We start from the raw sequence: 119,609 nt of genomic DNA on the forward strand, positions 1-119,609 counted from the left end.
CTGTTCTACATATATTATCCTTTGTTATCATGCTGCTATGTTCTGTGTATATATATATATATATATATATATATATGAAATTACCGTTGTATTTATTTTATTGTCTGTGACCACTATGAGAAACTCACACGCTGTCCATGACCTCATTTAAAGTCCAGATTTTCCTGTTCTTTATATTATAATCTATTCAAGGTCTCAGTTCCCCACTCTTCTTCTTCACAAAGAAGAAACCAGCACCAGCAGGAGACGAGGATTTGTGGATAAAATCTCCAGAAAATGCGTCTGCAACATACTCCTCCAAGACCGACAAAGGGTAAATCCGGCCACGAGGAGGTATGGCACAAGGTTGAAGGTCAATTGCACAATCATAAGACCGGTGTGGAGGCAAACTACCACCTTAACCCTTGTCAAAGACATCGCTAAAATTGCGGTACTCCTCCGGCAGGGAGGAGAGTGAAGAGGTGCACATGACCTTGGATACCTTCAGGAAGCATGTCTCACTGCATTGTGGTGACCAGGAGAGAGTGCTACACAACTCCTAGCAGGGATCCGGTGCGTCCCTGTTCACTGTTTCAGGTCAGATTTCAGCCCGAATTGTGGGTTGAATTCGGAACTGAAACAGACCAAAAGACGCACAGGACTCCAGTGCAACTTTGCACTGGAGATATGTGAACCGGCTTCATAGAGTGCAGATGAAATGTTCTTGCTATTGCAATGCGGGGAACCCGCATCCAATTTGCAATAGTGTGAACCCAGCCCTACTTATGCACCCCTTTTACACCAGGACGTTTTACAGGCGCTATAGCGTTAGAAATAGCGCCTGCAATCCGCCCTAAAGAAGCTGCATCAGCGGTGCGCTGGCAGGATGTCAGAAAAAAGTCCTGCCAGCAGCTTCTTTTGAGCAGTGAAGGAGCGGTGTGTTTACCGCTCCTCCACCGCTGCTCCCCATTGAAATCAATGGGGCAGCACTGTAATACCGCTGGCAAAACGAAGCTATTGAGGTGTGTTGCCAGCGGTTTTAACCCTTTCGTGGCCGCTAGTGTGGGTAAAAGCGTCCCGCTAGCGGCTGAAATGCGCCGCAAATCCGGCGGTAAAACGCCGCTAAAAATAGCGGCGTTTTACCGCCGACGAAATGGGCGGTGTGGTGTGAAAGGGGTCTAAAAGAGAAGTATGTTGTTTTTTTTTGTTGGCCCGTTTATACTTACCTGGGACTGATGCTGCATATGTCCCCCACCACCTCTACACTGAGAGCCAAGCGATAGAACATCGCCGATGGCTCGGTTCTCACAGCTCCCTGAGCAGATAGCTGCTGACTGTCAATCAGCTTCTCTCCGCCCTGCCCCCCCCCATTAGAGCACTAAAATGTGGAGGGGCTGCCAGTGGCAGGGCCAGATTAACAGCATCATGGGCCTGGTGCTGAGGATTTTGGTGGGCCTTTTTTACGGAAACAAAATGAAAATGCAAAAATGTTTTACTAAAACAAATTAAATATACTTTCACCAGTAATATCGGCCGTGCAGCCTTTGAGCAGCAGGAACACCCCCAATACCACCTGCTATGCGGTCTCTCAACAGCAGCAACATAGGAGACCACATTTCCAAACTGCCATTCAGGGAGATCCCCCCCTTCCCAAAAAAAAAAAAGAGGGGGGATGTAGTCTCGGGTTGATGGGGAAATAGGTGGCGGGGGGTGATTTTTCAGGCAAATGGCACTTAGCACTTAAAATCATCCTGACGCTATGCTTGATATGGCATCGGGATGATCAAATTCCATTATTTCTATTACTACATTGTAATATATAGTGAAATAGTTCAACTCACCATGATGCATTATCAGTGGGAACCTGAGCTTGTCACTTCCCACCAGATGCAGTGTGTCGCTTGCCACCATTGCCTGCTGCCAGATGCCACCCGCAGCCTGCCACCAGATACAGTGTGCCACTTGCCACCAGATACAATGTGCCACTTGCCATCAGCATGCCACCAGATACAGTGTGCCACTTGCCACCAGCAGCCTGTCACCAGATACAGTGTGCCACTGGCAGCCTGCCACCAGATACAGTGTGCCACTTGCCACCAGATACAGTGTGCCACCAGATACAGTGCCACTAGCAGCCTGCCACCAGATACAGTGTGCCACTTGCCACCAGATACAGTGTGCCACTTGCCACCAGCAACCTGACACCAGATACGGTGTGCCACTTGTCACAAGCAGCATGCCAGATAGTGTGCCACTTGCTACCAGCAGCATGCCACCAGATTAAAGCGGGATTCCACCCTAAAGTGGAACCTCCGCTGATCGGAACCCTCCCCCCATCCGGTGTCACAATTGACACCTTTCAGGGGGGAGGGGGGTATTTTCACCCACTTCCGGGCATAGACTCCCACGGGAGTCTACGCCATTTCCTGCCCTGCCGCGCTGTCTGCTGGGACACACACGGGTCCCAGTGACAGCGCGGAGATTTCCTATTGCGCGGCGCAGCTCGCGCAGTAGGGAACCGGGAAGTGAAGCCGATTCGCTTTACTTCCTGATTCCCTCACCTAGAATGGTGGCGGCAGCAGCCGAGGCACGAGCGGTCGATCGGCCTCGGCATCGCTGGAACCCGGGACAGGTGAGTGTCCATTTATTAAAAGTCAGCAGCTGTAGTATTTATAGCTGCTGGCTTTTAATATTTTTTTTTGGGCGGAATCCCTCTTTAAGTGTGCCACTTGCCACCAGCAGTCTGCCACCAGATACAGTGTACCACTTGTCACAAGCAGCCTGCCACCAGATAGTGTGCCACTTGCCACCAGCAGCATGCCACTTGCCACCAGCAACCTGCCACCAGATACGGTGTGCCACTTGTCACAAGCAGCATGCCAGATAGTGTGCCACTTGCTACCAGCAGCATGCCACCAGATACAGTGTGCCACTTGCCAACAGCAGCCTGCCACCAGTTACAGTGTGCCACTTGCCACAAGCAGCCTGCCACCAGTTACAGTGTGCCACTTGTCACAAGCAGCATGCCAGATAGTGTGCCACTTGCTACCAGCAGCATGCCACCAGATACAGTGTGCCACTTGCCAACAGCAGCCTGCCACCAGTTACAGTGTGCCACTTGCCACAAGCAGCCTGCCACCAGTTACAGTGTGCCACTTGCCACAAGCAGCCTGCCAGATATAGTGTGACACTTGCCACCAGCAGCATGCCAGATACAGTGTGACACTTGCCACCAGCAGCATGTCACCAGATACAGTGTGCCACTTGCCACCAGCAGCATGTCACCAGATACAGTGTGCCACTTGCCACAAGCAGCCTTCCACCAGATACAGTGTGCCACTTGCCACAAGCCGCCTTCCACCAGATACAGTGTGCCACTTGCCACAAGCCGCCTGCCACCAGATACAGTGTGCCACTTGCCACAAGCCGCCTGCCACCAGATACAGTGTGCCACTTGCCACAAGCAGCCTGCCACCAGATACAGTGTGCTACTTGCCATCAGCAGCCTGCCACCAGCAGCAGTGTACCACCAGATACAGTGTGCCACTTGCCACAAGCAGCATGCCAGATACAGTGTACCACTTGACACAAGCAACATGCCACCAGATACAGTGTGCCATTTGCCACAAGCAGCCTGCCATCAGATACAGTGTGCCACTTGCCACCAGCAGCATGCCAGATACAATGTGCCACTTGCCACCAGCAGAATGTCACCAGATACAGTGTGCCACTTACCACCAGCAGTGTGCCACCAGATACAGTGTGCCACTTGCCACCAGCAGTGTGCCATCAGCAGCCTTCCACCAGATAGTGTGCTACTTGCCACCAGCAGCAGTGTGCAACCAGCAGCCTTCCACAAGATAGTGTGCTACTTGCCATCAGCAGCCTGCCACCAGATACAGTGTGCCACTTGCCACCAGCATGCAACCAGATACAGTGTGCCACTCGCCACCCACAGCCTGTCACCAGATACAGTGTGCCACTTACCACCAGCAGCCTGCCACTGCCTCCAAGACTCTCCCCAATTGGTTAGAAGAGACAGGGCCTGCATAGTCAATCAAATCCCTGGAGCCCCCACCCCTCCTGAGCTGGGATGGTATGGCTGTATGCCAGGAGTTTTGTTTAGACCAAGTTGTACAGGGTTGTGTGTGCAAGCTTTTGGGCTCACACTGGTGTGCTGCAGTTGGCTGCACTGCTCATGTATCTGCAGTTTTAGCTGCAGTCCTATTGATTTATATCAGGTTGCAGGTTTTTGCTGCATTTTCTGACAGTGTGCCAAAGATGCAGCATGCAGGAATTTTGGTGCGCTTTCAGAAAATGCAGAAAAAACAAACAACCTAATAGAAATCTATAGGACTGGGGGTAAAACGCAGGAAAACTGTGGATACACCAGCAATGGGCCAAAACACAGCAAATCAGTGTGAACCACCTAAAAGCACAAGGGACCACCAAGCACTGCCACAGGCTGATGACACAGTTCTAAACACTTTGGCTGCAGTTATAACAGCTACTGCTGGAGAAAAAAGTTAAAAACGAGGGAAAGGGATATAAGAAACCAGTCACTGAGCTCACATGTGGACGGTCCCTGGAGGCTGATCACTCAGAGATATCCTGTTCACCTTCTATCTGCCGGTGTTTCCCACCCACACGGCTCCTTCACTGCACAGACTTCACAGAGGGGGAGGGGAAAGGCAGAGCCAACTCAGCCTCTCCCATTTGTGTAGGGGGGGAACTGTGCACTGTGACATTGTAATAACCACAGTGAGCAAACACAGATGCAGCCAGACACCCCTACATTTACACACACTTCTCCTGTCCCATAGAAGTTTATGGACAGGAAAAAAAAAAATCGGGCTTATGCTGCTGGCTGGGTGGGCCTATTTTAAGGCAGGGGCTTGGTGCTGCAGCTCCATCAGCCCCTATGTTAATCCGGCCCTGGCCAGTGGTCGTCTCAGTCTCTCAGTGGTGGATCCAGACTTTATTGTCGGGATGACGTAGTGCCTGGACTAATATCCGTGACATCAGCAGAGAGCGGACTTCAGACAAACGGGTAACAGGAGTGCAAAGCGGATCGCACTCCTGTGAACCATAGGACAAAACACAGCCAAACGAGTTCAGGCTGAACTTCCCCTTTAAGAGAAAGGAGATAACTTTCACTTTCCAGCCTCCAGAACACAAAATAAGAAACCCACACAGGAAGTGACCTCGTACAGGTTAGCGGTTCTCACTTCTGGGCGTGTCTTCCTCTCTGGCCGCCCAATCACTCCTATGCAGTAGGCGAGTGCCCTCCTCACTGGTCGTTTCCTCCCTTATCACTTGTGTACAGGAGAATGATGAACGCACTCATTCTTGGGCGTGTTCTACCCTCAGATTGCCTTATCGCTCTTCTATAGGAGTCTTAGACGTGTTCTACCTTCAGTTCTGGGCGTGTCTTCCCCTCAGGCTGACCCTATCGCTTCTCTACAGGCGTGTTCTTCCCTCAGTTATGGGCGTGTCCGCTCTATCCCTTGTGTACCTCAGGTCGCCTTGTCATTCTTGCACAGGTGAGCGGCCCTCACTTCTGGGCGTGCCTTCCCCTCAGACAGCCCAAACCCCTCCTGTACAGTAAGCGAGTGACCTCAACCTCTGGGCGTGTCTTCCCTGCAGGCAGCCCTATCACTTGTGTACAGGAGAGGGGTGAGCGCCCACTGGCAGGTGTCACGTAATGATGATGTCATGCCACTCAAGGATTGCTCAGACTGTGTTGTCATGCCCGCATGCCGTAGAGGAGAGCCCAGCTGACCGTAAGGATGAGCAGAGGTGCTGGTCTGTGTGTAGAAGGGAGCTCGTTCTAGCAGAACGGATAGTGAGATCTGAGAGGTCTGGAGTGTCGCGTGTCACATGCTTTGTGGCCGGAGAGTTGTGTGGTGAGCAGACAGCTGCCCGTTGTACAGACATTCAAGGATGATCCGGATCCTGCTGCTCTTCCTACTCTGCTCCAGCTCTTTAGGATCCAGCCAGCAGCAGCCGGAGACCCCGGACTGGAGGATGACCCTGAAGAGGATCCGGAACGGAGTCCATAAGATTGATATGTACCTGAACGCGGCTCTGGACCTGCTGGGGGGCGAGGACGGACTGTGCCGCTTTAAATGCAGAGATGGTAATGACAGCTGGATAGTGCAAGTCACCAGTCAGCTCCTTCCCGTAGTGTGTGTGTGTGTGAGTGTGTGATTGGGGGGCTCTGCTCACCTGATTCCCATATAGTACCTGGGTTGTGTGTGTGTGATTGGGGGGCCTCCGCTCAAATGATTCCCATATAGTACCTGGGGGGGTGTGTGTGTGTTCGGGGGCTCCACTCACCTGATTTCCATATAGTACCTGAGCTGTGTGTGTGATTGGGGGGCTCCACTCACCTGGTTCTCATATAGTACCTGAGGTGTGTGTGTGTGTGTGTGTGTGTGTGTGTGTGTGTGTGTGTGTGTGTGTGTGTGTGTGATTGGGGGGGGCTCCACTCACCTGATTCCCATATAGTACCTGGGCTGTGTGTGTGATTGGGGGGGCTCTACTCGCACTGAGGCACAGTTCCCTCTTAGGGACCATTCACATACATTTTTCCTGCGTTTTTTACCTTGCAACAAAAATGTTTCCCTTCAGCCCCGGAAGGATTTAGCCTCTTCTTGACCAGAGCACTTTTTGCGATACAGCACTGCGTCGCTTTAACTGAAAATTGCGCGGTCGTGCAATATTGCACCCAAACAAAATATACGTCCTTTTTTTTCCCCCACAAATAGAACTTTCTTTTGGTAGTATTTGATCACCTCCTGCAATTTTTATTTTTTGCGCTATAAACAAAGACAATTTAAAAATTGATATGCATTCTTCTACATATTTTTATTTAAAAAATCGCAATAAGTGTGTATTGATTGGTTTGCGCAAATGTTATCGCGCCTACAAAAGAGGAGATAGATTTATGGCATTATTATTATTTTTTTTGTAGTAGTAATGGCGGCGATTTGCGTTTTTTATCGTGACTGCGACATAATGGCGGATGCATCAGACACTTTTGACACTATTTTGGGACCATTGTCATTTATACAGCGATCAGTGCTATAAAAATCCACGGATTACTGTGTAAATGACACCGGCAGGGAAGGGGTTAAACACTAGGGGGCGATCAAGGGGTTAAGTGTGTCCTAGGGAGTGATTCTAACTGTGGGGGGGGGATTGACTAACACTGACATGACAGGGAACAGTGGATCCCTGTCATGTCATTAGGTAGAACAGGGAAATGCCTTGTTTAGAAGGGCATCTCCCCATTCTGCCGCTTCGTGACATGATCACCGCCCCCTGGCAGATATCGAGTCCATGGGACCCGTGGGCACAGTCACGAAGTATGCGACGAGCGCGTGCCCCCAATGCCGTGATTTAAAGGGGTTGTAAACTTTCGGGTTTTTTTTCTTCACCTTAATGCATCCTATGGCACCTAAACAATTGTTTTGTGATTGTAGTGCATTTTTAAGATCGCAAGCAAAGTCGCAGCGATTCTGCCACGTTCCCAAAAACGCCCAGGTGTGAACAGGGCCTTCTATGTTCATGACTGGTGTTTTAATTGCATAAAAAAAAAAAAAAAAAACCCACATTTTTAAAGCTTAAGAAAGAAAATGAATGCAGTCACCACATCTAAGAACTTGTATATATTTACATTTTTGTTTGAGCAATTAATCATAGTGGGGATTTGGTTGACCTTGTATGTGTGGGTGGTGGGAGAACTCCCTTGACTAATCAAGCTCAGGGAGATAGTATTCTATGTGTTGGAATGACAGATCTGTTTCCTCCAAGATAAGCTGACGCCAGAGGTGTCTGGCAGTGATTCTGCGTCTTGCCACCATAGCAGAAATATGAACTCTCAGGCTGTTTGTTTGTGTCCTACCTGTTTGACATCTATTGGCTACAACTAGCATTAGGATTAATTCAGTTTTTACGTTTTACTGAGTTTTTTACAAAAAAAAAAAAACAATACAGAGAGGGGGAAAAAGTTAAATGATTAGACTGACACACACGGAGCATAACAGATGAATTAAAGAAAAGACAAAAGGTAGAATAATTAATAAATTATACAGTACTAAATTTATTGTACATTTTGGTGAATAAGAACACAATTTGTTCATAACAAAAAATAAAAATGTAAAAAGGATCGGAGAAGTATATACAGTGCCTACAAGTAGTATTCAACCCCCTGCAGATTTAGCAGGTTTACACATTCGGAATTAACTTGGCATTGTGACATTTGGACTGTAGATCAGCCTGGAAGTGTGAAATGCACTGCAGCAAAAAAGAATGTTATTTCTTTGTTTAATTTTTTTTTTAAATAGTGAAAAGTTTATTCAGAGGGTCAATTATTATTCAACCCCTCAATTCAACAGAATTCTGTTTTGTTCCCCTAAAGTATTAAGAAGTAGTTCAGGCACAAAGAACAATGAGCTTCACATGTTTGGATTAATTATCTGTTTTTCCAGCCTTTTCTGACTATTTAAGACCCTCCCCAAACTTGTGAACAGCACTCATACATGGTCAACATGGGAAAGACAAATGAGCATTCCAAGGCCATCAGAGACAAGATCGTGGAGGGTCACAAGGCTGGCAAGGGGTACAAAACCCTTTCCAAGGAGTTGGGCCTACCTGTCTCCACTGTTGGGAGCATCATCCGGAAGTGGAAGGCTTATGGAACTACTGTTAGCCTTCCACGGGCTGGACAGCCTTTGAAAGTTTCCTCCCGTGCCGAGGCCAGACTTGTCCGAAGAGTCAAGGCTAACCCAAGGACAACAAGGAAGGAGCTCCTTTCAGTCAATACCATAAGTAACGTACTCCACCGCAATGGTCTCTATTCCAGACGAGCCCGTAAGGTACCTTTACTTTCAAAGCGTCATGTCAAGGCTCGTCTACAGTTTGCTCATGATCACTTGGAGGACTCTGAGACAGACTGGTTCAAGGTTCTCTGGTCTGATGAGACCAAGATCGAGATCTTTGGTGCCAACCACACACGTGACGTTTGGAGACTGGATGGCACTGCATACGACCCAAAGAATACCATCCCTACAGTCAAGCATTGTGGTGGCAGCATCATGCTGTGGGGCTGCTTCTCAGCCAAGGGGCCTGGCCATCTGGTCCGCATCCATGGGAAGATGGATAGCACGGCCTACCTGGAGATTTTGGCCAAGAACCTCCGCTCCTCCATCAAGGACCTTAAGATGGGTCGTCATTTCATCTTCCAACAAGACAACGACCCAAAGCACACAGCCAAGAAAACCAAGGCCTGGTTCAAGAGGGAAAAAATCAAGGTGTTGCAGTGGCCTAGTCAGTCTCCTGACCTTAACCCAATTGAAAACTTGTGGAAGGAGCTCAAGATTAAAGTCCACATGAGACACCCAAAGAACCTAGATAACTTGGAGAAGATCTGCATGGAGGAGTGGGCCAAGATAACTCCAGAGACCTGTGCCGGCCTGATCAGGTCTTATAAAAGACGATTATTAGCTGTAATTGCAAACAAGGGTTATTCCACAAAATATTAAACCTAGGGGTTGAATAATAATTGACCCACACTTTTATGTTTTAAAATGTATTAAAATTTAACTGAGCAACATAACTTTTTGGTTTGTAAGATTTATGCATCTGTTAATAAATCCTGCTCTTGTTTAAAGTTTGAAGGCTCTAACTTATTTGCATCTTATCAAACCTGCTAAATCTGCAGGGGGTTGAATACTACTTGTAGTCACTGTAAATAAATGAAGAAAGTAGCTGGGGGGGGAGAGCAGAAAGTTTGGAATAAGGAGGTAATGCCATAAAGATTAAGTCTGAACCACGTATATGTGGTAGTAGGGTCCAAATATTTTATAATTGTGTGATCCTTTTTTCTATTTCTATTCGCCCTTTTGAAAAAGCAATGAGCTGTTTGCTCAGAGGATTTGCTGATGTTTGCCATTGACAAAGTAAAACATTTCTCAACAGGATTTACATAGTGTTTTAGATAAAGAAAATGTTATATTGCAGATAAGCTGTAAAGAACGGCATGTGCCTGTTTACATTCAGGTTGGAGTTGGCTAAATTGTAAAGATATTTTCATGTGATGTATACCAAATTGGATACCATTGTGCAGACTGATACCCATGATATTTGATGGAGCAACCTTATTCATGAATTGAACTGTGTATGGGATTCTAACAAATCCCAGTGTCTGTATCCATTCAGCTACATGTGTGTGTGATTACTGTGATTAGCTGTAACAGAGATCACATGGATCAGGAGCACACCCCACTGGAACGGTGACAGTGCTGTCACTGTCCTGGTAGTGTTGAGTGAGCTCACTCTCAGAACAAACAAGGTACACCGGCTGTATGCATATGTACAGTATCTCACAAAAGTCAGTACACCCCTCACATTTTTGTAAATATTTTATTATATCTTTTCATGTGACAACACTGAAGAAATTACACTTTGCTACAATGTAAAGTAGTGAGTGTACAGCTTGTATAACAGTGTACATTTGCTGTCCACTCAAAATAACTCAACACACAGGCATTAATGTCTAAACCGCTGGCAACAAAAGTGAGTACACCCCTGTGAAAATGTCCAAATTAGGCCCAATTAGCTATTTTCTCTCCCTGATGTCATGTGACTCCTTTAGTGTTACAAGGTCTCAGGTGAAAATGGGTAGCAGATGTGTTAAATTTGGTGTTATCGCTCTCACTCTCTTACTGGTCACTGGAAGTTCAACATGGCACCTCATGACATGAACTCTGAGGCTCTGAAAAAAAGAATTGTTGCTCTACATAAAGATGGCCTAGGTTATAAGAAGATTGCCAAGACGCTGAAACTGAGTTGCAGCATGGTGGCCAAGACCATACAGTGGTTTAACAGGAGAGGTTCTACCATGGTCGACCAAAGACGTTGAGTGAACGTGCTCAGCGTCATATGCAGAGCTTGTCTTTGGGAAATAGATGTATGAGTGCTGCCACCATTGCTGCAGAGGTTGAAGGGGTGGGGGGGTCAGTCTGTCAGTGCTCAGACCATACGCCCCACACTGCATCAAATTGGTCTGCAGGGCTGTCGTCCCGGAAGGAAGCCTCCTGTAAAGATGATGCACAAGAAAGCCCGCAAACAGTTTGCAGAAGACAAGCAGACTAAGGGCATGGATTACGAGAATAATGTCCTGGGGTCTGATGAGACCAAGATAAATTTATTTGGTTCAGATGGTGTCAAGCGTGTGTGGCGGCAACCAGATGAGGATAGCGTGGCCCCACTGGTCTTTTCCAAATACGCAGCAGCTGAAAAAATCATGGCTGTGAATGTGTCCCATAGGAAACCATGTGAATGAACTGTAGTGTGTTTCTGCAAAAAACACAGAGGTGTGACCCAGGCCTGAGATGTTTAGTAACATAATGGGGTTAAAAAAACTAAAATTATATATAATTCATTTTTTTTGTATGGGACAGTGAAAGTAATATTTACAGTAGCGATTTGCTCTTTTTGTACTATAAAGGGCTAATTTTAGTTTTTTGTTAACCCCATTATGTTACTGGCCGATTACTCTATTATGACAATAGTAATTTATTAATTTCATAATCGATTAGTTGTCGATTAATTGTTTCAGCCCTAGTCTATATGATGGTGTTGCACTGTGTGTGCGGTATACAAATGTGTATCAACTCAACATACAAAATTATATAAAATACCATGTGATGGGGGGGAAATAAAGGTATAGAACTAAATATATGGAATCTATATAACAAAATGTGACATCAAATGAATAAGTGAACAAATAGATAAACAGTTTGATAAAGTCCAACATGCACCACTGAGTGTGCAATAAAGCTGGATAAAACCAATATAGTCCGGTAGTGAGAGTGATAAAACAAGAAACCTTCCACTGTAACAGTTTGAAATAATGTTCCACACAAATGGTGAATCCCACCATCGTGAGCAATAAATCGATCGGTGCCCAGCTAATCTTCTAATGGTGCCCATCTCTGTGTGCACAAGCCTCTCTCCTTACTGTCGTAAGGTATGTGGCATAGAAGGAATTATAGGTGATCTTCAAATGTCCTTTTGACCAGCTCCAGTGAACTTAAACAATCGTGGTCTTAGTATGCGAGGTTTAGAGAAAAAAAGGCAGCCCATAGCGTAATCCCATATGAGGTCGTTTTTTGGTGACACGCATAATAAATGAACTCACTTATTTATATAGAATAGCTGGCATCAAGCCACGAGCACCGAGCTCGTGTCCTTCTGCCCAGATTTTGTAGTTAGTTGTTCAGGTCCCTCTGTTACTATCCTCAGTATGCAGGGGGAGTTTTAGGCACAAAGAAAGGAAATGCCCATAGTGTAATCCCGTATAACAAGGTTTATTAAACACAAGCAGAGTAAAAGCAAACACTGACGTTTAAAAGCAGTAAAATACCAGCAATCCATGAGCACCGAGCTCGTATGTACAGCCAGTTCCTGGTAAACCTATTGCTCCAATCCTGACGCGTATCGTCACATCACATGACTTCATCAGAGGATTTCCTTTCTTTGTGCCTAAAACTCCCCCTGCGTACTGAGGATAGTAACAGAAGGACCTGAACATCTAACGACAAAATCTGGGCAGAAAGATACAAGCTCGGTGCTTGTAGATTGATGCCAGCTATTCTATATAATAATTGAGTTCATTTATTATGCGTGTCGCCAAAAAGCTACTTCATATGGGATATGGGCTCATATGGGCTGCTTTTTTTTTTTTTTTTTTTTTTTTTTTTTTTCTTTATCTAAACCTCGCATACTGAGACGACAATCGTTTAAGTTCACTGGAGCTGGTCAAAAGGATGTTTGAAGATCACCTATAATTCCTTCTATGCCATATACCTTAAGGCAGTAAGGTAAGAGGCTTGTGCACACAGAGGTGCCAATATTAGAAGATTAGCTGGGCACCGATCGATTGATTGCTCAGGATTCACTATTTGTGTAGAACATTATTTCAGGTTGTTACAGTGGAATTTGTTTCTTGTTTTATCACTCTCACTACCGGACTATATTGGTTTTATCCAGCTTTATTGCACACTCAGTGGTGCATGTTGGACTTTATCACTGTTTATCTATTTGTTCACTTATTCATTCGATGTCACAATTTGTTATATAGATTCCATATATTTGTTTCTAGACCCTTTTTTTTTTTTTTTTTTTTTTTCTTTTCTCTCCATTACATGGTATTTTATATATTTTGAATATTCAGTTGATACACATTTGTATACCACACACACAGTGCAACGCCATCATGTATACATTTATATATATATATTGTTTTCTGCTTGGGATAAGTTAATCAGGTGTTTGCTGAAATGTATTTAGCCCCCTATCTTCACCGTCATCTTGACAGCGCAGGAGTTACTTACCTTTATATTTTACAAAGACAAAAATGTGGTGGGAGTGTCGTGGTCTGGGGCTTCATTAATGCTGCTGGCACTGGGGAGCTACAGTTCATGAATGCCAACATATACTGTGACATACTGAAGCAGAGCATGATTCCCTCCCTTCAGAGACTGGGCCACAAGGCAGTATTCCAACATAACGATTCCAAACACACCTCCAAGACAACAACTGCCTTGCTAAACAAGCTGAGGATAAAGGTGATGGACTGGCCAAGCATGTCTCCAGACCTAAACCCTATTGTTCATCTTTGGGACATGCCCAAATGGAAGGTGGAGGAGCGTAAGGTTTCTAACATCCACCAGCTCTGTGATGTCATCATGGAGGAGTGGAAGAGGACTCCAGTGGCAACCTGTGAAGCTCTGGTGAACTCCATGCCCAAGAGGGTTAAGGCAGTGCAGGAAAATAATGGTGGCCACATAAAATATTGACCCTTTGGGCCTAATTTGGAGTTTTTCACTTAGCAGTGTACTCATTATAAAATATTTACAAAAATGTGAGGGGTGTAGTCACTTTTGTGAGATACTGTATATGTGGTAGCTTGGCTATAAGGCCCACTGCCACACTGTCACATATATGCAAATGACTGGTGATAAGGTGTTCGAGTGAAACTTTACCTAGTCAACTAACCTTTTCTCTTGTTGTTCCTCCACCCCTAACGCCACTTACAGGATTGGAAAATGTTGTTGTAAACATCCTGTCATTTTTTTTCACTATTAACAAGTGAGAATTAATTTGGGACCCCTGCTACCTATTATGTTCATGTTGCCAAACCCACAAGGAGTGTTTGGCTGATGGGTGCATATGGGCTGTGAGATTCTGTTCATGCGCAAATATAACAATGGTCTCGGCCAGGCATTCTGGAATATGTTTTTTATTTATTTTTGAAATTTTTGTTAGGGCTTCCATGTTATAGTCAGAAATTGACTTTACCTCCTCTTAGTAAAAAATAAAAAGTGTGTGTGTGTATGGGTGTGGTGTGTTTGTGTTTTTTTTTTTTTTTTTTTCCCCCAACTAATAATCTTGTTTTTTGCCACTAGTGAGCGAAGATACGACTTTTCATGTCACTGAGCAGCAGTGGATTTTATCTATTTTATTTTTTAAATAGTCAGAAGGCCTGGCTTTTGAGTCAGTGTTAGATGGCCCTGATTTATATTGAGGCTCAGATCTCTCTAATGCCACGTACACACGACCGGACTTTTCAACCGCAAAGGTTGGACAATTCGATCGTGTGTGGGCTGTGGGTGTGTTTCAATTTTTTCTTGCCTGGACCCAGTTCCTATTGAGAAATCCGTTCGTATGTGTGCTAGTCCGACGGACAAAAAAACGAATCTTAATAAAAATGGCGTGAAACTATCCCCTATATTGTAGATATATATAACTATAACTTTTGCCCAAACCAATCGAACGCTTATTGTGAAAAATATATTATATATATATATATATTTATTTTATAATTTTTTATAATTTTTTATTTTGTTTATAGCGCAAAAAATAAAAACGCAGAGGTGATTAAATACCGCCAAAAGAAAGCACTATTTGTGGGGAAAAGAACGTCAATTTTGTTTGAGAGCCACGTCGCATGACCGCACAATTGTCAGTTAAAGCGACGCAGTGCCGAATTGCAAAAAGTGGTCTTGTCTTTTGGCCAGCCAAGTGGTCCGGGGCTTAAGTGGTTAATTCCCCTTTCCCGGAAGCATATACCACCATATCCTTTGTTCCCTCCCTACACTTCAAGCAGTGTTAATCCCAAAACCAAAAATGTTATATATTGCAGCTTACCAAACATTAGATGTAGTTGCTGCACTAGTTTTTTTAAGGATCCCCCCCTCTGGTTTCTGGCCATTATTAGAGTGCCTCCCCACTGGATGAAGGAGCACAGGGGGCACCTTTTGGACAGCAGCATAGTCAGTATTAGGGGAGGTGAGTGTTAGATGTACTAGCAAGTAAATACACTAACAAACTGAATCTGAATGGCAGCTCAGACTTTATAATCTTTTAGAGCAGGGGTGCCCAACCTTTTTAAGAGCGAGGGCCACTTAAGCAACTTGGTAACCACTTGCGGGCTACAATGAGCGGAGCAGGTGGATGACAGGTCACGGCTACTCTATAGGTTCTCCGATCCGATCCACCCAGATGGAAGGGGGCGAACTCCTTTCTATTTTCTTTTTTTTTTAATCAGATTTTTAGGACCGGATTGGAGGCACGCGGGAGTAAACGGGCAAAAGTCTGTTTTACATCTGCCACTCTGTAGATGTGAATTGAGGATCTGATTTGGGTAGGGCCGATCGTATGAAAAGGGCCTAAACTGCTTTCACACTGATGATTACCCACACCGCGGGTGCAGGGTAGTGCTTTGGGTTATCTGCTCTGCAGGTGTTTTCTTCCACCAGCTTCATTCACAACACCAATGCTGTGGTATGATGGGTCGGCAACCTGCGATCTGGGCTTGCTAACCCACCATTTCAGAGCAGGAGGTCGCGGGCCACATGTGGTCCCCGGGCCACTGGATGGCCACCCCTGTTTTAGAGCAAACTGATTTTTCTCCTTTTTTAGGATAAAGGTTTTACATGAATAAATAAAAGACGATCATTTTAAGTACCCCTGTCAGACAGATTTACTGGCCAGATCACCAGATATAAAAAAAAAACAGGAGAGGAAGTCTAAAAAAGGAAATCTAATGCAGCCACCACACCTAAGATTTGGTAAGCTGCAATATAATAAATATTTGTTCTTGGGTTTAATACTGCTTTAAATGGGAGCTTCCTGAAGATGGGAGATGGCTCTCTGTAAGCTGTGACTTTTCTGTAAAAATAACATCAGTCAAAGCTTTACACAGGGATATAGAATCACTCTGACAGACATGATCTTGTTCTTGGCCCACCATCACCTGTTCTTCCATTCCAATACCAAGTATTTTCTTTTCTATTAGTGAATGAAATGAATGTCAGGGAAAAACACAAGCTACTGTCTTTTCTTAGTTTCACTTTAAATTGAAATGTATTCAAGTAATAAAGTAATTGTAAGTTGGACTTTGAGACATTGTTTTTATTGCTCCTAATACGCAATATGCTCATCCCTTATTCAGCTTTGTGCATAACAAAATCTGTTGTTTGCATTGTAGTGCATACACTTTTAAATGAACCCATGTTCATCAAATAGAGGAACTTGACCTATTTGTGTGTGTGTGTGTGTGTGTGGGGGGGGTTCTTCTTTTTTTTTTTTCTTGTTTTATTAGCAATAAGTATGGCTACATGAAGCTAGTGCTGTAATGAGGACTTTAAAGTGTTACTCAACCCACAACAGTAAAATCAGTGTGTACAGTTGTGCTCAAAAGTCTGCATACTCTGGAAGAAATTGGCATTATTATTGAAAATATGACTAATCATGCCAAAAAAACTTTTTTTTTTTTTTTTTTAAGGATAGCAATGACTTGAAACCATTTATTATCCCTTTTTTTTTATTTTGGATCCTTTTGAAATCATAATGATAACCGAAATCGCCCAAATGGCCCTGATAAAAAGGAAAATCGGGGGCTCTTTTGATACCAAGCCAAGGTCAGGTAGACCAAGAAATGGCTAGATATTGTGTATCTGATTTTAGAAACAAGTTACACATTATCCTTTGTCTTCAGAAAAAAGACCTGGCTTTCTAATATGTAACATGCCAATTGTGTAATTATATACATCTTTATTATATTGTAAGTATGTTCTCATTATTGAGGATGTTTAAGGTCATAAACAACTCTTATGGGTCAGTTCACTAAGATATAAATACTGCATAGATTTTTTATTTTTTTTGTTAAAATAACTCTGAGATTTATTACCAAAGTAGTCAATCCACGAAAAAACACCCATCAGATATTTGTTTTGTAATATTTATTATTTAGACCCCTTTCATGATGAGGCTTTTTTCAGGGCTAAGCATAGTGAATGTAAAGCACCTGAAAAACGACTCCCCTTCAGTCTCTCAGGCTTTCACACTGAGGCGATGCGATGGCAGGACGTTTAAAAAAACTCCTGCAAGCAGCATCTTTGGAGCGGTGAAATGAATGGGTAGTGGCGGCAAAGTGTCGCTGCAGGTGGTTTTAACCCTTTTCGGGCGCTAGTGGGGGACAAAAGCGCCCCACTAGCGGCCAAAAACCTCTGCAAAAACTACAGTAAAGCGCAGCTCAACATAGTGGCGCTTTGCTGCTGATGCCTCAATGTGAAAAAAACCCTAAATTTGGCATTATTTCTTGGCTTTTTTTACGTGCTAACGCTGCACCATAGGAAGTTGATTCTGTAAAAAAAAACAAAAAAAAAAAAACGCAGAAATAAGATATGGTGAAAACATTCTAGTGTGCTTTCATCCACAGAATGATCTTCCTCTGGTGAAATGTTACAATTTATTTTCATTCCTGAGCTCAGGGCAGAACATTTCCACACGGATACATTGTATACTTTTTCCTTACTAAGCAGTGCAGGGTTCCCCTCATTGTTATTTTGTACTTTGCTAAAATACCCACTGTGACAGACCTAGTCGGGACTGAATGCAAGCCTCTTGCCTTGCGATTATGGGCCCTGACATTTGGGGGAACAGTGTTCTTTGTAAGCTGTATGCCTGGGGACCCCTGAGGCACACACAGACTCTGGATATGTATTTGCCATATTAGCAATAGACTGAATAACTGTTGCAATACAACCTGCTAGATGCTAATGTCATGAACTCCAGACACCTGTCTGTTGAGTAAATGAGTCTAGTCTGGCTTGTAAGAGTATTCCACACATTGTTGTTTGTGCTAATTAACCCTGTGTTGATGTTTATAGTAATGTGTATTGAATAGTTAGTCAGTGAGCTAGGAGATCTAAAGTCTTAGGGTCCTTTCACATGGGGCGGATCAGTGGTGATCCGCCCCGTGGATATCCGTTTGCTCAGCGGGGATCACTCCGTCGATCCCCGCTGAGCAGGGAGATGACAGGTCCGTCTCTGCACACTGCGCAGGGACAGACCTGTCACAGCGCCGCTCTCCCCTATGGGAGATCGGATGACGACGGACCACAGTGTCCATCGTCATCCGATCCGCAGACGGATGGAAAAATTGCTTTTTCCTCCGTCACACTTTTTCGGATCGGAGCGGCTCGGATGTCAGCGGACTTGTCACCGCTGACATCCGACTCTCCATAGAGCTCTATGGAGCATCCGTTCGAGTCCGCCTGAAAAACTGACAGACAGGCCTGAACGGGACGTCAGTGTGAAAGGGGCCTTACCCTGAAAAGTCTTATCTCTCAGTCAACTAGTCTGGGTCCATAATTAGAACATGCTAATTAGGTTAGGGTTTAGTCAACCTGGTGTATATATTTGTGTGAAATCTCAAATAAAAGACTATTCTTGATGTACTCCAAGACTGGTGTTGTCTGGTTCTTGGGAGGGGGGGTCCCTATAGCCAGATACATTGGACTCGTGTTCCAGGACTTAGGAAGCGGTATACTGATGGAAGCACTCAAGTGGAGTGTGGGGATAGGTTCCGTCACACCTACTGCTATATGATAAAACCAGATAAATTAATTTGTGCGTTCATTAGCGCCCATTCACACTGGTGTGGCTTCGAAATCTCGCTACTTCAGCAGGATTTTAAAGCCACATTTTAGTGACATTGCACTGTCAATTTCATTGTGGCTTGCGAGTTCATACAACAGAAGTCTATTCAAGTCGCAATGAATTTGGTAAAAAGTAGTGCAGGAACTCTTTCATGATCGCTGTGACGTGAGTCGCATCGATATGAACAGGTCCATTGCTGGCAATGGGGTGTGACTTGTCATGCGATTTGGAATTGTCAAATTGCATGACAAGTTGCACCGGTGTGAACGGGGGCTTAGTGAACTTATCACTTTATCATGATTTAACTCTTTTTTTTTTTTTTGTTATTTACCTCACATTCAATATTTTACTTTGATTAATTGACTCTCTTATTATCTGTACAGTTCTGCCATCATCCTTAACCACTTCCCGACCAGCGCACGACGATGTACGTCGACAGAATGGCACGGGCAGGCATATTGGCATACAGGTACGTCCAATATTCAATGCCGCCCTGCCATCGGAAGCGCGCCGCCGGCGGCGCGCTCCCGCGCTGGTCGGGACCCCCGTGAGTCCGGTCGCGGGACCCGCGGACTCGATCGCCGCGGGCATCCCCGCGATCGTCTCACGGAGCCGCCGAATGGAGGAAATGCTGTGTAAACAACATTTTTCCATTCTGCCTAGCAACTAGTGACGCTGATCTCTGCTCCATGTGATTGGAGCAGAGATCAGTGTACACTAAATGAAAGCCCAACCCCCCCACAGTTAGTAAGACACCCCTAGGAACACTTAACCCCTACACTGCCACCCACTGGTTAACCCTTTCACTGCCAGTGTCATTTACACAGGAATCACTGCATTTATATAGCAGTGATTACTGTATAAATGACAATGGTCCCAAAAATGTGTCAAAAATGTCCGATGGGTCCCCCACAATGTCGCAGTCACAATAAAAAATCGCAGATCGCCGTCATTACTAGTAAAAAAAAAAATAATAAAAAATTATTAATAAAAATGCTATAAAACTATCCCTATTTTGTAAACGCTATAACTTTTGCGCAAACCAATCAATAATCGCTTATTGCGATTTTTTTTTTTTACCAAAAATATGTAGAAGAATACGTATCGGCCTAAACTGAGGGAAAAAATGTTTTTTTATATATTTTTGGGGGATATTTATTATAACAAAAAGTAAAAAATAATGCGTTTTTTTCAAAATTGTCGCTCTATTTTTGTTTATAGCGCAAAAAATAAAAACCGCAGGGGTGATCAAATACCACCAAAAGAAAGCTCTATTTGTGGGAAAAAAAGGACGTCAATTTTGTTTGGGAGCCACGTTGCACGACCGCGCAATTGTCAGTTAAAGCGACGCAGTGCCGAATCGCAAAAAGTGGTCTGGTCTTGACCAGCAAATTGGTCCGGTCTGAAAGTGGTTAAAGCAGTAGTAAATGCATTGCTCAAGAAATCAATGCACTTTTAAGCAGACCGGGAAAAGCCGACCTTCCGCCCTTTTTGCACATCACTGAATCAATCTAGTGCATGTGCAATAAGAGGATATCAAGGCTGAGTTAATGGTCAGCACACTTGCAGTATTACAATGTAATGCTGGGGAAGTAAAGCTGATGTAGACACTGCACCTATCTCTACAGCTTGGCTCAGTATGCCGTCAGTCGGGATTCCAAAGCGCATTGGAAAAGGAAAGGGCGATATCTAGTGGTACATCTTTAAAAGGCACATAATTGTCATATTGTATTTATATGCGACTGACCTTTCCGGGAGCGTTTAGTACCACTTTTCAAGTATAATAAAAGGTAATTTTTTATTTTGATAGAGTGGGGAGGTATTAGAATACCTGTCAGGTGGTTTATTGCTGTCTGTGCTCCTGTCAAGGAGATTCACTCTATTTATCACCAGAATTGGAATAAAGGGAAAATATTCCAAAGGGGACACTAGGTGTGGTGAACCCCTTAGAAGAATTTCCTCTTGCGTCTTGTTTTAGCTATGGGATAGAGGTTTAGTTTTATTACTCTCCTTTACTCTATCCAAAAATAAACAAATAAAGCTTTGACTATACATACCCTTTAGAATGAGCAAACAGCCTTTAACGGGTATTTCCATAGTCCCATAATGTATGTTCTGGTAAAACTGGCAATTTATGCTTGACCAATATATAGATACTGGCACCAAATATTTTAATAGCATATGGAAACCATACCTAGATTATGTTCACACATGAACCAAGTGTTTGTTAGCCAAAAAAGCTTGTGCTGTGTAATTTGATCCTTTGGATCATCTGACATACCTGGCTGATCCTGCCTGGTTCTGCCCTCTCCCCTGTAAACGGACCACGGTTTATCATGGCTTCTGAGCCCTGACACCGTGGTCAGTTTATGTGCCCCCCCCCCCCCCCATCATTCGCAGCTCTCCCCTGGCCTCCTCCCCCCTCCTCTCCCTGCCTGTCAGGTGTGTGTGTGTGGTGTGCCCCTCCCCTCCTGCCGCTATTAGTAGTATTAAAAAAAAAAAGTACTGCCAGACCCTCTCTTATTCAGCTCTAACTTGCAGTGTAAGTGATTGTGGAAACCAAAGCATCTAAATACCTTTGCAGATATCTTCAGGCCGGTCACGTGACTCCACCCGCATCTAAGGGCTACAATAGGAGGCTGTAGCCCTGGCTCGGAGTAGAAGAGTAGCTGGGGGACATGTTACTGGCCACCTGCTGTCTTAACACTCCATGTTAAAGCTGGATAAAAGAGAGAGTCTGGCAGCTGGCATGCAGTGTAAAGTTACAAACACTTTATGTTATGAATATGGTCTGACAGAGGCCCCCCGGGGCCAGAAATTCCCCTTGCGGCTTCATGCAATTTATCAAGTTTGTAAAATTGACCCTCACACCATTTTCAAAAATAATTTTTCATTTTTGATCGAGTAAATGGTTCCTTTTTTTTTTTTTTTGTCAACGTGTGCCATTTGTGGAGTTTTCCTTCACTTCCTGTTGCATAGCCAAAACAGAAAGTTGGAGGAAATTCCTTCAAAGCATGGAATCCCTGGTATCACTAGAACTAGCATTTATTTGTAAGATTTATCCTCTATTCCTCTGGTCACAACCCTAAATTTGTGATTTCTTTCACTCTAGCTCTCGGTAATAATAATAAATTGGACTGACAATTTGAACTTCAGTAAGTGAACTAGTAGAGGAATCATTTGAACCCACTGGTGCTTCGCAATCCAGCAGTGTTCTTTTCTTTAACTTTATGAAGTACAACAGCAGGCCCTCCAAAATCCAAAGGACTAGATTTATTATAGACCTGTATTTCCCAAAGTAAATACACATAGCAGTAGTGGTACTTGTCTGGTACCTGTCATGGGAGAGAGAGGATTATTCTATGTGCGTGTAAATGCTTTTGATAGTTACAGATATTAGAGGTAGCATAGCTATTGAAAAAAAAACAAGCTGGAAGTATCTGCAATTAAAGTGATATTAAAGTATTGATATAAAAAAAAAAAAAAAAAAAAAAAGATATACTTACCTGCACTGTGTAATGGTTTTGCACCCTTGCCAAGTGCCCCCACAGCAAGCAGCTTGCTATGGGGGCAGCTGAGCCGCTGTTCTGTGTGTTTATTCAGACAGGGAGCTGAGGCTAAACTCCGTCCCCTCTCTCTCCTCATTGGCTCACTGACTTTGACAGCAGCGGAAGCCAATGGTGCCCTGCTCCTGTCTCAGCCAATGAGGAGGGAGAGTCCCGGACAGCCAATACTCTCATGCAACATTACTGGATCGAGATGGAGCTCAGGTAAGTATTAGAGTTTAATCGATTTTTTTTTTTTAATCGATGCATAGACTGCATTATGATAAAAAAGCCTTCTGACTTTTCAAACCACTTGCTGACCGCTGCATGCCAATATACGTCGGCACAATGGCAATGGTGGGCTAATGGGCGTTCCTGTATGTCCCCTTTAAGAGCCGGGGATAGCAGGTGCGCCATGTACACCGCAACCATGCCTGCGGGACCAGTGGACTCGATATGTAAACAAGGCATTTCCCCATTCTGGCTTGTGTCATGACAGAGATCACCGCTCCCTGTCATCGGGAGCGGTGATCGATGTCATGTGACTTGAAGCCCACCCCCCCACACTTAGAATCACTCCCTAGGACACATTTAACCCCTTCATCGCCCCCTAGTGGTTAGCCCCTTCACTGCCATTGTCATTTACACAGTAATCAGTGCATTTTTATAGCACCACTGATCGCTGTATAAATGACAATGGTACCAAAATAGTGTAAAAAGTGTCTGATGTGTCATAATGTCGCAGTCACGATAAAAATCGCAGATCACCACCATTGCCAATAAAAAAAAAAAGTAAATAAAAATGCCATAAAACTATCCCCTAGGCTTTATGTGCCCACTCCCTTCACAGTCAACTCTCTCACCAGTATAGTCTAGTAGCCTACACCATTTCAGGTGACTCCCTGCAGGCTTAGAAGACAGGTTTTTACATTTCCACCTATAATGAACCCAGTAGTACATTCTGCACCCTGACACCTTTTGTCTTTTTACCCAGCACCCCTACCACTACACATGACTCTGGATCTTCCTGCCTCCCAGCATCTTTGTCACTGTACCCCAGCACCTGAGACACCTTTCTGCCAACAACAATTCCACCATTGCCCCCCACCCCAGACACTACACTTTTCTGCCAGCAACAACTCCACCACTGCTCCTGTGCAGGAACATGCAGAGTAAGGGGGGAGCTGAGCCTGGGACTGGAGTTTCTGGGCTCTCTGCCCACTCTGTCCTGTGGGGGCATCACCTCCTCCCCACTGCAGCCTGTACAGGGCAGTCAGTCTTCTGGGGGCTGTTTGCACATTTGTGTGTTCCCCAGGAAGGGAGAAGGAGGGTACACTTTTGGGCTGAGAGGAAGAGGGAATCCAAACACTGAAACACCCACCACCTTCATTACTATGGAAGCTTTCTAATGGGGCAATGATCAAGTCCAACATCCATATTTATTTATTTTATTTTTCCTTTAGGATAAGTGTTCTTTGAAATACAAAACGACTATTTACTACTTTTTTCTAAACGGATGAACCTTCTATATTATTTTGAACATACGATCTCTATATTGGGCTTTACTTAAGGCTGGCTAGCGAGTTGAACGAAAGAGAAAATGACTCAATTCCCCCATCTACACTTTTAATGTGCATGGGGGAATCCACCGAGCTATTGTATTCTGACAGCAATGAGATTTCCCTGCTGTCAGAATATACTGATCAGGACTGCAGGCTATAGCCATTTACACTGATTGAGAGAATTTTCCAACAGGCTAATTGTACACAAGTCCATAGAAGCCAAAACTCTGTTATACTTCTTGTATTCTTCTGTCACTAGAAGTATAGGATGGTAGGTAATCCAAAGGTCTTTTAAACAAAGATTTTTTTTACAGATAATGTATCAGTGATGTGATAATATATCAGCACAAGTGAGATCACCAACTTTCTATCAGATAGGAGTTTTTGCAATAACATTTTGATGGTGTGATAAATGCTATAGAACTTGTTGATCTCCATGCTTTGCCAGCACTCTTGTCCTTCGGCCAGTAAATTTATTTTCCATAATATTTGACTGTTTTTTAAATATTTATCTTGCAATGTTTCTCAAGACAACACTAATGGATGGTAATTATTTATTGTTTGTTTATATATAGTTGTCAAGCCCCTCCCATCCCCCCCCCCCCCCCCCCAAAGAACATGTTAATGTCATATTCCTGATATGTACTTGCTGTACCACGAAAGAGTATCCTGTTCTTTGTATTGGTTTCTTTGTGTGAAATCCCTGGTGTTTTCTCTCAGTCCCTCTGCTATTAAAAACTGACCACACTAGGCATGCGAGTATAGCATGGTCAGTTTTCTGGCTGTGCTCAAAATTCAGTCTGCTCTCCTCCAATGATCAGACTTTTTCACCCACCCCCCACACGCACATCCATTCACTGGGAAGATCAGTGTCCTGGTGTTTTTCCTCCAGCTCTTTGAGTGCCTTATGCAGCTGAGAACAGAGGTTATGTGATCACTTAAAGAGGAAAGACGGTATTTCTAATGTTTTTTTTTTTTTTTTTTTTTTTTTTTTGTTTATATGTATACACAAATGTTTTGCCTTTTCATTTCTATTTTAAAATGAATTGGTTTTTGTACAAGATGAGTGTTTACAAAAACCCTGAAGAAAAGAAGAATATTGCCAGCGACCAACCAGATTCATGTCTGCTTTTTGGGTTTACATTAGAAAAGTTGAGTTTGGTTGCTTTGGGCAACATCAACTTCTTTTTTTTTTTTTTTTTTTTTTTTTTTTCCCCCCTTGTGATTTGTAGAATACCTATTGGTACTGATTACCAGAAAGCTTTGTTTCTGCCCATCTATAAAAATAAAAAATCCAGCCCCGTTCATCCAAGCCTCATGTTGTGGAGCAGTGATCCGACCTTTCATCTCACTCACTTTTTGGGACCTATGTCTCAACTTCGAACTCTGTGGAAATGTGCTAAGCAGTCCTAGCCCCTTATCTCTGTAGCTTCTCTGGCAACGTCTCTTCTGTTTACACCTGATATACTGGATGTCTCACTTCTGGAAAGATGAGGAGTGGGTTTCCCTTTGGTCAATTGGTGGATGCTAGAACTAGAACATTATGATCCTTCCAGGGGGCTTATGTTCTTCCTAGACAGGCTTTCTTCAGTTATTGCAAATTCACCACTATACATATTTTTTTAAAAATCTCCCTACTATTCTCCAAATTGACAGCTTTTGAAGAGCGTGCATGGTGAGTCTGTCCTCCTAAAGGCCTAATTTGCCAGATTTAAAAAAAAAATTCTTGTCTCTACCCTTGCCCAAGGTATGCATATATAAAAAAGTGGGAGCAGATTCTTGGGGGAGGATCTTCCTCTGAAAATGTGGGAAATCGTATGGTCCCAAGTCTTCAAAAACTCAATCTGCACATTGTATAAGGAAAATAAGTATAAAATTATTTTATTGATATCAAACCTCAGATCTGCTCCACTCCATATACCCATCTACTGTTGGGCTCTGCAAGAATGATCTGGGAACACTGTACCATATTTACTTGTCTTGCCTGGTGCTTGTACCTTTTTGGCAGATCATTCACACTCTCATCCACTCCCTCTTTTGGGTCTTTGATCCCTTTTTAATCGTAAAACTTTTCTTTTGGGACTTCAACCATAAATGTTTTCTGAAACTTCCAGACAACTACTAGCCCAATGTGCTTACAGCAGCAAGGTGCTTACTAGCTCTTAAGCGAAAAAAGGGGAGCCTTCCTCCATGATAAAGCTGTAAATGAGGATCCAAGATATAAAGAGGATTGAATACCTTACAGCTTCCTTGTACAATTCCTTGGACAAATGCAATTGAGTCGTGGGATTTTGGGTCCTCTTGGAGACTCCTCCCACTTGATTTACCTACCTCATTTATAATTTGGATCTGGCTAGGGGGGCAGGGTGCGTCTTGACATCTGGGCGACTTATTCCTTTTCCCCTCCTCTGTTTTACTTGACCGTCTCTGTCCTCATTTTCATCCTCTTCATTTTTACCACTGGTACAGGTGTGTGTGTGTGTGTGTGTGTGTGTGTGTGTGTGTGTGTGTGTGTGTGTTTTTTATTATTATTATTTCTGTTGATATTGTTTTTGTACTTGTGACCAGTAATATCTTATTACCAGAGGCTAGTCTAGCAGATCCTTTTAACTAAGGGTTCCAAAGGTGAAGTTTTTGACTTGTTCATTGATTTTGCTGGTATGTCTCATCTCTTCGTACCTTTTTGTTCTTAAAGGCCATGTGCTGCACAGTTGTCCTGCATCTTCTTCTTAAAAAAAAAAAAAAGTAATAAAAACTGTAATTAAATACAAAAAAAAAAAAAAAAAACACAACAACAAAAAACAGCAATAGGAGGGCTATTTTTCTCTGAAGGGTACATACATGACATTTCAGAGCCCAGCATAGAAACACTGCCTGGCCAAGGAAGGCGATGGCAGTGAGTTGGCTGACTAGATTGCATCTAAAGTCTGTACATACATTACATTCATTTTGCAGATGAAAGTATTTTTGAAAGCTGACGCTATACTTTATAATTTGTTTCATGCTGCCAGAGAAATAAAGGGAACAATTTTCATTTTTTTTCAGTGCCAATGCAGTGTATTTTTTTTTTTCTTTCAAATGCAAAATGATTATAGAGGGAATATAGAATTGGTGCACTGTTATGTACACAGAAGGTGGAATAACACAGAAAATGGGAAGAAAATAAAGATGTTTTCTATGAGTGTACCACTAACACAGATTTCTTTTTATCAATAGGTTCCAAGCCAACTCCACGATATGGCTATAAACCTTCACCGCCTAATGGATGTGGATCTCCTGTGTTTGGTTTTCATGTAAATAAAACTTTATTTATTTCATCATGTACAAACCTGATTGTCATCCAGTACCTCTTGTTTGTATTTATGTCCCCCTTTGAACATACTCCTATGTGGAGAAGATTGAAGACTTCTTTCCTTTAAAGGAAACCTGTCGTGAAAGAATTATGCTTTGAGTTGCTGCTGAGAAAACGTTGAGGGAATGTTCACATCTACCAGTCGCCATACAGTTGTATTGCTTTTGTTTCTTTTTTGACTTGGGCGCAGTAGGTCCTTTTGTCCATATTGCAAACTTTTTGGAGGACAAATCCCTTATTATAGGCAAAAATTTGGATGAAAGTTTTGGAAGAGAGAGAGAGAGAGAGAGAGACACTCCAGCTATTGTGAAACTACAAGTCCCATGCAAGGCTGACGGTTACAAGCAGGACTCCCACAGGCAGAGGCATGATGGGACTTGTAGTTTTGCAATAGCTGGAGGGCTGCCAGTTTGAGACCCCTGGTGTGTGTGTATATATATATATATATATATATATATATATATATATATATATATATATATATATATATATATATATATATATATATATATATATATATATATATTATGTATGTTTTTTTTTTTTCAGCAAATGTAAAGCTGAACTCAGGGCAAGAAGCTAAACACACATATGAAGTGTATTTGAAAGTTGTTTTTAACTGGCAAATTCAAAAGTAATTTCATTTCTGTCCATCTATTCCTAAAGTTTACACTGCTCTGCCACATAGCAAAGCCCACTCTAGCAGAGCAGGAGTTCTCATTTTTCAGTGTCTGCGCAGCTTACTGTACTTTCTCAGTACACCTTTGGTGCTGGATTGAACCAATTGCTGTGCGTTTGCGCGGGAGTGGGTTATCCCCTGCTGTCCAGTCAAGGCAGTGGAAGACCCTGCAACTGGAAACACCCAGGAAGAAGATGCTGGCCCCAGCAAGGGAGCTCATGGACATCACATTTCTGGGGCAGAGGAGAATATTAGTGGACCTTATTTCTCCATAATGTAAACAGTAACCTAGGGTTCCATCTAGAAAAAACATTGGCGGAGCCTAAATATGGCTGTAACATGGTTACAAAAAAACAAGATGTAGTTGGTCCTCAGACTGTAATAGAAAATTGCATGGACTATACTTTGAGCAAGTTAAATTCAAGAGTAAGAAAACAGCCTAATGTATACTTGTACTGTAAGGTTGGTGTTTTCAGGGAAACACTAATAGATGCCAGTAGGGATATGCGGCACCAAACCCACCATGACCTAAACCTTAGCTCTTGTTTGACAACTATATAAAACCCATAATATATGGAGTAAAGGGAAGTCATAGAAAAAAAAATTGCTAGGTGTGTGACCTTTTTATAGGGCTGTGTAGGACTAGTGTGTGGATATGATATATTATAGAAGATGTATACAATTACCTTCATTATAGGGAGATATACACAACATATCAACAAGCAGCAAATACGTTTTTTAACTGTTGAATCCTATTGTCTGAGCGGAGATGTGTACAGGGTAGGCTCAGCATCCTGGCTATATCCCACTACCTACAGGCATGGACTAGTACTAAAGGTCGCTGTGGCTTCTGAGAGGCTTGACTGCTTACCTAAAGCCAAACATGCCACATTGCCCTGTCAAGCCTGGTAGAAATGTACTCTTTTTTGGTAGATCCTGACCACTGCAGACTGGGAACGTCCCACAAGAGCTTCAGTTTTGTAGTTGCTGTGACCCAGTCCTCTAACCATTACAATTCTTTGAGTCAGAGCATTGATTCCTCACATCTATTCTGGGACCCTGAAGCGAGTGCTGCACTTGCCTCTTTTGTTTCTGCTTTCAAAATATCAACTTTAGGGACAACCTGTTAATTTGCTGCCTAATCGGTCCTACCCACTTTTAGGTGCCATTGTTAAGATTCACATTACCTGTCAGTGGTAATACAGTTATGGCTGATGTCCTACATCCCACGAATCTTCATGGACATTTTTTTTTCTTTCTCTTGGAAAAAGGAAAGGAGTGGTTTTCTTATCTAAGTGCACCCTTTTTGCCTGAATGCCTGAGCTAAGGGTAGATAGATTCCAGGAAGTAAATGCATGAATCATTTGCCCTTACTTGAGATGGTCATGGCTGAAAATGCTAGGGGGTGTTTTTCAAAGTGATTTCTCAACAAAATAACAATGGTACATGGATGGATGGATGAATTTGCTTTGAATATTAAAAATGATTTGTATAGCATTTTTCTGTTTGTGGTGTTTGGATTAAGTTCCACTTTAAATGTTTTGCTTTGCTGTCAAGTAGAACGTTTCTTCTGTCTTACCAGTTTGATGTTGGCATACCCTCCATGACAAAGTGCTGCAATCAACATGACCGCTGCTATGACACATGTGGTAACCTGAAGAATGAATGTGATGAGCAGTTCCAGAACTGCCTCTCCAAAATATGTCGAGATGTACAGAGGACCCTGGGTATTTCAGAGACTGTGAAAGGTAAGTAGCTAGTTTTACATATTTTCTTTGTACGGGTGGAGATTCCTAGGACTCCTATGATACATCCAAGCAACATCTGACTTGGTTGTCCTTTTAGAAAAGTTGCCTTTTCAGACCTGCTCTTGACACAGTAATTTAGCAATGCAAATTGGCAGTCGTACTGTGCTCCTGCCTCAATACAGGAAGTCAGTAGAAGGTACAGGTACGGAAGGACCCTTTTTATCCATTTCCGACATTGGTAGTAATATGTAGACAAGCTCCTTTCCCTGGGTAGTTTTTCCTCCCTGTCAAGTCATCACTCTTGAGAGTAAGAGTTGGTAGGAGACTAATGATTAATGATAAATTATTGTCTACTCTCGGCAATGCTCAATCTAAATTTAACAAAACGTGGCAGCCATGCATTTGCTTTCTTAATACACTGGAAGCAAGCACATCGGCCGCTAAGTTCAACGCTAGCCATCCGGATTCATCTTCGGTATGCTTACCATTTTTGTCTTCAGCTAGATCGAAAGGGAGGCACTAATTGTATGATCTTTTATTAATTGCTTTTTGTTTGTATCCCTTACAGTTCTACTCTATCTTGTATCAATAAAAGTTCAAAGGGATTCTGTGCCTACTGGAATGCATTGGTATGAGGGGAGTTATCAGGGTGCCCAAATACACCTCAGTCACGTGTAGTGAGGGGCATAACGTGTTTTTATTTATTAGTAACCTGGGGGACAGGTAGCAGGTATAAAGCTCCCTGGGATGAGCAGTTGCTCAGGCACAGATGCCACATCCAGTGATGTAGTGACAAACAGTGCTGTGTTGTGTTTATTTGTGTTATATACAAGTCCAAATACAGGTGCTGCACAGTGTTCTAGAAAACAAATAAAGGACAAAAGTAGCAAAACACAAATCCTAGCCGTGTCTCGGCTATAACTACACAATGCAGCCCCTAACTACCAGGCTGAACAAGCCTACTGCTTGTCAGTCTCTACATAAACTGCTTAACAGCTTTTACCAACCTTTTTCTCTTCACAGACCAACTTTGTCTGTATGTCCCAGGCAGAGAGCAAAGGCTGTCTGCTCAGGTGAGCTTAAATTAGCCTGGGGAAGAGGACCAAGACCCGAACTGGATCATGGATCAGAGATTTCTGAATGTGTACGAGAGGAGCCTGGGAGATGTATAAACCCCAAACAGGGCTTTTCCTGGCTCTCTAGGCTCTCTTTTATTTATTTATATATATATATATATATAATGCAGCTCTAGAAGACCGCATGAGGTACAGTACACCGGACTAGAGTAGACCTTAAACATTCCAAAATGCACTGAAAGCTTATTGAAGTCAGTGTGCCTTTTTCTATGGGGAGAATTATATTTTCCTAAATCAGGTGTATGTGTGTGTTTTTTTTGGCCTGTTGGAAAAACCTTTGCACAAATGAGTTGTCCTTCAATAGATGTCATCGCTTTTTTTTTTTTATTTCTTAGTTTTATTTTATTTAATTGTTTTCATATATGCTTACTATAATGAATGGTTCAACTTTATTATTGCACCTAATAACATTTCTATCTTTTGAAAGTAATTTTATTTTCTTCTCTTAGCTTGTGAATCTACAGTAGAACTCCTGTTCGATGCAGTCATACATTTGGGGTGCAAACCCTTCATGGAAAGCCAAAGAGCTGCTTGCATCTGCCCCTATGAAGAGAAGATTGACCTTTAAAAGAAGGACTTCTGGATAGTCATTGCAGTATTGAGCCTGGATCAGGAATACTTGTCCAGTTTATTTCAATGCATTTTGTATTTTGAAGGAAACCTATATTTTTGTTTAAGTTGTGGATAGTTTCTATAAAAATTATATTCTTGCAATTTTCTCACATAGGTATGCATACATAAATGTGTGCATAGGCTTTTATTATACATTTGCTAACTGGATAATTTAATGAATAGGATTTTTAAATTTAACTATATAAATAGGTTTCGTTTTTTTTTTTTTTTTGTTTTTGTTTTTTTTTCCATTTAATTTCACCCATATTCCTAATGTCCGCTAGAGCCAGGTACACTGAAAATTTCACTACATGGTTATTTCATGGACTGATCAGACACGTTTACCCTTTAACTGCCTGGGTCTGTTCAGATTTGGTATCTCGGGAAAGCATTTTCTATTGGGAATATTTTACTTTAGTCTATTAAACTTCTAGGTCTTCTGTTCAATGTTTTGTCATAATAAATCTGTGCCTTTTCATTGTTGACATGCCATTGGGAAATTTTTGAAGGAACAATTTAAACCATGCACTTTAATTCAATTAATGTTTTTAAATCCCAGGATGGACATTTGTTATCCTGTAATGTATAGTGTTTGTTTTTTGTTTTGTTTTTCTTGTTTATTCGTTTGTATAATTTAGCTTATAATAAACTTGTTTTAAAATGTGCCTTGTCTGTGAGTAGGTGCATTAAATTATTTATCTGCAATATTCTGCTAGCAGAGGTTCAATGTCCTCTTTAGTTACCAGCTGTTCAGAACTTATGGTAGCTTTCCACGGTGGTCTTACCAATGCATAATACTGTATATCAGCTATATTAAGACATATATGAACCTTCTATGCAAAAGGGAAAAAAATGGGTAAGCTCACATTTTTAAGGTGTGAGGGGCAGTATGTCTTTGGTGGTTTATATGGTCCTTTGACACTGGCAGTTAGATTGTGTATGTCCTTCTTCCCTTTTTATTTTTTTATTTTTTTTGTAAAACTGTTTTTATTAGGTTCAGGTAAAACTTGACAAGCAGATAATGTTTGTACATATCTATAACAGCTTTTGTCTGTACAACAAGGTAGCATAATGGTAAGCTATGTGAAACCATAACAAGTATAGCATAAAAAGAAAGGTTGTTCTTGGAGTTGGGATGAGTGGCTCTCATGTCTATCCAATAAATATATTGTCTACTCATGGTTCGGTCCATATTATCTTGGCTATTAGGGGGAGGAGCCTCTGTAGGCAGCTCTCAGGGTGGCTCTTCCCGAGCGTCGCCCAGAGAGGGGTGCCCTTCAGGACCTCCACCTCCCCTCTCCCCACGTGACACTCGGGCCCCCGTCTCTCCTGCCCTCCCTGCTGTCATCATCAAACTTCACAGTACCAGTGCCATTATTCAAGGCCTTGGCATGTGCGCAGGCGGCCTCACCATGAGCAGTCATCTTGGCGGTATGCAGAGAGCCATCGTCAAATTGCTAATGTTAGTAATTTGTACTAAATAACCATGAGGAAGAGGTACAAGAGCCGAAGAAGAGAGAAAAAAGAAAAGAAAAAAAATAGGGGGGGGGGGGGGGAAGGAAATAAGATTAGAAAGGAGAGGGGAAAAGGAGACATCAGTGTAGTCTCTAGACCAAACTTCGGAATAGTGGGGGGGGGGAGTTCGGAGTCTCACCTTTTGCTCCCAGAGGACTCGCCTTGCCCACACCGGACCGCCAGCCGCCCAGTTGCAACGTAGTAGAGTAGCGAAGGGAGCCAAGACCCACAACGCAATGCCAAAACGTCTGCGGCCCAGGCCCCCTCTATTAGGGGGATAGTATCAATCACTCTCTAGTGTCCTATTGTGGCCCAGAGTTGGGTCTGCTAATTCATAGCAGAGATACCTCCAAGCTAGAGGGGACGAATTTGTGGGTAGAGAAATAGTCGGTCCAGAGAGTCCATCGGGCCGAGTGCTTGTCTCTAGTACCTTTTACAGGTTGCGATCCATTCTTCTACCTCCCTAATCTGGTTTATCTTGCGCGTCCATTCCTCTTTAGTTGGTATCTGATTTTTCTTCCAGTAAATAGGAAGGAGCCTTCTAGCAGCGTCTAGCAGATGAGGTAATGCATTCTTTTTGTATTGACTTATTGGCATGGAAGGGACGTGCAAGAGAAAGTGGACCGGAGAAAGGGGGATATCTATCCCTAGGACTTCCCTAATCTGATTTTTAATGTCTTCCCAATATGGGACAATGATCGGGCATTCCCACCATATATTTAGGAGGGTTCCCTGGCCTCCATATCCCCGCCAGCACAATTCAGAGCTACTGGGGTACATCCGCACTAATTCTGCGGGGACCCTGTACCAGCGTGACAACAATTTTTAATTTGGTTTCTTGCATTTTGGAGTCGGCTGAGCTGGAATATGTCATCTGGCACAGGTATGACAATTGAGAACTCGTAAGTTCCTGCCCCAGGTCTCTTTCCCATGTCCTTATACAAATGGGCTTGGAGGCCGAGGACCCCAACAGTTAGTACAGCTCCAAAACCATTCGAGGGATTGGTTCGTCTGCTATGAACAAGCCCTCGAAAGGTGTGAGTGATGTGTTATCTCTTATTGCGTTACCCCTCATCTCAAAGAAGTGGTGCAACTGTCTATACTTCCAAAAATTCATTTGTGGTTTCCCCGTTCTGCCTGCTAAAGAGTCATAAAGTATCAGTTTGCCATCCCTCATCAGTTTCCCACAGCTAGTGTTTCTATCATCAACCCACATACCAAAGAGGTCCGCGCTTTCCCCCGGGGGGACCAAAGGAACCCCCCCAGCGGAGCTAAGGGTGACGCAGGGGGGGGCTAGGCTTAGTGCTCGGTTGATCTTATCCTAAGTCTTGAGCATCAGGTGTGTCGGATGTGTCGTCTGACAACCCCCTGTGCTCCCTAAGGAGCATACGCCACCCGGCCATGTATTAAGCAGGCCTTTTAAGTTTTGTACCCAGAGCAATCAGCTCTCCCCTTAATACCGCTTTGTGGCATTCCCAAACCATGCCCTCCTTAAGGCCTGCAGCAGCGTTTTCCAAGAAAGGAAGGTTTTTAATATTTTTGACTCTACTACAGGGCCATCCAACAAATTTTCATTAAGTCGCCAAGTCCAGATCCTATGGGTACCTGAGGGCAGGGCGAGGGTAAGAATAATCGAAGCATGTCTGATATAGTGATGTTGCCAATGGACGAGTCCTGCAGCAGTTCCAAAGTGGGCCTTTCAACATACAACATATCTATTCTAGTGTATAAGTTATGAACCTTGGAGTAATAGCTATAGTCCCTATCCTTAGGATAGAGGACCCTCCAGCTATCCACCAGACCTGCGGTCTGGAGGGATTTGCGGAAGCACCTCAGGAATGCCTGTGAATGCATGGGGCGTCTGTGTGATGTGTCTTGTGAGGGGTCGGGGCTAATGTTAAAGTCGCCCCCTAGGATCAAGAAGCCCTCCCTAAATTCCACCAGGTGGTCTAGTACTTTGTCTAGGAAGGTCAGCTGATTTGAGTTGGGAGCATAGATGTTGGCAAAAGTGTATTTTATACCTGCCATGGTTCTCTTTAGGAAGACATATCTTCCAGGGGGTCTATGAGGGTACCTTCATGTTGTAAGTGGCAGTATTTATGGACAACAATTGCTGTGCCTCTAGATTTGCTGACTGGCGACGTACTAAAATACCACTGATTGTATAGATGACTGAGCAGTTTGGGTACTGATTGGTGGGTGAAATGCGTCTCCTGCAGGAAAACTATCTGTGCCTTCATCTTCTTCAGTTCCCACCATAATTTGCTACGCTTGTTAGGGGAACCTAGGCCACAGACGTTGTAAGAGATTACCTTGACTTCTGTCATGACATCGCTGTGTATATCGGGTTGATTCTGTCCCTGGAGGTGCGGGCTGCACCAATCTGTATGGATTCCATCTGATAGGGAGGTGAGTGAAAGAGAAGAAGGAAAGAAGTAAACATTAACAGCGCTAATCACAGTGTTAAAGTAAACTATCACAATAAACCAACAAACTGTCGGAAGTAACTGCAGGTCGAGGCCTGGGGGCACCCGCAATATGGGGGACCCTCCTGGACTGGGCCTGTTATCCCAAATGGGAATAATACCCGTATAAGGGAGGCCTACGTGGGGGTCGTGGGCCAACATGGAGGCAAGTAGAAAAAGGGGGAGGGTGAAAAAAAAGGGAAAAGGTGAGGGGGGGAGGGTTTGCTCCACAGCCACCTCTGGAGGAGTGTTTTGGGGCACCGCGTGTCCAGGCATGGGTACCAGAGTGGGAGGGTGCAGGGGGAGTTAGGTGCCACCTATGGGGTCCAGGCTAAAAAAGACTCGACCCCTAAGAGCAAGGTCCAGACTTGATCAAAGTGTCCCCATCGTGTGCTCCTATCAAGCCTTTCAAGCGATAGTGTTTTCACCCCAAAGCCAGTGGAAATGGGGGGCAATGTGATTGTCCGGTATCTGCCTCGCCCAAGAGGTGGGTATCGGTGGTTCAAGTTGGTCCCAGATTGTCAGTCCGGGTAGTCAGGCAAAGTTAGAGTCCGGTGCGAGTCATCAGTCTCTCAGGGCCAAGGGGCCAGGCGATGAAACTCTCTCTTGGCGGTGGCCACTGCGTCTCCTATTGCGTCTGTGGCATCTGCATTCAGGGCTGAGGAGGCCTAATGGCCAAGAGGCCCGCCATTGTTACATCTCCCCGGGAGTCCGGGAAATCCACTGGGCCCAGACCTAGTGCTGATAGGAAGTGTGGGAGATCATCTTTTGTGCGTAAAGTTACTGAGCGGCCATCTTTAGTTGCCTGTAGTTAAAACGGAAATCCCCAGCAAAAGGGTAGGCCTGCTTCCTGTAGAGCTGCCAGCACTGGTTTGAGAGCCCTGCGTTGCAGGAGGGTGCACCTTGAAATGTCTTGGTAAAAGAAAAGGTGCGCGCCATCAAAATCAAAAAAAGGTTTATTACGCATCATTTGCATGATACGCTCCTTAAGAGTGTATTTGTGCGATTTGCATATGACATCTCTGGGGTTGTTTGCGTCTTGAGAGGGAGGTCTAAGGGGCTCGGTGGGCGCGATCAATTTCAATAGGCAATGAATTAGGGATCTCCAGTATCTCCCTGAATATCCCAACTAGAGATGGGATTATGTCTTTAGGGGCTGTGGCTTCAGGCAGGCCGTGGATGCGAATATTTGCACACCTGCTGCAAAGTCGTCCAACTGTGACAACAGTGTGCTTCTAGCTTGTGATCCTGTGATACACAGCACATTTGCAGCTCTGATATGGTGGGAAGGGTTTCATCCAGCCTCTGCTCTAGTGTCTCTACCCTGTTTCCCAAGTGTGTAGTGTCCTCTTTGAGCTGAGCAATATTTTCTTTAAAGGCTTTTTCCACCCTGGATGTGAACCTTTCCAGGTCCTCTCTAGTGGGGAGTGACCAGATATGCCTTTTAATGTCCCCATCTTCCATAAAGTCTGCTTCATCAGATCCCCCTGCTCTGGAAGTTATAGATCCTGGGGGTGCAGAATCACTCACCAGTTCTGGGAATAGTTGTGGAGATGCAGGCTGCGGTGAGACTGCTGGCTGTGCAGGCTGTGTCTGAGGTGCAGCATGTGTCTTGGCATTCTTCCCGGCCGGCGCCATCTTGGATTTTTCAGGTGCCTTGCCACGGGTCCCGTAAAGGTACGAATCCAGTTGCCCCTGTTTAGATGTATGAGCCCCCGGGTCCTGGTTTGTGTTCCGCTGACATTCGGACATGTGAGCCGTTTTCAGGCTCAGGGTCTCCGGTGCGCTGATGATATATGCTGCAGTGGGAGAGGAGTAGGGAACAGACACATCCTCATAGCTCCAGGCCACGCCCCTTGTGTATGTCTTTTGGCATGTGGTCACTGCATTACTATTTTTTTATTATTTTTATTATTATACAAGATTTATTTAGCGCCAACAGTTTGCGCAGCACTTTACAACATGAGGGCAGACAGTAGTTACAATACAAGTCAATAGAGGAAGACTCTGAAGGCCCAGCTCATTGGAGCTTACACTGTATTGAAAATTCTACTCAAACAGAAGAAGCACTGTTTATAGGCACTAACTGCAGATTAACCACTTCCTACCGGCAGGGTGTACATGGATGTCCTCTGGTTTCAGTGGTTATACCGGGATGATGCCTGCACCTACAATCTTTTCAACCAGTGATTCTGAACAAGGCAGAATTGATCTGAGTGGCTAATTTGCCACTCGATCACTTCTGCGGGTGGCAGAAGGGGGTCTCACCCCCCTCCCCCTGCCGCCTCTCCCGGACACTCCGGTCCTATTGCAGAGGCCAGGAGCGATACGGCTGCCCCGTACAGAGAGAGGAGCTGACGACGTTCCCTGCTCTCTGTGACCCTGGAAACCGGGAGCAATGAGTAGTTGTCACTTCTGGTTCCGCCCCTTTGTTTACCTGGCCAGCGGTGGCCAGGTAAATAGCCTATCAGACTGAGCTGTATCTGATCAGTTACATGGGAGGCCAGAACAGAGATTTGAGCTCTAATAGACCCCAAATATCTCCCACCGTGCTTACGCGCAAATGCATAAGTTACTCCCGCACGCATATATAAACAGTGATCGAACCACAGATGCGAGGTATTGTCGCGTATGTCAGAGTGAGAGCAATAATTCTAGCACCAGACCTCCTGTGCAACTCTAAACTAGTAACAAAGTGTCATCTATGGAGAATTTTAGGTACCATAGTTTGCCGCCATTCCATGGGTAGACGCAATTTTAAAATGCAGGGAATCACAGGGTTCCCGCTTTGAACCACTTTAACTGAAAGGGAGAAGTCTGAGAGAGCATAAGGTGAAATTAGAAATACTGTGTACAGTGCCTTGCGAAAGTATTCGGCCCCCTTGAACTTTTCAACCTTTTGCCACATTTCAGGCTTCAAACATAAAGATATAAAATTTTAATTTTTTGTGAAGAATCAGCAACAAGTGGGACACAATTGTGAAGTGGAACGAAATCTATTGGATATTTTAAAAAATTTTAGCAAATAAAAAACTGAAAAGTGGTGCGTGCAAAATTATTCGGCCCCTTTACTTTCAGTGCAGCAAACTCACTCCAGAAGTTCAGCGAGGATCTCTGAATGATCCAATGTTGTCCTAAATGACTGATGGTGATAAATAGAATCCACCTGTGTGTAATCAAGTCTCTGTATAAATGCACCTGCTCTGTGATAGTCTCAGGGTTCTGTTGAAAGAGCAGAGAGCATCATGAAGACCAAGGAACACACCAGGCAGGTCCGTAATACTGTTGTGGAGAAGTTTAAAGCCGGATTTGGATACAAAAAGATTTCCCAAGCTTTAAACATCCCAAGGAGCACTGTGCAAGAGATCATTTTGAAATGGAAGGAGTATCAGACTGCAAATCTACCAAGACCTGGCCGTCCCTCTAAACTTTCAGCTCAGACAAGGAGAAGACTGATCAGAGATGCAGCCAAGAGGCCCATGATCACTCTGGATGAACTGCAGAGAACTACAGCTGAGGTGGGAGAGTCTGTCCATAGGACAACAATCAGTCGTACACTGCACAAATCTGGCCTTTATGGAAGAGTGGCAAGAAAAAAGCCATTTCTCAAAGATATCCATAAAAAGTCTTGTCTAAAGTTTGCCACAAGCCACCTGGGAGACACACCAAACATGTGGAAGAAGGTGCTCTGGTCAGATGAAACCAAAATCAAACTTTTTGCCCACAATGCAAAACGATATGTTTGGAGTAAAAGCAACACAGCTCATCACCCTCAACACACCATCCCCACTGTCAAACATGTTGGTGGCAGCATCATGGTTTGGGCCTGCTTTTCTTCAGCAGGGACAGGGAAGATGGTTAAAATTGAGGGGAAGATGGATGCAGCCAAATACAGGACCATTCTGGATGAAAACCTGTTGGAGTCTGCAAAAGACCTGAAACTGGGACGGAGATTTATCTTCCAACAAGACAATGATCCCAAACATACAGCAAAATCTACAAAGGAATGGTTCACAAATAAATGTATCCAGGTGTTAGAATGGCCAAGTCAAAGTCCAGACCTGAATCCAATCGATAATCTGTGGAAAGAGCTGAAAACTGCTGTTCACAAACGCTCTCCATCTAACCTCACTGAGCTTGAGCTGTTTTGCAAGGAAGAATGGGCAAGAATTTCAGTCTCTCGATGTGCAAAACTGATAGAGACATACCCCAAGCGACTTGCAGCTGTAATCGCAGCAAAAGGTGGCTCTACAAAGTATTAACGCAAGGGGGCCGAATCATTTTGCACGCCCCACTTTTCATTTTTTTAGTTAAAAAAGTTTCAAAAATCCAATAGATTTCGTTCCACTACACAATTGGTGATTCTTCACAAAAAATAAAAATGTTATATCTTTATGTTTGAAGCCTGAAATGTGGCAAAAGGTTGAAAAGTTCAAGGGGGCCGAATACTTTCGCAAGGCACTGTACATATATATATATATATTGAACGCACCCCTATACAACTATAGGAGGAGATGTGCCCTCAAACCGAAACAAATGTTCATTTTTCCACATTTACATGTTTGAAGGAAGCATAGAGCCATCATGAAATTAAAGTTCCCCAACATACTGTATGTAATGACAGGGTATAGAATCCCTTGTGTTCCTGCTAGTCCCCTTGCTCGCCTATTTAAAACTAAACAGGAGAGCACATCATGGTCAGTTCATTAGCTATGCTGGGATCTCTGTGTACCGTATTTTTCGGACTATAAGGCGCACGTAAAAGCCTAAATTTTCTCACAAAATCGACCGTGCGCCTTATAATCCGGTGCGCCTTATATATGACCTGTTGACATCGCTGGAGTTCTTTGGTTAATGCACCCGGAATGATGGCAAGCACCGAATTCGTTTTCTTCACTTGGGCTTTAACAGTATCTGTCAGATGGGCGCGCATGGAGTCACAGATCAATAGGGATGGAGATTCGTGGAAAAAGCCACCCGGTCTCTTACCGTAAACTGACGTACCGTAAACCTCTCTCAGGTTGTTCTACTGCGTGACTGATAGCGATGAGTTTGAAATCCGCTTCGTAAGCATGTCTCTTAACAGGAGCCATGTTTGGGGCAGCGGGTATACCGTAGAAAATGAATGAATGAATGCGCACACCTCCTGACTAAGATGGCCGTAATGCCCAATCCAAGCAGTGCAGCTTCGTGGGCATTACGGCCATCTTAGTCAGGAGGTGTGCGCATTCATTCGTTCATTTTCTACGGTATACCCGCTGCCCCAAAAATGGCTCCTGTTAAGAGACATGCTTACAAAGCGGATTTCAAACTGAAGGCTATCAGTCATGCAGTAGAGCATGGAAATAGAGTAGCTGCGAGAGAATTCAACATTAATGAATCAATGGTACGGAAGTGGAGGAAGCAAGAAGATGCCCTGCGCCAGGTAAAGAAGACCAAACTGAGTTTCCGAGGAAACAAAGCAAGATGGCCACAGTTGGAGGACAAAATTGAACAGTGGGTTATTGAACAGAGAACCGCAGGTAGAAGTGTCTCTACTGTCTCTATTCGACTCAAAGCAACAGCGATCGCACGCGACATGGAGATCAACGACTTTCGAGGAGGTCCCTCTTGGTGCTTCCGTTTCATGAAAAGGCGGAATCTCTCTATCCGCACAAGAACCACTATGTCACAGCAACTGCCAAAGGATTACGAAGAAAAGCTGGCCATTTTCCATACCTACTGCAAGAACAAGATCAATGAACAGAAAATCCGACCAGAGCACATCACCAACATGGACGAGGTCCCCCTTACCTTTGATATCCCTGTAAACCGTACTGTCGAGAGAACAGGGACCAGTACGGTATCTATACGCACTACAGGAAACGAGAAGTCATCCTTCACTGTAGTTCTCGGTTGCCAGGCTAATGGCCAGAAACTACCACCCATGGTAATTTTCAAGAGGAAGACTCTGCCAAAAGAAAAGTTTCCAGTTGGCATCATCATCAAGGCTAACCCGAAGGGCTGGATGGACGAGGAGAAGATGAGTGAGTGGCTGAGAGAGGTTTACGTCAAGAGACCGGGTGGCTTTTTCCACGAATCTCCATCCCTATTGGTCTGTGACTCCATGCGCGCCCATCTGACAGATACTGTCAAAGCCCAAGTGAAGAAAACTAATTCGGTGCTTGCCATCATTCCGGGTGGATTAACCAAAGAACTGCAGCCACTAGATATAGGTGTCAACAGGTCATTTAAAGTTAAATTGCGAGCTGCGTGGGAGCATTGGATGACAGAAGGCGAACACACATTCACCAACACAGGGAGGCAACGCCGGGCGAGTTACGCCACTATCTGCCAGTGGATCGTGGATGCCTGGGCGAAGGTATCAGTCACCAGTGTAATCCGAGCTTTCAAGAAGTCCGGAATTATCACTGAACAGCTAAGTACCGGTACCGATGACAGCAACGAGACTGACTCGGATACTGATGAGAATGATGAGAGGGATACGGGCGTGCTTGATGCCGAAATCGCCCAATTGTTAAACTCAGACACTGAAGATGAAGAATTTGATGGATTTGCGGGAGAAGAATAAAGTGAAAAAGTGAGTGTCTGGTTTTGTACGGTATTCACCGGTAACTGAACAGTGTTAAGAGTTATTGAAGAATAAAGTGAAAAAGTGAGTGTCTGGTTTTGTATTTAATTGAACAGTGTTAAGAGTTATTGTTCTAGACCATTTTATGGTTATTGCTAAAGAGTTGAATAAAATTTGACTTACAGTACCGCATCCGAGTTGTGTTTCATTAAATGCGCCTTATAATCCAGTGCGCCTTATAGTCCGATGCGCCTTATATATGGAAATATCCATTATATCAGCCGGTCGTTGCTAGTGCGTCTTATAATCCGGTGCGCCTTATCGTCCGAAAAATACGGTACTCTCTTCCAATGATCAGACTTGTCCTGACATGCCCCCGATGCACAGCCATTCATGGGGAAGCTCTGTGTACTGTTACTTCCCCCCCCCGCCCCCTCAGCTATTATGCAGCTGAGAACAATGAGAATGTGATCACGTATAAAAAGGTATTTAGAATGTTTTTTTTTGTTTTTTATTTCTATATAAAAATATTTTGCCTTTTATTTCTATTTTAAACTGAATAGGTTGTTTTACAAGGTGATCGTTTTACAATCACTTTAAAGTGGTTGTAAACCCTTACAACCAACTTTGACCTACAGGTAAGCCTAGATTAAGGCTTACCTGTAGGTCCAAGAAATATCTCCTAAACCTACACGGTTTAGGATATATTTGCCGAAAGACAGGCACCGCTGTCTACGGCACATGCGCCGTAGACAGCTGTGCGCAGGCGCACTGAGCGCGCCGCGGTCAACGGCGATATGCCGCGAGTGGCGGCTCCCATGCGTATGCGCGGGAGTGACGTCATCGCTGTTTCGCCGAATGACAGCGGCGGAGCAGCGAGACCCATCGAGAAGATGGATGCGCCGGACTACAGGGGACAACGGTAACTTCGCTGGCTCCTGTGTCAGGTAAGTGACACACAATGGACTACTATGCGATGCACAGTAGTCCATTATGCTTTGCCTTTGCAGGGAATGAAAGAGGAAGTAAACTCATCAGGGTTTACTTCCTCTTTAACTGTCCCTAGAAGGGGAAAAAAAATTTGCTTTGGATATGCCTAAAGTTCAATTGCATGGGCTCTTGTTGTGTCCTTTAATTCAATTCTAAACCTGCTCATATTTCTCTGTCAGCTTTTCTCAACCAGTTTAGCACAGAGGAAAACTCTTGGAATGATTTGCAGGTCTCAAGGAATCAATGTTAAAAATAAATAAAACCGATAAGTTGGATATATAATAATAATAAAAAAAAAACAAGGACTGTGGAATATCGAACGTATTTAACACAGAACTTTTTTTTTCCCCCTCCCTGCTCTGTGTGACAAAATTATTTTACATAATTATGAAGAAAGCATTAAATTATTATTATTGTTGGAAAACAAAACATACAAATTATAGTGGCCTTCCTACTTTAAAGCGGTTGTATACCCGCTTTGTGATTTTTACCTACAGGATATAAGGTAATAAGGCTTACCTGTAGGTAAAATGAATATCTCCTAAATGTGCACCGTTTAGGAGATAGTCACCTTACATGCAGCCACTGACGTCAGTGGCGCATGCGCTTTGAAGGTCCGGCGTATCGTGTGTCATCATGACTCCGGCAGCTTACAGCGCCAGAGGCCACTAACCCAGAAGAAACGCCGGGGGAACATGTTAGCCCTCTCAGCGTTGACCGGGCACTTCGTTCTAAGATAAGTATTTCATAATGCGCTAGTATGCAATGCATACTAGCACATTATGCCATTTTCTTACAGGGTTTTCTTGGGGGTTTTTTTCCAGCAGAATACTACCACTTGGTGGTAAAGAAGTAGCTCCTTATAATGTGGTCCTTCTGACCACCAATATATCACTGTAGGTGGTTATTTACCTGGGAGACAAAGCAGAATGTGCACCACTGGTCTGCCTAGGTTGTGGAACTATGCAGGCATAGTCAGGTGAGAAATTGGTCACTGTACACTGATCAAAGAACCCTTAACCGCCTTCAGAAGTAATTTTAGGGCTGCTATATAATATGTACTGGGTGACGTAATGAAATCCTAAAATAAAGTGTTGTGCAAAGTTATTTTCTGTTCAAGAGATTGTATTTTGATTTTCACGGTATATAGGTAAGAGATGAACGCAAAAAAATATATATATATATATAACTGTATACCACTGATGCCCCGTACATACGAGCGGAATGTCAGACAGAAAAAGTCTGACGGAAGCTTTTCATCGTATATTCCGATCATGTGTATGCCTCATCTGACTTTTTTTTCGAAAATTCTGACGGACCTAGAAATAGTTACATAGTTAGTTAGTAAGGTTGAATAAAGACACCAGTCCATCCAGTTCAACCTGAGTGAGTGTCCACAATTGTCCCTATCCCTGTACATTGCACACTCGTATCGGTCCCTACCCTCAAGGAGCCCACAATCCAAGGTCCCCATTCATATACTAGGGCCAATTTCTGGACAGAAGCCAATTAACCTACCTGCATGTCTTTGGAGTGTGGGAGGTAGTGTCATGGTTGGGATAGAACATGAAAATAGAACATGTTCTAAATATTTCCAACGGATCCAATTTCTATTGGGAAAACCGCTCGTCTGTATGCTGTTCTGACGGACCAAAAAAGACGCATGCTCTGAACCAAGTACGAGACAGAAGCAATTGGCTACTGGCTATTGAACTTCCTTTTTCTAGTCCCGTCGGACGTGTTCTACTTCACCGCGTTCTTGGCGATTGGACTTTGCTGTGATCGTGTGTACGCAAGACAGTTTCAGCGGAATTCCGTCAGAACAACCTTCAGAGTTTATTACGACGGGAAAACCGGTCGTGTGTACAGGGCATTACTGTGCTACACACATATAAGCAAAACGTGCAAAGTTATTTTCACGCTAAGAGTGGCTGTTGTGCAGAGTAAGATTCGCTATGTACATAAACGTACTGTACTTCCTTCAATAAAGCAGCACTGCATGGAAACCAAAGTAAAATCAATTCTGTACCTAGAACAACATGTCGGATAAAAAAAAGTGTTCATGATAGTGATGTGTTCATCAAAGGTCATTACCACACTGCCCTCTAGTGCTGGATTTTATAGTGACTCTTTCACTGTAGTGCTGTTAAAGCTGAAAATGAACAGACTAACAGAAATTTTGTTTAATAGTGATTGTTTAGTAAAGCATCGTATATCCCTGTGTTGTGGCCTGCAAATGCCTTATGTTAAATATGGTTCTTTGAAATCATGGAGGTTTTCATGCTGTTAGGCTGGTTTCACACTTATGTGAATTGGATGCGTATTTCTCTGCATCCTGTTCGCATAACAGGGGGGTGTGCCTGGCTCACAATGGAGCCGGTTCTCACACCTCTGGGGCAGGAGCAGTCTGCATTTGGAAAGGGTCCTGTGCATCTTTGGTTACAATTCAGGAAAAAATTCAGGCCTGAATCGGTGAACGGGGACGCACCGGACCCCCTCCTGTAGCATGTGTGAATCCAGCCTTACTCTTTTATGACCGCTTAAAGAAGAATTCCAGATAGGGATATATGTACATAGTTACATTGGTCCTGCCTGGACCAATACAACTATACATATACCATATGTGTGGGATCCCTCTAGATAGAAGCTGGAAATCACTGTGTTAAACATCGCTACTATAGTGATGTCCACCAGCTTCCACATCCAGCGCCGAATAGATGCTCTGCTGCATAGTGAACACAGGAGGACACCTGCTCAGCATGGGTGCTATTCAGAGAAGGCTTTGCATTTTCTCAGTGAATGCAATGTTACTTTCGGCACTGGAACCTGCGTAGGGTGCTCGCTCACCCAGGCTCGTACTGCAATATGTTGAGTTAGCCACAAGGTGCTGTCCAGGGCTGTGGTTTATCTGCCAGTGGAACCCTGTCCCTAATCACCCTTTAAGGGGTATGCCCAGTTGGAGGGCAAAGATCTGGATTGGTCTTGCTCCCTAACCCCCATCCTTTGCTGACTGGGAAGGCCACAAGTCCTGTGATAAGTCCAGGCTTTAGTCCTGTCTGAGAGGCTAGTGTGCTGCAGCTCCAGTCTCTTATGTGTTACAAACAGAGAAACTGAATGAGTCCCAGCAGCACAAATAGTTTGGTCGCCCCTTATTTATTTTGAATTTGGACCCCTTTTTAAATCAGTCACTGGCCCTTCAGCCCGGAAATGCCAGTAATTCTTTCCATATTGATGCAGTGCGCATGTCTTAGTGCAGCCTGCATCATCCCACCAAGGGTCACCAGTCACCAGTCTACCAAAACATTCCCTGTGCACTCACTCTTAAGCCCCGTACACACGAGCGGACTTTTCGACATCCAAAGTCTGACGGAATGATTCCGTCAGACTTTTCGATCGTGTGTGGGCTGCAACGGACTTTTGATTCGCAAAAGTCTGACGGACTTTAGAAAATGGAACATGCTTCAAATTTTTCCGACGGAACTCCGCCGGACCCGGTCCCTCCGAAAAATTCGCTCGTGTGTATGCTATTCCGACAGACTAAAACCGACTCTAGGGCAGCTATTGGCTACTGGCTATGAACTTCCTTATTCGAGTCCAGTCGTACGTCATCACGTTCGAATCCGTCGGAGTTTGGTGTGATTGTGTGTGGCCAAGTCCGCTCAGTCGAAAAGTCCGTCAGAACTCTGTCGGACATAAGTTCTCTCGTGTGTACGGGGCTTTACTGCCTGTGTTGTATAGTGACTGGCCTCATCTCTTCAAAGTGTTTTGCTCAGCAATATCCTATAGAATAGGGGTTCATAATAAATGTACTGTCCTTGTTGTGGACCCAGCTATTTCCTGTCTTAACACAACTTTAACGGTCCCTGTTGAGGATCCCAAGGGACAAAAGGTCAGATGCCCATTGAAGCAAAGCACCTTTATTGGCACTCCTTGAACACCCATATCAAAGAAATCGTGGGGCTGGGAGAAGTAAATGTCAAAGCTCCTGCAGGTAAGCCTTTGGCTTCTGGGTCCAAGTTCAAGCCTGGAGCACGGTTCTGCTGAAAGGCCTGGATCTCCAAAACTCACCATGCCAAGAAATAAGTCCTCCTCTCATTGAGTGGACACCCCTATTTCTTAGAGTGGGGAGAACATCTGTCGGTCTTCTCAGCCACTGGATCCCAGTACATCTCAGATGCTTGGGTCCAAAATGTCAACACAAGGGGTTACAAACTGGAGTTTTGGTGTCTGCCTCCAGCTTGCTTCATGATGTCAATTTTACCAAATTCACCTCAAAGGCGGGCATATCTCCACACTACTTTCCTGCAGCTCCTTTTTCAAGGGATCATAGCTCTTGTCCCAGAAGAAGAAATGTTCCAGGTTTTCCACTATAACTAGTTCACCATCCTTGGTGAAGAGGAGATCACTCCATTTTGGATTCTTAACAGATTCCTTCATGTTCAAAAACATTACATGGAACCTACTTGTTCAATCCTTGCTTTCTGTGGACATCAAGGATGCTTACTTACAGATCTCAGTTTTCCCACCACATCATTGATAACTGTGTTTTTTCTGTAAGCACCCAACCTTACCAACTTGTTGCCCTTCGCTTTGACCTGTCTATGGCACCTCAAGTCTTCGCCTTTAACTCTGTTGATTTTCCTTCACTTTCACTTTCAGTGATAATGGTAAATTGGACAAATATAGGAATTTAATGGTTGCCATATATGCTTCAGTTTTATGATCCAATTGATTTGCGATTTGATCAAAATGATTGAGTCAGAAACTGACTGAGGAGAAAAAACGTTTCTTTTAATTGATTTAGACTTGGTTTAGATCAGATCGATCAAACTGAGTCATTTGGCCAGGCCAGGGTGGAAATATATTGATCGATTTACGTCAATCGGCAGCACTGACATACTGTGTTCATGAATATGGCGATATTTCAGTAGATCAGATTATGAAAAGACATGCTGGAAAGGGAGATGCAATACAGTCATAAGTTAGTATCTTAACTACCAATTGAAATCCACTTCCTCGTGTGTGGGATAATCAAATGGGTTGTCAACTATAGCTTGATTCTTATAGGTAGAGATTGATTGGTAAAGAAATTGATCTTTTAATGAAATTTATATGGCCATCATTTGATCTACAAAAACGGCAGTGTGAGAACTAGTGAGGAGCTCAGGTGTGTTCAGACACAAGTGAAGTCCCGTCAGAGAGCTGTCACTCCCTGCCCTGCAGCCGCACAAATACAAGGAGAATGGTTGTGGGGTTGGTTGTGTGCAGTGACGGCTTCCTGGCAGAATAGCTCAGACAGGTTCGGACTTGTATCTAAATATGCCTGAACTTATCTCTGGTGAGGACCTACCTAAACTATCCAATCAAGCTGCCCTGCCACTACATACTTGTTGGGGAATCTAAGGTTTGGTTCACACCAATGAACTTTTGGTGCTTTTTCATATTTACATGCTCTGGTCCCATTGTGTACTTAAAAGTGGGGTATGCCTCTATATATTCTTTGCAGGGGGAGAGCCTGGAGCGCGGTGCAGGAAAACCTGGGGAATATACAGGTGAAAAGGTAAGAGTAATGCCCCGTACACACGAGAGGACTTATGTCCGACAGACCTCCAAAGGAGTTCCGCCGGAGTTCCGACGGAGTTCCGACGGAGTTCTGGCGGACTTTTCGACCGAACGGACTTGGACACACACCATCACACCAAACTCCGACGGAGTCGAACGTGATGACGTATGACTGGATTTGAATAAGGAAGTTCATAGCCAGTAGCCAATAGCTGCCCTAGCGTCGGTTTTAGTCCGTCGGAGTAGCATACACACGAGCGGATTTTTCGAAGGGGACTGGGTCCGGCGGAGTTCCGTCGGGAAAATTTGAAGCATGCTTCATTTCTAAAGTCCGTCAGACTTTAGCGAAGCTAAAGTCCGTTGCAGCCCACACACGATCGAATAGTCTGACGGACTCAGTCCGTCGGACTTTGGATGTCGAAAAGTCCGCTCGTGTTTACGCGGCCTAAGAAGACTATAGGGCAGTTAGCGGACCTCCAGCTGTTGCAAAGCTACAAGTCCCATCGTGTCTCTGCCTCTGGATGTCATGCTTGTGGCTGCCAGAGTCTTGCTATGCCTCATGGTTGTGCAACAACTGGAAGTCTGTTAATTGCATATCCCTGTTATAGGGGGATCTATTCTATGGGGCACCTGCTGCCCTGGCCTGCTCTAAAGGGGGATCCATTGGGGCAGAGGCGGCTCTATGTTTTGCGAGGCCCTAGGCAAAACCTAGACATGAGGCCCCACTCGTGCCCATAATGGGAAAAATAATTCAAGCGATAAAAAAGTGAACCGTATAAATTACATATATTAAGAGCTTTAAAGTGCTGGTGTCAGTACTCTTGGTGCTGGTGTCAGTGCTCTCTATCTCAGTGCTGGTGTCTGTGCTCTCTATCTCACAGGCAATGTTAAACCGCTGCCAGTCTGAACTTAATGCCGCAGCGGCATTGTTGTCAGCAGAGGCGGCTCTTCAATTAGGCTGTCGGGAGGCCCCTGTGAGTGTGAGGCCTTAGGCGACCGCCTTATTTGCCTAATTAGAGAGCCGCCTCTGCATTGGGGACCCTGCTCTAAAGGGGGATTTATAGGGGATCCTGGCCTGTTCTAAAGAGGGTCATGTTGGCTAAATATATATATTCTTTTCAGGGAGGGCTTGGAGTACCTGATGATGAAAACCTGAATATAGGTGAAAAGGTAAGACTAAAGCCCCATACACACTATCACATTTTCTGCTGATTTTTTCCTTCAGATTTACCAAAACCATATAATATGAGGTCAAACCTTAGGCGTTTCAATGTGTATGCAATCAGGTAAGCCCTTGCACTACATGGTTTAGGTAAATCTGAAGGAAAAAAATTGCAGAAAATCTGATAGTGTGTATGGGGCTTAAAGGGGATCTATGGGGACCCTGCTAGTAGACAGAGTGTTTTTTGATGGTTTTAATTTGAAATGTACCTTGGTGTCCTTCACTAAGGTCTGTACTTTGGAAATTGTCTGCCACAGCCTATCCCTGATAGTAAGGCTTACCTATAGGTACTGTAAATATCTCCTAAACTTGCCATATTTCTTGTACATGCAGCCAGTGACATCACTGATGCATGCGATCTGAAGGAACCCATCCTGTTCCTTCAGAGCCATGTGTCTTGACCGGCGGCTCCTGCGCACATTTGCGGGAGTGACGTTATTGCGGCTCCAGACAGTCACAGAGCTGGAACAAAGACGGGTGAAGATGGAAGTTAACTCCAGCGATGACACTGAATCTATAGAAGGCTTCGTTTTCAGTTAAGTTTCACATAATGTGCTGGTATGTAATGCATACTAGCACATTATGCCTTTGCCTTGCAGGTAAGAAAGGAAAAAAAAAACATCCAAAGGATTACAACCACTTGAAATCCCCTTTCTTCAGAATTATGAGGCCCAGTTTTAACTTCAGCAAGTTGTCTTCACCACATCTAGATGCCTAAATGCAATGAGTTGCTGCCATGCAATTGGCTGATTAGCAATTTGTGTTACCAAGCAATTGAATGGGTGTATTTAACCACCTGAGATCCATGCTATAGCTGAACGATGGCTACAGCGCGGACCTGCATTGCCGGGAGGACGCCTATCGACGTCGTCCTGTGCACGAGTGGCCTGTGCGCCCCCTGAAGGCGTGCTCTGTGATCAGCGAGTCTATGAGACTCGCTGGATCACAGATCAGAGTAAGGGGTCGATCCCAACCCCTTACCACGTGATCAGCTGTCAGCCAATGACAGCTGATCGTGTGATGTCAACACAGCCGGTAATCGGCTATTTTTTCTCCTCGCGCAGACGGCGTGAGGAGAAAAAAAAGGCAGATCACCGGCGGCTGTGAGAGGGACATCAGTCCCAATCACTGCGAGCTGCCGCCAGCTCCTCAGTGCCCACCTGTGCCCCCTACAAATGCCACCTAGCAGTAGGCAACAGTGCCGCCTACCAGTGCCCACAGTGCCATCTGTCAGTGCCCACAGTGCCACCTGTCAGTGCCCACAATCAGTGCCTGAAGAACAGTGCTGCACATCAGTGTCACCTACCAGTGCCCATCAAGGCCGCCCATCAGTGCCATCTATCAGTGGTACCCATCAGTGCCTCCCATCCGTGCCACCCATCAGGCCCCATCAGTGCCATTTTATCAGTGGCCATCAGTACCGCCTTATCTGTGCCCATCAGTACCAACTTATCTGTCCCCATCTGTGCCTATCAGTGCAGACTTAACTGTGCCTATTAGTGCCCACCAGTGCCGCCTCATCAGCGCATATCAATGAAGCAGAAAAATTACCTGTTTGCAAAATTTTATAACAAACTATTAAACATGATATTTTTTCAAAATTTTCCATTTTTCTTTTTTTTGTTTGTTTAGCAAAAAATAAAAACCCCAGCTGTGATTAAATACCACCAAAAGAAAGCTCTGTTTGTGGGGAAAAAATTATAAAAATGTAACTTGGGTACAGTGTTGTATGCCCGCGCAATTGTCATTCAAAGTGCATCAGCGCTGCAAGCTGAAAATTGGTCTGGGCAGGAGGGGGGTTTAAAGTGCCCAGTAAGCAAGTGGTTAATAAAGTGGCCGGTGAGTGTACTCTATATGCATAAGCATATGTTCTTAGACGCTGATGGTTGGATTTTGTGTTACGGATCTAAAAGCAGCTCACGTTTGTGCACCTGTGTGAATGCCTCCATTGAAAACAATGCAGTGTTTTTAGATCCGTAATTACACTTGTATATGCATTTTTTTACGGCCGTGTGAATGAAGCCTAGGCCTGTGTTCACACTTGTGTGATATGGAAATTAACTGGAGTTTGCTTGGCTTTAAGTAACCTGAGCGTGTTTTCGAATATTATTTCACGGAAGTGAAGACGGTTTACTCTATAAATATGCTTTGAAATATTGACTCAACGTGCGTTTATGTATTGTCGGTTATCTAGGAAAGCCAGAATGATAGGGGAAGATTAAGCCTTCTGGGCATGTCACACCCTATATCCAGGCCTCTGTTCTATGAAGTGAAGTCAGTGGTGATATCCAGTTCATGAACGAATCGTTCTTTTGAATCGATTATTTTCAGTGAACTGCATGAATCGATTCATCTGACTGAACTGATCCGTTTAAAACAGATCACTCTGCAGTCAATAGAATAGCAGAGCAGGCCTGATAATATGATCCTAGACTTGAGTGAGAGCTCAGCCCCTCCCTGCAACCAATCAGCCAATCACAGCACACTGACACTCAGAACTGTTTTAAGTTTTGTATCCAGTTCTTGAATCAGGAGTACACAGTACACCGAGTTAAAGAATCATTTGAGTTGTTAGAACGCAGTACACTGAAAGAATCACGAGTCACCACCAGTAAAACAATACATGAATCCGATGATCAGGTAGCAGCAGTGATAAGGTGGTACGGACAGCCTAAGGCCCTTTCACACTTGTGCGACTTGTCCTGCAACTTGAGACTGCAAAGTCGCATGACAAGTCATACCCCATGATTTCCAACGAGTTCAGTTCATATCTGTGCGACTTCAAAGTAGTTTTTGTACTACTTTTGTCCGACGTTGATGCGACTTGTGGCAGAGACCTCAAGATTACACAGACATTGCTTCAAGTCGTGGCAAAAATCATGGCAAAAGCACTTGACTTTCAAGTCGAACAAGTGTGAAAATAGCCTTAACGATTGGATTTTACTACTTCACCCATGGTAGTAAAATCTGATCCTCATTCCTGCGCATGCGCTGTAAAGACTACGGGCAAATCTGATGGCTGTGAAGTTGGTCCATCAAAATGCAGTTCACATGCACGAAAACCCACTTTTCATTTAGGTTCCGTTTCCACTTGTGCAACTTGTCCTGCGACTTTGGACTGCAAAGTTGCACGACAAGTTGTACTCTATGATTTCCAATGAGTATTGTTCATATCTGTGCTACTTCAAAGTAGTCCCTGTACTACTTTGGTCCCACTTTGATGCAACTTGAGATGCATAGACCTCCGGAATACGCAGGCATTGCTTTAAAGTCGCATTAAAATTGCGGCAGAATTGTGCAACTTTCAGGCTGGGTTAGCCTGAAAAGCCTGAAATTTGCACGATTCTGCCGCGACTTGAAGCAATGCCTGTGTATTCTGGAGGTTTATGGACCTCAAGTCACATTAAAATGGGACCAAAGTAGTGCAGGGACTACTTTGAAGTCGCTGTGACTTGAAGTCGCACAGATATGAATGGTACTCATTGGAAATCGGGTACTTCTTGTCATGCAACTTTGCAGCCCCAAGTCGCAGGACAAGTTGCACAAGTGGAAACTGAGCCTAAATGAAAAGCGGGGTTTGTGTGCATGTGAACTGCATTCTGGGCCAACTTCACAGTTAACATTGCTATCCATCAAATTTGCGGAAACCTAGGCTCAGGGCCAGTTCACACTGCTGTGTGGTGCAAAATCGCATGCAATTTCCACCGAACTGCAGTGCAAATCACAGGCGATGTCCATGCAATGCGAATTCAGCCATACAGATAGTATGGCTGAAATCGTATCGCATTCGGACTAAACTCGCACAGGAGCCTTTTTTTGGCCCGCACCACAATCGGATCGCATGGCACCCATGCGATCCAATTCATGTCCAAACTGCCACTTCACAGTGTGACATGCGAGCTGAAATGGGGATGTCGTTAACATTGTATGACACTCCCCAGCAGTTCGCATATGTCATTGTGAACTGTCGTGCGAGTCTGGTGCGATGCAGGAACCCGTAGTGGAATCGCAGGGTTCCCGCATCGCACAAGTGTGAACCCAGCCTAACACAGATGTTTGTGTATCACCAAAATTCATGACACTGAGCTAATCTGACAACAATAGGCTTGTGCTCTGCGCCAATCAACTAAATCAAAGTAAACGTCCCCAGGACCTGCCAACCTTCTGTGTGAATCACTCTTCTGATTCTATTTAATATGGTTGAATCAGAGCTTAGGTTCACTTGCTTGTCAGTAGACTCAGCAAGTGAACTGGAGAATCGATTCATTGAATCAGTTCATTTCAGAGAGCAGTTCGAGATGAACCGATTCACTTTAAAGATCCGGACCTCACATCACTAGAAGTCAGCGGGGGTTATTTACAAAAGGCAAATCCACTTTGTACTACAAGTGCAAAGTACACTCAAAATTGCACTGAAAGTGCACTTGGAAGTGCAGTCGCTGTAAATCTGAGGGGTAGATTTGAAATGAGGGGAAGCTCTGCTGATTTTATTATCCAATCATGTGCAAGCTAAAATGTTTTTTTTTTTTCTTGCATGTCCCCCTCAGATCTACATTGACTGCACTTCCAAGTGCACTTTCAGTGCAATTTCAAGTGTAGTTTGCACATGTAGTGCAAAGTGGATTTGCCTTTAGTAAATAACCCCCAGCGTCCTTCTAGTGGTCATAGAGACTCTTATTTGTATATAGACATTCCTGTGTGACTGGAAAGATGTCAGCTCAGGACAGCGGTGTCCAGTGAAAGCTAACCAGGGTGAGTGCATTGAAGACAGCAGAGCCAGACTAGAAGGAAAGGAATGGGAGGGGAGTGCTGAGCAGGGAGGAGAGCTGTTTACAGGAAGTAACCAGAGAGACAAAGACATGTTCAACCTGATAAATAGGAAGGATTGTACAGAGAAAGCGCACTGAGGCTGAGCTGTGACAAGAGAGTGCAGCCACCTTCCTTCCATAACAAGGGTCTCCTCACTGAGTACTATGGCAAGCAAGTCTACAGGTGGGTGACATCTTCTGCTGCCCTCTTACTCTTTGTCTGCAAGCCTCAGGCTACAATCACACTATCGCTACTAGGCTAAACGCTGGGGAACACGTCTGAGAAGGCTACTTTCCTGCGTTTAGTTTATTTAAATATGGGTGAAAATTTCTGGCCAGTATAAAGAAACTTTATAGATCACGTATCACATTCTCCAGGACTCATTCAGTTGGGCGATTAAAGTGGTAGTAAACTCAGTTTTTGGACTTGTACCTACAAGTAAGCTTATAATAAGACTTACTTGTAGGTACGGTAAATCCTAAACTTGTGGTATTTAGGAGATATCCACAGTGGATGCAGCCAGTGATGTAACTGGCGCATTTGCTCTGAAGGGACGGCATACCTGTGCCATCCCTTCAGAGCTCTGTGGCATAAACTGTGACTCCTGTGTGCATGCATGGGTGTGATGTCATCGCGGCTCAGCCATTCAAGGGAGCCAGTGAATCCAGACTGAAGACTGGATGAAGATGGAAGCTCTGTCAGTAAGGATGAGCTCCGGCGTGTTCACATACTCCACGGACAGAGCCCGCTAAGAAGTCGGCACATCGCTGCGCTAATCACAGGCAGTGAGACATTGCCCCGGTGTGCGGCTGCAGAGATTGGACAATGTCTCACTGCCTGTGATTAGCGCAACGCTGCGCCGACTTCCTGGCGGGCTCTGCACGTGGAGTGTGCGAACACGCTCAAGCTCATCCTTATCTGTCAGTAGTGATAGCGCACCGCTGGAGGGCTTCATTCTAAGGTAAGTATTCCATAATGTTTTAGTATGTGATATATACTAGCACATTATGCCATTGCCTTGCAGGGGATTTTTTTCTTTTTCTTTGAAAGGTTTACTATCGCTTTAAGCCTATTCTCTGTGCAGAGCTGCTGGCATATGCCCGTGCATCCACCTGGGAGCTGCATGCTGGCAGTCCATAGAAGTAAACGTCCATGCACCCTCTTCTGTGGGCTGCCAGCATGCAGCTCTGAGGTGGATGCACAGGCATCTGCCAGCGGCTATGCACAGAGGATGGGCATCCGTCCAAATGAGCCCTAAGTGAACATGCATGCATGCATATATATATATATATATATATATATATATATATATATATATATATATATATATATACACACACACACACACATACAGAGTGTCTAGTCACTCCCCTAAATGCAAAGAATTCTACTTTCTTTAAATGTAGCTAGACTGACTGCAGCTAAACGCAGGTCTACTCAGTGTGGATTGTACTTTTAAAGCAGTATTAAATCCAAAAGCAAACGTATTATATATGTGATTGGCAGTGCGTTTTCAGTTTTGCAGAAATGCACAACGGTCCATTTTAACATGACTTCCTAAGGGTCATGTTCACATACGTTTGTAACTGGTGTGCTATTAAAGTCAAGGACTTTTTTTTTTTTTTTTTGCTCACAGAAGGTTTAGTTTTCGGTTCCATTATCTGCAGAGGAAAAGCATTAAAAACCCAGTACTTGCGTTTTTTTTTTTTTTTGTTATTGCTGGTTTCTGCTGCATGACAGACAACTCCCAAAAACGCAAAATGCATCCGAAACACGGAAAACCACAACCTACATAGGTGTGAACCTAGCCTAAAGGGGAAAAAAAAGCTTGCTGTAACATCTTGTATAACTGCAGTGTGAGCTGGAGCTTAGCTTTAGTTTATTTGACCCCTTTCACATTGGGGGGGGGGGGGGGCAATGCGTTAGTGCTAAAGTGGCCGAAGAAGGGGTTAAAACCACCCGTGTTGTGGTGCTTCCGAAGCTCTGCCCATTCATTGCAATGGACAGGGGCATTTTATATACAAACCGCTCCCAAACCACCCCAAAGATGCTGCTTGGAGGACTTTTTCTAACATCCCGCAAGCGCACCGCCCCAGTGTGAAAGCACTCGGGCTTTCACATTCAGGTGGCATGGGAGGCAGTTTTCAGGCTCTTTACAGGCGCTATTTCTAGCACTAAAACACTTGAAAACTGCCTCAGTGTGAAAGGGGTCTTAATGTAGCTAAATCTGCTAGTCCATCTAATACCCCCTTCCCCTCCAGACTGACATTGCTACTATCCAAATGTGCCCCCTGTGGTCCTTTGTCCAAACTGGGGGCACTCTAATCCAGAAGGTGTGTTACTGGTCAGATCCCCAGGTTAAAACAGAGCGAGAAAAGTAAAAAAAAAAAAAAAAAAAAAACATGCAGCCAGCACATCTAATGATTGGTAAGCTGATGATATTACATCACGTGCATTTACTGTAGCTGCGTTTAGAAATGTCATATAAAAACTTGTATATCATTAACTGTGTAAATGAGGTATAAACATTATGCCTCCCAGATCAAGTTCTCATGTGTACACGCCTTTTACCTGACTATACTCATGTTGACGTGTGTTTAGAAATATTCAGATTAACCAATCTGCCCCTGGACACACAAAATTCATTATAAACGCAGCTACGTCGAACACACCTAACACATGTTTAATTATTACATGTGTTAATATCCATTTAGAAATGGATATAAATGCAGGTTTATCACTGCCAGTGTGAATGAGACCTCAGCTAAGCACTGTAATTCAAGTACTGACAATCCCCTTGGTATTTTCCATTGTACTCTCTAGGACTAGAGGGACAGATATAGTGATGTGAGTAGATACAATAATTTTACTACCACTATACTTCTCAGTGAATTGTTTTTTTTTTTTTATGTTGTTTTTTTTTTTTTGCTTGTCTCAGTAAATTAAATTTCAGACAGCAAAGCATAAAGCGGAAGGAGTGTCTTTCCTACCACCGTAAGGTAAAAAAACTTTTATGGTCGGCTTCCCCCAGCCCCCTAAATACTTACCTGAACCTAATCTCAATCCAACACTGTGCTTGAGAGCTGTGGCTCTGCTCTCTCCCTCTTCAATGGACTCAATCAACTGGTTGGCAATCAAATCCGGTAAAGAGCGAGCACGGGGCTCGCACAGCTGCACTGTGCATGTCAATGCACACACACAGCCTGGATGAGGATTGAGCCTGCATGTGTGACACCCTAGGAAGTGGCTTCCTATGGTGGAACATGGAAAAGGAGGATTGGACTTCTCTGTGCAAAACCACTGCACAGAGCAGGTTACCATGCTTCTATAAGAAAAACAAAGCTTTACAACCACTTTCAGCTTCATTTTCAGCTTGTGTCCTTAAGACCCCTTTCAGGCACTTTAGTGCTAAAAATAGGGACTGTAAAGCGCCTGAAAAAGTCCTGCAAGCACCATCTTTGGGGCGATTTGCGAGCGGGGTATACACTGCTTCTCTACCACCCCTGTCCTTTGGAATGCACGGCCAGCGCTTCTGAAGCAACTTCAAAGTGATTTGGCAGCGGCACTACACGGGTGCTTTTAACCCCTTTTTAGGGGGTTAAAAGTGCCCTGCTCCCACCTGACTAACGCCGCTTTACTGCTACCACCCCCACTGCTCCAGTGTGAAAGGGCTCTTAGAAGATCTAGAATGCAGATGATTAGGAAAGTTTTTATTAAATATTTTTGGCCACTTATAAAATAAGAAACTACATGATAATATTGAAACTCAAGTTTGAGCAGTTTAATTACGCAATGAACAGAGTTAAAAAAAAGGAATATTGTTACCTGACATTTTTTTTTTTTCTACATGCCTTCACACATTGAGGAAGACTACTCTTGTACAGACATGCCCAACCAGCAAGTCTGTGCCCCTGCCCCCTCCCACTTCAGCCTTCTTTTCAGATGGATCTTGAAAACACAAATATTTTTTACACTATGAAATATACAGTTTCGAGACCCAGGAGTGCTTCTGAATCACCGTAAAATTGTTTGATGAAATGCCCCTGGACAATTGCTTTAAATATAGAGTGTGGGGTGGCTACCCTTGGGACTGTCAGGTCTACCATTTATATAGCTTTAACATATATACCCAAGATCAACAATATATATTATTGCAGCTTATTGGTCCTTACTGCATTAGTCTTCTTTTTTCACACTGTTTCCCTTTATTTTTAACCTGGTAATCCTCCCATTAGCATGCTTCCTGACCTAGGGGGACAGCCATACAGAGCAGCTTTGTCACCCTAGGACAGGAAGTGTTTTAGAACTACTTAAAGTGGAGGGCCACCCTACAATAGAAAATGTCTTTAACCACTTTCAGACCGGACCAATTTGCTGGTCAAAGACCAGACCACTTTTTGCGATTCGGCACTGCGTCGCTTTAACTGACAATTGCGCGGTCGTGCGACGTGGCTCCCAAACAAAATTAACGTCCTTTTTTTTCCCACAAATAGAGCTTTCTTTTGGTGGTATTTGATCACCCCTGCGGTTTTTATTTTTTGCGCTATAAACAAAAATAGAGCGATAATTTTGAAAAAAACGCATTATTTTTTACTTTTTGTAATAATAAATATCCCCCAAAAATATATAAAAAAACTTTTTTTCCCTCAGTTTAGGCCGATATGTATTCTTCTACATATTTTTGGTAAAAAAAATCGCAATAAGCGATTATTGATTGGTTTGCGCAAAAGTTATAGCGTTTACAAAATAGGGATAGTTTTATAGCATTTTTATTAATAATTTTTTTTTTTTTTTTTACTAGTAATGGCGGCGATCCGCGATTTTTATTGTGACTGCGACATTGTGGGGGACCCATCGGACATTTTTGACACATTTTTGGGACCATTGTCATTTATACAGTAATCACTGCTATATAAATGCAGTGATTCCTGTGTAAATGACACTGGCAGTGAAAGGGTTAACCAGTGGGTGGCAGTGTAGGGGTTAAGTGTTCCTAGGGGTGTGTTACTAACTGTGGGGGGGTTGGGCTGTCATTTAGTGTACACTGATCTCTGCTCCAATCACATGGAGCAGAGATCAGCGTCACTAGTTGCTAGGCAGAATGGGAAAATGTTGTTTATACAGCATTTCCTCCATTCGGCCGCTCCGTGAGACGATCGCGGGGATGCCCGCGGCGATCGAGTCCGCGGGTCCCGCGACCGGACTCACGGGGGTCCCGACCAGCGCGGGAGCGCGCCGCCGACGGCGCGCTCCCGATGGCACGGCGGCAACGAATATTGGACGTACATGTACGCCAATATGCCTGCCCGTGCCATTCTGTTGACGTACATCGTCGTGCGCTGGTCGGGAAGTGGTTAACTTGCCTGAAACCGCTGTTGCTAGGCAGTCTTCCTAATCTGCCTCTTCCTATTCCGTGGTGCTTCTTCCTCTTCGGCGAGCAGCCCCGTTGCCTTCTGGTATATGTGTGTCTTAGAAACAACAGGACCATTCACAAAGTGCAGCGCGATTCACGCATGCGCAGTAGGAAACAGACAGTGAAGCCGCAAGGCCTTCCCTTCGTTAAGATGGAGGCGCTGGCACCCGAGCCGATGGACGGATCGGCCTCGGGTGGCCGACATTGCGGGCTCGCTGGACAGGTAAGTGTCCTTTATTAAAAGTCAGCAGCTACAGTGTCTGTAGCTGCTGCCTTAAAAGAAAAAAAAAAAAGAGGGGGAGGCGGAGCGCCCCTTTAATACCTCCCTCTCTTCTTCATAACAGCAGGAGGTGTTTTATAGTCCACGTAGATAGCAGGGAACAATGTTAAATGACATTTCAAAGGCTGAGTACAAGAAGTTATCAGCTGGGTGAATAGTTTTTTTTTGTTTTGTTTGTTTTTTTGCACATGTTGAACATATAATAAAATGCTTTCAGTCATACAGTATATTTAACAGATCAAAAGAGAGCAAATATGAGAAATGTATTGTTAGCGAATACACTTTAAGTTATACAGTTGACATATTCATAAACTCTCTTCTGTTGATCACCGTATCTATATGTTGCCACCAGCAAAAAGAAAGTGATACAAATCCTGGACTAATTCATCAGATTGAAAATGAAAGCATTTTTTAAAAAACATGTTGAGTTTCCTTGTCGTGCCATAATAGAAGCTTTTATTCTCAGCGCCACAATTTTCACACCACCAATGCCATCCTGTTCCTGGACAATCAATCTCTACACATCCCATTATATTATATATTAAAGCAGTAGTAAAATCATGGTTGTAAACAACAAAAATGGGGCCCCTTGCAGTTTTAAGTCCTAATATAATATACTAGTATACAACGCATGCTAGTACATTATGACAGACTTACCTACAAACAGATCTCCAGCTCGCCCAGCACTCCCCGCCACTTCCATCTTCACCTGATCTTCCTTCTGGGTTCGGAATCTTCGACCATTTGAGTGGCCAGGCAGTGGGGATGTCACTCCCATGCATGCGTATGGGAGTGACATCATTGCGGAATGCAGAGCGGGCCATAAATATGGCTGAGCTGCACATTACCCACTGACGGACAGGAGGGAGATTTATGATAGAAGAGACCTCAAGCCTGTTGGCGTATTTTGTATCACTTCAGTTTGCTACCACTTTAACCAGTTCCTGCCCCAGCTATAGCCAAAGACGGCGACGCTATGGCTGACAGTGCACTCTGTGATCACTGAGTCCTTTGGACCTGGCTGATCACAAATCGGGGTAAAAGGCCAATCGCAGTGGCCCTTTACCATGTGATTACTGTCAGCCAATGACAGCTGATCACAGGATGTAAACAAAAGCCGGTTATTGGCTTTTCTCTCTCACGCTGACAGCATTTTAGGAGAGAAGAAGAAAGCTGATAACCGGATTCTGTAAAAGAGACATCAGTCCCAACATTGCCCACCAGTGCCGCCCATCAGTACCACCTCTCAGAGCCCGTCAGTGCCACTTATCAGTACGGCCTAATCAGTGCACATCAATGAAGGAGAAAAATGACCTGTTTGCTAAATGTTATAACAAATGAATTTTTTTTATTTATTTTCAAAATTTTCAGTTTTTTAATTGTTTAGCAAAAAAAAAAAAAAAAAACAGTGGTGATTAAATACCACCAAACGAAAGCTCTATTTAAGTGAAAAAAAAATTCTACAAAATGTCATATGGGTAAAGTGTTGCATGACCACGTAATTATCATTCAAAGTGTATTAGCGCTGAAAATTGGCCTGGTCAGGAAGGAGATAAAAGTGCCCAGTAGGCAAGTGGTTAAGGGGCAATGCTACCTGTGCTTGGATATCATCCTGACACCCCCTGGAACTGAAAAAGTGGCTTGGAGAAGCTATAAATCCTCTTCAGCATTACAGAAGTCCAGTTGAATGTGACTAGTACTAGCTACTGTACCATGGCTAAATGAGAACCTTCACAGAAATATTATAGAACTTTGTTTTTAGTTAGTTTGAACAGTTAAGCCAGCCACAGATGGAGCGATTTTCTTTCCTGCCACCACAGTCGGTGTTGATGGGGAAGTCTCTTCCGTTGAGACATTATGTTCTTTAAGCAGGAACAACTTCCCCCGCCGGGAGAACACAGTGATTATTGCTAGCAGCTGACAATAATCGCATGAAAAATCCAACATGCAGGTTGTAACCAAGTTGACTGATCGAACAACTTTGGTACATTTAGCCTGTGCATACATGATTAGAATCTCAAGCAGTCCCTTCTGAACTGGATGAGATTCGATCAGTCTATGGCCAGCTTTACTAAAACTATCTCCTACAAAAAAAAAAAAAAAGAATATTTAACCCCTTTATGTTGGCTATAGCTGGTGCTTTACAAGGGTTCTGATGCCTAAAGCCGGTAAGGGGGGTTTTCTGATCCTTTTGCACTGTGATTGGATGCACGTTGCTGATGTAATCGGGAGCCCAGCCTACTGGCTTCTGATTGCCAGTATGTAACCATGAGTTGATAATGACAGCTTGGTCACATTTCTGGGGGTGCTGATGGAGTACGCCCCAGAAATACACAGTGACTAATACATGCAATGGGTGGGTGTTGAGGCCAGTGGTTTAAACCAGTTACACTCCACCCAAAACATTCTCATTCTCAGTCAAGCAGACAATGTCCTGGTCTTTGGATCCCTTCTGGTAGATCTCCCCAGTATTGATTTAGCATTGTCAGACCAAGCCATCAGTGTTACCAGTACATGAGAATTTTTTTATATTTATACTCTGCTTTCAATATGTCTTGGTCTATACTGGATTCTCCTTAAGAAGATCAAGGATAATTCACTTCAACAAGGGACTTTAGGTGGCCAACTGAAGATCTCCCTCTTATACACACGATCAGACTATCTGGCGGACTTGGGAGGCGGCGGTGACAGAAGACCGGGCCAACGCTAGTAAAAGAGCTATAAGAAGAAAGTGGAGGCCCGGCAAGAAGAATGGAAGAGGGGGACAAGACCCCCAAAGTCGGAGGAAGACTCCCGGTCGGCAGTGGCAACGACGAAGAAGAAAGCCAGGCTCCGCCGCTAGTAAAAGAGCTAGCAGATGATGGAGGAGGAGTACGGCGAGAAGACCCTCCCAAGACGGAAGACCACCGGAGTTGTCCAATAAATTATTTTAAAAACGTGTTGTGTGTTTATTTTTATTTTTTTATTATTCTTTTTTTTTTTTTTACACTTTTTTTTTCACCAGGTGAATGGGTAGGGGTACATGGTACTCCAATACTCATCCACATAGGGTGAGGGGCCGGTATATGGGGGCCCCCTTATTAAAGGGGGCTCCCGGATTCCGATAAGCCCCCCGCCCGCAGACCCCGACAACCAACGGCCAGGGTTGTGGGGAAAAGGCCCTTGTCCTCATCAACATGGGGACAAGGTGCTGTGGGGTGGCCACAGGGCCCCCCTTCCCCAAAGCACTCTCCCCCATGTTGAGGGCACGCGGCCTGGTACGGTCCAGGAGGGCGCTCGCTCGTCCCCACCCCCTTTCCTGACCGGCTGGGCTGCGCGCTCGGATAAGGGTCTGATATGAACTTGCGTTTTTTTAAGCGTAGGGCTTCCCCCTTTAAGTCCATACCAGGTGACGGGGCTAGCGAGGTGTCAATCTCACCGATGGAGGCGGCGACATTGACCTCCTTTGCTAGTCCTGTCTACCTGGAGCCGTGTTCAAAATGAACTGACTTTTCTCCATGTGTGGGCAAGTCTATTCATTTCAAAAGTCCGGCGGACTCCCGCCATAGTCCGGCGGTTTGTCTGCCAGAAAAGTCTGGTCGTGTGTGAGCAGTCCCGCTCGATTGTGTGTACGCGGCATTAGTCATAACTGGATTGCATAGAACTTAATAAATGATGTGGGGGAGCCAACCTTTTAATTATCTGCTTCTAGACAGTTTTAGGTAGAGTTTTTTTATATAGAAAGCCCAGCCCTGTTTCAGTTATAAACAGTCTGGGTTAGTGATATGCTGGCTTCTTCCTGTTAGGACTCCAGAATACACCTGCATAGTCTCATGTCTAGGTCCATGAGTCAGAAAGAAACCATTGGCACAGCATGATATCCTTGTATTTTCAGGAGATATTAGCAATGGAAGCTTCCATACTGTGGTATAAGGGCATTTTTATTACCCATGATCCTTAGGGATCTACTGATGGCTCAGTTATCCATTTTGGAAGGGCTGGCCCTTTTAAAACATGAATGTCGTTAGTGTGCAAATACCATGTTTAGTGCAATACAGCAACATAAATGTCGATTTTCCAGTTGGTGGTATTGTGTTGCCTGGAGGGAAATATCTTTTGCAAGAGTATCTGGACAGTTGTAACTTCTGAAAGAATGCTGAGCTCACTGCTGAGTACTGTTGACTGTAAAGTTAATTATTTTAAGTCCTGAATTTCTGGTTTGTTCTGATTTTCAGGTCTTTGTATGCTTTCCTTTGCATTATACTAATTGTCGTTAAATGCAGAAGTACTCCTCTTTAAGTATTATTTCTTGTTACATCTTATTCTATAAAATATATTGCTACAGTTGTAAACTGTGCTATGTTTGATTTATATTTCTTCTTACAGTACATGGCACAGAAACTGAAATTTTCAGTTCTTTAGGAATATAGGGTTCAAAACATTTTCTACAAAATCCCGTACCAGACTCTCATCTGCAGCTCTGGCAGTGTCATGTTTTAGGCCAGTGATGGCGAACCTTGGCACCCCAGATGTTTTGGAACTACATTTCCCACGATGCTCATGCACTCTGCAGTGTAGTTGAGCATCATGGGAAATGTAGTTAGAAAACATCTGGGGTGCCAAGGTTCGCCATTACTGTTTTAGGCAGTAGTGGTGATATGGCTTTCAAACTAAATTTCACGTTATAAGGAAAATAAGCCCTATAGGTGGGGTTCAGTGCCTGGATGCTAGGGATTGTTAATATTATTTTGCCGAGAACTCTAGGTTTTTTTTTTTTTTTTTTTTTTAGTACAGTTACAATACAATATGATAAAGGAGCGTTAAGTGGGCCTTGCTCATAAGAAATTACAATCTAAGAGGGTGTGGCAAGTGGTACAAAGGGTTATAATTGTTGGAGATAAGCTGATTTTTGCTTTTTTTTTTATTTTTATTTTTTTTATTTTTTTCTATCCTGCATTTTATTGCAATTTTTTAAAAGGTGGTTTGAATACAGTGGGTTACACATTACAGCAGAGATATGCAATTAGCGGACCTCCCAGCTGTTGCAGAACTACAAGTCCCATGAGCATAGCAAGACTCTGATAACCACAAGCATGACACTCAGAGGCAAAGGCATGATGGGACTTGTAGTTTTTCAACAGTTGGCGGCCCACTAATTGCATATCCCTGCACTACAGTATTAATTATCAGCAAAATGTATACCCATGTGTTTTAGCTTATACAAAAATGATTACATCATCTTTTTAAAACATAAAAAATAAAATGTTAAAGCTGAAATCAAGCCACAGTAAATCCAACCCCTCCCATGTGACCCCTTTCATTGGATTCCTATTCCCTTTATGTCTAAATCAATGGAGAAATATATTCTTCTTTCTGTGCTGCCAAAACCTTCACCGCATTGGAGTGGTTGGGGTGAACCCTGGCGCAGAGATTGGGTGGCACCCGCCATCAACCAGAATGAAATCTGCTAGATGGTATAAAGACTGACATAGTTTTAGTTTGTTGGTCTCTGTCTTATATGCAGCAGTTTTAAACAGAATATATAGGGATTTCAGTAAAACAACTGTCGAATCTCACTTGTGCAGTAGAAGTAAAAATATTTTTTTACTAAGCTACTACCAGCCCACATGCTGTTCAGCATTGAAGAGGAGCTTTGAGAAGGAGGTCCCCCTCCCAAACCTTTGGTTCCTGGAGTGGACAGCCACCAGGCTCTTTGGTACCCAGGAAAGAATTTACCAGCAAGATGGTGGCTTGTACTTCCCCCTTCTTTTCCTTTCCATGGGGTGGGTTGGGGCAAGTAGATGTGTTGTTGCCTCCTCCCTTGAGAACTGGTTTTAGTGGCACCTTGTTTGTTTTGGTAAAGAGAATAACCACGCACACCACTAAAATTCATTAATATTTACTGCTCAGGTTTCAAAAATGGCTAAAGGTGTCTTATCCATTGACAGGAGCTCAGAGGAGAGGAGGGAGTATCCGCCAACCTGTCCAATGCCCCTGAAAGTTGGAAATTACTGAAGTAGACAGTGCTAATCCAATGATCTTCACTAGCTTTTAGGTCCCGTGTTGAGCGGCTGCACTTCTGCATATTGAATGAACACAAGAGATTGGCTACTTGTCATTGGCACCATTCAGAGAAATCTTTGCATTTTGTGAATGAATGCAAAGCATTCTCTGATTGGAAGAGGTGGAGAAGTGAGGCGGTGATGTCTTGCTCTCCATCTTGTCCAATCAGAGAATGCTTTGCTGATCACCCCACTGGTGAATGAAGCTGGAAGCATCAAGCATTTCAGACTTCTGGTTTTAGATTTGTCGTTCCCCAGCAGTGCTGACAAGGGAAGTGACATTAGGGTTCTACTATATACCTGACATCCCTGACGTCTCCTTGTATGCAAACACATAGGGGGCTTGCCAGCCTCCTATGTGATGGCAAACAAATTTGGTAAAAAAAAAAAATTAAACAAAAAAAGCTTTAAAAATCAAAGTAATACATATACAAAAAATGTCTTAAACCCCCCTGAAGACAGCGATTATGCTACACACTTTAGGTATCGACGTACGCTTTGGAATGTATGGAAACATTCTAGGATGGTTATCTCTAAACCAATAATCTGTAAAGGTATCCAAAGTGTTGCCTATGAACAACTGAAATCTGCGTCTTCTCGGGACTCTATCATGACTGGTCTCGGAGGAGGGTCATCCACAAGCCACCCACGAATATTATTATTATTATTATTATTATTATTATTATACAGGATTTATATAGCGCCAAGAGTTTATGCAGAGCTTTACAATATAAAATACAGTTATAATACAGTAAAATACAAGAGGATCAGAAGAGCTTACAATCTAATAGGGTAGGGCAGGTGGTACTTAAGGTTGTAACTGTGGGGAATGAGCTGATGGAAATGGTTAAAAGATTAGTTGAGTAGAGCTGTGATAGGCTACTCCAAAAGATTGAGTAGTAGAGCTGTGATAGGCTTTCCTGAAGAGATGAGTTTTCAGGAATGGCCTGAAGGTAGCAAGAGTAGGGAATAGCCAGACAGGTGGAGGTAGCGAATTCCAGAGGATGGGAGATGCTCTGGAGAAATCCTGGAGACGAGCATGAGAGAGCTTGAGAAGAGCGGAGAGCACAATTTGGGTTATATTTGGAGACCAGATTGATGATGTAGCTCTGGGCAGAGTTGTGAATGGTTTGAGCTTAGGGCCTAGGGGGTGTTTATGGGGCCAAACTACAACCTTCATGCTCCTACAGTAAAGCAGAAGGGACGCACAATTAGGCACACAGCTGTTACCGTCTTTCTATTCACAAAGGGTATGCACTTGTAGGTGGTTGTTTAAAGAGGAAGTAAACCCTGATGAGTTTACTTCCTCTTTCATTCCCTGCAAAAGTAAAGCATAATGGACTACTATGCATCGCATAGTAGTCCATTATGTGTCACTTACCTGGCACAGGATCCAGCGAAGTCACCGCTGTCCCCTGTAGTTCCGAGCGTCCATCTTCTTGGTGGGTCTCGCTGCTCCGGCGCTGTGATTCGCCGGAGCAGCGATGACGTCACTCCCACGCATGCGCACGGGAGCGACACTTGCAGCATATCGCCGCAATCTGCGGCTTACCCAATGCGCCTGCGCGCCGCTGTCTATGGCGCATACGCCGTAGACAGCGGTGGCTGTCTTCAGGTAAATATCTCCTAAACCGTATAGGATTAGGAGATATTTCTTGGACCTACAGGTAAGCCTTAATCTAGGTTTACCTGTAGGTCAAAGTAGTTTGTAAGGGTTTACAACCACTTTAAAGGTGCGTGGCGTGGGGAATGCAAATTCAACCACACCTTTTGCACATGCTTTTACTTGGCATGTATCGTAGAGATAGGATAATATAGCTTCTGGCATTTAATCAGCCAAGTATGAAGAGCTTGTAAAAAAATTTTTTAACTGCTCTAAACTTTCTAACCAACCTCCTAAATGACTGCATTTGTTATATTGGAAAAGGAAAGGCAGAAAACGTGAAAAAGAACTTGTGGGTTTAGCCAGTCATCTTTTTGTGTATTACATTTTTGAGCCCTGTGTAACTGGGAAAGCATGACGTGTTGTGTTCTTTGCCTGACTACTTTGCTCTAAAGCTGTTCTTTCTCAGAACCCTGGAAGGTATGACCAAATCACCTTCCCTGTATAAATTACCACTGCTGGGTATAGAAATGCGTGCGTAATTATCCTCTTAAGCCTGGATTCACACCAGTGCAATCTTGGAGATCGTGTGTGATTCGCACAGGTGCTGATCACATGTGATCGCTGAGCAATGCAAGTTCAGCCATACAGTTGTATGGCTGAACTCACATTGGATTCGCACAGAAAAGAGTGCAGGGACTTGTTTTTTCCCCCGCACTAGATTTGGATCGCATTGTTGTTCTCACCTATGCGATCTGATTCCTGTGTGAGTTCACAGTTCACACTGCAATCTGTGAACTAAACTGGGGGTGTCATTTAACTTTGTGAATGACACCCGCAGCAGTTCGCACAAGGCACTGTGATTCTCCTGCAGGAGAGGACCGATGCAGGAACTGGCGCTGGAATCACACTGGTTCCTGCATCACACTAGTGTGAATCCAGGGTAAAGGAGAAGTATGGCCAAAGCTTCTTTTGGCCATAATTCCCCTATGGATCACATAAGTGCACTTCGTTCTGCACTCCTGTGACCCATTTTCAGCCAACAGTGGGATAAAGCCCGCTGTCGGCTGACATCACTCAGCAAGTCCATATGGTTAGTATCCACCCAAAACCTTAGCTTTTTTTTTTTTTTTTTTTTCTTTTTTTGTTAATGTTAAACATTGGTGAGCCACGTTTTTGAGCGTTTATCCACGTTTATGAGCATTTGGCATTTTTTGTGGTCAGAAAAACTACTCCTGAACGCGATTTGTATGGCGTTGAGAAAACAACCCATAAACTCCACTGCTGATAAACGTCCAAAAACATCCATGTGTGCATGGACTAGGGATGAGCTCTGGCGTGTTCACATGGACCACGTGCAGAGCCCGCCAGGAAGTCGGCGCAGCGCTGCGCTAATCACAGGCAGTGAGACATTGCTGGATCTCTGGAGCTGCCCATCAGGGAAATGTCTCACTGCCTGTGATTAGTGCTGCGCCAACTTCCTGGCGAGCTCTGCACGTGCTCCATGCGAACACGCCTGAGCTCATCCTTAGCATGGACACATAAGATAACACAGAGGGGAGTTTATGGGCTGTTATAAAAATTAAAAAAATGCCCAAACTCCCAAAAACGCCCGTTTATGAGCTTCAGTGTGCATGGAGCCTAAAGATTCCTGTTACCTATGGAGAGTGCCAGCAGACTTGTACACTTTATAACATATACATAACATATACACTTTTTGTGACTTCTCTTTAAAGTGGTTGTATACAAATTTTTTTGACTTTTACCTACAGGAAAGCCTATAATACGGTAGGTAAAAAAATCTCCTAAACCTGTACAGTTTAGGAGACATTCCCCTCGGTATGCGCCGCTGACTGCAGCGGCGCATGCGCACAAGGGGATTCTCGGCTGTGGGCAGTGGCCAGACCCGGCCGGGATGAAATCTCCCACGTGCATGCGCGGGAGTGACGATATCGCGGCTCCGGCCACTCACAGCGCCGGAGCCGCGATACCCAGGATAAACGCTGAGGGAGCGTGTCAACTCCCTCTGCGTGGATCGGACCTGATGTCGGGGCCTCCTTCTAAGGTAAGTATTTCATAATGAGCTAGTATTCGGTGCATACTAGCTCATTATGCCTTTTCCTTTGCAGGTAGAAAAAAAAAATCTGCAGGTTTACTCCCGCTTTAACTAGGGGGTTGTCGTATAACTGGTAAGCGTGCATTTTTACCATTGAGGTGGCGCTTTTTGATGCATGGGTTTCTCAACGCATTTCTGATGGACAACTATTCTGCTGTGTCTATGATAGTACTAAATAAGAGGACTCTTTATCACGTGGACTTTTATTTTTATATTTTCATCTTTGTAGAATGTTTTTGTATTTATGTGTAATACATGCACAGTTGATCGTTATTATTATTTATGTTTGTTTATATTTTCTTAGCACAGCTTAATATATTGATATTGAACATTTACTGTGAAAATTATTTCATAGTAGAGCTGCTGCTTCTTGTATTTCACTTTATACACTATAATTGATGCACTTTTAGTTGTGGGCTTACACACAAGCAGTTTTTTTTTTTGTTTTCTTTAAATATGGGTGTAACACGAATCCTGGTCATAAGTGGACTTATCCTTTAATAGATTGTGTACAAGTCTACACATGTAAACATTGTTTGCAAATTGCAAGTAACTGACAAATACATCAGGGTTCTGTATAATGTGCAGATTTCTGTTTGAATCCCATGACAATTGGTCATGATAGGACAGGATCTGTTTCCAAGTTACTTCTAGAGGATTTTTCTTGATTAATACACATAGGAAAATAAAGCTTTCAGGAAAACAGCAGCTGCCTGTAGCTGGTATTTTTGGAAACTATTTTCAAATCTATCAGAATACAGAAAATGATTTATTATAACTGCAATTATATTATGTCAAACAGGATCAAAGTAGACCTGAACTCTGAAGATTTGCTATGATATAAGGAACATTTAGAAGTGTTAATGGTGCCTAAGCGGAGTTCTGAAAAGTGTACCCTCTTCTTTTTTTTTTTCTTTTTTTTTTATGTCTGAAATGTACTTACTGAAATGTAAGGGCTGCTTCACACAATGTGCAGTGACCTGTGTTTTTATTTATTTATTTTTGTGCTGGATAAATGCAAGCCACCGCTAAGGCACATAGAAAACCATTGTGGCCTGTTTACACCACAATGCTGGTCTGACGTGCACTGCAGAAATTTAGCGCAACACGCTGCAGTGTGAAGACATGAATGAATTGTGACTATGTGACACAAAATAAAGTTAAAAAAAAAAAAAAAAAAAAAAAGTTAAGCATTGTTTCCTGCCAGAGCTCACACCAACAGCTGCCCTCGCAGTAAATTCTGCGTTTTACTGTGAAGGCTAGTGTGAAAAAGCCTTGAATGTGTTGTCTAGGCACTCCTATGCCTACAGCCTCATAGCTATTCATCTGCACTGTGAGATGATCTTATGCCACGTACACACGACTGGAATTTCCGGCAGACTAGATCCGACACAATCAGTCCATCGGACAATCCGATTGTTTGTGGGCTAATCCAATAGTTTTTTGTTCAAAAAAAAAATCAGACGGACCTAGAAATAGAACATGTTTCAGATCTGTCCGACGGACTCAATTCCTATCGGGAAAACCGTTCGTCTATATGCTGGTCCGACGGACCAAATACGACACAAGGGAAGCTATTGGCTACTGGATATTGAACTTCCTTTTTTAGTCCCGTCTTACGTCATCGCGTTCAAAAATAAGGGACTTTCGAACGGATTTAGTCCGTCCGTGTGTGGCCAAGTCCGTTAGTTCGGAAAGTCTGTCGTAACTCCGCCGGGAAGACCGCCGGACCTAGCCTGCTGGAAAGTCTGGTCGTGTGTACGCGGCATTAGTCTCTGCTGCCTGTTTTTACTAGTCTCACAAAATCATGGTACAGGGGGGTCAGGAAGACATGCTGCGGGGGGGTCAGGAAGACATGGTGCGGGGGGGTCAAGAGGTCATGATACTGAGGGGTCAGGAAGGTCAGGAGAGCATGGTGCAGGGGGGTCAGGTGTACACTCATTCAGCAGATCCCTTGCTCAGTAGTAACCGCCAGCTCTGCTGATGCCCCGCTCAGTAGTAACCGCCAGCTCTGCTGATGCCCCGCTCAGTAGTAACCGCCAGCTCTGCTGATGCCCCGCTCAGTAGTAACCGCCAGCTCTGCTGATGCCCCGCTCAGTAGTAACCGCCAGCTCTGCTGATGCCCCGCTCAGTAGTAACCGCCAGCTCTGCTGATGCCCCGCTCAGTAGTAACCGCCAGCTCTGCTGATGCCCCGCTCAGTAGTAACCGCCAGCTCTGCTGATGCCCCGCTCAGTAGTAACCGCCAGCTCTGCTGATGCCCCGCTCAGTAGTAACCGCCAGCTCTGCTGATGCCCCGCTCAGTAGTAACCGCCAGCTCTGCTGATGCCCCGCTCAGTAGTAACCGCCAGCTTCTCTCCCTCTCTCTCCCTCTCTCTCTCCCTCTCTCTCTCCCTCTCTCTCTCCCTCTCTCTCTCCCTCTCTCTCTCCCTCTCTCTCTCCCTCTCTCTCTCCCTCTCTCTCTCCCTCTCTCTCTCCCTCTCTCTCTCCCTCTCTCTCTCCCTCTCTCTCTCCCTCTCTCTCTCCCTCTCTCTCTCCCTCTCTCTCTCCCTCTCTCTCTCCCTCTCTCTCTCCCTCTCTCTCTCCCTCTCTCTCTCCCTCTCTCCCTCCCTCTCTCTCTCCCTCTCTCCCTCCCTCTCCGCTCTGCTGATCCTCTGCCCCTCATTCTCTAGTCCCATTCACCTTCCGCTGTAGCGTTCCTAAGTTGCACACCACGCGTGCCATCTGCTAGTTCCTCCGCTCCAGTCCGGACCCTGCTCAGCTTCCTGCTGCTCCATGCTGCACACCAGATGTGACTTCTGCACCAGACACTTCAGGAATATCTCATACCTGCAATACCTCCACAACAAAGCAAAGCTTAAGTCGAATAAACACCTCTCAGAAGCTGTCTTTAAAGCCTTCTATGGAACAACAACATGAAGTATCATTTTTGAAGTGAAGCAAAGCATACACAACATGTGAACAGGTGCTTTAATTGCCATTCGGGCTGCATTCACACCTGGGCGTTTTTAAATTGTGGGCAGAGATTTTGCCTGCAATTTCAAAACGCTATGCTAAAATGACAAATCACAATGTGAATTTCAGATGCCATTTATTTTAATGGCACCTGAAAATGCAGTACGGTTCTGTTGCAATTGTCGTGCAATAAATCGCGTTGCAATCACAGCAAACCACATTGCGTGATGCTTGTTGCCCAAAAAGATCAGGAGCTTCCAAAAGCTGCCTTTTTTTTCTTTACAGCCACAAAACATCTCTCAGGTAATATACAAGGCTGGCAAGTTCTTCCTAGTCACCACCACTAGAGAAGCTTCCGTTTTCTTATGGGGAAGACCAATCCCTTTAAATATTTTCCTTGAAATGTGTCATAATGAATTTAAGGAAAAATTCCCTGTCTCTTTTCCCTCTATAGAGGTGACAAAGACAGATGTAGACAAGCGGACTGTGCCACGATCACCCTGCAAAAGACCATTGACCATGGTAGATGTTACTGAGGCAGGTCATCACAAGATGTCAGGTGCAGTTCCTGCAAATCGAGGTAAGTAGAAAATTCTGGACAGCCACCCTCCAAATGAAATTTCTTGTGCCTTTATTAGAACATCGGGATCACACTGTACATGTCACAGCAAAGTAATACGGAACTAAAAACAGCTGGCGCGTTTCACACTAAACGTAGTGCTTACTCATAGCTAATGATCACTAAAAATGCTAACAAATATATACTATTTGTAATAAAACATGTGACTGAATGGTTGATTAATTGATTGGCTGAAAAAATCAGTCCTGCCAGATGACACCAATCATGTGAGGTCTCAGCACATGTTGCAGAACCATCGATCCCAAACTAAACCAAGTTGTGATCATACAATATGTAAGCACAAAGATATAGTATCTGTGCACAAGTAAATAGTGAAAATATGATATATATATATATATATAATACAAACAGTGATTAAGAATGAAAAAAGTCAAGTAGTAACAAAAAATATATGTATACAAATGAATGGGTTGTAATAGTGAAAAACATCCTATGTGAATATGTGAAAGTAAAAATTCAACTAATGACCATAGAAAATGGTGATAATGTGAATGTGAAAATTACCACAAAAGAGTAAATGAATGAATTATAAAATTGTGTATAATAAAGATGTTAATTCAAAACTATGTAAAACAATGTGAATCATGTGAAGAGCATGTAAATAAATGGTTGCACATGCGAATAATGCAAAATGACATATTTTAATAAAATGATAAATCGTGAAACTAACTTTTTATAAAGTGTAAATGCATGTAAATCCTCAATATTGTAGACATATCGGTGGACCTAGTAAAATCAATGGAAGTGTACAACTCAATGTCTACATATGCAAGCAGGCTCCAGCAACTCTCTGTGTAATGGTGCTTAAAAAGCCTGCAAACAGACATAGAGGGATGCAGTTCACCATGCATTTACCGATGTGCACAATGAATGTACATGTTAGTATATAGACAGATCAATCCATTTATATTTGTAAAGCTTGAATGCAGACAGACATCGCGCCATGCAATTCACCATGCATTTATCAATGTGCACAGTGGATGTGCATGTTAATGTAAAGACAAATCAGTCCATATATATTCATAGGATGTAAATTAACTTTGTATAAACTGTGAATGTGTCTAAATGCATGTAAATCCTCAATATCGTAGCAGTGGACCTAATGAAATCAATGGAAGTGCACAACTCAATGTCTACATATACAAGCAGGCTCGAGCAACTCTCTGTGTAATGGTGCTTAAAAAGCCTGCAAACGGACATAGAGGGATGCAGTTCACCATGCATTTACCGATGTGCACAATGAATGTACATGTTAGTGTATAGATAGATCAGTTCCTGCAGATGAAGACTATAAATGCTCCTTATTCAAGGAGGTACCAGGTGAGGCATACGCCACTCAATACTAATTTATATTAACCTGTCTAGTTAGGTCTGCCGGTTATCCTTTACTTTTAGTATCATGTTTTAGGAGGCCTATGTGTTGTTTCATACAAGATAAACTAGTATACGTTTTGTATTTTTCTGTTAAATGTCTTCATCAAGCTTGGGTTATAATAAGCAGGGAAGTACAAGCATCCAGTATCTTATTATATTCTATTGAGGATAGCAACTATCATTTCCATTTTTGTTTACAAACGATTTTTATTATTTGCAAGGTCAGAGTATAAAACAATTAAAGTGATGGTACAGGTATAAAAATATGTAACAATAAATGTAGTACAGGAATATATCAAGTATTAACCACTTTTATATAGTCAATATTACAATAATGTGCAAATTTATAGATATTATTCTTTTCTATCATTTCCATTTCTGAATATTCCGACTCCTCATTTGTGATCTTCGTTAAAGTTCCCACAGGAATATCAGGACCCCTTTTAAGGGCCTTGGCAGATAGGTAGCCTTGGGGACTTCGCGGAATTAAACTCTGCATTTTTTTTTGTTTTTAATTGGGCCCCCAGAAGTTGTTAGTATGCTGTGCATACTAGCACATTATAGCTAAGAAATCCTGAAAATTATAAATCCTACCTGGGTTTTTTTTTTTTTTTATTATTATTATTTTTTGTTTTAGGTTCAGACCCACTTTAAGCACAGTAATCTCACCAATACAGTTGATGGAAATAAAGGAAACATTTAAATAGTTTAAGTTTCCACCATCAGTCAAAAACTGAAAACCTGGACCTAATGTACCACCAATGAATTCCTGACAACTGGCCAAAGATCTAATCAACATATCTTACCAGTACCATAATTGCACAATGCACATATTCACTAAAATCCTCCATTACATCCTTCTTGTTACAAATAATTTAAATGTGACCGTTCACATAAGTCTCTTCTCATGAGGAATGCCATTATAATGTCTGAATAATCTTATGTGTCATCACAGGTTCTTCTATGAAACAATAAAAACGTATCGCTGTGCATGACTATGTTTCTTATATGCCATAAAATGAATTCACGTGTCATCATGCACAAATACATATGTCAAAGTCTAAAGTCGAAGACTTGAATACATTAAAGGATATCTATTGTCACAGGATACACTTATATTTTATAAAGTCACCATTGTAATAGCAATACAAACTGTTATTTTTGACCATACATTATAAGCTTACTTGAAAAATCTTCTTTTTTATGTTGTCTTATTTTAGGATGATCAGATGTTTCTGATTTCAGGTGGCTATTCCAGAGTACCCCCAACTTGTAAGCAGGTGCTGACAGGATGGATGTCTGTGAATTTTTTAGCCCTGTCTATACTTTGGGCTCCTGTGTTAACTGCATTATTTGCAACGATACCTCACATGTGTGGTGTGATCACCATTTATATATGCTTGCGGGACTTGCGTATGCATTTGCATTTACGGGAGCACTTTACATTTTTTTTTTTTTTTTTTTTACACTGTCCCTTTTTTATTATCAACTTCATTGCTATCACAAGGGATGAACAATTGACAGGTCTTCAATATGGAATTTATTAGACCCTAGACCTCTCCTCTGGCCTCCAATGCAGCTGGTGAGACACAAGATTGGCCTGATCGGCTGCTTCACTGGCCAGTAACAGGCAAGGAAACAAAGAACTGAAACCTGAAGTGAAAAAATACTTGTTGCTTCATGTTTCTGATGACACAGAGAGGGAATGAATAACATCAGTTTCTCTGCAATATACTAGATGCTGCCGGGCAAGGTGCAGTACAGAGAGATCAGGAGGGCCTAGTGCAGGGGGTCTGGAGGACACAGCGCATGGGGGGTCTGGAGGGCACAGTGCAGGGGGGGGGGGGGGGTCTGGAGGGCACAGCGCAGGGGGGGGGGTTCTGGAGGGCACAGCGCAGGGGGGGGGGTCTGGAGGGCACAGCGCAGGGGGGGGGGGTCTGGAGGACACAGCGCAGGGGGGGGGGTCTGGAGGACACAGCGCAGGGGGGGGGGGTCTGGAGGACACAGCGCAGGGGGGGGGGGGTCTGGAGGACACAGCGCAGGGGGGGGGGTCTGGAGGACACAGCGCAGGGGGGGGGGGGTCTGGAGGACACAGCGCAGGGGGGGGGGTCTGGAGGACACAGCGCAGGGGGGGGGGTCTGGAGGACACAGCGCAGGGGGGGGGGGTCTGGAGGACACAGCGCAGGGGGGGGGGGTCTGGAGGACACAGCGCAGGGGGGGGGGGTCTGGAGGACACAGCGCAGGGGGGGTCTGGAGAGCACAGCATGGGGGGTCTGGAGGGCACAGTGCAGGGGGGGTCGGGAGAGCGTGGGACTGGAGAGTTCTGGAGGGCACATTACTGGAGGGTCAGGAGGGTTGCTGTAACACAGCTACTTGTTCTGGTGCTCTGATCCCTGCTGGTCTCCTCTCAGGTCACATAATGTCACCCACTTGAATTGGATGGGAGGACCGTCACAGATCAACGCTCTGCACTCAGGGCTGCAAGAGCCTAAACTAGCCAACAGCGAATCCCCTTATGAAAGGTGAGTGCTGCGGGGCAGGCAATGCCTCTGCCTAGAACTGGCTATGCTTGCCGGTGTCCTATCATATAGAGTTCCCCATCGGATAGTGTCCGCTGTGTACTGCGCATGCGCAGTACACAGATTCCGAAAATACCCAAAGATGAACGGCGCCTGCGCCGTGAGTCCAGGTTCTAGCCCCACCATCCAAGTGGACATAGAGTTGGAATAAAAAAAGCCGAGCCCGAAGTGTGGCGAGCGAAGCCCTCTAATTTTGCCAGCCCTATGTCCGCTTGGATGGCTACCACCTCGAATCACGGCGCAGGCGCCGTTCATTTTCGGAGATTTTCCGAAGCTTCTGCTCGCTTGCGCAGTACGGGGTGGACAGTATATGATGGCAGGACACTATATGCCAGAACACCGGCTTGAGAGCTCAGGTGACAAGGCACCTTGGCTCTTTCCTTCTCTCTGCAGCTCTGCCAATCGATTTTGGGGGGGGGGGGAACTTGCGGACCTCGATGGTGATCTACTAGTCACCTGCCCACGATCAACGGGTAGATTGCGATCCCTGGGTAATCGACCCCCTGCTCTACACCTTGTTCAACTCGAACGCTTTTTATTAATTGGGGAAATTCAAAGTGCCTAAATGGCACCAGTGCCAAGCGAGCGACCTCCTGTGCTTACAGTGCAGCAGGGCAGCTTCAGAGCATGGGACATGATAGCTAATGGAGATCACTGTAGAAGCAATGCTTAATTCAGTGATTTTTTTTTTTTTTTTTTTAGCTTCCAAGGTAATCCCCCAGGTATGGCACATACATATATACGTTGGTCAGAGCTGCATAGAAAATTTTGATATTCTTTAACTTTAAAATGTTTTGACTGGGGTTCTGGTTTAAAGGTTTCTGAAAAGTACAAACTTCTGTCATATAAAAACAGTATTTTAGCTCACTTCAATCTCAGCACAAGTTGTCATTGAGTGTGTTTAATCACTTCTTCTGACCAAGTATATAATCTGTGTGATCCGCATAGTTGTGAAGATAAAAATACATGGATAAAAGCAGATATGTACCAATCCTACTCATTATAGGGTGTTTCTTACCTCACATGACTAGCTATGGCTCAATCTATCATCTGACTTAGCATTTTGTAATCGATAATCAGATTATATAACAATAAAACCTGTAAACTGGCAGAATTCCAGTAAGACATTTCCATAGTTTTCAGAAGTAATTTAGACTTCTGAATTAAATTATTACTTTGGGAACAAAAGTATACCTCTGTGCTTCCTCGGTGTAAATAAAAATATATCAAATAGTTGAACGCACTGTGTATGTGAGAATACAGTATATTTTTTAAATTGAGTTGCTGCAAACACCCACCGTTCCCAAAAGTAAAAGCAATGTATTTATGTAAATGGTGTTGCGCAAACTATAGTGAATCAATGCATTGAATCAATCACATCAATAAATCAAATATACTTAACCAAAGTGAATCACATAAAGTGCCTTGCAAAAGTATTAACCCCCACCCCCGGCATTTTTTGTGTTTTGTTGCCTCACAACCTGGAATTAACAAATTTTTTTTTTATAAGGACATATATAGGACAAAATAACAGAAAAAAAATCAATGTGCGTAACTATTCACCCCCTAAAGTCAATACTTTGTAGAGCCACCTTTTGCGGATATCACAGCTCCAAGTCGCTTTGGATAAGTCTCTATGAGCTTACCAAACCTTAACACTGGGAATTTTGCCCATTCCTCCTTGCAAACCTGCTCCAGCTCTTTCAAGTTGGATGGTTTGCGCTTGTGAACAGCAATCTTTAAGTCTGACCACAGATTTTCTATTGGATTGAGGTCTGGGCTTTGACTAGGCCATTCCAACACATTTACATGTTTCCCCTTAAACCACTCAAGTGTTGCTTTAGCAGTGTGTTTGGGATCATTATCCTGCTGGAAGGTGAACCTCTGCCCTAGCCTCAAATCACACAGAGTGGTACAAGTTTTGCGCAAGAATATTCCTGTATTTAGCACCATCCATCTTTTCCTTAACTCTGACCAGTTTCCCAGCCCTGACTGCTGAAAAACATCCCCACAGCATGATGCTGCCACCATCATGTTTCTCTGTGGGGGTGGTGTTCTTTGGGTGATGTGATGTGTTGGGTTTGTGCCAGGCAAAGCATTTTCTTTTGATGGCCAAAAAGTTAAATCTTAGTCCTCATCAGACCAGAGCACCTTCCTCCATAAATACAAGTCATTTGGAGTGATGAGACCAAAATGTAGCTTTTTAGCCACAACCATAAACGCTACGTTTTGGAGAGGAGTCAACAAGGCCTATGATGAAAGGTACACCATTCCTATTGTAAAACACAAAGGTGGATTGCTGATGTTTGGGATGTGTGAGCTACAAAGGCACAGGAAATTTGTTCAAAATGTATGGCAAGAACACAAGGCCAAGTTGACCTGTCATTGACTACAGCAGAATAAAGTGAAGGTTCTGGAGTGGCCATCTCAGTCTCCTGACCTCAATATCATTGAGCCACTCTGAGGAGATCTCAAACATGCAGTTCATGCAACACAGCCCAAGAATTTACAGGAACTTGAGGCTTTTTGTCAAGAGGAATGGGGCAGCCTTACCATCTGAGAAGATAAGGAGCCTCAGCCACAGATACCACAAAAGACTTTAAGCTGTGATTGATGTTAAAGGGGGCAATACACCATATTAACCACTTGCTTACTGGGCACTTAAACACCCTTCCTGACCAGACCAATTTTCAGCTTTTGGTGCTCTCACACTTTGAATGACAATTACTCAGTCATGCAACACTGTACCCAAATGAATTTTGTGTCCTTTTTTTCCCACAAATAGAGCTTTCTTTTGGTGGTATTTGATCACCTCTGGGGTTTTTATTTTTTGCGCTATAAATGAAAAAAGACCGAAAATATTGAAAAAAACGCATATTTCTTTGTTTCTGTGACAGAATTATGCAAATTATTAATTTTTCTTCATAAATTTTGGCCACAATTTATACTGCTACATATCTTTGGTAAAAAAATAACCCAAACTAGTGGATATTATTTGGTCTTTGTGAAAGTTATAGAGTCTACAAGCTGTGGTGCGAATCGCACAAAATTGATCATATCTGATGTACTGGTGGTCTATCTCGCTTCTTGTGACCCGAACAAGTCAGGAAAGTACAAATACCCCTCAAATGACCCCTTTTTGGAAAGTAGACATCCCAAGGTATTTAGTAAGAGGCATGGTGAGCTTTTTGATGTTGTCATTTTTTTCCCACAATTCTTTGCAAAATTAAGATTTTTCATTTTTTTTTTTTTTAACTTTTCTCCACAAAATTGTCATTGTAATAGGTTATTTCTCTCACATGGCATGTGTATACCACAAATGACACCCCCCAAAAAATTCTGCTACTCCTCCTGAGTATTACAATACCACATGTGTGGGACTTTTTCACAGCCTGGCCACATAGAGAGGCCCAACATGCAGGGAGCGCCATCACGTGTTCTAGGAGCATAAATTACACATCTAACTTGTTGACTACTTATTACACTTTTGAAATACCAGGACAATGACACGTGACACTGATGACAGATGGCACTGATACATGGCAATGATGACACTTATACGTGGCACTGATGACACGTGGCACTGATGACAGATGGCACTAATATGTGGCACTGATGACACTAATATGTGGCACTGATGACACGCGGCACTGATGACACGTGGCACTAATACGTGCCACCGATGACAGATGGCACTAATACGTGGCACCGATGACGTGTGACACTGATGACAGATGGCACGTGACACTGACAACAGGTGGCACTGATGACAAATGGCACTGATACGTGGCACTGATGACAGATGGCACTGGGGACAAATGGCACTGACAACAGGTGGCACTGGGGACAGATAGCACTGGGGTGGGGCGGATGTCACTGGGGCGGATGGCACTGGGGCGGGATGGCACTGGGGGAGGATGGCACTTTTTTTTTCTCTCTGTGCACTGACGGCTGCTGCAGCCATTCATCTCTCCCCTCTCACACGCTGTCTGTGTGAGGAGGGAGAGCGGCGCTGAGAGATGATCTCATATGAGATCATCTCCCATTGGACACGCCGATCACGCTGTAAACGGCCGCTGTGATTGGCCGTTTACAGCGATCTGGGGGGAAACGGCGAACACAGAACTTCCGCGATGCGCGGCGGCGCGCATTGCGGAAGTAAACAGGCCGTCCAGGGACGGCCAATTGCAGGAAAGCGCCCGCTCTAAGGCCGTAAATCGGCTATAGGGCGGGCGCGAGGTGGTTAAGAACCGGGATATGTAAACTTTTGATCAGGGTCATTTTGGGTCGTTTCTGCTGTGGTTATAATTTAAAGAGTAAACACAGTTGATTGATAATAAATGGCTTCCACCAAACACCAACCATGAATGAAAGAAAAGTTTTTGTGTTATCATTCATATTCTCTGAAAGATGGCCAAGAAAATTCTCCCAGGGTATGTAAACGTATGAGCACAACTGTGTGTGTGTGTGTGTACAAAAGTATGTGTGTTTATATATATATATATATATATATATATATATATATATATATATATATATATATATATATATATATATATATATATATATATATATATATATATATATATATATATAATTTTTTTGGAGTCGCATTGAAGAGATATTTATAATATAAGCACCACTATTTTTTACTTTTATTGATTTATTTAAAGGTAAAAATATCACTTACATTTTGCAATATTTCAGTGGCAGCTTGATTTTAGGGAATATTTTTTTGTCTAGGCGCAGTGGTGGGTATTTAAATTGGGGCAGATTATTTGAATACCAATAGTTTTTCTTGATAACATTATATTACATATTCTTTTATTTACTTAACCACTTCAGATCCGCGCTATTGCCAAATGACGGCATTAGCGCGGACCTACATTTCCGGGACTACGTCTATTGACGTCGTCCCGGTTACGAGCGGCCTGCGCGCCCCCTGAGGGGCGCGCGCGGCGCGCTCTGTGATCGGCGAGTCCGTGAGACTCGCCTGATCACCGATCCGTGTAAGGGGTCGATCCCGACCCCTTATCACGTGATCAGCTGTCAGCCAATGACAGCTGATCATGTGATAAAACGGAGCCGGTAATCGGCTAGTATTCCTCCTCGCGCTGACAGCGCGAGGAGAAAAAAAAAAAGCCGATCGCCGGCGGCCGTGTTCGGGACATCAGTCCCGATCACGGCCAGCAATTCAAGCGGACACCTGCCCCCTGCCAGTGCCCACCTGCCACCCGCAGTGCCATCCTGAAATAAAGTAAGTGCCCCCTGTCAGTGCCACCCATCAGTGCCCATAGTGCCCACAGTGCCACCCAGCAGTGCCCACAGTGCCACCCAGCAGTGCCCACAGTGCCACCCACAGTGCCACCCACAGTGCCACCCAAAATCTGCCTCAAAGGTGCTGCACCCCAGTGCCGCCCAGCAGTGCCGCCCATCAGTGCCCAGCAGTGCCGCCCATCAGTGCCCAGCAGTGCCACCTATCAGTGCCACCTATCAGTGCCCATCAGTCCCATCTATCTGTGGTACCTATCCGTGCCACCCATCCGTGCCATCTTATCTGTGTCCATCTTTGCCCATCAGTGCCGCCTTATCTGTGCCCATCGGTGCCGCCTTATCTGTGCCTATTAGTGCCGCCTTAACTATGCCTATCAGTGCCCACCAGTGCAGCCCATCAGTGCCCACCAATGCAGCCCATCAGTGCCCACCAATGCAGCCCATCAGTGCCCACCAATGCAGCCTATCAGTGCCGCCTAATCAGCGCACTTCAATGAAGGAGAAAAATGACCCGTTTGCAAAATTTTATAACAAACTATTAAAACATGATTTTTTATTTTTATTTTTTTGCATCTTTTTTTGTTTGTTTAGTAAAAAATAAAACTCCGAGCTGTAACTAAATACCACCAAAAGAAAGCTCTATTTGTGGGAAAAAAATGATAAAAATTTCATTTGGGTACAGTGTTGTATGACCGCGTAATTGTCACTCAAAGTGCATCAGCGCTGAAAGCTGAAAATTGGTCTGGGACTGAGGGGGGTTTAAGTGCCCAGTAAGCAAGTGGTTAAACATAAATGTTTAGTAACTGAAGTGCATAAACAAAACATATTTGAAAGAAACAAAAAACAAACAAAAGAACTTAAACTGAATATATCAGCTGGGCCACATTAAAAAAACTTCAAACGCTGTCCTTTCATCACAGTACGTCTTCTCATGATGTTTCATTCGGGCCAGAAGACCTTGCATCTTCATTGCATCGCTTGCATTTTGCTTGCATTCCTGCTTTACCCATATGCAGAGGAACGTCATTAAAATATTTTTAAACTGAAAAAAAAAAATAATAATAATAAATTCCCAAAATGGGTCTTTTATGGCCTGCTGCCATTTCTTTTCCTCAAGGGGAGAATAAAGCTCTCAAAGCTATCCGCAAAAAGATCACAATGTTTATAAGGTGCTTAGAAGGTTTCACTTTAATTTTTACTGCTTGCCCTTCCTCCTCACTTAGAGCCTGGTACAGATGTGCATTTCTCTTCAAACAATCCTACAGTTTGTAGTTTACATAGATTTGCAAAACAACGGGATAAAGAAATATTCCTGAACTTTGTTTTATCTTGTGGTTACTGTAAAATTGTGTGAATGCAGTGCATGTTATCTCAGCTTGGATTCATTGAATGAGTTTTAAAAAAAAATGTAAATATTGCAGAATATACAGCCTCCTGCTACATAATTAAGTTCCATTTCATGCTGAATAAACTAAATGATTAATGTATCTTAAATAGAAAACTATCTTAAACCGATTTTTACTCCTAAAAGCATTTTATGTAAATAAATTTGATAAAAATCCAAAAAATCTTTTTTTTTTATCAATTGTTTTCCACCCTGTGCAGCACTGTGATTGGCTGCACATCATGAGGAGCCCTACTGTGTCTCGATCACTTACGGTTTACCGTGAGCTGTCAGTGACAGCTTGGTCACATTTCTGGGGGTGCCAATGGATTGTGTCCTCAAAAGGAAACAAACAATGAATATACAGACTCTCACAAAAGTGAGTACACCCTCAAATTTTTGTAAATATTTTATTATCTTTTCATGGGACAACAATGAAAAATTACACTTTGCTACAATGTAAAGTAGTGAGTGTACAGCTTGTATAACAGTGTAAATTTGCTGTCCCCTCAAAATAACACACAGCCATTAATGTCTAAACCGCTGGCAACAAAAGTGAGTACACCCCTAAGTGAAAATGTCCAAATTGAGCTCAAAGTGTATATATTTTGTGTGGCCACCATTATTTTCCAGAACTGCCTTAACCCTCTTGGGCATGGAGTTCACCAGAGCTTCACAGGTTGCCACTGGAGTCCTCTTCCACTCCTCCATGATGACATCACAGAGTTGGTGGATGTTAGAGACCTTGTGCTCCTCCACATTCCTTTGAGGATGCCCCACAGATGCTTAATAGGGTTTAGGTCTGGAGACATGCTTGGCCAGTCCATCACCTTTACCCTCAGCTTCTTTAGCAAGGCAGTGGTTGTCTTGGAGGTGTGTTTGGGGTCGTTATCATGTTGCAATACTGCCCTGTGGCCCAGTCTCCTAAGGGAGGGGGATCATTCTCTGCATATGTGACAGTACATGTTGGCATTTATGGTTCCCTCAATGAACTGTAGCTCCCCAGTGCCGGTGTTCTGTCGTGATGTGCCCCCCCTCCCCATCGGATAGTGCCCGGGCTGAAGGGCGCATGCGCCGTACGTAACAGCACATTGTGACAGCGAGACGCGCAGGCGCACAATAGCCGACAGAATTTTTATTTTCTGTCAGATTGTGCCCCGTGATCCCGGGGCGCGTTCATGTCCATGATGGGCGAACTTGTGGGTCGGAATTAGATGGCCAGTGCAGCAAAATAAAAAAAAAATTTTGATGGGCGGATCTTGTATCCAAGTGGTACATTTTCAACCAAACAGCGGCTGCATCCATCCAGTCAGATGCAGCTGCTGTTCAGGTATTCTTAACGCTGCTGGTACCAGCTTTCAAAATACAATTGTTGCCACTGCAAATTTCTTCTTCTGCGCTAGAGCACATAAATGGAGTAGGGTGTTACAAAAATAAATAAAGGAGCTTTAGCCTTAGATTGAGCACTGAACCTATTGTGGTGATAGATCGGATATGTGCACAGAGGTGGATTACACTTGCTCACTGAATATAAGAATCACAGCAGGACATGCACTGGAGACAATGACTTTTTACAATTACATTTTATTGTATCATTATTTATTAATATTTGTGGATTGTGTCATTATTTGCTATGCATATTGCCATTTAAAATGATATATGGTTTATTATAGTGATGCATTTTTTAAATATTTTATATAATCTAATTATAGCTTCCTAGGAAAATGTTTATACAAGGAAGTAGAACTGAATTAATTTAATATTTGTTTTATAAAGTTGAAAATACAAATGTGAAACCTGTTTGTATTTTATGGTCTATTGCAGATCAGCAGGAAGTTGACAGCAGAATAGTGAAGAACAAAGGTACATTGTCTCTTCTGTATACAAGACTATTAAAGTGTATGGAAACCCTAAAGCTGGATATACACATTCAGTTTTTTTTTCATTCAACCAGCAGGCGGAACAGAAAAAAAAAACTGACAGGTCCCGTCCCAACAGAAACAGTGGGTGTTATTTACGAAAGGCAAATCCACTTTTTACTACAAGTGCAAACTACAAATGCAAAGTGCACCTGGATGTGTAGTCGCTCTTAATCTGAGGGGTAGATCTGAAATGAGGGGAAGCTCTGCTGATTTTATCATCCAATCATGTGCAAGCTAAAATGCTGTTTTTTATTTTCCTTGCATGTCCCCCTCCGGATCTACAGCGACTTTACTTCCAAAGTGCAATTTCAAGTGCACTTTGCACTTGTAGTGCAAAGTGGATTTGCCTCTAGTAAATAACCCCCTATGTTGATGCAGGGATCTCCCCCGCCACACTACTGTATCCTGACAGGAGGGAAGTGCTGATTGAATGTCCAGCATGACCGCTCGACAAAGGCCAGTCGTTAGAACAGACAGCTATACACACAGACAGACTACCCTGCTTACAAGAAATTTCTCTTTATTTTCCTATTTTTATTCCCGTTTTTTGTTTTGTTTTATCATCATTATTTATTGATATTTTTGTATTGTGCTATTATTTGTTATGCACATTATCTTTTGAAATCTGAGGTGGTATATGGTTTATGAGAGTTATGCACTTTTAAATATTTTATATAATTTTATTGTATAATTACAACTTTTGGAAAGGTGTGTGTGTGTGTGTGTGTGTGTGTGTGTGTGTAATAAAAAAAAAAATATACATATATATAATATAAATTCTCTCTCGCTCTGTGTGTGTGTATAATATCCAATCTTCTCTATCTATCTCTGTACACACACAAATATAACTAAGTTGATTTATTATTTTGTTTTATAGTGTTAAAAAAACACACAAAACCCATTTGTATTTTATTATCTGTTACAGGTCAGCTGGAAGTTGATAGCAGAAAAGTGGAGAACAAAGGTAGAGTGCTAAACCTTGTCTCGTTGTACAAAACTTTTGTTTAATAAGTGTGCATACCATACCTGTTGAGCTTGTAACAAATTCAGAAGTGTCCTGTGTCCTTTGCACACTTTCTGTGCATTTAGGACTAAAGAATAATTGGCTCTAATTTGGTAGAGATGTGAGTGTTTGAGTGGAGGGGTGACACCACTCATTTGACAAAAACGCTGTGTGTTGTCAGCTGAAAACAAGGCTTGAAACTAAACTCTATGCATTAAATACACAAATTATAGTGTCATTCAGTGTCAGTCATTTTATTTAAAGCCCAATTCCAAGCACAGTGTTTTGTTTTTACATTTTTTTTTTTTTTTTTTTTTTTACAGTGCAAATTGGATGTGGATTTCCCTGCATCCAATTTGCAATTCACATGTCAGGAGATTGTGACTGGCTCTCTATGGAGTCGGTTCACACATCTCTGGAGCGGATCCGGTGCGAATTACACAGAAGTCCTGTGCATTTTCTGGTCTGTTTCAGGTCCAAATTCAGCCAAACATTCGTGCTGAAATCAGACCTGAAACAGTGAATAGAAACCCACCGGACCCCTCCAGTGAACCACTCCACTCCGTTCCTCAGTGTGAACCGAGCTTTAATATTTGCTTTTTCACATTTAACTCACAGTTGGTTGTTTTTATTTACTTAAATGGCTGTTTCTAAGATACACTGAGCTGATTCCAGAAAATACAGGGATCCATAGTTCAATTCACTGCTGCATCAGGGACACCAGTTCCGGCATTGTGCTTCGGCTTCTTCCCTCTGCTTTGTCATTCACCAAGTGCAGCTACAACATCACAAGGTGTGCTTTGTGGGAGAGGTTGGAGGCACAACACAAAAAACATTCCTACTGTAGTTGCCATTCTGATGCAGTGGAGAGCTGGAAGTGTGGTTGCTTATATTTTTCAGAATATGGAACAAATGTGAGTTATAGCAATTATTAAAAACATTTAAAAAAAATGTATAAAACTCTGTTTCTCAAGCTGAGATTTAAGTGACTTGCACTCAAACACTTTATTATGCATCTATGACACTATCTGATTGCTTTATCAGAAATACACAGGGAAATTGCTTCACACAGAGATGCTACAAATGGTATATGTGTTGGAACTTGTTTATAAAACTGGTGACAAGCTAAAAAATTGCTGATTTTTAAAACTGAAGGAAATGCATAAATGGTTTCTATTCTATCCTGCGACTAAACAATTAAAGCTGGAATCTTACAAGTTCATAATTATTTTATAACTAATTTGACTTTATATGACCACAAACCTGACTAAACTTAAGTCCAGTCATTTTTTTTTTTTTTTCTGGGTAAGTTCATACCAGCCGCTGCCTTAGGCTCCTTACACATGGGGCGGATCCGCTCAGCGGGAGAACGCTCCGTTGACCTGTCAGAGCCCCGCTAATCTCTATGGGGAGATCGGACGAAAACGGACAGCATGTCTTGAGCAGATCGGATGCCAGACAGGTGTCAGAGGACACATCTCTGCTGACATGCGCCTGCCCATAGGAGTCAATGGATAGCCGCTCAGATCCACCTGAAAAATGGACAGGTGGATCCAAGCAGGCTTATTGTGTGAAAGAGACCTAACGATACAGTGGCTGGAGTGCAGTGCAGTGGGGCTGGATTATTGTTAATTTTTTTTTTTTTTTTAAACAAACTTTATTGAAATGCAGTAGCGGCTGGTGGGAAATTCAGTGGAGAGCACTTACCCCATCACTGGTGACTTCCCCCTGCTCGGCGGCCTCCCGTTCTCCATGACTGGCGGCTTCTTGTTCTCCGGGCACTCCACAGCGGCCAATTCTGTTTCCTCCCTACTCTATGGCCAAACGGGAGACTTCTCTTTTTGGCCAAATGGAAAATGGGTCTCAAACCCGCTTCTGATTGGCTGGATTGAGGATCAGTGTTTCAACAGTAAATAATCATTCACTGTTTTAAAACACCTGGATGAGCTTCAGGTCGCATGCTCTGCCCACCCTATTTTTGAAGCCTATTAGAGCCTCTGGCCCTAATCAGGTGCTTAAAAAAAAATCCCCTGCCGCTCTATTTCATACGCCCAGTGACCCGAAAGGGGCTGGACGCATGAATAGGGGGGGTATGCATGACTCTATCCATTACCATATAAGGGGTGGCCTGGATAGAGGGGGCGGTGCCTGGGCCACCACTGTAAATGTTACACAGATGTCTTAAAGTTAACCTGGCCACCACGCAGTGCGAAGCAATAGATTGTCTTCCATGCAGTAATATTTTTCAGCACACACCACCACAATGCAATGGTGTGAACCAGGCAAATAACAAGGCAATTTGCTTTGTCATGCGGTGGGACGGCAATGGAATAGCCACCCAATGCAGTCCCACCATATGTGGAGTGAACTTACCCTTAATGTTTGAATTTGCTATGCCATGATTAGGAAATCTTTCGGGCTTGTAAAAATGTTGTAGCATTGATGGAGAGATTGCCCTTTCTTGTACCAGTGGCACAAGAAGCAGCAAGGATAAATTCTTTCAACAGGTTTAGACAGCAATAAAACTTGAAATTATAAGTGCTCATGCACACGAACGTTTAAAAAAACTGGCTGCAAAGCTAGCTCTGACACCTGAAAAAATCGGGTTAAAAACTCGATTTTTTTTTCCGCGTTTTGCATTGGCGTTTTTGCGAGTTTTTTTTGCGTTAAGTAGCGTTTTTTAAAGAAACACATCTCTTGGCTATAGCACTCCCAAATTTACCACAATGCCACAGAAAACAAAGAAAATATGTTACGCGTTTTTGCGCGTTTTTCCGCGATTCGCGTTTTTACAGCTCTAGCTCCGTGCCATGGAACGCACTGGTCCTGGGTTTTTTTACAGCTTAAAAACGCCATTTGCAGCTCAAAAACGCCTAGGTGGGCATGAAGCCATAGACTAACATGGACAGCCATTTTTTAAGCTGCAAAAAAAGCGGCTGTAAAAACGTCCGTGTGCATGAGGCCTAACCTTTTCCCAAACCGTAACAACTGAAGGTTTGTGTCTGCCACATATACAGTGGGGCAACAAAGTATTTAGTCAGCCGCCAATTGCGCAAGTTCTCCCACTTAAAAATATGAGAGAGGCCTGTAATTGTCATCATAGGTATACCTCAACTATGAGAGACAAAATGTGGAAACAAATCCAGACAATCACATTGTCTGATTTTTTAAAGAATTTATTTGCAGATTATGGTGGAAAATAAGTATTTGGTCATCTACAAATAAACAAGATTTCTGGCTCTCACAGACCTGCATCTTCTTTTTTAAGAGGATCCTCTGTCCTCCACTCATTACCTGTATTAATGGAACCTGTTTGAACTTGTTATCAGTATAAAAGACCTGTCCACAACCTCAAACAGTCACACTCCAAACTCCACTATGGTGAAGACCAAAGAGCTGTCGAAGGACACCAGAAACAAAATTGTAGACCTGCACCAGGCTGGGAAGACTGAATCTGCAATAGACAAGCAGCTTGGTGTGAAGAAATCAACTGTGGGAGCAATAATTAGAAAATGTAAGACATACAAGACCACTGATAATCTTCCTCAATCTGGGGCTCCACGCAAGATCTCATCCCGTGGGGTCAAAATTATCACAAGAACGGTGAGCAAAAATCCCAGAACCACACGGGGGGAACTTGCAAATGATAACGCACTACGCTGCCAGGGACTCAGATCCTGCAGTGCCAGACGTGGCCCCCTGCTTAAGCCAGTAAATGTCCGGGCCCGTCTGAGGTTTGCTAGAGAGCATTTGGATGATCCAGAAGAGGATTGGGAGAATGTCATATGGTCAGAAGAAACCAAAGTAGAACTGTTTGGTAGAAACACAACTCGTCATGTTTGGAGGAGAGAGAATGCTGATATGCAACCAAAGAATACCATACCTACTGTGAAGCATGGGGGTGCCAACATCATGCTTTGGGGCTGTTTCTCTGCAAAGGGAACAGAATGACTGATCCGTGTACATGAAAGAATGAATGGGGCCATGTATCGTGAGATTTTGAGTGCAAACTTCCTCCCATCAGCAAGGGCATTGAAGATGAAACGTGGCTGGGTGTTTCAGCATGACAATGATCCCAAACACATTGCCTGGTCAACAAAGGAGTGGCTTCGTAAGAAGCATTTCAAGGTCCTGAAGTGGCCTAGCCAGTCTCCAGATCTCAACCCCATAGAAAACCTTTGGAGGGAGTTGAAAGTCTGTGTTGCCCAGCGACAGCGACAAAACATCAGTGCTTTAGAGGAGATCTGCATGGCGGAATGGGCCAACATACCAGCAACAGTATGTGACAACCTTGTGAAGACTTACAGAAAACATTTGACCTCTGTCATTGCCAACAAAGGATATATAACAAAGTATTGAGATGAACTTTTGATATTGACCAAATACTTATTTTCCACCATAATTTGCAAATAAATTCTGTCAAAAATCTGACAATGTGATTGTCTGGATTTGTTTCCACATTTTGTCTCTCATAGTTGAGGTATACCTATGATGACAATTACAGGCATCTCTCATCTTTTTAAGTGGGAGTACTTGCATTATTGGTGGCTGACTAAATACTTTTTTGCCCCACTGTAGGTTAAAAAAGAGAAATATGAGAACTGGCATTGTCCACATTCTGAAAAATGCTACTTGCCAGACTGTCTCTGTTAATCTGACCGGCAGGCCTCAATACTTTGAGTCAAACAAATAAGCAGAGCAGAAAGGTCAGAATAAAGTGAGCTATATGAACCCATTGCAACCCCTATGAACCCCTATATGATGAACCAATATGTCAAACTATTAGACAAGTGCAAGGAGATCATTCCCCATGAAAAGTCTCCAAAGGAAGTAAAAAAAAAAGGGGGGGGGGGGCAGTGGATTATCTCGGTACCCTCAACAGATTACACATCAAGTAAAAAATATAAATTTTATTGATACATAGTTAAAACATAGTGAAGTATCCAGATAACAATTATTACAAAAACTACAAGTATAGTTAAAACTATACAAAGGCCACATTACACTGGTACTTAATATACTCCATGATGGAACATAGGAGCTGTAATATTCCTCAGTGCACAAACATCCTCTACATGTTTCGCAGCTCTAAACTGCTTCTGCAGGAGGAACAAATAATAAAATCTACGAATAGAGAAATTGAGTGTAAATGTTAACCACCAGTAAATAATACATATGTGCACAAAGAAAAACAAATGCTTGGGAGAATGAAAAGATACAATCTCTTACCGATGAGGGCCCGCAAAAAGGCCAGGGGCCAGACCACAATGTTACCAAAACTTCCCTGTGGCGTACATGGGGGACTGGATAGATGATGGATTTACTAGGGCTGAATAGCCACTAGAGAAAAAGTTTCTTCTACAAAGTTTTTATATTAATACAAAGGTATCCGTATAATTAAATACAAAAGAAGGAGCAGACAGATAAAAATATAATACGGATAACTAACCTTTTAAGGCCAAAAATTCTGTGTCTAATATCAGGGGAGAAAGTATGACCAAAAGGAGGCTGGAGTGGGGTATAGGTACCCCCACATACAACTCAGAGGAGCAAAGGCAATGAAGAGGTTGTATGTACTGTAGAGATTACTTGGTATGCAGGTAAAAAGATCATGCATAGACCTAGGAGGAATAAAAATAACCCCCATTAGGTGAGTAGGGAAAAATACTTGCACAGATAATGACAGTAGCTGGAGATATCACCAAGAAACTAAATGCAACAATAAAGCAATGGAGGATTAACCTCCACACATGGACAAGCTTAACCATTAGTGCAGCTTCCTTGCTCACCTGAGTGCCAGCCTTTGATAGTATCCATGAGCCTGCTAGATCTAGTCCCCAACCCGACATCCGACAACACGTCGACTGGCGTTACTGGGTCAGATCCCCCACAATGCATGTGCGTAAGAGTCGTGGGCTGTGGATCAAAGGAGCCAGAGGGATGGACTGGGAAACGCTTCCCATTACCGCCCACCACCCAGGGATCACATGTCTGCCAAAGAAATAGGGCAAGGTTGACACCCCTCCGTCCCAGCAAAGCTAACCTTAAAATTACCATTACCTAGTTGTGAGTAAGCTAAGAATTGTTGCCACAATTAAAAAGCTATTGTGAAATGTAAACATAGAAAGAAATATAAATATGGGCAAAAAAAGTAGCATAATATATTGATTATCCATCCAACAATGGATAAGGCAACCAGAAAGGACCCACAAATCCAACAGGGCACAGCAATTGATGCCTGAGCAAACAGTCTAATAAAGGGGGAATTGATATATTAAGGTAACCCTAATTGCCACAAGACCAAATTACAAGAATGGCATGTAAGACAACACTTTGTTGAGACCTGGTGGAATAGTAGCATTAAGCTTTTAGATTCACAGGTTTTCACGCTGTAAAAAATATTTCATCCCAGTTACCACCTCTGGGGTCCTCAGGAATGGTCTCAAGGACCATAATTTGGACTGCCTGGGGATCAAATCTGTGGTAAATGCCAAAGTGGCAACAAACCATGGTAAGTTTACCATTGGTAGAATAATATAGATGGTTGCCCATCTGTTGGCACAGTTCTTGGATGGTTTTCCCAATGTAGAAGATGTTACACACACACACAGGTCATCAGATATATGACCCCCTCCCCCCTGGGTACCGCAATCTGCATATGTGTGAGGTGAGAATATTTAGCCATTAGGCAATCTATATGAAGTACCTTCCTGTATCCATGGGCACCGTGTGCAATGGCCACGAGGACCAGGGAAAGTCTGCCAGTCAGATCTATAATGACTCCTCATCAGACAATCCCTAAATGAGGTAGCCCTCTTGAAAACTACTTCCGGGGTTGTGCTAACATATTTGTTAAGGGTATGATGATCAGATAATAGGTGCCAGTGTTGAGAAAGAATGGTTCGTAGTTGATGATGGTGAGCCAAAAAAAGGGTCATTTTCACTGCATCTGATTTGGGGGATCGTATAAAAGCGATGTCCTGGTATGGGCTAATGCCTGATTTAAATGTCTTCCTCAAGCCTGTATGGGAATAGCCCCTTAGCAAGAGGTGCTCGCAATTCCTCCGTGCAATTTCTATGCAATCTGAGAAATTACACGGAAGGAATGCTATGGACAATAGGTCTTAGGTGTGCACTAGAAGCATGCAACAAAGTGTTACCGGCTGTAGTTTTCTGGTACAAGTCTGTGGCAAGTGTGCCATCAGCTTTATATATGTTGTATACACCTGTGCAAATGCACATGTGTGTAAAGTGTCGTGCTCCTAATCACAAAAATACTGTGATCTAATCAATGAAAATGCTAGTATCCCTATCTAAAGATTACTGTGATGTCAATAACAATATACATGTAAAGCCAAATAAATGCAATAAAATAAACAATCAATAGAAATGATGGTGAAATTATATAAAAATAAAAACGAAAAAAGTGCTTGTGAATCTCAAACAATAAAGTGGTAAAAAATGAATAAGTAAATGTATAGCAATAACGTCCATAAATTATATTCAATTCAGCAAAAGTCCATATTGACAAATAAAGTGACAAGTGCCTTCATGCATTTGTGCTCTCCTCCCCCGTCAGGTGTACCCTCACCTTAGAGCCGGCTCACACAGGGGCGACTCAGATCCGACTTCAGGTCGCCCCTAGTCGCCTCAGGTCGGACAACATGTAAAAATTTATGTAAGTGAATGAGAGCCGTCCTTCAGAAAAGGTTCCTGTACTACTTCTATCCGACTTGTAGGCGACTGGTACCCATTGATTTCAATGGAGGTCGCCTCCAAGTCGGATCTCCGTCTATACGGAGGCGACTCTCTCAGAATTATCAGCTCTCAAGGGGGAACTCCACGCCAAATTTATTAAGAAAAATTGGCGTGGGTTCCCCCGCCGAGAGCATACCAGGCCCTTAGGTCTGGTATGGATTTTAAGGAGAACCACCTACGCCGGATCCATACCAGACCCTTATCCGAGCACGCTACCCGGCCGGCCAGGAAAGGGGGTGGGGACGAGCGCGCCCCCCACCCCCGAGCCGTACCACCCCAAAGCACCTTGTCCTCATGTTGATGAGGACAAAGGCCTCTTCCCGACAACCCTGGCTATTGGTTGTCGGGGTCTGCGGGCGGGGGGCTTATCGGAATCTGGGATCCCCCTTTAATAAGGGGGCCACCAGATCCCGGCCCCCCACCCTATGTGAATGAGTATGGGGTACAATGTACCCCTACCCATTCACCTGTGAAAAAAATGTACAAAAAAAACCACAACACACAAGGGTTAAAATAGTTTATTGCACAGCTCCGGTGGTCTCCTTCCGTCTTCGGGGGTCTTCTCGCCGGACTCCTCCGCTATCTTATGCTCTTTTCCTAGCTCTTTCACTAGCGGAGGAGCCCACCTTTCTTCTTCGCCTCCGCCCTCCTTCTGACTTCGGGGGTCTTGTCCCCCTCTTCGGGGGTCTTGTCTCCCTCTTCGGTTCTTCTTGCCGGGCCACCGCGCCTTCTTCTAGCTCTTTTACAAGTGGTGGCCCGGTCTTCTGTTCTTTTCTTCTCTTCAGGAGATGTTGCCTCGTCGCTGTCTCCGGTCCCAATGACAGGACATGCGGCGTGCAGCGACTTATATAGGGACATCTTCGGATGATGTCCCCGCCCATTATGATGTCACAGTCCCAGACTGTGACATCATAATGGGCGGGGACATCATCCGGGATGTCCCTATATAAGTTGCCGCACGCCGTTTCCCTGTCATTGTGAGCAGAGACCGTGACGAGGCAACCTCTCCTGAGGAGAAGAAGAGAAGAAAAGAACAGAAGATGGCGACAGAAGACTGGGCCACTGCTTAGAAAAGAGCTAGAAGAAGGTGCGGTGGCCTGGCAAGAAGAACCGAAGAGGGGGGACAAGACCCTCGAAGACGGAAGAAGAGGGCGGCGAAGAAGAAAGCTGGGCTCCTCCGCTAGTAAAAGAGCTAGCAGAAGATAGCGGAGGAGTCCGGCTAGAAGACCCCCGAAGACCCCTGGAGCTGTGCAATAAACTATTTTAACCCTTGTGTGTTGTTTTTTTTACATTTGCTTCCACAGGTGAATGGGTAGGGGTACATTGTACCCCATACTCATTCACATAGGGTGGGGGGCCGGGATCCGGGGGCTCCCAGATTCCGATAAGCCCCCTGCCCGCAGACCCCGACAACCAACGGCCAGGGTTGTCGGGAAGAGGCCCTTGTCCTCATCAACATGGGGACAAAGTGCTTTGGGGTGGGGGGGCCGCGCGGCCCCCCCCCTCCCCAAGGCACCCCCCATGTTGAGGGCACGTGGCCTGGTACGGCTCAGGAAGGGGGGGCGCGCTCTCGTCCCCACCCCCTTAACTGGCCGGACGGGTAGCGTGCTCGGATAAGGGTCTGGTATGGATCTGGGGGGGACCCCCACGCCATTTTTTCCGCATAGGGGGTTCCCCTTAAAATCCATACCAGACCTAAGGGCCTGGTATGCTCTCGGAGGGGGAACCCATGCCTTTTTTTATTTTTTTTTTTATTTGGCGTGGAGTTCCCACTTGAGGGCTCTTTCTCTGATTGGCCACAGCAAAAGTCGCCTGGCCTGGGGCGACTTAAAGTCTTGTTGTAAGTCGCCCCAAGTCGTGTTCAAGTCGTGAATGTTGAAATGTATACAGTATGTTTGTTTGTTTTTTTTTTTTGTTTTTTTTATTGGTCCATCCATCAAAATATGAAAAATAACTTAGCTGGGGTAGAAAACGTGAGCAGGGCTATAGCAGTAAGGGGCTAAAGGGGCTGGTTTGCTTGTATTGTGATTGCTAAGATGCAGCCCAGTGATTACCATTGTTTTATACACACTTTTTATTTCATTATGACAGATGGAAATTTCACAGAAACAGATGCGCGTGTGTCATGGTAAGTCAACATTTGGTAAATGCTTGATATTTAGTTTATGGGTGTTTATTGTTTAGTTGTTTTTAACCACTTGCTTACTGGGCACTTAAACCCCCCTCAGTCCCAGACCAATTTTCAGCTTTCAGCGCTGATGCACTTTGAATGACAATTGCGCGGGCATACAACACTGTACCCAAATGAAATTTTTATCATTTTTTTTCCCACAAATAGAGCTTTCTTTTGGTGGTATTTAGTTACAGCTCGGAGTTTTATTTTTTGCTAAACAAACAAAAAAAGATGCAAAAAAAAAAATCATGTTTTAATAGTTTGTTATAAAATTTTGCAAACGGGTCATTTTTCTCCTTCATTGAAGTGCGCTGATTAGGCGGCACTGATGGGCTGCATTGGTGGGCACTGATGGGCTGCATTGGTGGGCACTGATGGGCTGCATTGGTGGGCACTGATGGGCTGCATTGGTGGGCACTGATGGGCTGCATTGGTGGGCACTGATGGGCTGCATTGGTGGGCACTGATAGGCTGCACTGATAGGCACAGATAAGGCGGCACTAATAGGCACAGATAAGGCGGCACAGATAAGGCGGCACTGATGGGCAAAGATGGGCACAGATAAGATGGCACGGATGGGTGGCACGGATGGGTGGCACGGATGGGCACTGATAGGTACCACAGATGGGACTGATGGGCACTGATAGGTGGCACTGATAGGTGGCTCTGCTGGGCACTGATGGGCGGCACTGATAGGTGGCTCTGATGGGCGGCACTGCTGGGCACTGATGGGCGGCACTGCTGGGCACTGATGGGCGGCACTGGGGTGCAGCACCTTTGAGGCAGATTGGGTGGCACTGTGGGGTGGCACTGTGGGTGGCACTGTGGGCACTGACGGGGGGCACTTACTTTTGCTTTTTATTTTACTTCAGGATGGCACTGCGGGAGGCAGGTGGGCACTGGCAGGTGGCAGGTGGTCCCTTGTATTGATGGCCGTGATCGGGACTGATGTCCCGATCACGGCCGCCGGTGATCGGCTTTTTTTTTTTTTCTCCTCGTGCTGTCAGCGCGAGGAGGAATAATAGCCGATTACCGGCTCCGTTCTATCACATGATCAGCTGTCATTGGCTGACAGCTGATCACGTGATAAGGGATCGGGATCGACCCCTTGCACGGATCGGTGATCAGGCGAGTCTCATGGACTCGCCGATCACAGAGCGCGCCCCTCAAGGCGCGCGCAGGCCGCTCGTAACCGGGACGACGTCAATAGACGTAGTCCCGGAAATGTAGGTCCGCGCTAATGCCGTCATTTGGCAATAGCGCGGTACCGAAGTGGTTAAAGGGGTTCTGTCAATCTATTTCCCCCTTCTCTCTAAAGCCGGCCATACACTGATAGAAATTTGGCTACTTCACCAAGTACTGGGAGAATTTTGATGTCAAAACCAATACCCGCTCCCCCCTCTCCCCCAAAAGGTGCCAAATGTGGTAGTGGGAGGGGGAGGAGGCAAGCAAGCAGAGCTTCCTTTTTTGGGTGTAAAATAGATGAATTTTATTAAAGGATAAGTTCACCTTTCTAAAAATAATAATAAAAAATGTGCATTTATTTCTTTATTTTTCTTATTTTACTATGAGCCTGCAGACAGGGCAGGCAGTTGCACACTGACAAGAAGCATCGATGAGCTACCAGAGCACTTAACGGTGCCCTGGTAGTCCATTGAGAACTGTAAGCAGTCAGCAGCAAAGAATGTTGGTACTTGTAGTTCTCCCATTCACAGAACTCTGTAAACTGAATGATGCATCTGGATGCCTGGAAAAGATCTCATGCTTGCTGTCACAGGACCATGTTACAAAAAGTGAACTTATCCTTTTAACACAAAATGATTCTATCAATGATCAGATAAAAAAACATGCACATCCCTTCCCATAAAAATAGACACTATTGTCCAAAACCTTATGTATCCTCACCTCCCTTAAATTCAGATAGTCAGAAAAGACTGGCAACTGCCTATAGTATAAAAAATCCTTGTAACAACAAAAATATGTATACTGAAACATATGTACTGGTTCCATTTAAATATGAGCGGAGTGAAGTTCTCAATTAAACTCTAATGCTGCGTACACACGATCAGACTATCCGGCGGACCAGAGTTCGCTGGACAATCCGCCCGTGTGTGGGCTCCAGCGGACTTTTTCTTTCCAAAAGTCCGGCAGACTTCGAAGTTTTGGCTCAATCCGGCCGTCTGTGTGCTAGTTCGCCGGACTTTTGAAATTAACATACTTGCCCACACATGGAGAAGAGTCTGTTCATTTTGAATGCCGCTCCTGATAAACGGGACTAGCGAAGGAGGTCAATGTCGCTGCCTCCATCGGCGAGATTGACACCTCACTGGCCCCGTCACCTGGTATGGACTTAAAGGGTATGCCCTACACCGAAAAAAAGGCATGGGAGCCCCCCCCAAGTCCATATCAGACCCTTATCCGAGCACGCAGCCTGGCCAGTCAGGAAAGGGGATGGGGACGAGTGAGTCCGGGGGTCTTCTTCCGACTTCGGGGGTCTTGTCCCCCTCTTCAGTTCTTCTTGCCGAGCCTCCACTTTCTTCTTCCAGCTCTTTTTACTAGCGGTGGTCCACCAGAAAAGTCCGGTCATGTGTGGGCAGGTCTGCTCGTTCAGAAAGTCCGGTGGAACTCCGCTGCAAAGTCCGGCGGTTTGTCCGGCGGACAGTCCGATTGTGTGTACGCGGCATAAGTGTCAGACCTTCAATGGCATCAACCCCTTATGAATTCAAACCTGATGTTTAACTTGGCTTGACCAGGGTGTAAAGCGATGGCTAAAGATGGAGAAGCTATGCCTCATACAAGCTTTACAGACCCAGGAAACAAAGCAAATGTTTCCTCCAACCCAGTGGCGGCTGGTGTGTTTTTTTTTGTTTTGTTTTTGGGAGGGGCAGCAAGCAACCTCCCATTGTCTGCCGGTCGGTTCAACACTAACCTCATCTAGGTGGTGGCAGCGGCTCCAGTTTCCTCGAGCACGGCAGACCCCATCTAGGTGGTGGGCGGCGGTGTCCTCTCCTCCAGCACAGTGGCATCCAATAGGATCGTCTGACATTTTGGCCAAACGGGAAACGGGTCTCACGACCTGCTTCCTGATTGGTGGGGGGAGATTTAATGTGAAAATGGCAAATATTCATTCACTATTGTCACACAACTGGGTGGAGCCCACCCTTTTTTTGAAGCCTATTAGAGCCTCTGGTTCTAATCACATGCTTCAAAAAAACACCCCCTCCCATTGGAATCCATAGTCCAGTACCCCTCTATGTAGATCAGGGGGCCGGATGCATGGATGGGGGGCAGCACTCGTGTGTCCCTAATGGATGGGCCGCCACTGCTCCAACCTATGATCACAGCAGCTAATTGCTGGCTGTGCAGAGAGCTGTAAATAGCTGCTGGTGACCTGTCATTATAATAATTATTATTATTATTATTATTATTATTATTATTCAGGATTTATATAGCATAATGAACACACCTAGCCGCTGAGAGCTGCAGCAGGAACTACTGCTACAATTCTAACTGGCCGTTATCGCCAGTGTGAATGCAGCCTAATGCTTGGTTGCCCATTTTCATGGACAGTGTCTGTAACATATTCATTGTAGACTGCATTTCAATTTTGCTGAATATTGTAACCCAGACAGTTTTGTTCTGTCAAGTTTTGTAATTGCTGTTTTCTCTCTTTTTTTCTTTTTTTTTTTTTTTCCATGTAATAAATGTTGAAAAAGTGTAGGATACCATTCTTCTAAATAAAAATGTTCTTTATGAACAAAATAAGTGTTTCACTTTAAGAAATGCATGACTCAACAACTTAACGGTTCTTTTTTAATTTTGCCTGTAAGATGCTTTACCTCAAACCCATGGATATAGAAAATCATCTCTATAAACACACAAAGAAATCAATATTTATTTAGTCAAATCTTCAATTTGCTTTTGATCATCTTGTAAGGTTGCCGGAACTTGATCCAGCTGCAGAATATAAAATGAAATATGGACGGCGTGGATTGGCTTTAATTTTCAACCATGAATGGTTTAACTATCGCTTAAGAATGCCTGAAAGAAAAGGTACCACAGCTGATCGAAGTAACCTTGAGAGAAGGTAAGTGCAGAAAAAGGTGAACTAAAGTTCCAATATCCAGGGTCCAACTGTCCTAATGTATCAATCAGACTTGGATTCAGCTAGCATGCACTGGATGTATAGTTGGCCTAGAGATGTAAACTAATGACAGTTGGGCTGCTGGAGAGTGCTAATTCTTGTGCAGCTCTGCATAGAAACCAATCATCTTCCAGTTTTTTATTTTTTATTGTCAAAGCTTAACCATTTGCCTTTTTTACCCCCCTTCGTGACCAGGCTATATATATATATATATATATATATATATATATATATTCTATCATATTACATTTCTTTTCTTTACTTTTTGCTACAAAACATGTCCAATAAAAAAAATCATATTTCTTCATCAATTTAGACTGATATCTATTCTTTTACATATTTTTGGCAAAAAAAAAAATCCCAATAAGCGTATATGGATTGGTTTGCACAAAAGTCATAGCATCTACAAACTATGGGATATTTGTATTTTAATTTTTTTGGCGGTGATCAGCGACTTATAGCGGGATTGCGATATTGCAGCTGGACACCGACACTTTTTGGATACCAGTGACACTAATACAGTGATCAGTTCTAATAGTAATAGTATGCACTGTCACTATACCAATGACACTGGCAGGGAAGGGGTTAAAATTGGGGACAATCAAAGGGTTAACTGTGTGCCTAGCTAGTGATTTTGTGTACTGTGGGAGGTGTTTTTACTATGGGAAGGCACAAATTCATGTTTCTGCTTTACAGGAACACAAAATCAACAGGAACACACCTCCTCCCCTACTGACAGAATGGCAATCTGCCTTGTTTACATAGGCAGACCGCCATTCTCCCTCTGTACTGAAGGATTGACAGGTGCCAGCGGACATCGATTCCACGGTACCTGCCAATCGGCTCCTGCTGTGTATAATGACAGCAGGAGCGGACGCCGGCGTCTCAGATCAGTAAATTGCAGATCACGTGCTAGGTACTTGATCCGGCGCAGAAGTGCCACTTTGCCACTGTATATGTAAGTTATAAGGTCAGCAAGTGGTTAACTGAACAAGCTAAAGTTAGAAGCTGATTGGCTACCATGCACTGCTGCAAAAATATTTGCACTGTCCAGTTTAACTTAATTAACCCCACAATCACAATTCTGCACATAGGTTGAAAAGACATGAGTCCATTGAGTTCAACGTATTAACTGTTTAACTTGTTTGTTCAGCTTAGCTCAGCTTGGCTTTGAGGTAAAGCACTACTTTAACTGCCATGCAGCCGAGGTACATCAACACATCCAAGATGGTAAGTGAACCTAACTTAATGATCTAAATAAATGCCTATACCAGATTTTATAAGGTGTCCTTCCCTAACAGTGGAGGTCAAAGATAGGACATTTTACTCTCAAAATTTGCTCGAACCAAGGGTTCGGCATTGGTAAATATTGGGTACCCTTAGCATTGCTCATATATAAACTGTTTACATTGTCCTATTTGACTATATAGTAACATAATAATGACAGTATTTAATAATGACACTTGTCTAATCGTTCCACTCTAGCTGCAACAAGTGACCACAGTGACGCCGACTGCTTCCTTTGTGTCTTTCTGAGCCATGGAGAAAATGGTCAAATATATGCCCATGACTGTGCAATTGAAGTAAAGGATCTAACAAGCCCTTTCAAGGGTGACAAGTGCCCAAGTTTAGCAGGGAAGCCTAAAATTTTCATATTTCAGGTAACTGTAAGGTGGTGTTTTTCATTTGTGGGTCTCACCGCTGTAGTAGATGATGTATGCTTAAACATTGGGGACTTGGCGTGGTAGTGCAGCTTCCTGTATATTTGCAAAAACCTTTATTTTTAATGCAAATTGATGAAGTGGTGTAAAAATTTTTGTGTTTACTTTTTTTTTTTTTGCTGTCTAGTTAGAAAGTGTGATGGGAAACTTTTGTGTTGTGTTGTACTGTGAGCTACCCTATCCATGGGCACCTGGAATTGGCCATCCCAGACACACTTTCCCAATTTATTCATTGCAATATAGGTCCCAAAATGGGATCTATTCTAGACTAGAATTGGGGAACAAACTTCACAGAGGGACCCTGGCATGGCAAGGCTGGCTAGCTGGTAAATGTGCTGGGGAACCCACTATTTTTTTGTATTGTTCTGTGAATTACTCCAGGTGCACCTTGCAGTTGCCATTTTTGTTATAAATAATCAAACCATTGTTTATTGAAACCTAATTTTGGATAAATGGTTAAAGTGTAGGGAATACTTACCTACAACCCCTTACACTTATTTTTAGGCTCCCCTGTACCAAAGACCCAATAGGAAAAAAAGTGGAGATCTCTTCAAAGCAGGCCCGGGACAAGGGATGGGCAGGAGGGGAGGCTGCCACAGGCGCAATGGTTTATAGTGATGGGGGTGCCCTCTGCCAAGTTCCGTCTGCTACAAGACTGACGGGTGTAGTGACAGCAGCATCACTACTCCTGTCAGCCCAGTTTTGCGAGCAGCAAGAAGAAGAGGTGGTGTAGGCCAGCCTCATCTCTTCCCGGACCAATCTTCTGAGCTCCAACTTCCACTCATCTCGCGGTCGTTCCCTCAGGAACACCTCTCGTGCAAGGTACTGCGTTCAGTACATCTCTGTGGAGGAGGCAAGGATCTTCCCCTGATGGTGCTGCTAGTGGCTTAGCGTCTCTTGCCAGAGTTGCCTACGGATCACATCCCCCAGCCGAGCATGGTGTGCTCTGTCGCTGGTCCCCAATGTTTCCGCATGCCTTGCAGCCTCCTCCCGAACTCCGCTCTCATGCTGGCCGGTCCCAGTATCGCTCCTCGGCGGCTGCCCGGGTCTTGAATCCTGATGGTGGTTTGGATGTCCCGGACTGCAGGAGACATCCCCCCGCTGCCAGCCAATTGTGACGGACCCCCGTACTCAAGATGAGTCTGTCTGCTGGATCGCTCCTCTGTTCGGTACCACACAATCCAATACCCCTTAGCTTTCCCATTCACTAGTCGTAGCTCAGTGTAGGGTAAAACATCAGACCATTTATTAGAACAATAATACAAGTCTTATATACAGTTAAAGAGGAGGTTCCTACCTCCAGCTCATATTACTCTAACAATACACCTGTAACTAGAAACATAAATTAACATGAGCTAATTAATTAATTCCTTACAGCAGCCGATGTGACTCCCTAACTACAATACATATTATCATACATCTCAACACAGAACTCCTTCATACAATTGCAGGGTTAATTAGCAAAAACAACAATGGGTGAAAGACTCTTAGAAGCTGTGACAAGTCATACTAGACTAATTTACATTATAGCAGACAGGTGGCTGGAGTTGACATCAGCATCTCCTAACAGTATTTGTCCCAGCATTATGAATCAGCAACTATTTCTAATATGGCATATATAGGGTTCCCAGAGTCTGTGTGTCTTGGGGGGACATGGGCCTGAATCCAAAGTAACACCACCTCAGGGGTCCCCAGGCATACAGCTCACAAAGAGCACTGTTCCCCTAAATGCCCAGGGCCCATAATCGCAATGCTAGCATTCAGGCCTCTCCAAGAGTCTCTGTCCGGCTAGGTCTGTCACACTCATCATGAAGAGGTGCCCCCCCCCTCACCAGAGTGGAGGGAAGACTTCTGCAATACTCAGAAGTCTTGCAAAGAGAAATTCAGGACAGATGGGTCGTCTCCACGGTGTCTCTAGGATACAAACTAGAATTTCAGGAGTTTCCACTGTCTCGTTGGATTTCCAACCTAGAGAAGTCTTCCTTAAAACCACTAAGAAAGCTGGAGTATTTGGGTTTGATTATAGACACAGCCCAGAAAAAGATGTTCTTGCCTCCAGCAAAGATCAGCTCCATACGATAGCTGTTGCGGATGGTCAGGTTGAAAATTAATCCTTCAATTCGCCTTTGCATGAGGTTGTTAGGAAAGATGGTGGCTTCATTCAAAGCAGTCCCCTATACCCAGTTCCATTCAAGACTGTTGCTTGGAACAAAACGATCCAAGATTTGGACTTGCCAATGCGGCTGTCCCCAAGAGTGTCTCAAAGTCTCAGTTGGTGGTTACTAACCCAGAATCTGCTGAAGGGAAAATCCTTTAGACCAATTATCTGGAAAGTAGTAACGACATATGCCAACCTTTCAGGCTGAGGAGCAGTACTAGAGAAGACGACTGTAAAGGGACAGTGATCAGGAACCGAAAGAGCTTTGCCCATCAACATCCTAGAGATTTGGGCAGTGCGTCTGGCTCTGAAAACCTGGAATTCCAGGTTAAGGAAGTGTCCTGTCAGGATCCAGTCCGACAATGCCACGGCTGTGACCTATATCAATCACCAAGGGGGCACCAAGAGTCTCTCAGCATAGAGAGAGGTGAACCATATTCTAACTTGGGCAGAAAGGAATGTTCCGTGCCTATCAGAAGTCTTCATTCCTGGAGTAGAGTATTGGCAGGTGGACTACTTAAGTCACCAGCAGCTATTCCCAGGGGAATGGTCTCTTCACCTCGACATTTTTTGTGCTGTTTGCCAAAGATGGGGGACTCCAGACATAGATCTTCTAGCGTCCTAGATTCAACATGAAGTTAGTCAACTTTGTGTCCAGGACAAGGTATCCACTCGCATGCGTTTCAGATGCGTTGGTGACCCCATGGGATCATTTCTCACTGATCTGCGCATTCCCCTCTATTCAGTTGCTGCCACAACTTCTTTGCAGGATCAAGCTGGAAAGAATGCCAGTAATTCTGGTAGCACCAGCATGGCCCAGAAGGTAATGGTATGCAGAAATCGTAAAGATGGCAGTGGAGGATCCATGGTCCCTTCCACTAAGGCCAGACCTGCTCTTACAGGGACCGATATTCCATCCTACTTTATGAACGCTAAATGTATTGGCCTGGCTATTTAAACCCACATTCTGAAGAAATGTGGGCTTTCCGGTCAGTTATATCTACTTTGATTAATGCAAGGAAGCCAGCTTCCAGAGCTATATATTAGAGTATAGAATCTGGAAGGTTTATGTTTCCTGGTGTGAATCCAAGGGTTGGCACCCTCTGTGATATATCATAGGCAGAATTCTTGCCTTTCTACAATTAGGCTTAGAGATGAAGTTAGCCTTGAGTACTATTAAGAGCCAAGTCTCAGCCTTATCCATTTTATTTCAAAGACCGCTTGCTACGCATTCTTTAGTCCGGGGTTTTATGCAAGGGGTGATGCGATTAATCTGCCAGTTAAATCACCTTTGAGCCCTTGGGACTTGAACTTAGTTTTGGCAGTGTTACAAAAACAGCCCTTTGAACCGATACAGCATATTCCCTTAGTCCTTCTGACAAGGAAGCTGGTATTTTTGGTTGCTATATCCTCAGCAAGGAGGGTTTCGGAATTGGCTGCTCTTTCTTGTAAAGAGCCATATTTGATTTTTCATGAAGACAGGTGTTACGCCCTCATCCAGGTTTTTCACAAAAAGTGGTCTCAGGTTTCCACCTGAACAAAGATATTGTACTGCCATTGTTTTTTCCAAAACCATGTTCTAGGAAAGAAAAGTCACTAAATTGTCTTGAAGGTGGCCCATAACCCATTAAGTTATTACTTAGGCTCTGTGTGCCATGATGTACTCCAAGAAAAGGATTTTACAGGTAAGATGTTATAAAAATCTTATTTTTACTTTGCATGGCTAGATAGATTAGGCTTAGAATGCGTCTGAGAGTAGGTTTAGAGTTAGTTAGGTTTTGACTTTACTTCCACTTTAACGTATTAGCTACTACTGTGTGTGTGTGTGTGTGTATATGTATATATAATATATATAAATATTATAGCTAGGATATCTGCACAGTGAGTTTAACAAGCAAGTGACTGCTGAGTGCAGGTTTCATGAAAATTGCTTCACTGTGGTTCCATGCAAGTGCTGACTTTATCCAACATGGAGTTTACCAAGCGTGCTTTTAAAAAAAAAAAAAAGTCCCACCCATACTGCCTATTTTCCATGAAACTCTAAAAAGAAAAGGAACAGAGGGCGCATCAGCCTAGCACATTATCTTTGTGACAATTTAATATTTAAAAGGATGTATAAAATATACTCACAAATAAATAAAATAAGTCAAGCAGAATATAATGCACCAGATGTTCCATCCGGCAAGATCGTGTGGCAATCGTAGAATGAGTCCAAAACTGGTGCGCTTCAGGGGATTGCCCCTCTTCAGCGCTGAAGATTCAGTGCTGGAGAGGGGGATATCACTCAAAACACATCAGTATAACCCTCAATACCTCTTTTATTCAATATCCTAAATTGATCTCTAGTATCTTGCTGCCAAAAGTATACTATGAGTGTTTCACATTACTGCAAAGAGTCTATAGTTTTAACCAGCCCAACCATGTCTGGTAGGCTTGTAGCGAAGGCAAAAAAAGCATCTGTATAATATGGTCAACCCTTTCTGCATATACTGTATATCTATCTATATGTAAAAGGTGCACTGAAACAAAGTGTTAGGAAAACAATATTTTGTAAATGGAATGTGTCAATGATTTCATACTTGGACAAGCTAGGCAATGTTTACTATACTGTCATGTGGTGACCCATCACAAACACATCTATGACCCAGTTTGGGTCCCCACTTAGTTATCCACTTGCCGACCGCCCCATAGCAGAGTTACTGCTACAGGGTGGCCGCGCTGTGCAGAATCGTGTGTGTGTGTATGTATGTATGTATGTATGTATGTATATATATATATTATGGTATGGTTCTGCATTTCCCATGCCGCTTTTGCTGTGATTTATCATAGCAGAAGCTGATCAGCAGGTGCTAAACAATGGATGTCCATTAGCACCCGCTGATCATCGAGGAAATGGGCTGGATCGATCGCTGCATATGTAAACCATGCAGAGCTCTGTCCTGACGGGTGGAAGTGAGGGATTTTCTTTCCCTACAAAGCAGGGAATAAAATCCATCACATCCCCAAGTAAAAACAGCACACATAGTGCACAAATTTTAACACTTTGATCTCCCCAGATGTTTAACCCCTTCCCAGCCAGTGTCATTAGTACAGTGACAGTGCATATTTTGACAACTGCAAAGAATACACAGTGCTGCCTCTTTATATATCATCCATATACATTAATGTTTAAGTCCAACAATATATTTGGTCCTTCAGGAACTAAATTTAGGTGATGACAAAAGTGCAAGCTTCAAAGTGCCAGTGTATAAATCTTGCTATATCATAAACTGCCAAATCTATGGTGAAGTGCTCCCCTCTTGTGTTCCCACACACCAGAAATATCAGGAACAGAGCATTTAGGGAACAACTCCTTGTGTTGTAACTGGATATGCTGTTAGTTCAATAAATGTTTTTTTTTCCTTCACTCCTCCGTATCTCATTTTAATTCCAATTCATTATTACATTCCATGAAATCGTAGAAGAATCTCCATAGTGAAAAACAGTTTTATTGGGTTAAAAATATATAAACAATACACTTACAATTAAGTAGTTTAAACAGAGCATGTAAACAGGTTATGGGCGCAGCCTCAGCATACTGACTGCCGGATGTACTACACTAGGATGTGCTCGCTTGACTCGTTTCGGCCTTCCCACTGGGCGTCTTCAGAAGCTAAGGCATCCCTGATTGGTCTCCTTTTTAATATAGTGCCCTCCCCTTCCCCTGTGAACCTATTTTAGCACTGATCACAGTATGCCCTGTACACACGGTCAGACTTTCCGACGCAAAATGTGCGATCAGATCGTGTTGTCAGAAAATCCGATTGTGTGTGGGCTCCATCTGACTTTTTCCATCTGAATTTCCGACACACAAATTTGAGAGCTGGATCTAAAATTTTCCGGCAACAAAATTCGATCGTTTAAATTCCGATCGTGTGTACACAATTCCGATGGACAAAGTGCCACGCGTGCTCAGAATAAATTACGAGACGAAACCAATTGGCTACTGCCCTCTTTATAGTCCAGTCGTACGTGGTTTACGCCACCTCGTTCTGAACGATCGGATTTTCTGACAAACTTTGTGCGACTGTGTGTATGCAAGACAAGTTTGGGCCAAAATCCGTCGGGGAAAAAATCAGACGGGTTTTGCCGTCGGAATGTCGTGTACAGGGCATTAGTGTCACTGGTTCCCACAAAGTGTCAGTTAGTGTCCAATTGTTTGCCACAATATTGCAGTGCCTCTATAAGTTGCTGATCGGCACCATTACTAGCATAAAACGTTTATATCCCATGGTTTCAATAATATCAATATACGCTTTATTGGGATTTTTTTTTTTTACCAAAAATATGTAGCAGAATACATATTGGCCTAAATTTATGAAGATATTTATTTATTTATTGGATATGTTTTGTAGGAGAAAGTAAGAAATATTACTTTTGTTTTCAAAATTGTCTTTTTTTTTTTTTTTTTTTTTATAGCGCAAAAAATAAAAACCGCAGTGGTGATAAAATACCGCACAGGTTCATACTGAGCTACGGGAATGAAGCCATGCAAGTTCAGCTGCACTTGGATGATGTCAGTCCCTATTTTGGATGCAATTTCAGAGACATCTGTGCAGGTTACTGCACAGATTTCAATGTAAATCGCAGCCCGAAATTGCAAGAAGTAGTACAAAAACGACTTTTTGAAATCGGTCCGATTAGGACCGCGCCATTGACAGCAATTGACGCCGATTTGACACGTCAAATTGCATGTTAAAAACGCTCCAGTGTGAACCAGGGCTAAAAGAAAGCTCTATTTGTGGGAAAACAAATTACATTCATTTTATTTGGGTACAGCATTGCATGACCACACAATTGTCAGTTAAAGTCTGGTTATTAAGGGGGATAAATCTTCCAGAGTGCAAGTGGTTAAGAAACACTGATTTTTGGGTATTAATCTTTTTTGTGTACATCCTATACGTCGTTCTTTTCTATCAGTTTTTAATCTAGAACTGTTTCTGTCTTCTATAGGCATGTCGAGGAGCTCAACATGATGAGCCAGTCCCTGTTACAGATGCTATTGACGGTGCTGGAGAGCAGCCTGAGGTTAACAGAGTTGAAGTAGATGCAGCTGCTGTGTATACTCTGCCTGCTGGTGCTGATTTTATCATGTGCTATTCTGTTGCAGAAGGTATTGCTTTAAAAAAAAAATGTTATTTTGATTGTTTTTTTTATTTGATTTTGATTGGAGCTTTGTGCTGCTTCCCCCCTCCCCCTCAGTCTGCTGTACAGTGATTGCAAGAGGCTAAAATCAAATTCAAGTAGTTACACTGCTCACTGTCTTTTATATGTTGCCTGAAGTTCTTTTTGATCCGCAGACTGCCTTCGCACCTTTACTGTACTAAGAACCTCCTAGTCAAAGTATACAGTATGTTCTGGCACAACATTTTATTTGAGATTTTATATATCTCACACACAGCAGGTAAAATAAGTGTTGGACACGTTATATATATATATATTTCCAAAGGTGCTATTGACATGACATTTTCACCACATTGGTAACAGCCCATGCAATCCATACATACAAAAAACCAAAACAAAAAAGCTCAAAAATTAGGTTATGTGTAATAAAATGGAATGATACAGAGAAAAAGTATTGAACACATGAAGAAAGGAAGGTGAAAAAGGCATGGAAAGCCAAGACACCAGCTGTGATCTATCAGTAATTAGAAAGCTATGCTGCCCCTTGTCAGTGCAAATTAATATCAGCTAGTTCAGTCTCCACTGATGGCCTATAAAAAGGTGTCTCATTACCAAGGGGCCACACAAGAAACATCTCATGATGGGTAAAAGCAAAGAGCTCTCTCAAGACCTTTGCAACCTTATTGTAGCAAAACCTACTGATGGCATTGGTTGCAGAAGGATTTCTAAACTTCTGAATGTTCCAGTGAGCACTGTTGGGACCATAATCTGGAAGTGGAAAGAACATAATTTCCCCATAAACTGGCCAAGACCAGGTGCTCCTCACAAGATTTCTGATGGAGGACTGAAAAGAATTATCAGAAGAGTTGTCCAAGAGCCAAGGACCCACTTGTGTAGAGCTTCGGAAAGACCCGGAATTAGCAGGTACAATTGTTTCAAAGAAAACAATAAATAATGCACCCAACCTCCATGACCTGTATGCACGCTCACCACGCAAGACCCCATTGCTGAAGAAAAAGCATGTTGAAGCTCATTTAAAGTTTGCTGCACAACATTTAGACAAGCCTGTGAAATACTGGGAGAATATAGTGTGGTCAGATGAGACCAAAATTGAACTCTTTGGATGCCATAATACACACCATGTTTGGAAGTCAAATGGCACATCACCCCAAAAACACCCCCATACCAACAGTGAAGTTTTAAGGCGGGAACATCATGGTGTGGGGCTGTTTTTCAGCATACGGTACTGGCAAACTTCATATCGTTGAAAGAAGGATAAACAGAAAAATGTACTAAGACATGCTTGATAAAAATCTGCCATCTACCAGGATGATGAAGATGAAATGAGGATGGACATTTCAGCAAGACAATGATTCCAAACACAAAGCCAAGGAAAGTCTCAACTGGTTTCAAAGAAAGAAAATAAAGCTGCTTGAATGGCCCAGCCAATCGCGTGACTCATATCCAATATAAAAATCTATGGAAAGAATTAAATATCAGAGTTCAAAGAAGAGGCCTATGAAACCTTCAAGAATGGGCCAAAATCACACCTGAGCAATGCACGTGATTAGTTTCTCCATACAGGAGATGTCTTAAAGTTGTCATGACCAATAAAGGATTTTGTACCAAGTATTAAAAAAATTTCAGTTAGCGTATTCAATAATTTCCCCTGTGTCATTCCATTTTATTACACATACCTTCGTTTCTGAACTTATTTCTTTTGGTTTCTTTGTATGTATGAATGGGTTGTTGCCAATGTGTGGTAACATTTTTATGTCAATTTCACCTTTACCAATATATTTACCTAGTAAAAGGGTGTTCAATACTATTTTACCCGCGCTGTGTGTGTGTGTATATGTATGTGTGTGTGAGATATATATATATATATATATATATATATAATATATAATAAAAATGTTGGTATTCAGGACTCAATCAAAAAGATTTTTCCTGCTTTTCTGTTCCACTGACAATGGTTCCATCAGACAGAAGGAAAAATCTGCAACAGGGGCACAGACAGCAATACAGTAAAATTAGCTGTTAGGGGTTCTGTCCTTCCCCCTACTCTACTAAAAAGTATTTATATTTCTGTCTGTGTTGCCATTAGAAATGTACCCCCACTTCCTATCTGGTGAACTGTTCTCATCAGAACTGGAGGTAAGAGGAAAACTCTCTAGTGAAGTCCCAGATAACCTGACAGATGTTTTTTCCCACTCTGTCTGGTGTCGGGTACGCTGTTGAGGCCTCAGTGCGCTTGACACGTTTACCATCACTCCTAGACACCTTTCCTCCTGGCAGCGGCGTTTTGGCCAAACAAAAACCCTTTCCGCTTATAAACGCTTGAATGTGTTTAGAAGCATCAAGCGCTTAGGCGTTAATTCATTTTATTGGGAAAAATTAGTGTCGTCCTCTGGCTCTACACAGAGGATGGCACTAATATGTCTGACTGAGCCCTTCTATTTACTAAATTGCACTAGAAATTTGATAGCAACTGACTTACTCTATAGACAGCAGTTCCATTCCTAACCAGCCCATACAGTAATGACAGGAATTCTGAATGGTGATGAGGGAGCGGAAAACATTTGTGTTTATAATATACATTAATAGACATCCTATTTTTAACCCCTTTTAGGCTACTACTCTCACCGTGAAACCGTAAATGGGTCTTGGTACATTCAGGATCTGTGTGAAGCGATAAGGCTGCATGGCAAGGAGCTGGAATTCACAGAACTATTAACACTGGTGAACAGGAAGGTGTCCCTGAGATCTGTTGAAGCCTGCCTTGATGTCAATGCGATTGGGAAAAAACAAGTTCCTTGCTTTGCTTCCATGTTAACTAAAAAGCTTTATTTAAGACCCAAATAAAACTGACATAACTGTTTTAATACAAAGTGGAATAAGGGAAGATCTTACATTTGTCATTTTAGGTAACATAAAAAATATTTTTAGAGGTTTTGAGAATATGACAACCAGTTTACTATTTGTACTAAAGTCAGCACTATAGCTTAAAATACTTTTTATTATGAATTCTCAGGGAATTACTGTCCAGAGTTGTTGCTTTATTTTATAGACCATAACTGTTTTGTAAAAATTGTTAATCCTGTGAAATGTTGCCATTTTTAGAAAGGGTTGTACACATGTGACTTTTTAAGCTGACCCTGTTTTGTAATGAGGTTAAAAATCACAATAAATCTTTTCCTTTATACTGTATTGATTTAGATCATTTCTATTCTCATGCTGAGATATTCATTATTTTTTATTAATTTTTTTAAAGAATAAAGTTTATTGAATTGTTCCAGCTTAGATACACATGCAAGAAAGAAGGCAAAGGGGTGCGTAGTGGCAAGTCCTCTAGTGAAGATTACAGAAAATATCCATCCAAGAACAATACAGTGCAAAACACAAATTACCAACAATTGTTAAATTAGCGAAGAGTTAGTAGAGCATATATATATATATATATATATATATATATATATATATATATATATATATATATATATATATATATGTATATGTATATATATATATATATATATATATATATGTGTATATATATATATATTTATATATATGTATATATATATATATGTATATGTTGGTCATATGATCACACAACTTGATTGAGCATCAACTGCCTTCACTGCCATCAAAATTTTATTTTCTAATTTAGAATAGACTTTTTATTTTGATAAAAAAAAAAAAAAAAAGTGACACGCTTTTACCTGTGCAATTAAGGATTTAGGATACCAATATACAAACGTATTTAATAAATCAACACAGAACTCACATTTCAGTTTGAATGTGAGATGAACTGTAGGGTTGTCATGGATTACAGGCAGTCTCCAGGTTATGAACAAGAGGTTCTGTACTATAGGTTTGTTCTCAAATTGAATTGGTATGTATGTTGGAGCAGGTACAAATAATTTCTAAGTGTAACTTCAGCCACAACATTTTTTGTAAGTTTTGGATAGTATAGGAAAGGGTTAAATGACCACGCAGTGATGTGGGATTTCTGACAGGTCCGCTGGACAGTAGGTGGCAGCATACGGTAAGCAGCAAGATGGTGGCTTGTCAATTTCAAGGCCAGCGCTGCCTCCATTCTTAAGTACAAGTTGTAAGTCAGATGTTTAACTGGATGACTGCCTATACTGCCCTTTGCACTTTATTAACCACTTTCAGACCGGACCATTTTGCTGGCTTAAAAATTGACGTCCTTTTTTCCCCACAAATATAGCTTTCTTTTGATGGTATAAAAATAAATATCCCCCAAAAATATATAAAAAAAAAATTTTTCCTCAGTTTAGGCCGATATTTATTCTTCTACATATTTTTGGTAAATAAAATCACAATAAGCATTTATTGATTGCGCAAAATTTATAGCGTTTACAAAATACGGGATAGTTTTATGGCATTTTTATTAATAATTTTTTTTAATAATGCCGGCAATCAGTGATTTTTATTGTGGCTGCGACATTATGGAGGACACATCGGACATTTTTGACACATTTTTGGGACCACTGTCATTTATACAGCAATCAGTGCTATACAAATGCACTGATTCCTGTGTAAATGACACTGGCAGTGAAGGGGGTTAACCAAGGGGTGGCAGTGTAGGGGCTAAGTGTGTCCTAGGGGCATGTTACTACCTGTGGGGGGCTGGGCTGTGTGTTAGTAAACACTGATCTGTGCTCCAATCACATGGAGCAGAAATCAGTGTCACTTGTTAGGCAGAACGGGGAGATGCTGTTTACATTGGCATCTCCCCGTGAGACGATCGCGGGTATCCCCACGGCGATCGAGTCCGCGGGACCCGTGACCGGACTCACGGGGGTCCCGACCGGCACACACATGCGCTGCCGGTGGCGCGCACGTGATGGCAGGGCGGCAAATACAAATGGACGTACCTGTACGCCAATTTGCCTGCCCGTGCCATTCTGCCGACGTACATCGTTGTGCGCTGGTCGGGAAGTGGTTAAGTAAGTCTACAGGTATCAGTGATTATATCAAACAGAAAACAAGCTACTTTTATTTGGAGATATTAAAAACACTCATTTAAAACCTTATAGGTAAACAGCGGACGTGTTTGGAAAAAGGTTTAGGGCCAGTACACACCAGATGCAGTTCTGTTTTTTCTGCACCAATACAGTCATTTCCGGTCAGTTTCTGCACCAGACACTGGCCAGAAACTGAATGCATGGTGTGAACTAGAGCCATTGGAATACATGAAAAATACATGGAAAACACTGTGTCTGGTGTGAACTGGCCCTTAAAATTTCTTGTGGGCACTCTGCTTGGTTGTGTATTCTCAGACTTTTGTGCACTGAAAGCAAATACGGCTACCATTCGGTGACAAGGGTGTTGTGTGCTTTCAGTAAGGCTGAAAGTATTCAGTGTTATATAAGAGGAGCCATTGGGGGTTATTTACTAAAGGCAAATCCACTTTGCACTACAAGTGCAAGGTGCACTTGAAATTGCACTGAAAGTGCACTTGGAAGTTAAGTCGCTGTAGATCTGAGGGGGACATGCAAGGAAAATAAACAGCATTTTAGCTTGCACGTGATTGGATAATAAAATCAGCAGAACAGCCCCCTCATTTCAGATCTACCCCTCAGATCTACAGTGACTGCACTTCCAAGTGCACTTTCAGTGCAATTTCAAGTGCACTTTGCACTTGTAGTGCAAAGTGGACTTGCCTTTCGTAATTAACCCCCATAGCCCTCGAATCAGCCAGCTAATACATTTTTAAAATGTAATTAATTTGTTTAACCAAACTTATCATAAATTGTACATATCAGCATGTAACTAAGGAGGAAATAAACAAATGCCCAAAAAATTTCAAAGATGAACACCATTTACAATTCAATTTGCTAAAATGGTGATAATGCTAAATTGCACTTCCAAGCAATTATTTTTTTATATATGGTTTTGGGCTGAGTGGGAAAATGTAAAAAGCTCTGTCAGGTTTTAATTGTCTGTATCCCCACTGGGGATATTTCTCTTGACTTCCTGCACGAATGAATCTCCTGTTGTGGCTATGTATCCAGACAGCCAGTGCTGCCGCCTTTCAGAATACCCATATAGTGACTGCATCTGATTGGTTACTGGTATTGTTTGGCTTAGCCCTTGTACACACGGTCGGAGATTCCGACAACCAAATCCGTTGGAGTAATTCCGACGGATTAATTCCGGAAGAGGTCCGGAAGTGATGTTGCATACACACGGTCGGACTAAGTTGTCGGAAAATCCAATTGTACATAACGTGATGACGTTATTTTGTTACGACAGGGACTACGTTCAGGCTAGTAGCCAATAGCTTTGGTCTAGTAATTTGATCTGAGCATGCGTGACACTTTGTCCCTCGGAGTAGGCTACACATGATCGGAGTATGTCCGACAGGAGCATTTTGTCGGAAAATTTTACCGGCAAGTTGGAAACTTGGTCCGTCGGATATTCCGACACAGACCACACAGTCGGAATATCCGACAAAACGCTCCGACTGTGTGTACAAGGGCTAACAGTTTTCCTTCTGGCTTCTCTGGTATTTTATTTGAAGGATGTCAGGTAGGAGAGTGCCAATAGAGCGACTTACGAAATCAATTTCAGTTTTTTTTTTTCTGTAACTGAAAAATGGTATAGTAGTTTGTCCTCGGGAATAAATAAAAATATACCAAATCGAGTCACTCATGATGATGCTAGGAAAGAAAAATATTTTTCTTCTAGGTTTCAGACTATTAAAGTGATATTAAACTCAAAAGCAAACATTTATTATATTGCAGCTTTACCAATTCTTAGATGTGATGGTTGCATTCGTTTTATTTATTTTTTTGGCGCTTTCCTTTATGTTCATCTAGTGATCCAGCCAGTAAATCTGTCCTGCAAATATATCAGTTAGAATGTTGCGTCAAACCATTTACCACTGACAGGGTTTTGATCTACAATGATCAGCTTTCATTTATTGAAAACTTTTATTTCAAAAGAAAAAAAAAACTGTTGCTGTAACTGCAATGGGAGCTGGAGTATGGCTTAATGTATTTAAATCTGCTAGTGCATCTAACATTTTCCTCCTGCCAGATTAACAATGCTGCTGTCCAAAGGAAGTCTTTCGTCCAGAGTGTAAGCACTCTAATACAGAAGGTGTGTTTATTGGCAGGTGAAATCAGAGAAAAAAATCCTAATAGTTGGTAAGCTACAATATATTCAATTTTTGGTTTTAATACTACTTGGTCATGGAAAAGAAAAGGACACTTCTAAGAGACCCAGTAATTATTTAACAATTCTGTCTAAAACATTAAAACTGTTCACTTGATGAGCTGGCCAGGAAACACAGGATTGTAGGTAGAGTTTTTTTTGGGAAATAGATGTTAATTTTGAAATCTATGTATCTCCCTGTCTGAGTCTGCACAGTGGTGGAGTGGTTAGCACTTCTGCCTGGCATAGGGTTGCCATCTTTTCTTCAAGCTAAACCCGAACACTGTAAAAAAATTTAAAGCATTGTCTATTGAGATTCTTAAGTACTAAAGTTTGGTGTCATTTCGCAAGTGTGCGCAATTTTAACCACTTGAGCACTGGGCACTTAAACCCCCCTTCCTAACCAGACTAATTTTCAGCTTTCGGTGCTCTCACATTTTGAATGACAATTACTCAAACATGCAACACTGTACCTATATGAAATTGTTGTCCTTTTGTTCACACAAATAGAACTTTCTTTTGGTGGTAATCACCTCCTGGGTTTTTTATATTTTTCGCTATAAAAGAAAAAAGACCGAAAGTTCTGTAAAAAAAAAAAAAAAAAATGCATTTTTTTAGTTTCCGTTTTATAAAATGTTGCTAGTCATTTTTCTTCATAAATTTTGGCCAAATGTATACTTCTACATTTCTTTGGTAAAAATAACCCAAATTGGTGTATATTATGTGGTCTTTGTGAACGTTATAGAGTCCACAAGCTATGGTGCCAATCTCTGAAAATTGATCACACCAGAGTCGCAACATGCAGGGAGCACCGTCAGGTGTCCTTGGAGCATAAATTATACATATCATTTCTTGACTACCTCTAAGGGTCCTTTCACACGGGGCGGATCAGTTCTGATCCGCCCCGTGGATGTCCGTTTGCTCAGCGGGGATCACTCCGCCGATCCCCGCTGAGCAGGGAGATGACAGGTCTGTCTCTGCACACTGCGCAGGGACGGACCTGTCACAGCGCCGCTCTCCCCTATGGGAGATCGGATGACGACGGACCGCAGTGCCCGTCGTCACCCGATCCGATCCGCAGACGGATGGAAAAATAGCTTTTTCCTCCGTCACACTTTTTCGGATCGGAGCGGGTCGGATGTCAGCGGACATGTCACCGCTGACATCCGACGCTCCATAGAGCTCTATGGAGCACCCGTTCAGGTCCGCCTGAAAAACTGACAGGCGGGCCTGAACGGCACGTCAGTGTGAAAGAGGCCTTACGCTTTTGAAGGCCCTGGAGCACCAGGACAATGGAAACGCCCCAAAAATTACCCCATTTTGGAAAGGAAACAACCCAACGTCTTTTGAACATGTCTTTTTTTTCTACAAGTTTTTGGAAAATGTGTAAAGAAAATGAAAGCGCATTTTTTTTTTTTTTTTTTACACAAAGTTGTCCATTTATTCAATTTCTCTTTCGTTCATTGACGAACACAGCTCCTTTAATTCTTGACCTTAGGATTATCTCGCCACCTTCAGGAAAGGACTAGGCAGAACATGTAAAGCATGTAAAAAACAGCAAGACTGTGCAGCACCGCCCAGGGGGTGGTCCCTCTGGCTATAACCCCTCAACCGGCTTCCTGCAGCTCCAGTTTTTTTTCTGCCTAGTGTAGGAGAAGGACCTGGCTCCCTGAGGGGACCATTGGTCCTGGGAATTTTTTTAATTTTTTCTGCGATTTTGATCCTGTGATCTACAATCAACAGCCGGGCTGGGTGACAGACTGGATAATATAGATCCTTGTAGTCTCCCCAGCCTGGCCATTGAGCGTGAGCAGACCCTAGCTACCTGCTGGGTCAGCCACGACATGCCCCTTCTGCTCCAGGGGCGGCCGGTGAGCTATATGCTCCAGGGCACACATATAACCGGCCTACTGCTGTCTGTCACAGTGTGCCGTGGCCATCAGCCACCCCGTACT

At 43.4% G+C, this 119,609-nt stretch overlaps 2 protein-coding genes across 3 annotated transcripts; both read left to right on the forward strand.

Annotated features, from left to right (window-relative positions):
* Nucleotides 1–5,359: 5,359 nt before the first annotated feature.
* On the forward strand, nt 5,360–32,295 carry PLA2G12A (phospholipase A2 group XIIA). The gene is made up of 4 exons (XM_077476728.1): nt 5,360–6,118; nt 27,320–27,396; nt 29,717–29,882; nt 31,468–32,295. The coding sequence occupies exons 1-4, from the start codon at nt 5,923–5,925 to the stop codon at nt 31,584–31,586; spliced, it is 558 nt and encodes a 185-aa protein (XP_077332854.1). The 5' UTR covers nt 5,360–5,922; the 3' UTR covers nt 31,587–32,295.
* A 22,488-nt stretch (nt 32,296–54,783) lies between these two features.
* Nucleotides 54,784–113,673, forward strand: CASP6 (caspase 6). Of its 2 annotated transcripts, XM_077476729.1 has the most exons (10): nt 54,793–54,947; nt 73,625–73,750; nt 86,246–86,284; nt 87,269–87,307; nt 97,196–97,232; nt 101,215–101,364; nt 102,575–102,651; nt 102,907–103,082; nt 110,293–110,452; nt 113,096–113,673. In XM_077476729.1, exons 1-10 carry the CDS (start codon nt 54,929–54,931, stop codon nt 113,326–113,328), a joined length of 1,056 nt encoding a protein of 351 aa, XP_077332855.1. In that variant the 5' UTR covers nt 54,793–54,928; the 3' UTR covers nt 113,329–113,673. The 2 variants fall into 2 exon arrangements, with proteins under 2 accessions (XP_077332856.1, XP_077332855.1); XM_077476730.1 differs by lacking the exon at nt 73,625–73,750 and having other exon boundaries at nt 54,784–54,947.
* Nucleotides 113,674–119,609: the final 5,936 nt, after the last annotated feature.

The sequence above is a fragment of the Lithobates pipiens genome, unplaced genomic scaffold, assembly GCF_037356315.1.
Source record: "Lithobates pipiens isolate NorthernLeopardFrog02 unplaced genomic scaffold, aLitPip1_a1.2 Scaffold_13, whole genome shotgun sequence".
NCBI lineage: Eukaryota > Metazoa > Chordata > Amphibia > Anura > Ranidae > Lithobates > Lithobates pipiens.

What these genes read in the sequence shown, in the direction of transcription:
- PLA2G12A (XM_077476728.1), top strand. Translation starts at nt 5,923, where the DNA reads ATGATCCGGATCCTGCTGCTCTTCCTACTCTGCTCCAGCTCTTTAGGA. An exon ending in CTCCTGTGTTTGGTTTTCAT is followed by an intron (nt 27,397 to 29,716) that starts GTAAATAAAACT and finishes CTGTCTTACCAG; the next exon opens with TTTGATGTTGGCATACCCTC. An exon ending in TATTTCAGAGACTGTGAAAG is followed by an intron (nt 29,883 to 31,467) that starts GTAAGTAGCTAG and finishes TTCTTCTCTTAG; the next exon opens with CTTGTGAATCTACAGTAGAA.
- CASP6 (XM_077476729.1), top strand. An exon ending in ACAGATGCGCGTGTGTCATG is followed by an intron (nt 97,233 to 101,214) that starts GTAAGTCAACAT and finishes TCATCTTGTAAG; the next exon opens with GTTGCCGGAACTTGATCCAG. An exon ending in GTGCTATTCTGTTGCAGAAG is followed by an intron (nt 110,453 to 113,095) that starts GTATTGCTTTAA and finishes AACCCCTTTTAG; the next exon opens with GCTACTACTCTCACCGTGAA.